General features: G+C 43.5%; 1 protein-coding gene across 2 annotated transcripts; it reads right to left on the bottom strand.

Annotated features, from left to right (window-relative positions):
• Positions 1-50,582: 50,582 nt before the first annotated feature.
• On the bottom strand, positions 50,583-102,724 carry Ngf (nerve growth factor). Of its 2 annotated transcripts, none has more exons than XM_076933034.1 (3): positions 102,645-102,724; positions 57,611-57,734; positions 50,583-51,481 (listed from the first exon to the last, which is right to left on the bottom strand). In XM_076933034.1, exon 3 carries the CDS (start codon positions 51,467-51,469, stop codon positions 50,744-50,746), a length of 726 nt encoding a protein of 241 aa, XP_076789149.1. In that variant the 5' UTR covers positions 51,470-51,481; positions 57,611-57,734; positions 102,645-102,724; the 3' UTR covers positions 50,583-50,743. The 2 variants fall into 2 exon arrangements, with proteins under 2 accessions (XP_076789149.1, XP_076789150.1); XM_076933035.1 differs by lacking the exon at positions 102,645-102,724 and adding an exon at positions 102,185-102,405.
• Between the last annotated feature and the right edge of the window lie 41,455 nt (positions 102,725-144,179).

Genomic DNA, 144,179 nt, shown 5'->3' with positions numbered 1-144,179 from the left:
CTGCTAAGTTGACTTCGAACAGGGCATATATACATAGCTACTTTAGTTTTGGATAAGCTTGGGGTTTACATGAACTGGCCAGAAAGCCTACTTTCTGTCTGCGGTTGGCTTCTGGTACAGAACCATCAGGACCCCTTTACCACTGTCGTCTTCATTGCCATACTCTTAATTCAGACGTTGCTGTTTACTGAACACAGCTATGCAGTGCTGGACCTAAAGGAAGGGCTTTTCTTCCTGTCCTTTCTGCCAGTTTTTTGCTTGGTAGGTTTATTTTAGATCATTGGCTCTATACAGCTTCTGGTAGTTGAAGAGCAGCCAATTGGGACTGAACGATGCTACCTCTGCCTTCCTTCATCACTTAAGGCTGCTTCCTGGGCATGCTGAAACCTCATCCCTCACTTGTTGTAGGAAGAATTTTTTTCTTGTTGTTCTTTGACAATTTCATATCTGTTCTATATCTATACATACAATTTTCTTCATGAATTTCATTAATATGGCTTCTGTTCCATTTTTATAGTTTCCATGTATCCACAGAATCAATCCTGAGAAATTAGGAGAAAGGTTGGGTTTGCCTTTATACTCTTTGAGCTGCCCCTTTCCATGGTGAAGTGGGGACTCCCAGGTGCTTAGCTTGATAGGAGAGCTTTTCTTGTGAATCTGTTCTTAGTTTACATCACAGCAAAAAAGAGGTCGCCATTGACAATGGCTCACAGTAAAGTCAGGTCCTTTCAGAAGAGAAAGATGAAGGAATTGACTGACCTGCCATTACATTCTAAAAAGTGGATGAGTCCATGACTCCCTCAAGGTGGGAAGAATCTAGCAAGACAGAAAGAAGAAGATATCCTGGGAAAGAAAGCAAGGCTCAAAATGTGTTCCAGCAACTGCGTAAATGAAATCAGCATCATTTGGGGAGAAGGATCTGGGTGAGGACTGTGCCTTTGGGGCCATCTGTCCCAGATGGCAATGTGGCCTGTGTGAGAGGCATGTCTGAGAGTGGAGCTGGAGTGTCAGAAGAAGACAAAAATTGACTATATTCTGCTGCTAATTTACAGATTCCTCTGGTAGAAAATGGGGAAGGTGAATTGCTACTCTGGTCCTAATTCTCTGTAACGGTATTATATTTTGTAACTGTATATCATTTTGAAAACAGTGTTAGAAAATGCTAAAGATAATCTGTTGGAAATGTACAGCTTTGCCAGGGTAAAAGCCCAGCTAATGCTTTGGAACCTTTGCTGCAGTCATTTACACAAGCCGAATGTTGTGCAAGGACATGTCCTTAGGGTTCCCGCTTCAGCGCCACCCCCCACCCCCACCCCTACCCCTGAGCCCAACTCTGTTGTGAGAATCCTTCTAATCTAAAGACTCAAGGCATATCTGTAGGGAAGAAAAGATTTGGCAGATAAAGAAATGGCAGAAATTTTGGGAGAAGGAGTCTTTCGCAGGAGCCATGGATGGGAATACCTTCCTTGTATTTACAAAAGCAGATTCCATAAAAATAAGACGGAAACCCAGGGCAATGAAACATATTTAAGTCTCAGGGAGTCTAAATATTTTAATTGTGACTGATTACACATGAGGCAGATAAAGAAGAAACGTTGAGCTGCCAGAGAAAAAGCATGGTGGCTCTTAGGGGCTGTTGAGTTCAGCTTTCCAAGGAGGAAATATGCAGACATGAGAGGAGGTGACCTAACCAAGGTCAGCAGAGACCCACAGGAAGAGAGAATTTCTCAATTGCAGCAGATGTGTTGAGTGTAAGAACGTAATGGGTGTTTTAAAAACTGTGATCAGAGTGAAGGGAAAAATCAAAGGAGTCATGGTCCCTTTCCTCCGGACAGCTGGTGAAATGCTAATGGGAAAGAGAGAGAAACCAGAACTCCTCAGTTTCTTCTCTGCATTCCCTACCTTACTGAGGAGAACACTCTTCATGTAGAAACAATGCAGAGCAATCACCAATGCAGAGGAGCTGGGGGAGGAGAGGGGCAGAGGGGGGAGGTGCAAATAAGGGATCATGAACTGTCTTTCAGTGAGTTTCCATTTTTGGGTCAGACGCAGCTGCAGATGCAATGAAAGATTTCAGTGCTCCACAGCTGGCAGTGGGCAGATGTTTTCAAGATGGCAGGAAAGGTAGATTTTGAAACATGGACACTAGAACATGGGCTTATGCTTATAAACCAGGTCACTCAAGGTGTGGTGTAGGGAAAGAACCTAGAGGTCATCTCCCTCTCCCAAGACCCTTCTTTTCCTGAAAGCAAAGCATCCAGCCAGTGTGATCAGAAGACAGGAGCCCTACTGGCAAAGAAGAATTCAGGGCAGAGTAGGGATGACTGCAGGGCTGTTATAGACATAGACTCTTTCTGCCTTCTCACTCTGGACTTTCTAGAAGAGTCTCAAGAAATGCTTTACCAATCTCTTCATTAAGATATAGAAGTGAACCAAGTGCCCAGATGGTAAAGTAGGAAAGAGGAAACCCGCTGTTGGTGTAGAAGCCTCCCTCCAATCCATGTGAACTGACTCCCCACCTAGAGTTTTCCCATTTGTTCATGGCCTGTCCAGCTTTTCATGCAAGCTTTCTTAATTTCACCCTCATATCATTCCAGAAAGGTCACATCACTAGACATCACCTAGCCTAGAGTATCTGCCAGCCCTGTACTAAAGTGACTGTAAAGATGGCTAAAATCTGATTCTTGGTTTAACGACTCTCTACTGTAAGAGACTTGACCTGTATGCAGCTCCATATAGAGAACAGGCAGAACATGATCAGATCTTTGCTGAAGAGTCACTGTCACCTGTGGTGTAAAATGTCTCTGCCAGATGCTTCCCACAGACAGGGAATATCCCTTAGTTAAGTTTGTATTCTCCCCTGATTTCTGCAGCGGACAGTGGAAGCCAAGAGCCCTGTACTTCCCAGGGATCTTAGTCTTTGGTCAAATGTCTCTAGAGTTCAGAGAATGATTCTGATCTTAATCCTTTCTCTCCAGGATACCAAAGATCCAGACCATTTTCTCTCTTTTTTTCACTCTGCTTTCCATGCCAACAAGTTCTTCTGGCTTTCCTTTCAAAGATTTAACATAGATCAAAAGTTTGTTTTTGAGTCAGAATGTATCATTATCTGGAAAGTGGGAGGTCAGTGAATCAGGCTAGAAGACTGTTATTTGTTCATAGTGGAAACAGGAAGAAGTTCTAGGTAGTAGGCATTCATCTTGGGCCTTCTCTGGTATGCATGGAGGCTTCCACAGCCTGGTTTGGAAGTTTGGAGGAAGATGAGATCTCTGATATGGATGTTAGGAACACATTCTTTCCCACTGAGCCTGCTCCCTGGGGTGCAGGCCTGGGGGTGGCTTTGGAACAGAGACAGCTTTCTGGGTTCCTTGGCTTGCAAAGAGTGAGATATTTAGCCTGGGGCTGCATCAGGACCCAGATTCCAAAGAAGAGCCTCCAGGATGCTGTAGGCTCTGGATCCAGTGCTACACATGGTTATGGGTTTATGTCATTTCTTTCTTACTATGTTGATTTCCAGCCAAGCAGACCTAGTTCTCTAAGGCTAAGAAGGGCTTCATTGTCACTGACAGGTGGTGGAACTATGGAGCCTCTAAATGCCAGGTCCAAGAACTGGAATTCCAGGTCACTTGTCATCATGAGCCTACTTATTAGGTCTATGACCTTTGGCTCTTATCTTCAGGAAGTGTCATCTCTTCCATTATAACCACTGTTCTAGTCTTGGGGACCTAGTAATGTGTAAAAGTATACATTAGCCTCCATGGGGCTTCAGATATACCAATGAACCTCTCTCCCTTGCTTCCTTTGCACATCTTTCTCCAATATTAAACAAAAATACTGATGTAGGCAGGTAATGATCTGAGGCCAGCCTTACACAGTGAAGTTGTCTAGGAAAGGTACCAGTGAGACCCTCAATGCCCTACCCCAGACAAAAACTTTTTCTCTTAAGCTTCATGATAAAGTCTGTGATAAGTCCTGGCATGAGGATACTATTAGTCATTGCTTTTGTCATAGGACCCTATGTGATACACATTAGTCATTAAAACATTAGTATAAAATAATTTCAAAGTCAGAGCTGCCTAGGGATGCAAATTACTATGATCAGCTCCCATTCCTCAGCAAATGATTTTGATAACTCTCCTGAGAGATGTTTAGAATCTTCTGGAATAATCTTAGCAAAGGAAAAAACCTTAGGTCATTCTTGGGTAGCATTTTGGTATTTATTTATTTATCTATCTATCTTTGTGTGCATATATGTATGGGTATTAGTGTGAATATGTTTACATAATATGAAGGTCACACACACTATCTCCACTTTTTTTTCCTTTTTGAGGCAGAGTCTCTCATTGCACCTGGAGCTTACTGTGTCAGCTAGACTTGCTGGCTAGCAAGCCTCAAGGATCTTCCTGTCTCTACTTCCTCACAGCTGAAGAACACACTACTACACTTGGTTTTTACATGGGCCCTGGGGATCTGAACTCAGGTCCTCATGCTTGCATGGCAAGCACTTTACCCATTGAACTATAATTCCCTTGGTTCTTCTTTAGTGTGAAGAAATTTTGCCCACTCAACACTGTCTCAGGGAGCTGAGTTCTGTGAGGCAGAGGATGGAGAGAATCCATTCAATAGCACTTAAAATCCTTGAGCAACAAAATCTCTTTTTCTGATTCTATATCCTGGACTATTGGGTGATTTTCACATCTTTTAGATCACTTATAACTCTGTGTACTCTCTCAGAGGATGCTTGATTTTCCAGTGTCCTCAACACATGGCACCTGGACCTAACTCAAGGACAGTGACAGTACAGTGGGGCCGGAAAGTTGGCCTCCATTTTTGCTGGATTCAGGTAGCTGGTTGCACAACCTTTTCTTTCTTTTTATCAGCTTGTATAATTATTTAAGACAGCATTTAATAAATTAAAACATCAAGATGCTTTCATCTGAGCCTCTAGAAACGAGGTCATCATTGGATTAAATTCTTACATTAATTAAGCAAGTTGGTATTTTAATCTAAGAGCAGATAACTTATCCTTAGGATTCTCCATCTCTCCTTTGTGTCAGGTCATTGTCTTGTTTGTTCAATGCACCTTAATTTGTCAATCAGTCCATCTGCCAGTGGTTCCACCCAGCCTTGTATCATCTCTAGTTTTGGAAAAATAAAGGAGGAGGGCAGGAGGGCGAATGACAAAGTTCTTTAACCCAACTGCACACTGTCCTGCAACTGACACTTGTATTATCCTCGAGTAAGGTGGCTGAACTGCAAACTCACTTATGATTCTCTCATTGAGGCTAACATGTTGAGAACTCCCAAGCTTAGCTGTTTCCACATTCAGTTAGTAAGTGAAAGTTCATTTTTAATGATCTGGGTGGAGTTCTTGAAAGACATATATTTGGTTGCCATTAGTATTATATGTCTGGGTACCCATGATGTCATCTGCCCACACAGAATGTTGCAACACTGATTGTCCTGGTGCAGAGGCAAGCTATTCATTCACTGAATACAATAGTATTGGGAAATGCAGAAGAGAAAAAATGGACTTGCCTGATGTCTTCAAAGAGCTGCCTGAACATAAGCTGCCAGTTCCCAAAGACCAGAATGCCCTGTCTCCAAGGGCACTTCTGTTCTTACCTCATTCCCAAGACAGGAAAAAGCAGCAGAGATCTCACCGGCAGCTTCTGTCACTGTGAAAAAGCTAAGAAGACCCAGTGACTGGTAAGGGAGGCAGCAAGGTCATCAGAAGAAACCTGGTCCAGTCCTGGAGACAAGGGAGCTTTGAGCAGCTGGCTCCACACTGAAAGAAGAGGACAGGGAGGCTGGCATCACTACAGGCTGGAGGTGTAAGGGAGCTGTGGACGTGGTATCACAATGATCTTGTTTCCACAGATTTAGGTTGGTCAGGTGAGTTCATTCTGCCTCCTTCCTCCAGGTGTGCATTGTTGTAGATCAACAGGAAGTCATCGTCACCACCAGAAGCTGGGACCCTCACTAACTAGGGACTGTGAGTTTGAGGGTCCAAGTGTCCTTTGGAAATGTGTGTCTACTTCTCTAGGACATAGAACAGAGGGATTCTGGTGAATGAATCATATTTTCAGATAATTTGTGAAGGTCAAGGAAGGGACTTCTGTTTATGTATACCATGAAGTTTTCAAAAAAAATTGTCCCATGGCAAATATCCATGAAGGGCTAGAAGAGAAGACAAGATGAAACCATAAGAGAGAACTCAAGAAACTAGACTCCAACAACCCAAATAACCTAATTAAAAGTGGGGTACAGAGCTAAACAGAGAATTCTCAACAGAGGCTGAGAAGTACTTAAAAAGTGTCCAACACCCTTAGTCTGCAGGGAAATGCTAATGAAAATGACCATGAGATTCCATTTTACACCCATCAGAATGGCTAAGATCAAAAACTCAAGTGAGAGCACATGCTGGTGAGGATGTGGAGCAAGGGAAACACTCCTCCATTGCTCATGGGAGAGCAAACTTGTATAATCAGTTTGGAAATCTATTTGGTAGTTTCTTAGAAAACAGAATAGTTTTGCTTCAAGACCCAGCTATACCACTCCTGGGCATATACCCAAAAGATGTTCCACCATATCACAAGAACACTTACTTAACTATGCTTATATCAGCTTTATTCATAATAGCCCCAAACCTGGAAACAACCTAGATGTTTCTCAGCTGAAGAATGGATAAAGAAAATGTGTTTTATTTACACAATGGAATATTACTCAGCTATTAAAAACTAGGACATTAAAATTTTTGCAGGCAAATGGATGGAACTCGAGAATATCATCTTGGGTGAGGCAATCTAGAGCCAGAAAGACATGTATAATATGTATTCACTTATAAATGGACATTAGCTATAAAGTGCAGGATAACCATGCTAGAATCTACAGACTCAAAGAAACTGGGTAATAAGGAAGTCCCAAGGTAGGATGTGTGAATTTCCTCAGAAGAGGAAACTCAATAGTCATCGGTGGTAGACAGAGGGAACTAGATAGGATAGGAATTGAGGAGGGGAACAGGGATGGCAATCAGGTATGGGAAAAGGGCCTGGAGAGAGTTAGGAGTGAGAATTGGGAGCAGTTGGGGGCCTCTCTCAGTCTAGCTAGAGACCCGGGATGGAGGAGGGTATAGAGAGTCTACAGGGGTAAGCCTAGCTGAGATTCCTACCAGAGGGGTATATAGAGACTGAAGCGGTCATCTCATGTAACCAGGAAGGATTTTCCAGAAGAGGGATGGGAACACCAATCCACCCAGAAAACTTTCAACCCCAAATTTGTCTTGTCTACAAGATGTGCAGGGATAAAGATGGAGCAGAGGCTAAGGAACAGCCAACCAATGACTGCTTCAGCTTGAGACCCATCCCATGTGAGAGAACCAACACCTGACACTACTAATGATACTCTGCTATGCTTCCAGACAGGAAACTAGCATAACTGTCTTCTGAGAGGCTTCATCCAGCAGCAGATGGAGGCAGATGCAAAGACCCACAGTCAAACATCAGGCGGAGCTCATGGCGTCTTGTGGAAAAGTGGAAGATAGAACTGAGTAAGCCAGAGTCAACAAAAAGTTTCTTTGTCTAGTATACATATGTTTTCTATAACCTTGATATTACCTAAAAATAAAAATCTTTTAGAGAAGAGATTTTTTTTACAAAGTAAGAATACTGGAATAAGTAAAACCAAACAAAAACCAACCAATCAACCAACCAAAAATACCCCCAATGTAATTAGAATAGTTTTGAAGCAAAGCAATATATGTGTATGTATGTATATATATCTCAATAGAGAGGCTCTCTAAGGAAGAGAAAATAGAGTATAGTCTTATGGAGATGCAAAGGGGAAACTAGAGTAGGAGGATTAAATAGGGAGAGAGATATGAGAGAGGGTAAGGGAGGGAAGATGGGGAGGGACAACTAATCCTAAAGGCCATTGGAAAATCATATGGAAATCCATTACTGTTGAAGCTTCATATATCCAAATGGAGTCACCAAATTACAGGGAGAGAATGTCCTAACAAGGCATCTTATGCCACTCTGTAAAACCTCCAGGTCCAGGAGTATGCTACATCTTGTTGAGTTGTTGGCCAAAGGGGCCCTCATAAAAAATGTCAAACATCACAGGCTATTGTTAGACTAAGTCTATTGGTTAGTCTTCACAGCCTGATGGTTTATAAAGACAGCACTTACTTATTTCATCAAATATGGAGATGTCAAGCTGGTTCCTAATTAGAAGTTTTACCCCCTACTGACTAGTGTTTATGGTACCAGAAGGTACTCTACACACTGCAGGAGGAGAAAGATGACCGTCAATATCTCCCAGCTACAGTTCCTGAGACTTTTAAGAGTGACCTGCCTACAAGATATTCTGGTACAATAGTGGCACAAATGGTATAGTAGTCCAACAGCCTTCTGGTTGGATTTAAGGTCCACTCCATGGGATGGAACCCATACCAGTCACTGCTAAAGTGGCCAAGAACCTGAGACTAGATACGTCACAGGGAGGGGACAATCAATCACTAATGTTATTCTTAGGGAACAAAGCAATAAAATTACTCCTATTGACCCATAGATCAATGCTTTACTCAGTCCACATCATAGAAGCTTCTTTTTGTGGTTGATGGGAATTAACACAAAGACCCACAACTGGACAATGTGTAGAAACTGAGAGACTTTGAAACTCTTTGTCCTAAATGGGAGGTCTTCAACAAAACTTTCTCCTTAAGGCTCAGGGATCTGTGTGGAAAAGGAGGCAGAAAGATTGTGAGAGCCAGAGGTGATGAATGACTCCACGAAAAGTGTTGTCCGGTCACAACAAGGCAATGCACATATGAATTCACAGAGACTGAGGCAGCATGCATGAGTCTTGTACTGATCCAAGCCAGACAGAATCCCAGCACCAAAACAGGGAAGTGGATACAGGCTCTCACCCATAACCAAGAAGCTATTTGTAATTGATATCCACTGGCAAAAAATAGAATAGTTCTATTCCATGGAGTCTCACTGGGTATATTAACCTCACTTCAGGCCTGGCCATATGCCCTAGAGGAGACACGAGACACAAAATGAACTCAAGAGTATTTTTGTGTACCTTTTTGGCTTTGTTTTTGGCATTTTTGTGTTGGCATTTTGTTTGTTTTGACTTCTGTTTTTTGGGGTTTGTGTGTGTGTTTGTATGTGTGTGTGCGTGTTTCTTGGGTTTTTGTAGCTTCTTTCTTTTTTCTTTTTGATAAAGAGAGTGAGAAAAAGGACATAAAGTTGAGTAGGGAGGGATGATCTGGGAGGAATTGAGGGAATGTAAACATTATAAAAATACATTGTATGATGAAAACATTTCAATTAAAAGTAATATTTTAGAATGTTCCTCAAGTTTTATACCTAAATTCTATTCTGAGAATCAGAGAAAAGATGATGGTCTAACAGACATTTCTTCTCAGGGATCTTACAAAAGAGAAAAAAAAAGTTCCCTTGTTACCAAACATTCCACAGTGAAGTCTCTGTTTGGGAGAAAAAAGAATAATGCTTAAAATAGCCTAGGAAGGAGAATGTGAAGGAAAAGTTTTCTGTCCAGCAAAACTGGATTTCAAGAAAACCAAACCAAACCAAACCAAACATACCCTGCCCCCAATGTAACAACCGCACAAGAGCTTAGGGAATGGTATTCTCATAAAAAGAAGCTAAACGATTAAGGAGACATTAACAAATGCTGCCACCTGGCCTCTGTTACCCAGTGCACTGTTAGGCCTAATGCCCTCAGCAAATGCTTCTCCAACAGCCTTTCTATCACAGCTATGGCCTCTGCAGGAGAGCCACCATTCACTTTATCATTCTGTCTGTGTGTGTGCATGTGCGTGCGTGTGTGTGTGTGTGTGTGTGTATGTGTGTATGTGTATGCACATGGGTGTGTCCATGTATGTGCGTGTACATGCATGTACAGGTATGAACACTCATGCATGGAAGTCAGACGGCAGGCATCTGATGTCTTGCTCTAGCATGCTCTCCCACTCTTCCATATCTCTTTGAGACAGCGTCCCCCACTGAACATGGAGTTCAGCTAATGGCCCAGCCAGTTCCCAAGATCCTAAATCTTCTGCCCCTCACTCAACAGTGCTGTGATTACAAGCATATATGACCCACATGACCACACATGACCATTCCTGGCTTTTTATGTTGCTTGTGCCACAAACACTTTCCCCTACTGAACCGCCGCCCATTCCTAAAGATTTTTCATCTTCTCATCTAGTAACTGTCATGGTAAATTTGTCTTTTCAGCTCTGTTCTTCCAGTCCCTGCTATTCAGTGCTTCTGTGAGCTCCTTTAATACTAGGTTTGTCCCACCTCTGAGGTCCTCCAGCGTATAAAGTCCATGTCTCAGGAGAATACTCCCAAATCCCTGTGCCCTGTGTTTGGTGGGCTCTTACTGGTTGGTATACATTGCTGAATTCTTGATGTTCCTTTGGTATTCATCCAACAGACATTTTCCTCAGGACTAGACCCAGCTGATGCCCTTCTGGCTTCTGCTTCAACTTACTTGAGGGACAGAGCCAGTAGGTGGCTCCAGGTAGAGTGGTTTCTCAAAGGGGAACAAGTTACTCAGCTCTTCTCCAGCAAGTGTTGCAGGGGGAAAGCAAGCCAGATGGCTGGACCCTGCTGGCTTTTAGTCAGGAGTGATAAACACACGTGTAAGCTTAGAAGCATCAGAGGAAGTCTCAGAGTTAAAAATGTCAGGGCTGGGATGTTTATTCCATATTTCAACGTCCTAAGTTTTCCTAGCAGGGCTCCGATCTCATCATTGCTGAACCAAATTCTTGTGCATTTAACTATTTTTGACAATCAGCCTCATTGACTATTTGCGATTGGAAAAACTGAACGCTTCTTTGTAGGCAACAAGAAGAGGCTTTTTGGCCTTCAGAGCAGGCTTTCAATTGCCTGTTGCCCTCAGCTGTTTCTTATCTTTCTGGGAGCATCATGGTGCTTAGTGGTAACCATCTAACCCTCTTCTCTTAGGGAATCAATTGTTCCCAGACGTCCCCAGTGTGAGCAGATTGCAGTGCCTGGGCAAGACCTTCCCCATAGATCCTGAGTGACTGAGACATGATTCCCACTGTAGTCCCAGTCTATGGTATGTTTTCTCAATTCACTGCTGTTTAAAAGATCAGTGCTTGGACCACCAGCCTATGTCTGTGGTATAGTGCCTACCATCGGTGACCTCTTACTAGGTGGATGTTTGAGTAATCCAACTTCAAAACACCATCTTTGGCCCATATTTCTCAGATTGCTTCTGTCTCTACAAACTTACTTTGGTTCTTCAGACACAGGCAACAAGCTGTATCAAGGAGTCAGAATCTCCAAAAAGGAAAGAAGAGGAAGTAGGATTGGGTAGAAAGAAAAGTCTAATATTCAAGCAAGTCTGTTAAAACCCTCAGTGATTGGCCAGGAGCTTTGACACAAGAATTGACCACTAGAATGTCTGCCACTGGGCCCCAAAGGCCGGATCTTTCACCTTCACCTTTCTTAGTTGCTAGACAAAGGCTGCATTGGTGAGGACACAATCTAAGGAATGGAGGAAGCTCTCTGCAGCTGAGGTGGACACAGAAAGAGCCTTTCAGGAGCAGGCTGTCCACTGGCCAGATTCCTGTGGCTGGGTAGCAGGTTCTTCCTTGAAGCAATATCTATTCAATGCATCCTTGTGACTGCTCACATGGGTACCAGCTACAGAGTTTGACAATGTATGTTTAGTATAAGCATAAAGAATACTGAACTCAAACAGGAACAGCATGTGTATACATATTTGAAGATCATCAGTGGTTAGGTTACTCTGAGAAGACCTGTAAACTGCGAGATTAAACAAAGGCTGAATTCTTTTAAATCCCATTGTGGATAATGATGTTTACATGTGTGTTCACTGAAGAATCTGTGAATGGCCAGGTCAGCAGCAAGGAGCACTTGTAGAACCTGAAAGTCTACACCGAACTATGATTTTCAGCTAGAAGAGAGGAAGACACCTTAAAGGGAAGCATGATTCAATGTTTGGGAAGAGACAGATCTGAATAATCCAAAATATCTGTTCCACAGCACAGCAAGGGATGGACAGAGGATGCTAAAATCATGCTGAGAGACTCAAGAACAAATTCAGAGATGCTCCTTTTGATTATAAAATATAATTGAAACATCAGTAAGAGTAAGAAAATAGAATACATTTACAGTTTTGACTCTACAATGAGACCTTAAAAGTTGACCAGTTACCTCTGAGTGATAACAGGAAATCTATCCATTTCCTTAAAGATTATGGAGGAAGCAGAAAGAGTGGCACTCAGTCTGTTCTCCTAAATGAACTGGGCCTCCAGGCTACCAAGCGGTCAATAAGGGAAACATCTCATAACAGACTCCCAGCTAATAAAGGAAAGCAAAACTCTGTGTTAGAAGGCCAGCACATGGTGACTGCAATAAATCAGTGGATCTGGTCAATAGAAATATCACAAACAAGAGGCATGGCCAAGCATTACGTGCCCCTCAGCAAACAAACACCACACCATCTGTAGTCTTGCCAAAAAGATCAAACCTAAGTCTGATTGAGCCCTCAGAACCCACTGCCATTTTTAAAGAAATCCAGGGGACAGAGGAATGTATTGAACTCCACCGTGAGCATGCAATTAGCAACATCCAGATGGTAGGAAATGCTGGAGGCCAGACTCAGGATATTCAACAGAGAAATGAGAAGGAGAAGAAAAACATGGAGGAAAACTGTAGAGTAGGAAAAAGACTAAAGGCTTAAAAGACAGTTTTTAAGTGAGTGAGAATACACCCTATAGTGTCTAAGGATATGACATGGCTGATACCTGTCCTTACATAAGAATGTACTCATCATAAAAATCAGAAAGCACTGTTTGGAGGAGAGGGTGCTGATATCCATTCAGCAATGGATGGCTTCAGGGTAGCTGACAAAATCCTACTTTTTGACTTCCAAAACTGTTTGCAATGATGTTGATTTTTATAGTATTTTACTAGCCTATATGTTTGTGTAAGTTTCTATTTGTGTTTTATTTTACAATAAAATGGCTAAACATGCACACATACACACACACACACACACACAGAGCCTTGTTTGGTTAAGCACAGTTAGCACTGTTCTCAGAGGGGAATTTGTAGTTTTAAATATTTACATTAGAAGAGAAATTAGGTGATGATTAGCCAATGAGGCAGAAGAAAAGTAACATGAAACAAAAGGAAGTAGAATAAGGCAAATCATGTGTTGTGGCAAACATTATTTGGGGGTTTCTACCCCACCTTACCTCATTTAGTTCTCAAATAAAAGACACAAACCTTTACACTTATAATAATTAAAGTGCTAGAGCTGGGCAGACATCAGCCCTTTATGCTGTTTTCTCTACTTCCTTGTCAATAACCCAAGATATCACTTGCCAGGTTCTACCTGGGTTGCTTCTACTCCAACTGGCCAGCCCTCATAGCCACGCCCTCATAGCCACGCCCTCAGGATCTACGGAGCCTGTGGTGCTTCCCTTTCCTCTTCCTCCTCTTCTTCCTCCTTTTTCTCCTCCTCCTTTTTCCATTTCCTCCTCCTCCTCCTCTACCTCCTCTTCTTCTTCCTCTTTCCCTCTCCCCTTCTTCCCCCTTCCTCCCCACTTTCTCTTTCTCCCTCTCTCTCCCCCTCCCTTGGTTTCTGCCTCAGACCTCAAGCCCGAGAACCAAAACCCCATGTACCTCTCTTTACAGGCTGTAGGCATCTTTATTAACCAATCACAGATACCTTGGAGGGCAAAGTTTATACAACAAAAGCTGGTATATATGAGGATCTCCTGTGTTGAGGCGACTAGACCTTGGGACACAGAATTTAGCATTATGATACATAGTAACAGACTAAACCTCAACAATCATGAAGGTGGGAACTGAAATTAATATAATGAAAATAATGGCAGCTAAAGAAGCCTTCTTGGAAACCTTTAAAAAAATCATAAAATTGAAAAAGTTTCAGATATAATTAATTAATTAATTAATAGAAGCCCCTACATAATACTAACATATTACAGAAACAGGAAGTTCCTTCTAGATTAAAAGAGTAAAGTAAAAACTCTATGCCAGCAACATTTGAAAACAGGTGAAATGGAAAACTTCCTTGACCCTGTTGGAAGACTTTTCTCAAGCTAGTCTAAAAAAAAAAAAAAAAAAAAAAAGATAAGAAATATAAATGAACTGCTCACATATCTTCCCTAAAGGAAAAGTTGTGTCCAGACAAGTCTTACAGAGTTCTGTGAGCCTTCAGTCATCGGGGCACCTACTCAGCCAATAACACAAGTATGATAAACGAAACGTGTTCAGAAAGCAAGAGTTAGATGGAAACATAGCCTGTAAATGACAGGGCGTTCCATGCAGAAAGCTCAAGTTATCTTAGGCAATTATTAGTAGATTCATTAAGTCTGCCATATATATACTTATATGTTTCTACCTAGATACACATAAAAATCTATCGTGTATATGTCTATGGTTGTGTCCAATTGGAAAATACTTTTATATTGAAGTTTTAGGGAGCCCAGTTAACTGCATTTCTTTCCTTGCCTACACTCTGAACTGGAAACAAGAATACACAGAGAAACAGCTCAAACTTAAAATGGCTGATGGAATGAAATAGGTAGTTTCCCCCAAAGAAAAGACATGACTGGGCAGTAAGTATATGAAAAACCATGCCCAACCTCATTAATCTTTGGGAATATGGGAATCAAACCACATATTCACTCCTAGCTGTTTAAATGGCTGCTATTTAAAAGTCCAAAGATAACAAGTGCTGGTGAGAGTGTGAAAAAAGGAAGGACAGTAGCACCCTGCTGGTGGGAACTGAAAGTAGCATAGCTCTCTTGCAAAAACCGTTCCTCAAAAAGTTAAAAATGGAACTGCATTACGATCCAGCAGACACACATCCTGGCCAAAATCCAAAGCAATAACATCACTATTTCAAAGACTTATCTCCACTCCTGTGATCTACTGCGTTATTCACAATTCCCGAGATAGCAAGACAACCTAGATTACCATGGTCAGCTGAGTGACAAAGAAAAGGGAATAAAAGGAATAGCCATCTCTCACATGCACACATGATTATTATTCAGCATTTAAAAACAGAGGAAAACTATGCTTTTTGAAACACCATGAACAGACCTTCAGGACATTACGCTAAGCGAAATGAGTCAGACACCAAAGGCTTTTGCATCAGTTCACATACATTGGGGGATTTGGAAAGACATCAAACCCAGAGTGGTGGTTACCGGAGGCTAAGAGATAAGTGGAAAGTGAAGATATTGGTCAAAGGGCACAAATCTTCAGTAACAAGATGAAAAAGTACTAGAGACTTCACATACAGTTTGGTAAATGCAGCTATTTGCAGTGTATGGCAGACTTGAAATCTGCTGAGTCAGCCAGAACTGTTTTTTTTTTTCCTAAACACAGTGTAAACTATGTGAGGTTATAGACATGCAAATTAACTAGATGTTAGAAGTCATTTTGCAAATATTGAAACATCATGTTGTATACTTCAAATACTTATGATTTTATACATTTTTGAGATTATAATACGATTACAACATGCATTCCTTCCTTCCCCCTCCAAACCTTCCCATGTACTCCTACCTATTGTCTTTCAAGTTCATGGCCTCCTTCCTTTTTCACTAATTATTATAACATATATAATTCTTACTTGTCAATCTATGACAAGTCAGCTAGAAAAGAGGAATGGGCCTGTGGCAGCTGAAATATTTTTATCATTCATAACATTGATTTTTCAGAATGTGTCTTGTGTCTGTGCAAGAGAATCATAATTCCAGATTCCAGAATCAGACAGTCCTTTCAATGAATCACAGGAACACCAGTCTCCTATAAAGGAAGGGTCATTTTTGTTGGGCTTTCTGCAAGGCTTAGAGTAATCAGGACCACATGTTCTCTTAGAGCTGCTCCCAGGAGGACAGGAAGAGGAAAGAGTGGGGCATGAAAGCCAAGTTTATCCTTCCAAGCCATTAATCAGATTATGTAGCTTCTTCTCCCCCAGGGCCAGAGTGAGTGAGGGGTAGAGACAGGCCAGGATCGCTTCATAGGTGAAGTTCCCTCAACATGGAAGGAAAAATAATCATCTGTTGGTATCCAAATGTATTGGGTCCAGGCAACCTGTGGATATTAAACATTGTGGCTGCTTGATTCCTTATCTAAAATCCATAGTGTTTGTGTGTAACCTACACACATCCTCCTGGATATTTAAAACCATCCCTAGGCTATCATAACTAATACTTATAAATATGCTGTGCAAATAGCCCTTTCACTATATTGTTTAGCGAATGATGACATGAACAGGGAGGTTTTTGTTTTTGTTTTTTTCTGAATGTTTTTGAAAGTACTTGATTAAATCTGTGATGTGAAACCTGTGAATGTTGGATTGTACTCAAGAGTGGGGAAATGGGGAAGTTACTTGTTACTCTCTAAACACACACACACACACACACACACACACACACACACACACACACACACGCTGCCAAAGGCATAAATGTCAGAGAAGACCACAGGTCACTGCCAAAGGCATAGATGTCAGAGAAGACCAAGATAAAGGAGATGTAGTGTGACCACAGATAGGAAAACTGAACAGTGTAAAGTTATTGATAATTACAAAGCCACACATGGAATGTAATTCTGATAAATATCCATTAAGAAGATTTGTACAGAATGAGATGAGTTATTTCTAAAATGTATATAGATGGGGGAAAATCTTAAGTAGCTAATACTCTGCTACACAAAACTGTCAAAACCAAAGAATTTGCTCAACTCAAATATCTAATAGCTTTCAGAGAATTAAGTCTTATTGGGACAATTTTCAAGCAAAATTTGTTTTTGTTGTTTCTCTCCCTCTGTCCCCTTCCTCATTGTTTTTCCTTCCCTCCCCAGTAGCTCACTTTCTATTTTGATGTCACATGACTTTTGCCCTCTCCTCTTTCTTAAAAACTCTTGTTCCCCCAGGGTGCCCCCTGCCTGGTTTCGTAGTCTATACTTACTGTCAGTGCCCCTTATTTACACGCCAACATTAAACGTTAGGACCCATGTACAAGATAGGAGATACGACTTTTGTTTTTCTGAGACTGGATCACCTCACTTAATATCATTACAAGGGGTTGAATTTATTTATTTATTTATTTATTTATGTTTTCTTTTTTATTGGATATTTTATTTATTTACATTTCAGATGTCATCCCATTTCCCCTCCCTAGAAACCCCCTATCCCATTTCCCCTCCTCCTTTTTGCTTTTATACCATTTTAATTACATGCATGTATTAAGGTCAGTTCTAGGTTGAGGGACTAGCAATACAATAGATGCAAATAGTCAAGGAACAAGCAAGACAATAAACACAAATAGTCAAAGAACAAGTAAGGCGCTAAACACAATTCCATGATTTAAAGAGTATGATTTGTGTATACAGGTAAGGGGAAAGCCCTGTGAAGCAGGATGAAGAGCTTATGCATAGCTGGTAAAAACAAACTCTTTAGATGAAGAGCTGCCACTGAAGACCAATTAAAAGAGGTTACAAACGTGGATCAGGTAAGAGTGAAGCAGCTGGTCCTGCCTGTGAAAAAGGCAGTGTCTCTATGCCTCTCTTCCATTCTAAATGAATACAAGGATTCAACTGAAAACATAAAAACATGCTTTTCAGAGAAAAAAAAAATACAACTTTGGGATTTGAAAGACCTTTATCTTTACTGGGCATAGTTGTAGATATGAATATCTTATTATTTACAGATTTCACACTAAGTATATTTTCTAAAGGACTTCTATGTGTGCACCAAGATCCACAGACAGGACTATGCTTGTCACACTGAAACAGCAAAACCTAAAAACACCACCATAAATCTGTCAACACTAGAATGGATAAACAAATTGCAGTGCCTTCATGGAATGAAATACTAAAGCAAAGTTAAAAAAAAGTTAACTTTCTGTACCAATATGGATGAATCTCATGTTCCATTAAAAAAAAGTCACAAAAATACATGTAATTCAATTGCTATAAAGATAAAGTATCAAAACCAAAGTTACTGTTGGGAACTCACTGATACACAGTCAAGATATATAAAGGAAGGCAGGAGCATGATGGATTCTTGGCAAACTCTAGTTAGCTCCAGGCTGGGGTAGATAGGAGTCTTATGGAGATTTCCAGCTACTGACTGCTGAAGGTCAAGCCTTAGTGTCTCTGACCCCACCCTAACCCCATGGGACACTGGAACTTAACCTTTGATGTGCTAGACGTAGGGTGAAGAGCTTTTAGGAAGTGATTCATCTTGAATCTTGCTTCCTCATGAATAGGATAAAAGGCTGGAGAAAGTCTGCCTGTTTGCCCCTTTTGGTATGTGTGGACACATAGAAGCCGTCATGTATGAGGGGTGAGTTCTCACCAGACATCAAACCTGCTAGCACCTGATCTTATACTTCCTAGTTTCTAAAACTATGCACAATAAATTACCCACTCTGAGGTATTTTGCTATGATACCAGGAGCAACCAACACGACCTTTCCGTTCTGTATTTACAAGGTGGTGGGTGCTTTTGTGCTTATTCAATAAACATTCCTTATGTAGCACAAAAATTACACATACTTACAGTATGTTTTATTTAAAGAATAAAAAAGATTTTTTTTATCCTCTGAAAATGACATACTAAAATCTCTAGAATGAAACTCCAGCAAGTTACCTGACATCTTAAACACAACAGAACGTGTTTGTAGAGTAAAGGAGCAGGAAACACTAAGGGAACAACAGGCTTGGATGGACAGACAGTAGGTTAGGATACACAGACAAAGGCATACCTGGCGGGTTAGGCTTGAAAATCTTCGGAAAACACAATACACAGTACACAATTGTTGAGTTTAAAGCCATATAAAAAGAAATAAGGAGACAATTTCCCAGTTTAGAAATCAATGATACAATATAAAGAACAAAATTAAGATCTTCCAAAAGTCAGATGGAAGAGATAAGGAGCTATCAGTAATGTGAGAAGATGCCAGTCTTGGGCAGGGGAGGCTGCCTCATGCAACCCTGGGCATCTCCAGGATTGATTCAGTTCCTTCCCTAAGTTCTAAGAGCAACTACCTATTCGTCTCTTAAGGTTATCAGTACAGTGTGACAGGATTACTTGCTTATTTTCTCTCTTTCGCCTTGGAGGTCAGTTTCTAAATTCCCCAAACTCTGTCGTATTTATGATTGACTGCCAGTGCACACAGAATGTGTGAGTAGAATGTTTTCCTTTTCTAGACATAGTTGTGTCTAGCAGAGAGCCCTAGTCAAAGCAGCTCGGAGCACAGGCATGGGGAGGGCAGAGAACTCAGTGGGTACAACCACTTGCCTCACAAGCCTGACAACCTGAGTTCTGGTCCCTAGAAGGCACATAAAAGCCAGATTTAATGTGTGCGAGCACGTATAATCCCAGCACACCCTGATGGGGTGATGGGAGGCGAATGGCTGTGATTCTCTAGAAGCTTATAAACCAGCTTATTTGTCTTAAAAAGTAGCAGGAAGACCTTGTCTCAAACATAGTTAAGTACTAACACCCAAAGGTTGTCCTTTGACTCCAAATAGTCAAGTAACATACATGCCTGCATTCACAGACATGAACAAACACCACACACACACACACACACACACACACACACACACACACACACACACACAGAGGAAAGCGGTCAGCCAACTATACCCTGTGGGTCAAATTAGCCTATTGTCAGTCTTGTAAATGATGTTTGTAATGAGCTGAATGTTTCTAAGTGTTTTTGTCTCCCTAAGTGCATGTGGTGAGGTCTTATTCCCCAAAGTAAGGGGATTAGGAGCTGGGGCCTCTGGATTACTGTCTTGTAAAAGAGTCCCCAAACAAATTCCATCCCCAATGTTCTGGATAGTTTTATGACAACTTGACACGAGCTAGAGTTTGTCACTCTTTCTACCACGTGACTAAAGGCAGCTGTCCATGAACTAAGAAGTAGATGCTGTAGATCTTGAACTTCCTGGCCTCTGGAACTATGGGAAATGTTCCTGTTGTTCATAAACCACCTGGTCTATGATACATGGTTGTAACAGCATAAGTAGACTAAATTAGTGATTGACTGGCACACAGTTATTCTCATTATACTCTCCATTGCTGGGCATGGGCTCCAGCAGCAGAGTGGCCAAGTTGCTGAGAGGTGAGGCCAGGCCAGGTAAGGCATACAGTATGTGCTTTCTCTCATGTTCTACGCAGGTTTGCCAGATCCAGGCTTAGGCAATCAGGCCATTTGTTATCTTTACACATCGGGAGTTTCAGGGACCATGTGATTCCAAGATTGAATTGAGTGGCTCAGTGTCATCCCTGAGGACCCAGATTCCTTTCATCTTGTCTCTACATTGTCAGTATGTGATGTACATCGTGATGCACATGACCATGCCAGAAGTCTGGGAAGAAGTGGGTATAAAGGGCAGGGATGAGGTTGTTCCCGTGTCTCTTCTAAGGTATTTGCATATGTCCCACACTATCTTTAGAAGAGTTAGCCCCTCATTTTGATTGGTCAAAAAGAATCCATAAGCCACTCCTTACAATAAACCAATCATTGCCCAAGTTTATTCTGGCACCATAACTGGTTGATACTAATTAGATTTTCCATGAGTAATGCCAAGTATAGATTCTAGATTCAAACTTAAGTTCTATACATTTATGTAGGAGAAATGGTTTCAGAGCAGACAGCCAATGGTGTATACTGTGCTACTCAAGAAATATTTGCTGTATGAATCATTTGTAATGAACGCCATCTATACTTTTTAAAAATTCTCTCTATATTTTAGATTTCTTTTATTGCATGTGTATGTATGTCTTTGCCTCTATGTATGGGTGTGCACCTTGTGCATATCTGGTGTCTGATAAGGCCAGAAGAGGGTGTAGGATCCCCCTGGAACTGGAGTTACTAATGACTGTGTGCCACTACTTATGTGCTGGGGACAAAACCTGGGTTCTCTGAACGAGTCACAAGTGCTTCTAATCACTGAGCCATCTCTCCAGCCTAAACTATATATTCTTAATGATCTAAAGACAAAGAAAAATCACATGTCCAGTAATGATGAAGCTGTGGGGAAGAGTCTGGTCTTCCTTGCTTATGAATGTGGAGACAGCTTCTATCCAGGAGGATTTCAAAGTACCCTGGGCTGCCCAAGGAGGTGACTTTTGGTTTCCTTGTTCTGTCCCAAATGAGCTGGATAGTTTTATGTCAACTTGACACAAGGTAGAGCCATCTGAAAGGAGGTAGCCTCAATTAAGAAAATGCCTCCATAGGATCCATCTGTAGAGTATTTTCTTAATTAGTGATTGATGGAGAGGCCCATCAATGTAGGTGGTGCCATCCCTGGGCGTGGTCCAGGCATCTAGAATAAAGAAGGCCAAACAAAGCATGGGGAGTAAGCCAGCAAGCAGCACTTCTCCAAGCCTTCTGCATAAGCTTCTGGCTTCAGGTTCCTGCCCTGGCTTCCTTCAGTGAGGGACTATAATGTGGAAGTGTAAGTCCAGGTATTTCATCACAGCAATAGTGATCCAAACTAAGGCCCCAACTAAAAGAACCATGCAAAGAAGCAGTGAACTCATACATTCAAAGCCATCTGCGGCTTGTGGTCCTCAGCCTTAGCTCTGTGGTAGAATTATAGAGGAAATGAAAATATATCCATCATCAAGAACATCTTCAGAGATTCTGTTTTGACTTGGATTTTTTTTCCTCCTGGTCCTCTGGAGTTTTACCTTTAAATTTAAAAATTAAATACCATTATACCACCTCTCTTCATTTCTTTTCTCCCCTTCAACCCTTCACTTATCCCTTCCCTTTAACTCCCTCTCATGTGTCCCTGCCTCATCCCTCTCAATGTGTCGATGGCCTCTTTTTCCTTGTTTATTATTGTTACATGTTTGTAGAGGGAGGTGCTGATACTAAAGTCTGCTTCTCCTATTGGTTCTTGATTTGGTCAATAAAGAAGGCAGGAGCCAATTGCTGAGTGAAGAGTAAAGATGGGACTTCTGGGTCCCAGGAGGAAGAAGAGATGTGAGGAAATGGGGCTTTTTGGCCAGGCTTTGGAATGAGAAGCACACAACAACCATGTGAGATCTTGGGGTAGCTAGAATAGGTGACCTCTGACACTGGTGGATGGCTGATATCAGGCTAGCTGATAAGGTTAGGGCAGGAGAGTCTGCACCAGCAATTATATTATCTGGCAAGTTCTAAGATAATAAAGCTGTCTAAATGTTTTTCTTCCTTGGAGCAAAGGTAGGCAGAGATAGAGAGAGAGAAGCTGGTCGTTGATGGTGGCTTGGTGAAGCTCAGCCGGGAGGAGCTGGAAGCACCATTGCAGCTCCTGGGAAAGGCTATAACTGGCCGTTGGCAGAGCTAAGCCAGGAGGAATGAGCAAGTCCAGAGTGGGACTGTGGGCACCCGATCTTGGAGCTAAGCTAGGATCGAGGGCCGTGGTCCCTGGAAAGGCAGCAGTGTGCTTTTAAATTACATGCAATACATGTATAAACAAATAAATATGTAAATATAACCTCTGGAGTTCTGTTAGTGTGGTTTGGGTATATATGATTTTAGCGGTGACTATTTTGGATCTAATAGCCGATTGGGGGAAATAATTTGTGGGAAAGGCTAATTCTCTTTTAGACATCATTGGTTGCCTGTAGTTCTTTGTCTAGGGGTGGGTCCTCATGAGACTTCCCCATTCCACGTAAACCTGTCTATTGGTGATCTCATTGCTCAGGTCTTGTTTAGGCAGCCCTGTTGTTGCCAACAGCTGTCTAGTTGGACAGAAGGGCCACTCAAGATGAGGGTTGTGGTTGACTATGCTTGGCCCATGGGAAGTGCTACTATTAGGAGGTATGGCCTTGTTGGACGAAGTGCATCACTGTGGGGGTGAGCTTTGTGGTTCTATGCTCAAGCTCTGCCCAGTTCAGAAAAGACCCTTTTCCTGGGTGCCTGTAAAAGATAGTCTCTTGCTGGCTGCCTTTGGATCAAGATGTAGAACTCCTTCCCCAGCATCATGTGTGCTTACAGGCTGCCATGCTTTTTGCCATGATGATAACAGACTGAACCTCTAAAACTGTAAGCCAGCCCCAATTAAACGTTATCCATTATAAGAGTTGCCTTGTCATGGTGTCTCTTCATAGCAACGAGAGCCTAACTAAGACAAGGAGGGAAGCCATGTCTGGTACTGGAAAGCTAGCCAACTCTCTGGGGCTAGTGTGGGCATGGGTCTTAGAAGAGCATTTACTACTGACATTTTTCTAGACCAACATGATTTCTAACTAGATTCTAAAGCTTATTTGGAGACCCACAGATGACACTTACCAAAGAAGTCTCTCTTTTCAACAAATATTTTGGAATTTTCATGTTCCTCCAGTGATTAAAATATTCAACCTGAGCTGTGGAGTGCTCTTCCTGGGAAGGTATCTGTGTTAGTTTGCTAGAGCAGCCACAAAGAGCACATTAGCTTAACCAACGGAACAACTCGATCGTCTCACTTCTGCAGTGTTGGTTTGTCTTCTGAATTCTTTTCTGGTGTGTGTGTGTGTGTGTGTGTGTGTGTGTGTGTGTGTGTGTGTAGTCACAGGTAGACAGGCATATGGAAGCTGGAGGTCCATATTGGTGTCTTCTTCAATTGTGCTGTTAGCATAATTGTTGAGACAGGGTCTTTCTCACTGAACCTGAAGCTCCTGACTGGCTACCGGAGCTGTGCAGCAGTTCCGGGATCCCCTTGCTGATGCCTCCACAGGGATGGAATTACAGGTGTGTGCTTTTCCACCTGAGTTTTAATGTGGGCTCTGGGGACCTGAACTCAAGTCTTCATGCTTATACAGCAAGGAAGTTTCCGCCTTAGGCCCTGTCCCTCTGGGTGTTTTAGGCCATTTTCTCCTAGTGTCATCATGTGGTCTTCCCTCCATAGCTGTGCCCCAGTTTTCTTCTTTGTAAGGACACCGATCATCTTGGGTTAGAACTGACCCTAATAAATGATGGCATCTTAACTTCCTCTTTAATGATGCTGTCTCTACGGATACTGCCATTCTGCAGGGCTGAAACTTCAGCACATGCATGGTTTGGGGGGAAATTCACCAAATAACAAAACTGTTGGCTCTTCTGTCCATTACCCAGTAGGAAGGATGCTCAGGAGTCATTGCCTTCTAGGGAATATGAGAGGACCACACAGCTAACGGTGTGACCTGCTTTTCTCTAGAATCCTAGATTTAAAAAATTCTGCCTCTTTTCTTTGTGATACATTTTTGGTCACAGTCACAACATCGATGACAGGGTTGGAAGCACCACTGCTTTGGCCTACAATTTCTGAAGCCTGTAGCCTTAGATTCAGATGGCTCCCTCCCTCTCCTTGTCAAGCCCACCCCACTCTTGCTTCCGTTCAGTTCTGTGAATAAAATAAAGCAGCTCTTCACGCCATCCTGAGGGTTCTGCTCAGCCCTTGATGCTGGCTTCCTGTGCTGGTGCTTGAGCGTATGTTCTCCTACATCCTCCTCTTTGCTGTGAGCCAATGCTACTCGCCATCGTGGCAAACTACAGAACCGATCTGCCTGGTGTCAGCAGTATAAGTGAAGAGAATTGGCTGTGTGACTTGTACTGAGCCCAAGGCATTTGGTTGGTTGCCTTGAGCCAAGTTGCATACTGCATGCAGTCTGACCCTTGCACTTGGCATTGAAGTCTCAGAGTAAAAACAAATCTCATTAACTTACTCATTCGTTGCTGAGTGCCTGGTCTAGGTAGAGAATGAACAGATGTGAGTAGGACAAGACAAGGTATTTATCCTCATGGATCAACATAGAGGAAATAGTGAACTAATCACACAAACACACAGGCAACTATGAAATGTGACGTTAACAGCTAAACAAGGCAGGTGCCCTGGGAGACAAACTCGTATATTAATGTACCTTCAAAGTGCTCTTTGCTTTGGCCGTAGCTAAGGCCATTTTTGGAAAAGAGCTTGGTGTACCCAGAAATATTCCTGTATCATGTGTTTATGACACAAGTTAAGCATGTCCAGAGTGTTCTTGTCTGCTGCTGTTCCTTCTCGAACCGTGACCCGCAGTGAAGCATGTTCTATAATGTGCATGCTAACTCAAGACTCGTCCTAACGGGCATGCTTGGGAATGTGCCTGGTCTGGCTACTTTTCCTTATGAACATGCAGCAGCTCTGCAGTAAACTCCTCACACTTTCTGGGTTAGAGGAGGGCTTTGCTTTGGGAATGACTCCGTGGTGTGATCTGCTATAGATAATAGATACTTCTTCACTTTCATTTCTTGGCGGTGCTTGTTTTGGTTTCGCACTCACCAAGATGCTAGCCCACTCTGCTTGGTTACAGTAGATGCTATGACAGGACAGCCAAGAAAGCAACAAGCAAGTATGGTGTTCCCACTGAGGATGGGGCATTTGAACACTTGCAGTGGGGTAGAGAGAAGACTCCACTACATGCCACTCCACTCCCCAGCACACACACTTCTCGTGTTTCCAAAGTGTGGAGACTCATGCCTCAAAAGCAAAGCTGTGTTTGGAGAAAATAAAATGAAAGACATGAAGCAGGTGTTCTTTAATAGAAAGGGACACTTGATTGGAGACTTCCCTCTCCCCTCTCTCATTATAAAACTTACAAAATCTATTACATAAATCTCAAAGCCATTGCTAATGGGACTTTCCTAGTTGGCCTCCATTCTTCAGGAGGCATCTTGTGGGAACCTAAGTAGACCTTGTATGAAAGTTCCCGACAGCACAGTTGGATCTGCCATCTCTGGCCTTGCAAGAATGGAAAGTAAAGGCAGGCAACTAAAGTGAAAACTCAAGGGTTCTTTGGAAAATTGGTTGGATGGTGTTTTGCTGGGGCAAATACATGAAGGAATGTTTAGCTGAAGCAGACACAGGAGAAAGGTTGTTCTGCTAAAAGAAGCATGTGAAAGGACATGTGATGAAGGATTCTTTGATAATGATGCATATATTGGTCCACCTTACATGCATTGTTGAGTTCCATTGGTCTGGACTCCAAAAAAAGAAACGCACCAAAAAACTTCTGTGATATGCTGCAGTTTCTTGCCACTTTCGTGGACTCAGACTGATTGCCAGAGTGATGTCAGCTGGGACAGACTCATGTTCTGAGACAAGAGAAGTGCTGAGGCAAGACCCTTGGAGGACACATGATGTTTGGAGGATGTAAATAGAACTTAATGGACAGTGACTGAGTCTGAGCTAGGCTTGCTTATAGAGCTAGCTGTGCAACACTTGTTGCTCTCTGGTCTTCAATGAACTTCACTTCACTGAGAGGGGCACAGCTGAGAACTTCGCCTGGTTCTTCCAGGTCCCTCCTCCTGCTGACTCATGCCAAGGCTGAGGCCTGGCTGCCTCTGCTGGGTAGTGCCACAGCTGCTGATTTGCCTTTGCTAACCCGACTCTACCGAACTGGACTGCTGATGTTTCTGTGAAGTGTTTTCAAGTAGACTGAGCTGCTGCTTGCTGTCCTGAAAACTGAATTGCTGATTTCCAGACAACACAGATGGGAGTTGCTCCAAAGAACCATCTCTAAATAGGTCCACCTCCCCAGTATCCTTTTTTTCCCCCATTACCTCTGGTGGGTGGTGGGCTAAAAGAGAGGTTAAAACATTTAAGAACCGTCACTAAAAATAAGATTTGAAAAAAAATTAAGTTACAGGTGGAACCTAGCGTGGGGCTCAACACTGCATGCAAAGGCAGAGCAATACACGTATCATTATCAAATAACCCTTCCTCACATGTCCTTTCACATGTTTGCTTTAGCACAACATCCTTTCTCCTGTGTCTGCTTCAGCGAACTGTTCCTTCATGAGTCTGCCTTAGCCCTTCACCTGTGTCCACTTCAGCTAACTGTTCCCTTGCTTGTTTGCCCCAGCAAAACACCATCCTAGCAACTTTCCAAAGAACCCTTAAGTTTTCACTTTAGGCAACTACAGGCAGAAATCTTGGTTAATTTATGCTTAAAAGATGATTGGTATCTACTCTTATTCAGTGTTCAAATTCTGTTACTGTGTCTAGCTTTTAAGGCCTTATTCCAATAGAGGAGACTGACTTGAGAACAACAATTCCAAAATACTAGATACAAATTAATCAGTAGTTCATAAGTTCTCTAGGATTTTATTTATAATGTTCTAAATTGAACCGTGAAAGTATCTTAGTTTTAAAATGCAAATAAGTACACAGTGATAAAACAATAAACAAAAATAAAAAAGAGGGGGGAAGGGGACTAACAATAACAGGAGTTGATCAAAACCGCCTGTATTTTATTTAGCAGTGGGGAATAAAGAATGCATCTTTTGTTTTACTGGTGGTAATTATTCATCTGAAGGAACTATGCCTGTCCTAGTTAGAGCTACTACTGCTATGAGACACCACGACAAAAGAAGGGTTGGGGAAGGAAGGGTTTATTTGACACACATGTACATATCACTTTTGAGCATCAAAGGAAGTCAGAACAGGAATCTGGAGGCAGGAGTTGATGCAGAGGCCATGGAGGAGTGCTGTTTACTGGCTTGCTCATCATGGCTTGCCTAGCTTGCTTTCTTATAGAACTCAGAACCACCAGCCCAAGGATGGTACCACCTACAATGGGGTGCACCCTCCTCCCTCAGCATCTAATTAAGAAAATGATTAACTGTATAAAATGATTAAATGATTCAACTATAGGTTGAAACTTCTTTGGGGGTAGAATGACTCTTTCATAGGGGTTGCCTAAAACCACCAGAAAACACAAACATTTATGTTGCAATTCACAACAGTAGTAAAGTTACAGTTAGGAAGTAGCAATGAAATAATTTTATGATTGGGGTCATCACAACATTGGGAATGTTTTAAAGGGTCACAGCATAGGGAAGGCTGGGAACCACTGCTGTACAGGCTTGCCTATAGCCCCATCTTATGGAGACATTTTCTCAGTTGAGGTTTCCTTCCCTCAGATGACCACAGCTTGTATCAAGTTGACAGAAAACTAGCCAGCTCAATGCCCTTAGCCATCTAGTCTCTGTGAACCTCAGGAAGGACAAAAACAGTGGTCTTAAGACACCTTCGACCTTGAAACCTTTATAGAGATCAAAGATTAATTTAGGTGTGGTAGCCTCCCGTTGGTCTGAAGTACTTCTCCAACTTTTACTTTTCAAGTCTTGGCCTTGAGCCTATGTATACCGCATGCAGAGGACAGTAGTTGTTTCCTTCACTGTCTCCCACTCTGAGTCCCCCACTGTTCAGGGACAGGTGAAAGGCCCCGGGTCATGCTGAAACAGTCTTAAAACAAAGAACAATCTTCAGGGGAAGGAAGACTTTCCCTTAGCCAAAGCTTTGTGATTACAAGATGTAAGGACAAAGCCCCACAATGTGGGACACCACAGTCTATCCCCCCCAGATGTGATAAAATAACCCCAACAAGCAGCCACAAAACCCCCAAAAAATGTGGAGCTACTCACCTCATTAGTCACCAGAGTTTGGCCACTGATCCTGCCTTATCCCTAGGGAGAGGCTCAAGCTCAAAAGCCTTGGGAGGGTCTGCTTGAAAGGACACTGCTGACGTTGATCTGGACTAAGCCCATGGGGATGGCGTTTTATTTCTGTGAACCATGACTAAAGGCTCCGAAGCCACTGCTGGCTCTGTGGAGGAGCTTGTGTGACATGTGCGGGAGCACGTGGAGACTCAGAGTAAGAGGTTAGGGAGTTAAATGGTCGACAGAGGGGATAATACACCACACGGAATCATTCACAACCAGAACAAGACTGGCTTTCTTTGGAAACGGTTGTATTTTCTTAAGTAAAAACAAAACTTCTCAAACAGGAAGCACAGCCTTACAATAGGCAGTCCCAGGGGCTTGCTCACTTCTGTCTCCATTCTCCTTTTAGGAGGCATGGAGGAGAGTTGGGCTTAAGCTTCTGAATGATTTGCTGGACAGGGGAACTATTCCCAGAAAGGCCTGTGACTCTATGAGGCCAAGAGACTGAGTTTTCTTCAAGAAAATAAAAGGAATAGAAAGTTTTATGAATCAATATGTCTCCCAAACACCTATTTAGCTTTACTTTCTAGACTTTGGAGAAAACGAGTAAGATTCCCCCATGTTCAAGGTAGGAAGCTATCTACAGATAACTAATATCATCTTTAAATACTCCCAATAAATGTATGTATAAACACAGACAGACACACACACACACACACACAAGTCCACACAAACACACATCCACAACACACAGAGACACACAGATACACACACACACACCATGCACACACACACACACACACACACACACACACACACACACACACAAATGCACGCACACATACAGAGAGAGAAAAAAGAAAGAAGCTTTCTTAAGATTAGCCTTTGCTGAGTACCACTGTATGTCAAATGCTCAAAATTTTCACAAAACTCAAACTGATCTTGTTGTACTTGGATCTGTAATATTGTCCCAAAGGTCTTGTTGAAAACTTGAGTCTAATCCAGCAGTGTTCCAGTTGGCCTTTGGGATGCAACAGAATGTGAGTTCTCTGACGCCATTAGGGACTCATAGCTTATGGGCTCTTGTGTGTTAGAAACATTAGGAGGTAGGGTCCACTTGGAAGAAGTAGGCCATCATGTGCTCTCTCTTTCTTGTGGGGCAAGCGGAACCGTGTCACAAGATAGAAGAACTGGTAAGGTCAAGCAGATTACAGAACCCTAGCATCTCTCATAATTGAGAAGGGTAAGCATTTGGATCTGTTCCCAACCCAGTTCCTGTCCTGGAGCATGTAACCACAACACCCCACTAAGAGGACCATGACAGCTAGTCAGGTACCATAGAACCCAGAGTTCTCCATGCTAATGAGGTATCTAGATGGGCCCCAAGGGTTAGGCAATAAACTTCCCTTCCCAGACATTCCTTCCTGCAAAAGATACTTAATCTCTGGTCCACCCTAAGTAAGTTGTGTGTATCCATTTTTCCACCATGAATAAACAGTTTGAACAAGCATGGACTGTCTCCTCCCTCAAGAACCACTGTCACTGTCACTGTCCAGGGTGGGAGGTTACTCAGCCATGCAGCCTGGAAGGCCTCTCAGCACTCCTGACATGGCTCATCTCAGGCCCACGCCCCCCTTCTCAACTTTTTGTGGTTCCCAGTGGCACCTGGGTGCCCAGGAATTTGGAAACCCCAGCCTTGGCCTCAGCCTACACTGTTTCTCACCCAGAGAAACATGGGCTAGGGCCCTCATCTTAGGCTGCATTTGCCTTCCCTGAGCATGTGTTGGAGTGCCACAGCACCCAGATGGCAGAGCGGTGAGGAATCAATAGAGTGAAGCACCCCTACTTTTGGTCTTCCTGAGCGGCATCCTGACACCCCAGCTTCGAGGTGAAATGGAGACCCATTCTCTCTCTCCCTCCCTTCCTCTCTCTCTAGCTCTGTCTCTCTTTTGGATTCCATGAGGTAAGTAGCTTTGCTCCCACCACCACTCTCATGATTCTCTCTCTCTCTCTCTCTCTCTCTCTCTCTCTCTCTCTCTCTCTCTCTCTCTCTCTCAAACTCACCTGGAAACAATGGTGACAAGAGACCATGGGTTGAGTCCTGTAGCCGCCTGTGGCCACGGGTCAACTGGGTTCACCTGAAAGGGGGGCTGGAAATGAAAGGAGGATGGAGGGCGAGAAGAGATGAAGCCAAGACAAAGTTCTCTGATCAATGCTCAAAGCTCTAATGTTCAGCTCTCAATTTAAAAGGGAAGACCCAACCCCAAACCCCTCTGGTTTCAGCCAGAGATGGGTGGGATAATCCATAATCCATTCTAGGTCACGGCTGGAGATGTCTCAAGGCAAGCCCAGGGGCAGTTCTGCTTCTGTGTTCTGGGCAGCTAAGGTGGGTAACTCCACTTAGATCCTATCACTTGGTCTGTTGTAGTAAGCAAGGTCTCTCAGGCCTGCTCAAGGCTGGGGGAAGGGTACAGAGGCCTCTGAAACCATTAGCCAAAAACTTCTTTCTTCCTTATGGGAGGAATGATGGACTATAGGAGGAATGAGGCTATAGGAGGACTGGTGGGTTATGGGAGGAATGGTGGGTTATGGGAGGAATGATAGCTTGGAAACAATGTTGGGAGTCTACTTCAACTCCCTCTCTACCCTAACCCCAGCTGAAGAGAAATGAGATGGCTTAGGCTGCAGAGTAATGAGAAGTTCTCACATTGGCAGGGACCAGAAACAAGTAAACCCACTGTCTTGCTAGCTGGGTTGCCTGGGAACCAGACAGTTTTTGGACTCCAGCTCTCTAGAAGAGGCTACACTGGGTGGTGGCAGAACAGCAATATTTTTGCCTTAAAGTCTCTAACTTCTCTGTGATTTTAGGATCTAGCTAGCACAGGCACATAATTGATGTCTTCTAGTGTTTCCTAAGTTGGAAGGAAAGAGAGAGAGCGAGAGCGAGAGCGAGAGCGAGAGCGAGAGCGAGAGAGAGAGAGAGAGAGAGAGAGAGAGAGAGAGAGGAGGGAGAGGGAGAGGGAGAGGGAGAGGGAGAGGGAGGGGGAGGGGGAGAGGGAGAGGGAGGGGGGAGGGGGGGGGAGGGGGAGAGGGGGAGAGGGGGAGAGGGGGAGAGGGGGGGGGAGGGGGGGAGAGGGGGGAGGAGGGGGAGAGGGGGGGGAGGGGGAGAGGGGGAGAGGGGGGAGAGGGGGGGGGAGAGGGGGAGAGGGGGAGAGGGGGAGAGGGGGAGAGGAGGGGGAGAGGGGGAGAGGGGGAGAGGGGGAGAGGGGGAGGAGAGGGGGAGAGGGGGAGAGGGGGAGAGAGAGAGGGAGAGAGGGAGAGAGGGAGAGAGGGAGAGGAGAGGGAGAGGGAGAGGGAGGGAGGGAGGGAGGGAGGGAGGGAGGGAGGGAGGGAGAGAGGGAGAGAGGGAGAGAGGGAGAGAGAGAGGGAGAGAGAGAGGGAGAGAGAGAGGGAGAGAGAGAGGGAGAGAGAGAGGGAGAGAGAGAGGGAGAGAGAGAGTCAGAGACAGAGACAGAGACAGACAGAGACAGATATTTATACGAGATAGGCAGATTTAAGATTGTCCTCTCACTAATGCTGGCCTAGGGACAAGAGGCATCAAGTGATACCATAATCTCAAGCTGGAAAGCTTTGCAAGTCTATTCTCATAATTATCTTCAGATACTATCAATCATTTAAAATATTTCTTTCAATTTTTTAAGATTTTAATGTAATTACATGATTTCTTTCTTTTCTTCCCTCTCTTTGATAGACCTCTTCTTGTCTCTTTCAAATTTTTGGCCTGATTTTTCATTAACTATTGTAACATATCCAGATCCATATACATCTACAGACATCTGCATACATATATATCTGCACATACATCCACATATAATCTACATATACATTTACATATATATGAAGACAAACAGGGACAATAACAATGGTCTGTATATTTTATGAATATCTTGGTCAAACCTGGCCAACAACTCTAAAAGGGTTTCTTCTGTCTGGGGTTGGGGTTTTGTTAGATGGTCCTTAGATTTTGCAGGAAACATCATGTGCCTAGATGGAAAATTTTTATTTAAATTATATATGTATATCTATATACTGATTTATATTATAGGTATTTTCAGGTAGATAGTTAATAATATGGTTGCTTGAGACTTTTCCAGACATGCAGTTATTTTACCCTCCTCCCTCCTTTTTCTGTAACTGTCTCTTCCCCCTCCCTAACTAAAGCCCTCCTTTTTCTCCATCAGATGGCTTATACTCTTCCAGTTCCCTCTCTCTATTGCTTCCCTCACTCCCTCCCCACCCCGGTAAAGGTCCCTTTTTAACTTTCTTGATTATGTACTCACATCTGGAGATTCAGATCTAGGAGTCTCAGGTGAAAGGGAATACATGACATCTATGTTTCTGGATCTGGGTTACCTCACACAGTATTATCTTTTCTAGTTCCACCCATTTACCTGCAAATTATACGATTCCATTTTTCTTTACAGCTGAGTAGTATTCCCTAGTGTTTGTGTACCACATTTTCATTATCTACTCGTCAGTGGAAGAACATTAGTTGTTTGCATTTCCTCGATATTGTGAACAGAGCAGCAACAAACATACATGGACTAGTATCTGTGGACTAGGATGTCTCATACTTTGGATATATGTCAAGGACTGGTAGGATGGGTCATATGGTAGATTTATTGTTAGCTTTTTGAGAATTCTGCACACCATTTTCCATAGTGGCTGCACCAGTTTGTAACGCCATCAACAGTGAGTGAAGGTTCCCTTTTCTCTGAATCTCCTTTAGCATTATTCCTTTGATCTTTGCTGGGATAAGATGAAGTCTCAACATTATTTTGATTTGCATTTCTCTAATTGCTGTGAATAACAAGCATTAAAATATTTCTTAGCCATTCTTTTCCTTCTTTTTAGAACTCTCTGTTCAGATCCCAGGCCCATTTTTTTTAATTGATAGCTTGGTTTTATTTTTTTAAAGGCTCTTTATATATTATACACATTAATATTAATTCTCTGTCAGGTATATCGTAGGCAAAGGTTCTGTTCAATTCTATAGGCTCCTCTTTACCTGGTTATTTTTTTATATATATGTGTAGAAGCTTTTTAGTTTCATAAAGTTCTACTTGTCAACTGTTGGTCTGAATTCTTAGGCAAATTGAGTCCTATTTAGAAAGTCCTTTTGTACACATATATCATGTAGGGTACTGTCTATGTCTTCTGGGAGTGCCAGTGTTTCAAGCTTCACACTAGGTGTTTGACCCATTTAGAGTTAGCTTTTTGTACAAGGTGATAAATACAGGTCTATTTTCATTCTTCTTCGTGTGGACATTCAATTTTCCCAGCACTATTTGTTAAAGTTGCTTTGTTTTCTCCATCATGGCAAATATTAAATGGCAAAGTTATGTATACTCAAGTTTGGATCTTCAATTTTGTTCCGTTGTCAAAATGTCTGTTTTTATGCTAGTGCTATATTGATTTTATTACTACAGATCTGTAACATATCTTATGAAATGATGAACCCCCCCAGCATTGTTCTTGTTCAAGATTGTCTTGGATACCAGGGATCTTTTTTGGTCCCACATGAATTTTAGGGTAGATTTAATGTCTGTGAAAAATGAAACAGGGATTTTTAATTTGCACTGCATTAAGTCTGTAAATAACTTTTGGTAAAATGATCATTTTTTTGGATAATCTATAAATCCATGTGTATGGGATATCTTTCCATCTTCTAGTGTCTTTTTCTATCACCTTATTTAAGCTATACAGTTCCTTACTTTTTCGGTTACTCCTGGTATTTTATTTTCTTTGAAGCTACCATGAATGGATGTGTGTTTGTTGTTGTATAGAAAAGCCATTGACATGTGCATTGGTATGTGATAGGTTGCTTCTGTGGCCTGTTCATAGCTTAGATTGTTTGCTGCTTCTAGAAGTTTCTTAGTGGAATTTTTGCATCTCTAATAAGTAATGTCATGTCATCTTCAAATAGAGATGGTCTGACTTCTTCTTTCCCTATTTGTATCCTTTCAATTCCCTGCTCTTGGCTTATTACTGCAACCAGTGCTTTGAGCACAATATTAAAAAGACATTCTTGTCTCATTCCTGATTTAGTAAGATTACATCAAGTTTTCCTCCATTTCGAATGCTGTTGGCAGTAAGTTTCTCATATAAAGCTCTTACTATGTTGAGGTGGGTTCCCTCTACTACATTCTCTAGGATATGTTTATTATCATGAAGGTGTGTTGGATTTTGTTAAAGACTTTTGTTTGTTTGGTCTTTTTTATGTCTATTGATCATGTCATTTTTTTTCCTTTGAGTCCATTCATGTAGTTTGTTACATTTATTGGCCTGTGTTCATTGGATCATCCCTGCATTTTAGAGAGAAAGCCATGTTTTTTATGATGGATAATCTTAACGATTGTTTGTATTCTGCTTTCAAGTATTTTATTGAACATTTTAAAATCTATATTTATCAGGGATGAATACTGGTCTGTAGTTTTCCTTGTTGTTGAGTTCTTTACCTGGTTTTGATATTAGAGTCATGCTGGCTTCATAAAAGGAGTCTGGGTGTGCTCTCTCTATATCCCATTTTCCCTCTCCTGTTCTCTCCTGTCCTGTCCTGTCCTGTTCTCTCCTCTCTCCTCTCCTCCCCTCTCCTCTCCTCTCCTCTCCTCTCCTCTCCTCTCCTCTCCTCTCCTCTCCTCTCCTCTCCTCTCCTCTCCTGCTCTCCTCTTCTCCCCTTCTCTCCCCTCTCCTCCCCCTTTCTTCCCCTTTCCTTTTTCCTTTCCTTTCCTTTCCTTTCCTTTCCTTTCCTTTCCTTTCCTTTCCTTTCCTTTCCTTTCCTTTCCTTTCCTTTCCTTTCCTTTCCTTCCCCTTCCTTCTCTTTTTTCAAGACAAGGTTTTTCTGTGTATCCCTAGTTGTCCCGAAACTCGCTCTGTAGACCAGGCTGGCCTTGAACTCCAAGGTCTACCGGCCTCTGCCTTTGAGTGCTGGGATTAAAGGCCTGTGTCATTACTGACCACTAATTTTTTTTCTTTTTAAAAAATAGTTTGAGAATTATTGGCTATACCTCTGCTTTGAGAGTCTGGTAGAATCCTGCTGTGAATCCATCTGGCCTTGGCTTTTTGTTGTTGTTGTTTTGGTTTTATTCTTGTTTTTCAAGACAGTTTTTCTGCGTATCTGTGACTACCTTGGAACTTGCTCTGTAAATCAGGCTACCCTTGAATTCAGAGATCTGACTGCCTCTGCCCCCCCCCCCCCCGCCCATGTTCTGGAATTAAAGGTTTGTGCAATCATACCCACACTCCAAACTTTAAAATAATCTGGAAGGCTTTTTATTACTGTTTCCATCTCCTTGTTTATTATTTGTCAGTGTAAGTTGTTGACTTCCTCTTGGTTTAATTTTGGTGGTTGGACTGAATCTAGAACTTCTTCAATATCTCTTAGGTTTTCCACCTCTATGGAATACAGGTTTTTAAAGATTCCCTTATAATAGTCTGAATTTCTTTGGTGTCTGTTGTTATAGTTATCTGTTAATTTAATTCTGCTAATTTGGGTCCTCTCTTTCCTTTGGTTGGTTGGGCAAAGGGTCTGTTAATCTTGTTTATCTTCTCAGAGACTCAGCTCATAGATTTGTTGATTTATAATTTAGTTTTCTTTGTATTTGTTTCATTATTTTCTGCTCTGATTTTTATTATTTCTTGCCATCACCTGAGTTTGGATTTGGTTTGCTCTTGGTTTTTCAGCTTTTTGAATTGTATCATTAAGCCATTTGCCTGTATTTGTTCTGATTTTTTTAATGTAAGCACTTAGAGTTACACAGTTCCCTCAGGGGACTGCCTTCAGAAGATCACCCTCAGAAGACTGCTCTCAAAGGGCTGCTTTCAAAGGATCTCAGAGGTTTTGTTGTACTGTGTTTCATTTTCATTTAGTCTCAGGAAACTTTTTATTTCTTTTTGATTTCTCCTTTGCCCCATCCATCATTCAGTAACGGGTTGTTTAACCACTATGCTTTATGCTTTGTGTAATTACTAGAGAGTTGTTTGCAGTCAATTTTAACTCAACAACAACAATTTCTCCAACAAGGCCACACCTACTCCAATAAGGTCATACCTCCTAATAGAACCACTCCCTATGGGCCTATGGGAGCCATTTTCATTCAAACCATAATAGGGAGAAAACTTCTGTACATACATGTTAAGTCCACTTGATTCATAATGCCATTTAACTCTGGTGTTTATTTTTTGTCCAGATGAACTGTCTATTGGAGTGCTGACATATCCTATTATTAATGGGTTGGTGTTAATCTGTGTTTTTTAAATCCAGTAGTAGAATTTTATGAAACTAGGTGCATCAGAGCCTGACACATATGTATTTAAGATAGGAATGTCTTCTTAGTTAACTGTTACCTTGATTAGAATGAAATGCCCTTCTTTGTCTCTTCTTTAGTTTGAAGAGTATTTTCGAATATTGGGATAGGATGCCTGCTTGACTCCTGGTCCCATTGAGTGGAAATTTTTTTCTCCATCCTTTTACTCTAAGTGGGTGCCTATCTTTAAAGCTGCAGTTCTTGTAAACAATAGATAACTGGATCTTGTTTCTTGATCCATTCAGTCAGTTTTTGTCATTTGATTGGAGAATTAAGATCATTAACATTTAAATTTATTATTGGAATTCGTGTGTTGTGGTCATTGAGCTATTTTTGGTGTTTTGTTCTCAGTGATAGACTGTGTTTTAGTAATTATGGCTTTCTATTTCTTTACACAACTCATTTTTTCTTCAGCATGAAATACTGCTTGTATTTTATTTAGGTTTAGTTTGTTGAATATAAGCTTTGCTTTTTATACTATTTATATTGTGGAAAATTTTTCTTTCTCTTTCAATGACACCAGATAGTTTTGTTGGGTATATTAGTTTAAATTGGTTATCATGGTCTTTCACCTTAGGAGTTAGAATATGTTGCTCCAGGTTCTTCTACCTGTAAACATTAGAGACCAGCTGCTATGCTGTAGGGATTTTCTTTTTCTGGTCTTGTTTATTTGGTATTCTGTGTACTTCTTTTATCTGCATAAGTATGTCTTTCTTTTGTTTGAGGAATTTTTCTTCTATGATCTATTTCAAGATCTGGTCTTTGATGTTGACTTGGGATGCTTCTCCTTCATGTATGCCTGTAACTTGAAGATTTGGATTTTTCATGTGTCCAACATTTACTGTATGTTTCTTTTCTGTATCTATCTTTCCCCACCCCAATATTTCTTGTTTATTTGGTCTAGAGTCTCTAATTTATCTCCAAGTCTTGATGTTCTATCTTCTGCTTGATTCATTATACCTGTGAGACTTTCCTTTGTCTTTTCTAGTTTGATTATTTTTTGTTTGTTTTGTTTTTCAGTTCATCTTCGTTTATGTTTTTTGTCTCTTTGATGTTTCCATTTCTCTTCTTTATTGAACTTCACTTTTAAATCCCTGATTTTCTTTATCATTTCCATCAGCCACATGTTTATGTTTTCTTGGGTATCACTCATATATTTATTCTTCTTAAGTTTTTTCTCCTTGATTTTATTGATTTGTTTCTTTGTGTTTTCTTCAAACTCTTTAAATTCTTGGATGAAGTTTATAATTTTTCTTTTAAATTCTGTGCCCTGGGTTTCATCTAGGTAGTTCTCATTGGCAAACACTTTTATAGGACTGGTAGGTTTTGTAGTGAGATGCTAGTTTGGTCTTTCATGTTGTTTGCATGGTTTGTGGTGAGATCTGGGTGTGTTAGTCCTGTTTCTGATGTGAACTGAGTAGAATGGGGCAGAAGAGAGAATGTCTAGGCAGGTTGGGCCTTGAAGTTGGAAATGGCTTAGAAGGAATAAAATTAGATGAACAGAAGGACTGGGAATAAAGTTAGATATGTTAGTTGTGCATTCTGGTCCAAGCCTGAAGTACGGAGGTTGATCTGTCTGGGTGCAAAGATTGTATGTGGTATAGGAGGAGGCTGTGGATTGGGGACAGGCAGGTCATGGAAGAAGCCTAGAGATTGGTTGTGGCACAGGCAAAGGTGTCCAGTCTAGGCTGGGGCACTGAATGTGGGACCTGGGCAAGACCTGGCAGGTTGGAAGAAGTGCATAGAAGGCAGAACCAGTGCATTGTCATTCTTGTTGTTTTGACTTGAGCAGGGTAGGGGGGGTTCTCTGGGTTGAGGATTCCTCACACAGCCTTCCATGGAGAAACATAATAGAGCTTCCGAGGACAAGACCTTGGGTGTGAATGTGTAGAAGTTTCTGCCCGTCATTGTGTTCCAGAACAACTCCACCCAGACCCCAACACATGTTGTGGGCCATGCAAAGAATGTGGATGAATCAGAGGAGCCTTGAGGGTGTAAGCAGGCTCGTGAAGCCTCCTCCCTGTGGTCCTGGTTAATCTCCATGAGCCCTGAACTTTCCTATGGCCATCCACCTCCTTTTTTCATTCTTTAAACAAAAAAGAAAATTATATAAAATAAAAGAATTAACTATAATTTCAGAATGCATATATTGTACTTCAAATTTCTCTATTGTCTTTCTTATCATCCTCCCACACTTCCCTTTCCCTGGTCCACACCCTAATAATCCCTTTACTTTCATGCTTTCTGCTCCAGGGCCAATTCCATGAGTGATATCTGTCTTTGAGTATGGCTTATGCATTTGAGTATGTGCTTAATGCATTTCTATCCGTTTCCCTACAGAGGACATAATCTAGTTTTTTATGGCTATGACTCACTTGTGTATATAGTCCACAATTACTTTATTTACCTGTTGGTGGCACCCAGGATGATTCCGTGACCTGGCTACTAGGAATAGCCCCAGAATAAACATGGGCATGCAAGCATCTCTTTAGCAAGCTGACATAAATTGTTTGGGGTAAATATTCAGAAGTGGCATACCTGGATTATACAAAAATTCTATTCTTAGTTTTTCTGAGAAACTTCCATATTGATTTCCAAGCTGGGTAGACTTAATTTATGCTCACTTCAACAGTATGTGAGACTGCCTCTTGCCTTGTGTCTTTATCAGCATTTATTGGGTTTTACTTTCTTGATGATAGCCATTCTGATTGGGATGAGATAGAATCTCAACGTCATTTTGATTGGCATTTCCCTGATCACTGATGATACTGAGCATTTTTAATGTATTGAGTGGCCATTTGTATTTCTCTATTTAAAAATTGTTCAGTTAATTTGCCTAGCTTTCTTTTTTCAGTTGCCCACTTTTCTATGTTTTCTTCACATCTCTGTGTCTCTGCAGATGATGCCCACTTTACTAGAAATGACCTACCATGAACAATAGTTTGCTTCTCATGTTTAACCAGCATGCCTGCCTAGAACTCTGGGATTACATATGGAGAATTACATTTTTCTTACCTAGGTTACTCTCTCATCCTCCTGTCTATTCACAGTTCATTAATTGCTTCATGTCTGGTCTTCTAGCTGATCTCAAGCCCACAGTGGTTAAAATTCTGCATTACCAATGATTTTATCTATAGTATGTAATAGAAACTCAATTCCATGTTAAAAGAAAGAACAGATGATCAAATGAATGACCAACAATAAAGATTATCACTGTTTCACTGCTTGGCTGTAATTTTGTGAACAGTGTTCAGTGATCCTGGAATGAAAGGAAACAAGTATCATGTTCTGGAGTCACCTGTTGACATTGATTTCCAATAAGGAAGAACACTGAATAAGAAGTGTTATTGAGTGACAGACTCCCCGTGGCCTAAGGGGAACTCTTCAGAGAAAGATAGTGAAGTTGCACCTAGCTTTCTTTATTGAGGACTGGCTTTTCTGCCCACTTTAATCTTCTCTAGCACTTAAAATTTCTCCTTATGCTTTCATAGATGCTTGAACATCCTGCTAAACAAAGAAACAAGCAAAAACCCTCTAGTTTCCTTTGAAAGACTATTCCTAAATCTGCGAAGGAGTCATTGCTCTATCAGGTCCATGACTTACACATGGTGTACTGTAGTCTTCTCAAGGAATTGGTCAGTGCAGTCTATGAGATGTTTGTTAACACTGTAGGGACTAAGCATGAAAAATTATTGCATAGTTAGCTCAAAGAACAGAATTAATCTTGGTGACAAGCCAAGTGACTCTCTTTTATTGTCTTGTCTCTTTTCAAGCCTCCACTGTGCATGATGTTTAGGGATTATTTTTATCACCACAAGATTGTGAGTTCCATATTTGATTTTTTTCAAATGTATCCTCAACTCCTACACAGCTCTTGGCATAATGAACAAGGGAATGAACAAAAGCTCTGAAGACAACTTCAGCAAACACAAAGTCTACATGTCTGTAAGAGGGAATCTCTGATTTAGACAGGGGAAGGAAAGCCCAAAGGGCAAGAGATGTGGTGGACAGTCAAAATGAATGTACAGTGAGTGCCTCGGGCCAACATCACATACATTGGTGTTTCTTTTTAGCTTCCGGTCAGCCTCATGCTGCCTGAATTTGTTCTCTGATAGTTGAGAAAAACAATCAGTTTTGGTTTGGTAGCTAATATTAGACTTTGGATTACAAATGGATCTTTTGCTCAGCACTTTCTTGGTGTCTTCATTCTTAAAGCTTGCATCACAGTGGGGGAAGCACCTAGCTGAGAATACAGCTGACATATCAGCAGATGAGGCACTGTGCTAGACCCTGGACTATTACACTGAGTCAGATAGAGTTCCTGGCCACGCAGATCTTATATGTTACCATTTAGTAAGCCAGATGACTGTGTTTAGGCCAAATAAGCATGGAAAAATGCAAGAGTCCTGTTATAATGGTAAGAGCCAAAAACAAAATCAAGGGCATGATAATGTACTGTGAACTCGAAGTGGAAATCTAGTGTGATGTAGCAGTGGGGAAAGTCTGTGTAATATCAGTCTGTGTCAATGAAAATAGGTATGCTATGTGCTTCAAGGGAGTTAATAGTTCAGTTACACTTAGGGCTGGCCAGTCTGCAGCTAGAGTATTGTGCCATATTTGAAAGGGATACATCAGAGTGTGTCCAGAGAGGGTTGGTCAGGAGAGCAAAGGGTCTGGAAGCCATGATACAGGGGACTGAAAGACCTGGTGATGTTTAGTCTGGAAAATAAAGACTTACATGGGAGACACATAGCTATTTTCAAAGACGTGTAACATGGACAAGAGTGTGAGTCATCTTGTGCATTGCCCAGAGAACACTCTTGTGACAGCAGCTGAATGAATGGGTGGAGAGGTTGGGGAGGATCTTTAGTTCAAAAGGAGCAGAAGCTCACTTGATATTCACCATCTAACAGTGGACCAGAAATGGTCTCTTTACTAGGACTGCAGATTCTTCCATCCCCTTTGTCTCCTTTCCCTGGGGGAAAATCTGGAGATTTCCTTTTCTTAACTGTAATAGAATGAAAGTACAGAGTCCATGTAAGTGAGAGGTACTATTGACAAACAACACTAGGACAAACACTTTCCAAAACTGACACTTAAATCATCCATCAAAGGATCCTCCCATAAGGCACACGAGGAAACAAACCTTAGACAACTAAGAGGAAGAGGCTGATCTTCTGGATTTCTGTTTCTCTACTCTATTGATGTGATCTCTCTGCCTCATTGGTCTCTCCATCACTAAAATACACATCCATCCAAAAAGGCAGCATGTGCAGTGTGCTGAAGGATGAGGGTATTTTCCAGCAAATGAGGTAGAGTAGAAGCCAGCACGTGGCTTCTTGGGTGTGTTGAAGACAGTGGGATTCAGTGTACCACCAGGACCTGGCAGCACTGGTCATGGCACAGAGTGAACTGTTCATCGTGTCTTTGAGAAAAGAAAGCAATGCCCAGCTTCATCCCATGGTTCCTATGTGTGGCAGGTCATTTTTGTTGTGTGTGTGTGTGTTTTTTTTTTTTTTTTTTTTTTTAAATTTCTCATTTCACCGGGGTCCAGTTATTCTGTTTTAATCACATCTTTGTTACTGTAAGTAGGACTAAGTTTTACACAATGGATAAAGTAACTGAAAAGCTTCTTCCACTTAAAAAAAAAAAGAAAAAACACTTTTGTGACTCACCCAATATAAACAACAACCCAATAAAGCCACGATTAAAGTGGATGTAGACTAAGTCTCTCAGTGAATGGAGTTTCGCTTTCTGTTTTCACAGTCCTCCCAGTCCTTTGATGTATGTTGGGCCCTCTTGCTCATGGCCTTCTGTTCTTACTTGACTTTTTTTTTTTTTTTTTTTCCATGAATGTCATGCCTGCCATTGCTTGGCTCAATCTTGGCTAGCAGAAGATGGAAGGAAAGCTTCCCGGAACACATGGAGCTAAGTCAGGAAACTGACCCAAGTGAAGGTAAGCCCAGAAGAAAGGGAAGATTCACAGCGAGTGCAGGGCCCTGCCAGCTGGAAGGCTTCTCTGTGCTGACTCCATGGCTTCTGGGCTAAGTGATCAACCCTGACTGGGAGGGACTTTTACCCACATTTTTGTCTTCTGGCTCTTGCTCTGCATAGACTCACTTTGTAAAAATTCAAACAACAGCAGCACAAATAATGAAACGCCTGTCTCTGAAGCAACAAATTTTCAGAGAAATGTATATTTACCACCTGAGGCTTCTAGTCCATGGCACCATTTACCTGAATGTAAACCATACAGACTGTGAGTGATGTTAATATGTGGCTTCTGGCACACAGGCAGCATTTACTTTGATTCTGATGCTCAGAGAAACTGTTTACACAGAGTACTCACCCCATCTGGCCTGATAAACTTTGGGTGGTTTGAATTCTTTGCAATATTTTTTCCCCCAGCAATTCTCTTCTTAGGGGAGTCATAAGCCTCATTTTTATTGTGTCCATGATCTTTTTACCCAAAATAGTGATTTTTTTTTATGTAATGGATCAAAGAAAGATTGTGATTAGAACAGGGACTATTATGAAACCAGAAAGGAACCAAGTAGAGGGAGAAGGAATACTGAAGGTTATTTTTAAATGGCATTCTTCAAATATGACTGACTGTAAATAAACTGTATATTGTCCTTTGAGGGCAAGAGCCTGAAGTGGAAACACCACATATGGCCATCAGGAGGTCTGCACACCACTTCTGAATGTTTCAAGTGACTCTAGATATGGTTTGGCTATGAAATTCTTCAGCTTGAGGCTTCAGAAGACAGGCTTTTTCAGAGCCTTGGAAACTACTTGTTTTAGACATTGAACTGTGGCATTTTTTCATTTTTACAGCCATCTCTGATGTCTGTAGCGATTTTGTAAACTCTCCAGTGTTGAGTACAAATAATCCCTCTGGGAGGCTGTAGGATGGTCTTAAAGTCATCCGGAAAGGGTGACTTTTCATCCCCTATTATCAAGAAGATGAACTGAAGAGAGAAATGTGTTCAGAATCATGTAAAGATGGAGGGCCTGCACTTTGTTTCTATGGTGATGGTCTGTTTGTGAACAAGCCTTTTTTCCCTCCAAGGAGGACCATTCTTACTGCTATGTGGTAGGTTCTGTTTCTCTTTCACCTGACCCACACTGCTCCCTACAACCTGCCTCTACCTCCAGTTCCCTTTTGGCAGAGTTCTTACTTTAGGGGAACTTAGTTGTCACTCTCACTACCATGTTCTTTCTGGTATGCAATTGGTCAGACAGGCTCCCTTCTGACTTCTACATTTCCAGGACAAGCGCTGACCTCTGAAGACACGGGCCAGCAGATTTAAGATTAGATCCCCAGGACTGCCTACATAAGTCTAACTTAGACTCTAAGAACCAAGGAAAATGAACCTCATCAAAGTTTTTAGGTGAGAACTGAGGACCAGCCCACTGAGAGACCAGGCATGGTCCCAGTCCTGACTGTTCAGAGCACGGGCTGTAGAACAACAGCATTGGCATCCTTGGGAGTGTTTAGAATGTAGAAGCTCAGTTCCCAGCCCCCAATTACCATATTAGACATCTGGGTGCTTCTGGTGAGCATAAAATCTGCAAATGTATATCTTGGAGAACCAGAGGCAAGGTTAAGGGTCTAGTCAGACCTGCTTGAGGAATTAGCTCACAATAGTGCTGAGAATGAGAGTAGGTCAGTAGCAAGCAAGGAAAGACATGGGAGGGGCCTGGGGTGATTACTGCCTGATTACTGGCTGTCTTCATGTGCTATGGGTTTGTGGCTATGTGGTATGTAGGTTTATATAGACTGTAAAAAGGGCCTGAATCCTCCAGTCAGCCTTCTATGAGACTGGGACCCATCTTTTTCTTCTATCTGCCCCAGACCTGCCGTGGCACTCATAGCTCACCGACATGTAGTCATTCTTTGTGGAACTGAATAGGGTCCCCCAGAACCCCCCACTAGTCATATATTTTGAGTTTATTATCACAGACAATCACCCTTGATTCTGCATCTCCTTCAGTAATCTCCTGGTGAAAATGATGCTTGTGTGTTTTCTCTAGCACCAGACAAAGCGAAGTAAGACACTTTGCTGGGTTGGAGCCAATTCAGCACAGTATCTCTTGAGGGTTTGGGCAGTGCCCCCAAAGCACTCATGACAATTGACCTGCTAATGTACAATTTATACAAAAAGAAAAAGTGAACCTGCTAGCTCCCATGATGCCTGTCTGAAAAGTCAGTGCCCAGACACCAAATTCAGAGCTGAACTTTGTACTTGGAGAGACAGAACGGGCAGCCACCTTGAGGCTTTGGGAGCAGGCTCCACACACAGCAGCCTCCAACTGGTAAGAGTTAATGCTAAGGTGCAGCTGCAGGAATGTGAAGCTGGAGAGCTAGCTCGGAGAATTGCTATTGCAATCAGAGGACAGCCCAAGTCAGAGTTCCAAAGCCCTTTGAAGGGATGCCAGCTCAGACACATGTTTCCAATTATCATATGCAATCTCGAGGCAGTGTGCAAGCTGCACTTTCATTATGTCAAAGTGAAAGGAATGGTGGAGGGGTGGAGAGAAGGGGGAGAGGCCGCCAGTCTGGGGACCACTCTTTGCTGTGGCACCAAATGTACCCAGGCTCAGAGTGAGCCCCCAATGCAAGTCTGTCCTGGAGGTGGGTGGCACCTATTCTGAGAGCCTTTGTTTTCCTTTCTCATTCTGAGGACAGAGAACCAGCTGACACCACTGTAGGAGGCCCAGTCTCTGGGAAGCTTCACTATCTCTGTAGTATTTGCTCTGGCCACAGATAAGATTCTATGGAAACCATACAGGGATGTCCATTGTGGTGTCCAGCCACAGAATTTCAGGTTATTTCCTAAGTTTTTCTGAAGTTTGTATTTCCACTAGGAGATGGTTCCTCTGCCTGATATAAGTCAGTGGGAGGTGCAAGAACAGACAGTTCTTCCTTCTCTCCGTTGAGTTTTGCTTCCTTTTTTCTTTCTGAACTAAGCCCTAACCCAGGAGATTATTGCCCTCAGTTTTGTTTTCCAAACACAGTTCAAAAGATTTTCTTTGAGGAATTCTTCCAGACTTACTCCTTCCACACCATTGCTTCTTAGGACTGCTGCCCATAATTTGAAATGGCTAGTTGGCTAATCTGTGTTTTTAAGTCAGTGTGCAGAGGCGTGGGGACATAGAATGTGTACTTCTGGTTGCTTCTTTGCTCTCAAGAGTTATTTACTCAGACATGCACACTCACATACTTGCGCATGCAGTCTTTGTGTGTGATATGCCTTTTCATATTATATTTACATGCGGAGATGTATGCACTCGTGGCTGTGTGTATTTACCTGTTTTATGCACAATAATTGATGCTGGACTAAATGGTTTGTAAGACAACAACAGAGTTTCCATGTAAGAGAAGTGACATTCAGAGACAAGAAGTCTGTCAGCACCATTCAATCTTAATTGGCTAGCAGTAAAGCCAGGCTTAGGCTCTGACAGTTCTGTCACATCCTCATAACATCTCCCTCTGAAAGCCAATCAGATGTCCCCCGTGCTGTGCATCTAGGAAATGTCACTTACAGTATTATTCCATTTATTGCTGACCTAGGGAGCATGCAGGGGAGGGAAGATAGGGTGGGCCTATCGGCTGTGAAGAAGAAGACAAGAACTAAGCTCTCTCTGCCTTACCTGCCCTGAGACTGCTGAAGTACACGCTTGCCTGCTGCCTGCAAGATTGGGTCCAGGGATGGAAAAGACAGAGATGGAATACACCACTGACACCAGGAAGCAGCCCTGGGTTGGAGGAGTCTCCTTGGGCTGCTGTTGTGTTTAAGTCTGGCCAACTTTAGCCTCGGGACCCTGCTGAACCTTCTATGCAAGACCAGAAGAACTCTGGGGAGATCAGAGCTCTTTAGCGCAAATCCAAATGAAACTCAGCAAAACACACTCCACGTGCTTGACACGTGGAAACTCTCAAAGCCAGTGGTTGATAAATGTGCCAACCTCGAAGAGTAAACACTCCAGAGAAGGCTGCCTGCAAGCCTTCCTGGCTTCATTAGATGGCTATGTTAACTTCAGAGCCTGGAGGTTAGCTCATAGCTAATCCATACAAGGTGTTGAGTCCTGTGCCAGGCACACAGTGAGCAGGCTCTCAGTAAGTGCTAATAGGTACTATTAGTAACACTCACTATTACAAGTCAGTGGGAACCAATCATATAGTTATTACAATGGCAGTTAATGAACTTACTTGCCTCATGGATACCATTCCACCGCATTCTAAGAGCCTTGGCGTGTTCAGCTGACTCTAGTTTTCAAAACTATAATTTGTTACATATTTCTTAAATGCTAGGTATGTGTGTGTGTATACATACATATATACATACATATATACATATATAATCTTAATTATTTCTAGACTTTCTGATAACAGCATTATAATTAATTATCCCCATTTCACATATGCAGAACTTAATTCATAGACAGTTGCTAACAACCAGGTTGAAACTCTTCTGGACCCTAGATGATCTCTCCAAGTCCAGATTCAGGTGGGATTTTGCTCCCACCCTCCTGAGCCCAGCTGTATGCATTCATAGTCTATGATGTCCACTGAGCAAAGGTCTTCTGTACACCGTCTGCACACCCTGCAGTAAACAAATATCCAGTGATCCCTAGCATGGCTCTTCCTAAGTCAGCAGAGGCTTGCTCACAGCTAAGTGTTCTGACCCTTGCCTAGGACTTAACTGGTCTCATGGCTTTGCTCCGTGTTTACAGCCCTGTGATTATTTTCATGTCACAGCTGCTGGGCTTAAGAGGCGTGGCGCCTTGCCAGAATTTGCAGATAGGACTAAGGGAGCCAGCCCCAGGACTTGGCTCTGCTGCCATCTTCCCAGAACTTGTTTCACCACTGGGGACTGCTTCCTCTCCACCATACATAACTGATGACTTTGACTATGTGTGGCCCAGTGCTTCCCACTGTTCTGTAGAAAGATTTTAAGGTCAATGCTGATCATAGCCCCTGAGTCCCAGACAACGTGTGCTTCCCCATAGTTCTGCTCTTCTTGTCTATTTCTTTCTCCCCAGAATACAGGCAGGCATCCCAGATGAGACAGAGCCTGCCCTCTGTCCTCTACTCCCCTCATAGTGCTTAAAACTTTGGGATCACTCCTGGAGTCCACAGTAGCAAGCCTGGCTATTTGGTGGTGCTGAAAACCCACGTCTAATTCTGCCTTCTGTTAGGGAGTGTGACTTCCTCTGGGAGATGCTGGTGGTCTCACTGCAGGTAGGGAAGACAAAGGGACAAACTGGGACTCTAACCCAGAATCAGATTACCCAGTGCTGTCTGCTCCTGGAACCAGGAAGCAGAAGGAATGGATCCTGGAGAGAGGCTGGGCTGAGCTAGCAGGGAGGACAGTGAATTTGTGTTAGTTTTCTGTGGCAGGTTGGAGGATGCCTTCAGACGGAGGAAGCTGCTGAAGAGAAGAGGGAAACAGAAGTGGAAAGTCATAGGAAGACACGGAGGGAAGAGTATGGGGTGGGTCACTGCTTCTCTCTGGACACAGTGGGAGATTCAGAACTGGCTTTTCCTGATGCCCAAGTGGTTGGGTCCCTAGTCATGCAGTGGACTCTCAGGGAATGCCAGGGTAGGTCTGCTGGCTGGTGCTCACCTCCATGTAGGGGAAGAGTTCAAGCTGCAGAAAGGCCAGGCCTGGGGGTTGGTTTTGGACAGCTTACGCTCTCTTCAGCCAAGCTGAAGCCCCTCATGCAGTGTGAAAGAAAACATTAGCTTCCACATCGCGACTGTGGGGACTACCTAAAGCACTGTTTCCCTTTGGGGAACCAGTGGGGGCATTGGAGCAGGAGGCCCGTTGCTATTGGGAACTATAGAACTTCTTTTGTGGAGATGGGCTGTCCTTAATCAGATGTGGATGCTGACTCAGCTCTGTAAGCTGGCCAGGAGGAACAATGACAATTTTTCAGATATTCCCAAAGAGTCTGGCAGCACTGGACACAACCCTCTGGGCATGGCTTTGGTGGTATAGCCACTCTGAGGCACCACTGCTCTGCCTAGATGCTTCTAGAATGTCTCCCCCACTGTTATTCTCCTCACATCCAGGACTTAGCAGGTCTGCCCCCTAAGAGAAGGGCTTCATATTCTGTCCATGAGAGGGGCCTGGACTTTTGAGGACATGGAACTGGAGCCCTGCAAAGCCCACAGATGCAGGCCAGTGGGAAAGCTCCCTTTATCTGACCCAGCATCACAGCACGGAATGTTCTGGTTAGTGTTTCTTGAACATAAATCTTCATTCCAGTTGCAGTAGCCCTGATAGGAAAGGCCATCGTACTTTACCAGGCCTTCACCCTAATCTAATGGTTCTCACTGCAAAGTCTCTGAGCGAGGGTTGGGGTGGATCAGGGGAGGGAGGCTTACAGAGGAAATGAAAGCAACTGGTTCCTTTTTTTTTTTTTTAGCTGATGGACAATTTGGGATTTTTTTTTTTTTAAACAGAGTAGGCATTGTTATCCTTGGAGGAGAGGTGTGGTGAAACCTCCCTGAGAGGTTTCTTATTTTAGGAGGGAAATCATGGCTTGAAGGAAAAACAATAAACAAACAAACAAGATGAAGACTTGGTGACTTTGACTATGTGGGGCTGGGTCATCCCCTGCTCCAGGAAGGATCCTACAGTCTCTCTGCTGCCTTTATTGCTCTTGGGACAGTAGGCATGAACATATTTTTAAAAAATTACCCCTTTCCCAAAACTATGCAGAGAACTGGCTGCCTAGGAGGAAAAGGCGTCGGTAAAGGATAGACAGTGCACACGCACATGCACGCTGCCATGCACCTATGAACAGGTAGCAGCTGTGTCATACTGACTTGACCTCTCCCCTCTCCATCTTCCAGAGCTTACTGTATCTGCTTTACTTCAACTCTCTCATCTCTACAGGTCTTGTCCCAGCCAGCCCTGGTCACTTGTGGAAATCATTTAAGTAAGAATAAAAAACTTTCAGAAGTTTTTTTCTGACTGGTCCCTGGCTTTCTACTCGGAAGCCTATGCTGGGGCGCTGACACCACCGACAGTTGCTGCCAGAGCTGTTTCTGTGTGTGGGTGGCAAGGCGTTTGGAAGCCCTACTGTTTTCTTGGGGTAGAGAAGTCTTTCTGCAGGCAGCCACAGGGGAATAGTAGAGAAGCAGCCATCAGAGCTAAGGCAGTCTTAACATGAAATCAGATCTGCCATGACAGGCCTCAGGAGATGATTTTGTTACAGCTCCTTCAGACTGCCCATCCAATTGACTGAAGCCAGAAGACTTGTGAAGACTCTACTTATCCACACGGAGTTTCCAGTATCCTCCGAGGACCAGCCTGGGTCTCTCAGAGGTGGGAGGCTGCCTGTGTACATAGCAACCTGCTTTCTAACCAGTCTCAACTATTCCCTCCTCAAGTGAGGCAAACAAAGCTTAAGGATCCATTCTGTGCAGCAGATAATCCAAGGATTTGGAAGACTTGGCTCTGGAATGTGAACCAGAGCCTGCAGGCCAACTTCCCTTGCTAATCACGCTGGGTGCAGAGCAGTGTCTGAAACTAGTTAGCCAGCCCCTCTGAGCAGCCAGCGCTCAGAGGGTTTCAGATTGGCTGTGGTGCCAAGAGAGGCTGGGGACAGTTCATTCTGCACTCTCTCAGACTCTGTGGGTACTCTTACTGAGAGAAAGGACTCAAGTGTGGGTACACAGGATGCTTTGAAAATTTAATAAATAATGACTTTAAAATTGTATAAACGATAAATTATCATGCAGTCCTTATAATTTAAAATAATTTACAGGCTGAGGTAGGGAGGGGCCCAGGAGAGTGTGGAGGGGGCAGGTGGGGAAGGGGGCTGCAGGCAAGTCAGCCTCTTCTTGCAGTCTTCCTGCTGAGCACACACACACAGGCCGTGTCTATCCGGATGAACCTCCAGGCAGCCTGCTTGTCATCTGTTGTCAACGCCTTGACAAAGGTGTGCGTGGTGGTGCAGTATGAGTTCCAGTGCTTGGAGTCAATGCCCCGGCATCCACTCTCAACAGGATTGGGGGCTCGGCACTTGGTCTCAAAAAAATACTGTTTGAATACACTGTTGTTAATGTTCACCTCGCCCAGCACTGTCACCTCCTTGCCCTTGATGTCCGTGGCTGTGGTCTTATCCCCAACCCACACACTGACACTGTCACACACCGAGAACTCCCCCATGTGGAACACTGGGTGGGTAGATGAGCGCTTGCTCCTGTGAGTCCTGTTGAAGGGGATTGAACCATGGGCCTGGAAGTCTAGATCCAGAGTGTCCGAAGAGGTGGGTGGGGGCTGGGTGCTGAACAGCACACGGGGTGAGCGGAGTCTCCGTTTCTTAAACAGTCTAGGGTCCACAGTAATGTTTCGGGTCTGCCCTGTCACGCGGGCAGCTATTGGTGCAGCAGGGGCACTGCGGGCTCTGCGGAGGGCTGTGTCAAGGGAATGCTGAAGTTTAGTCCAGTGGGCTTCGGGGACAGAGTCTCCTTCTGGGACATTGCTATCTGTGTACGGTTCTGCCTGTACGCCGATCAAAAACGCTGTGATCAGAGTGTAGAACAACATGGACATTACGCTATGCACCTGGAATGACAAAGACAGAGAGGTTACCTAAATTACACTGGGGAGCGGTGGTAAGCATTATCCGGACGGTGTCGGGCTCCCTCACAGGATTCTCCCAAGAGGATGACACGAGGCTTCATTGGTTGGCTATGGGTAGAGAGCCCGGATTCATCACCCAAAGTAGAACACTCGTGAGAGGAGAAGGGGTGCCAGCAGCGATCACACTGGGATCACTGGCATTAACCGGAGCAAGCTGTGTGCTTGTTCTGTTCTGGGAAGCAACAGGGCCCTTGAATTCCTGCCTAGAAACTTGGGGTCTCACTCACAGAATCCTTTGGGCTTTTTGACTGCCAGCTTGAAGGACTGGATGGTAGTGGTGCCTGCACCCTGAATGTGATTCCCTTGGGAAGGTTCTGGAAGGCACTGCAGGGAGCATGGTCTGAAGCCCCAGCAACTGAATTCTTTCCCCCTTCACTCAGTAGCTCTGAGCCTGGAGACTAGGCGTTTTTTTGAAATAAGTCCACAAAGCACCACAGGTAACTGAAGATTCGGGCGGGAGGTGGGGGTGGGGATCATTCTAGTTAGGAACCGCCATCTTTCTTTCACGTGTAGGGAGGCCAGTCCACAAGAACCAACTTATAGGCAGAAGCTAGGCCAGAATCCAAAACACCTCTTACCAAGCCAACCTGTGCTTCTTCCCTCCTGTCCCTCTCCCTCTTTCATCTTTGAAAAGGTACTACTTTCTTTTGATTGTTTGGAGGTGAGTATAGAGCAAATATCTGTCTCTACCAAGCTCACCTTGAGTGACACTAGAGTCAGCTCTGTTCTGGGGACCATTGTCTTGCCCATACCCAGCACTAGTTCACACCTGCAGATTCAGATCAGAGGCCACCTCCTTTGCGAAGCTTCTGCAGATCATGGCTGGCTCCGAGGAATCTCCTACAGAGTGTTTTATAAGCCCCCAATTCTATCTTTTCTCTCACCTTCCTGTGCTGATGATCACACTGCCTCCTCCCCTAGTTTTTCAGCCGATTTTGCATATTTCCTGCTCCTCGAAGCTTTCTCTGATAACTCTAACATAAGTGTTCCATCTGTCTGCCTGTCTCTGTCTATGTGTGTGTGCATGCGTCCAAATGCATTCATGTGTATTCCTTCCTGCTGAATCTATCTATCATCTATCTATCTATCTATCTATCTATCTATCTATCTATCTATCATTTATCTATCTATCAAAAAAGCCTTAGCATTGGATCTGAGAAACCTTTGGGTATCCAGCTCAGATATCTGTCAGCATTTGAAAGCCATTTAATCGGCCGCACCTTAGTTTCTTTGTGGGTGGTAAACACTGTTTTCCAGGCTGACTATTTGGATTAAGTGTGTTGATTCTGAGTTACTGCATCTGTATCAAGACAAGGACTCTGTTCTTTAAGTCTATTGCTGCTGTCCTCTGAGCACCCTCTGGGTTTTCACAGCATTTTGCTCTCCCTCTCTCAGACTTCTATAAAGCCTGCATTTTTGTCCACCCCCTGCATGTGTGGTCCTAGAGGGCACAGCCTTGTCTAATCCACCTGGGTGGCAGCTTCCTCCATCACTATGGGGACATCTATCTTGTGCACTTCTTTTGCCTGCTGATGTGGATATTCATTCTCACGTCTGTCTCCCTCCCAGATGGTGCTTTAGAGGCCACGTGACTTTCATTTCATTCAATCACTGCATGGCCATGTACAGTGTCTGGAATGTTGCAGCCCCTCAAGAAATAAATGGAGAATGAGGAAAAGATTGAATGGCGGAGTCAGAGAAGCCCACCCTTTGCTTTCTATTATAGTCATGCGTACTTTTGACTGTGCCCAAGGCTGCACAGTGCCTTCCCATCCGATTCAGCCAGTGAATCCCATGTAGTACTATTCTTCTTGGTGGGATCGAAGAAAAAAAAAAACCACATTCTTTTTTCTCTTCGAGGAATGTTTTTGTGGCTCTACTTCTCCAGCCACCCGTGCGGAGGAGGAGGCGGTCGGTATACCTGAGTTTTCGGTTCCCCCTCCCAGATCTGATGGCTAAAGGTCTTGCTGATAATTGTCTTGCCAACTCTTAGAGGATTGATCATCCTTTTGGCAGCTCATCCAGCCTTTTATGTCTGTTCCTTTTCTTGTTCCACGCCTTTCTTCTCGGTACACATTATCTTTCATCAGGTGAATTAAGGCAGAGGACACAGAACTGAAATCCATACTTTTATGCACAAATTGATAACACCTGTTAGAACTGGATCAGGAACTGAAGAAAAGTTGACCAGAGTTTAGAGTTTCAGTGGAAATAAAGCCTGCCTTGCATTTCTCATTGTCTCATCCTGGAGGCTCCGCTGGGGACGTCCATTCTCTTCTGAGCTGACTGCTGATTCCCATAGCTCCATCCCCGGTCCACATGCACCCTTGGAGCCCTCTCTGGACCTCCTGCTTCCTGAGGGCATCTCTCTGTGGCTATTGGCAGTCTTAGTGCAAGACATCACTGAACAAAATCTTCATGCTCAATTCCACCATCGTCCCATCTTTGTCTTCTGTATCAGTAGTAGCAGCTGAAGGTTGGACCACATGGTGCCTTCCCCAAACAGTTCCCTGGTCACTCTCTCTATTGCTCCTGTTTCTCATTCTCCTGAATGGCATCTTCACATTTTGCTTTCCCATTACTAGGACCATTATGTGTTCATTCACCAGCTGCAAATCTCAGCTCATCCTGGCCTCTGGCCCCTGCCCTTCTTCCAGACCTCTCTCCATTGTTGTCTTTTGAGTTCTACTGGAGTAGCATTCCTTGTAGCTGTGACTTCCTTTCCAGCTCACTTCTGTGTTTCGGGTTCAAATGGTGGGACTACATCCCTTCTGATGTTCTCGACCTTCCTCTCTCATATTCTAGTGCCTTCTCCTCTGACTTCTCTATTAAGCTGCTTAATGCATTGCTCTGACCTCAGGAACCCGAGAAAGAAGCCAGTGGTGAGCCCTTGTCTATGGGTGCAGAACAGATGGCTCAGCCTGGCAACTGCCTCACTACTTTACCTCACATTTCTTCATTCCACACACATGAGCTCTTGGCACAGTTCCTGCCCTATACTTAGCCACCCCTGCCCTTGCTGTGGGTTCTTTCCTCCTGGTAGGCTTCCCCTGCACTCTCTGTCCCCTGTCTGCTCTCTCTATCTACTGTCAGAACCCATCCTGTTGTCTCCCAACCTCTAACTTCAATGGCATCACTCCAATAATTTCTCACTCTAGGCCAGTGGTTCTCAATCTTTCTAATGCCACAAACCTTTAATACACTTCCTTATACTGTAATGACCCCCAATCATAAAGTTATTTTTATTGCTACTTCACAACTGTAATTTTGCTATTGTTATGAATCATAATGTAAATATCTGTGTTTTCCAATGGTCTTAGGTGACCACGGTGAAACGGTCATTTGACCCCTAAAGGGTAGCAACCCACAGGTTGAGAACCAGTGCTCTGGGCAGAAATATCCTCCCTGGTACACTTTCCTTATGGCAGGTGTGTTCTCTTATCCTCTGTGATGGAGGAAGAGAGCGCTACATAGGTGGAAAGCTGTCTGCTTCATTGTTGTCTCCTGTGATACCTCTCTGCCTCCAAAGAGCATTGCGTGTGGAGGCACCTCCTTCCTTCTGAGTGTCTTCACTGCTCCACCTGAGGGCTGATATTTACAGTGTCTACAGACTCTAACTTTCTTATTGCATGGAATTATAAAGTTTTCTACTCTATATACTGCATGTTTCCTCTACACAACAGACTCCACAATGATTTAAACTCTGGATGCTGTCTGTGGATTTTGCTGAGCACATGGTACCCATGACCATTCAGTGGCAATGGAGGCTTGCATTGTGGACAGATAGTTCATTAGGAGTTGAAAATAGCTCAAGCAGATCCCGTCAGTTTTTGATCAAAATGTAACTGGGTAGAATCATACTGATGTACTCATAATGGTGTGTTTCTATACTCTTTAAAAATTATTAGAAAAGTCTCATAGTCATCAGCAAATACAGAAAAAAGAGAAATAATCTATACTGTTTTCCATTCCAGTGACAGAATGCACTAGTATCCATTCTCCTTGGATGAAGTGAGCCAGGGAGGGGTTGCTTTATTTATAATGAATCCTTAAAGTCTGTGTCTTTAAGGTGACAGCAGGTGACAGCCCTCTGTGTAGCATTATGGCACATGTCTGAGTAAGACATTTATCTGGGGAGAGAAGCTAGGGCTCACATGAAGGAACACATTCCATTTCAGGTACAAATGTTCTTCATTTTGTTATGCTTCTACCCAGAATAGAAGTTAAGTGGCTGGGAAAGAGGAGGAGCCTATCCTCGGGGTAGCTTTGCCCTGAGCCTCCATCAGGACTCTCTCCCTGGCTAACAGAGTATTCTGTGGATTACAAGAATTTACCTCCATAGTAGGAGATGTTCCTGTATCAGTGAATAATCTTCACACAGGTCTGGCCTTATCTGACTAGGTGATGAAGCTGCCAGACAGAGAGAGCTAAACAGTTGATCCTAATTAGTCTTTGTCTCAAGTTGCCAAAGAGGCCTACCAGCTAGGCCTAGCAGAAGTGCCTCATAGAATGGAAGAAGAAAAATCTCTGTCTTAGAGAGAGATGTCAAGAGCTATTCACAATTCTTGGGCTAGAGATCAGATCTGTGAACCTGGGTCATCACTTGTTGGCCAGAGAGACAATTCTTGTGACCAAGGAATCCAGCCTCTTCCATCTCACTGGCTACAATCTGACAGGGGGTCAAGGGGTCATGTTTTGCTTTCAACTTGGTCTCCATTCTAAATGTAAAATGGCTGCTGGCTTCCATTTTAAGATTTGAGAATTCCCCTGCTGGAGCCTATGAGGAGTACAAATGGAATTCAGTGGTTCTTTAGCTCCCGAGGGAGGGATCCCTGAGGTGTCCTGGGATGAACATGGATGAGTGGTGACAGAAGAGAGCTTCTGCTGGCCTACACAGTACTCATGAGGAGGCACAGCTTGGAAGTGACATGAGACTGGTCTTCCAGGCATCAGATGCACCAGGAAAGCTGTTAAGCCAGCAGCTTCGTCTACTTGTAGAATTGTTGGTTCTCTAGGCTTAGGGTTGATAGTAGAAGAAACATGATAGACAAGTTATAGGTGACACTGATGCTCATGATCCGGGGACGTGTTTTGAGAGTTACTAGACTAGTTTTCGAGGGACTGAATGATTTGGGGTAATGTGGCTAGTGTGTGCCAGAACCACTCAGTTGCTCAGCCTCTGCACTCTGATTGATAGTGTATCCTGAGATGTACGTAACTACTCCAACATCCAAATGCAATTCTCAGAGTGTGAGTTTCACCTCCATGGTACCATACATTCAGACCCAAAGGAACACACTGATGGTTGATCGCTTTCATGTTTGGCATCTCATGTTTCTGAGTATCACAAAGACATCTAGAATCCAGATCCAAGAATGTCTTGATCACAAAGTATGTAAGATGCCCATGATGGTGACACATGGCCAGAGACTCTAGAAGGTTCTAGACCCTCTGGATAGCTCCTGTTCTTCAGGACAGGGGTGTGAGCTATGGGCACAGGAACAGAATGTGATGTTCTGAGTCCCAGAGTCACATCTATGTCTCATCAGTCTTCACAGCCACCTGGGACAAGGCTGTGCTCATCCTATCCCATTTTATGGTTGAGGGAACAGAGGACACAGAGATTAAATCACTTGGTCCTTGACATCGAGTAAAGTAGAACTTAGAGCCAGACCTGCCAGTGTCCAGATATGGAACTCTTCCCTACTCTTCTACTCAGGCTCCAAGAATGACCACAGACTTTCTGCCTTACAAGGACACCTGCTCAGACTGCTCTGGGGAGTGTGAAGTATCTGTTTGTTGCTGTCTGCCTACTCAAGGACTTGGGTTATGTGACTTTTAATATGTTCCTAGAAGCTACAGAGCAAAAGGACCTCTTTGCACAAGCCCCACTTGCAGTGCCACTAAGAGCTTTGGCCCTTACCAACCCATCAGATCCGACTCCCCTTCCAGAACCTGCAGTTTTTCCACTTGTGTGTCACTGGGAGCTTCTGAGCCTAGCAGCTGTAGAGCTAGACACCCCAGGAAGGCAGCTGTCCCACAGGCACTTACCTCACAGTGGCCAGGATAGAAAGCTGCGTCCTTGGCAAAGCCTTTATTGGGCCCAGACACTGAGGTGAGCTTGGGTCCAGCATGCCATCCAGCCCCCTGGACTGCACGACCACAGGCCAAAACTCTGTGAAGGAGAGCTGATATTAGGCAGGTTTATCATCATTCCCTAGCAGATGGGTGGATATCTGAGCCCTAGGCAGAGAGAAAGGAACCTCCCAATAAGGCAAGCACTATCTCCACAATTCCAGTATTTTGGCAACATTAGGGTCCAGGAAGGCATATGAGTCCATTGCCAAGATTTCCAGAGTCCTAGGCTTGCAGAGCTCTGGTCTTGCAGAGCTCAGGTCTTGCATGGCACTGGTCTTTCAGAGCTAAAGTCTTGCATGGTCCTGCAATGGTACTTGCCTTTACTAGTTCCAACCTAGACACAGTCCACAGTAGGACTGCACCTAGTATAGTGGCTTCCAGATCCATAGTGGAGTTATGCTCCACTGATGCCTAAACCAAAATGAAAACTGTTTTGCACACTGCCAAAGCACAGATGTAGTAAGCCTAGCTCCACCCAGCCTTAATGATGTAATAGTACAAGTGCAAAAGTCCCGGCAATCCCAACAAGCCAATTCTGTGATGAAAATCCAAGACAAGCAGTGGGAATGGGACAAACTACTTGACTTGTCACTTGAACATCTTGCTGTACCAGGACAGGGGTCATGGGACACTACACTAAAAATCAAACTTTAAGAATCAAAAGCTATGGAGATGACACAATGACAGGAAAATATGCTTTAACTTACAGCTTCTAGAGCTGCTGTTTTCCTACTAATTCTGTCAACCTGATACATTTATTTATTCATTTATTCATTTATTTATTCATTCATTCATTTCCTGAGCATCTACTATGTGGCAAACACTACTCTTGGTGCTGGAGGCACAACAGTATATGAAACAGGCAAGTTCTCAACCTCCATTGTGGACCTCCCAGTCTAGTACAAATAAATACTTCAGACTCTGCGCATGCCATAAAGAGAATGGGTATGGTGTGAGGAGAGAGACGGGAATATGGGGAGCCATGTAGACAGAGTGCTCAGTGAGGAGCTCATCCAGGAAGCTGCCCTCAAGCTGATGACAAGGAATGGTGGACAGAGTATTCCAGGTGGAAGGAAGAGTAAACTCCGAAGTCCTGGACATAGATAAGTCAAAGTATCCAGCGTGAAGGAAGAGACCTGTGAGATGAGCTGGACGGTAGAGCAATCAGGTCTTTAGAATGAAGCCAGGGGCCACAGCTGCATCCCTGGGGCCAACAGGAAAGGAGTGGGCGCTTTAAGCAGCAGAGTGTCCCGGTAATGTTTAAGGGCCAATGAACAGATGACTAAGTCTGTAAAGGAAGTCTATACAGAAAGCTTGAGACTCACACCTTTGTCCTTATTGTCTCTACTTTTTTGAGTCCCATAAATCCTTCTTCTGGCCATGCCTTGCTCCCCAGTGACTATCCCCACTGCCCCCTTTTCCTGTGGCAGCAAATATCATGGAAACCTCCCAAGGGACAACTGTCTTTCTGTGAAGAGGGGTTGAAGGTAGAAGGGGCCCGGGAGTAGCTTCTGTGTTACTGGGAAGCATGGCATCAAAGGCTGGGATGTTTCTATTCCTCTTCCTTCCAAACCCTGCTCAACACACTCCTTTTGTGTTTCAAGCACTAACAGAAAAAACAGGCATGGAGAAAACCTTACTCTAATACTCTTCAAAAAGTCGGTGTGATTCTGTGACAAATAACATCTCAATGCTATGCCTGGTTGTGCTTAGCCTGGGGGAGGGAGGATGGCATGTGCCCCGGCATAGGAGGTGTGTGTGACTAGTCTCATCACTCAAGGGGAGAGCTCATCAATTCCCGAAGCCCTTCTGCTGTGGGGTTGGCTGAACTGCACAGGTTGTAAGGCTGGAAGACACTGACCTGTGCCCCAACTCAGTTCCCTCTGATTCTCGAGTAAGACATCACTCTGAATATCTCTGTGTCACCTAGAGGAACAGGTCCCTCTGACTCTGGTCGTCTGTGAGTCTAAGGCACTTTGAGTAAACAATCTTTTCACCACCCTTGCATTTGAAATTCATTAGTCTCATCAATCAAACATTGGAATTTCCGGCCCTGTGCCAGACACTGTGCTAGGTGCTAGAAATAAGACACAGTATTTTGTATTGCAAATCATCTAGAGGGGAGGAAGAGTCAATGCAAGCTAAGCATTTAAATTAGTGTGATGATCAGGGTGTATGTTACTCATGATGGGAAACGTAATGAACCTAGGAACCTATTTTCGCCATCCAAGCTAGTCAGAGTCATATGCTCATGAAGGGGCAACATCTGAGCAGGGTTCTTAAGGATGAGTAGGAGCTGCAGAAAGAATGAAGAGAAAATCCACTGCACAGCCTTGCAGCTCAAGAGCTGGCTGTAACAAGGGTTGGAGAGTGGGTGAGAGTGAAAGGCATATGTGGTAGGCCTTTGTATCGGCAGGGGATAGTGAGCTTGGGGATCCCATTGCTGCAGCCTGCCCACTTGCTTTCCACAATACACAACAAATGTTCACCTTTAATCCATGGGACAACCAGAGAAGGAAAAGTAACTGTAAATATTCTAGATATTCCTCTCTTGAATGCCTTCTAATGTAAGTGATTGGAATTAGAGAGGCTGCCAATATAAATTATATACTCATAGTCCACAGCTCTGTAGACTTGCCCTCTTGGAGAATGAAGTCCACATACCCACAAGTTTCCTAGCTATAATATCCATAGCCTCTTGCACAGGTAACCTCGGTGTACTCCAGTCTCCTGCCCATACCAACCCGGTGCCTAAAGGCTAGTTTTGAGACTTCTTCCAACATCTCCCATGCCCTTGGTCTTCTCTCATGCAGTGCTGGTACAGCAATTTGCTGCAGGAAACAGAATTTCCTGCCAAGAATATTGACTGATTTTTATAGGTGTTGCTGCTTTAGTCTTGTCCTAGGAAAAGCTGAGGCTCTAAAATTAAATCCAATTTAAATATTGCCAATTTCTAATGCAGATACATCAGAGACAAGCAAACTAAATGAATACCTATTTTTAAATTCATAATTGTTCTCATAATTACTTAAAAAGATGTCCAATGGCTCTCACACTCTTGATAAATGCATGGAAATAGAACACAGCTCATTTATAGACTACTTTACAATCCTTATGAACACAAGGAAATTCTATTGAAATCTGCTGTGCCTCTGCTAGTCTGACCTGGTCTGATGCATTATGGTAATGGTACAACAGCATCTTAGAACTTGTTACTAATGCAAAGTACTGGGTACTATCCTGAGTACTAGAAACAAGACAGCTTGGGATTTAATATTTACTATATTGTTAGTTATCACCCAAGTTTAAGAATAATAAGGTTCCATGCTGGCTATCTCGATCTCCAAGGGACTGGATGAAAATCACCTAGGAGATTGAGATGGTCCTCTGGGCACATCTGCAGGAGATTTCTAGAGAGAATTAACTGAAGTAGAAGGTCTGTTCTCAGTGTGGGAGGCTCCTATCAAGGGTTGGCTCAGACAGAAAGAGGTTCAAAGAAGCAGCAGTGGAACCTGCCTTCCTTTCTGCTTCAGGGTAAGTATGTCTAGCACAGCTGTGTCATCCTCTGGTGACTTCACACTAACACGAAAATAGATATTTCTAGATATTCCTCTCTTGAATGCCTTCTAATGTAAGAAGTATTCTGTATTCTGTAACAGTGGCTCTCCAGGGAACTTCCATAGTTGCTGGTTTGAGGCTGGTTTGAGGACTCAAGCTTCATGGACTGAGCAGTTAGTTACTGGCTTCTTGACCTAACAAGCAGAGAGATGTTGTTGGATTACCCGGCACCTATGTGCAAGCCAATCTAACAAAATTCCCCTTTACTATTTATGTTCTATTGATCCTGTTCCACTAGGGAGCTCTGCCTAATATCCTCCTTATAGAGTGAGAGATCCAAGCCAAAGAGGACAAACTCAGAGATGACCTGCTGCTGTGGACTGCCTACCTGACTGTAGCCTTCCATGAGACCCCTCACCTTAGAACCCACGAACAACCAGCACAGAGTCTTCTAGAGCTGGAGGATGGAAGGATTCTTCTGTATGTTTTGCTCTCTGATCATTGTCTCTCCACCTTTCCCAATCCCTATTTATTTTCTTTACTTATCAAAAGTATTTTGGCCAAACGGTTAAAGCTGAATCAACTATCCAAGTCCAATCAACAACCCAAGCAACTTGCTTCTGCTGGTAATTCAGGGGGAGTGGTGGACATTCCCATCCATCCTTCACATGCAAGACTCTATCTAGCCAGTTGGTCTCTACTTTCCACTGTCCTCTGTAGCAATAACTCTCAACCCTGGCCACATAGCTGACTCATCAAGCTAGCTTTACACATCCACCATTCTGCCTGTCTCCCACCTCCAGGGAGCCTAGTTTCACTGGCTTGAAGCACTGTCTGTTCACTAGGAGTTTTCAAAGGCTCCCTAGGAGATCAAAATGTAAAGCTAGCTCCAAAGTCACTCTGCATGGGAGGAAGAAGCAGCTTGACAGTGCATTTGATGAGCCAACTAAGAGAAATTCATTATCAAAAAAAATCAATATATTTTACAGAATATAAAATACAGGTACAATCATATTATGAAAAACAAGGAGATATGGGGGGAAGTCATATTTGTAACCCCTCACTGTCTAGATACAAGGGACATCTGTGAAGCAGTCTTTTTTACTTTTGCAGGCCACTTTTTAAAATTCTTCAATGTTGGAGTGATGGTGGCTTAATACTAAAAAGTTCAAGAACTATTTGCTGACTTTTTTTTTTTTCAAAGATTTGGGGACAGCTGACTTAAAGAACCTCTTACACGTCACACACTCCAATGACGCAATGGTCAGTCCCTAAAGCCACTTACATTGTTCAAGGATTCCAGAAAGCTACATCCCTCTTCCTTCTGCCTCTACCTGGTGGAGTTCTGAGTGAGGAAATCTCATTTTAGGTCAAGCATTAAGAACATATTCTTGGGGTGTAGTAAATTTTGCTGCTGCTATTGTGATTTCCATTGCTATAGTCATTCTTCTTAATTTTACCCCCCGTCTGTCATTTCTTACGCTGTGCCTGCACACAAAGGGAGAAGAGCTGGGGGTCTTTTATGCTGTCAGTCTGTTTTTCTAATTCTTAGCCTAATCAGTCGTTTTCTAAAAAGAAATATGACTGTAAGATTTGCTGACTAAGGGTTCTTTTGTTGTTCTTTAAAAAAAAAAAAAACAAATTTTGGTTTAGGTCACTTTGAGACAATTTGATGTCTTTTAACTATTTAGTGGTTTTGGCAGATTCAGTAGGAAAATAGTACATCTGGCACCAAGGACTTAGGAAGACATAAAGGTTCAGCAAAACTATTATTCTTTTTCACCAAATGGTCCAATGCTGGCAGTTCTAAAGTGTCCTGTCACATTTCTTAAAGAGAAGCAGCCCTATGGCTCCTTAGGAGATGTTGAGGTAAATTACAAAAGCTCTCTCAGCGTTTCTCCAGAGCTAAGCAGATCAAAGAAGAAGCCATTGTGGTTGGCTGCCCTTCAGCTTTGGAATGAAAGAACGTTCACTGTAACTGTGAGTAGCCTTCTATGGTGTGCAGCTGCCCATAGACAGCATGGTGTTTACCTGACTGCAGTAATTCATGAGCTCCGTAATGCTCAACGTCACAGAGAGGCTTTCAAAGTACGGCTAATTACAAGGACATTAGTGTTGTAGATAAGCTATCTAAACACAAAGCAGCCTTCCACGACAGAGAGTTGAGGGCAGAACAGTTTTACAAGAATGTATTGCTAAATAGCAGTCCATATAGCCTAGCTCATAGGCTTGGTAATACTAATTATATATCTATTATCTGTGTTTGAGTGCCAAAAACAATCCAATAGTTTTGCAAACTTCTCTTCAACCTTAAGAAAACATCTCTTTGGTTCCAACTGGCTGATCCTTAAACCACAAGAAAAAGATCTATTTCAACTATGCTTTTGGTCTTTGCCTGGTCTGTTCCATGCTTCTAACTATGTACAGACAGCAGTACTTGGAATAAAGGGGACTCTGGCTGCTTGGAGTCGAAGTTCACATTGAATAACAGTCTCTAGGTCACAGGAGATCACAGATGACAACCTGGAAGATGTGATGAGAACAAACGGTACCAGTGAATGTTAACTTAGACTGGGGCACTTTATTCAATTTGCTTTATGGGGGCCCATGTCCTCAGTTCTTCTTGAGTTAGCCTATTCCTCTCCGTGTGTGGCATGTTTTCCAAGCAGTAGGACAAGAAATGTTACAACATACGACTCTCTAATGCAAGTCAGATGTAACTCCAGGAATTAAGCTAAATATTCATAGCTCTAGAAAGACCTGGGAAGATCCCAGCTTAAGAGATACAAAGGGTGGTGGTGGTGGCGGCGGCGGCGGCGGCAGCGGCGGTGGTGGTGGTGGTATCTGTTGCTTTTTAAAGGCCAGGCAGCCTTTCCTTGAATCAGGGAAGGATAGTAGAGAGCCAGAGACTTGGATGTATGGATTCTAGCAAAATGCTGCCTTAATGGGTAAGGTATCCATGCTGAGGAAGTTTCTGTTTAAGAAGTTGTACTATGGGTTCACTGTAAGAATTATCTCACCTACTCACCCCATTTCAAGAAAACAGGGATCACAAACGCCTGGGACCAAGTATATCCCAGTGGACACCTCCTCACAGCTCTGCAGCAACATCTGCCACTCATGTTGAACTCCCTCACTCCTCTGCACTGACATTTCCTGGCTTGTCTGCTGGCTTCACACCCAGAGAATCCGACTCAAGGCATGAAATAGATAACCGCCAGCTTTGTCCGGGCATGTCACACATGAAGATCCCCAGTTACCCCAGGCTAAGACAGCACTGGAAATGAAGAATTGATTCCTGGGTTGGTTTGTTTGTTGGTGTTGGGGGTGGGGTGTGGGCTGCTGTTTCAGCCACTTCCTGTGTCTGGCCTCAACACTCCAGTCCCAAGTTGTGAGTGGTTTACACTAGAGATGGGCCCTTGGATGTACATCCACGACCTATGTTAAGGTGACTTATTTAACACAGTATCTCAAGAGCAAAGGTCAAGGATGATGAAAAGCTGCTGTCTGCTGAGGTCACCTGACTCTCATGTACTTGCGTTTTAGAATGTTTTTCATCTTCTTGTGTTTCTCTTTTTGGGGTTTACTTGACCACAACAATATGCACAAAAGGAAGGCTCCCCACTGAGGAAATTCACTCCAGAACCAACAAAAGAGCCACAGAGTGCAGCTAGCTCCAGAGACCCAGAACACTGTGGGTAATTAGAAATTCCAGGGAGGAGGACAGTTTTCCACACCACACACACACACACACACACACACACACACACACACACACACACCATTCAACTTGTGGCTTCTGAAGAGCTAATTTACATGGTTAAGATTCAGAGAAATAGAAGCTAACTTGCTTCAGCATCTACATAAGCCTGTAGCCCTAGCTGCAATGGGAGGCTAGAGACTCTGAAGTTCAGTGTTCTTGTGTGTGTGTGTCTGAGAGAGATACAGAGAGCCCAAGCTGGTTTCCTCCTAGTACTACCTCAAAAAAAATTAGAGTAAATATCACTTCCACCTTGAGTGGAGAGTATTAACAAAATAACACTCAGCCCAATGCACAACACCTAGTTAGTCCAATAAATTTTACATAGTCTTCTTTATAATATTATTATTGACACTTGGCCAAAGCAAAGCAGAACTGGGTGTAAAAGAGAAATGACACAGTGTCCATTCTAGGTCTCTATCTGGTCCTCTCCTGCAGTGGGGAGGAGGACTGTGGCTTAGTGTCCCAGCTGTGACTAGAGTGGCTGGCCACGTGCATACTCAATGGGACTGAGAGATTGCAGAACTGTATTCGCAGCTGTGTGGCAGTGAGCCGCAGTCACCTGCCAACGAGACACTGAGTAAAAAACTGAAACACTTGCTTTTGAAATGATCCCTTTTCTCCAGCTCTGTCCCAGTCAGTGGGAGGAGGCTGCTTCATCATGCCTGCAGCTCCCTGGACAAGGTGACCTGGAGTGATTGCAGGAACTAGCCTATGAGGTTAGGAACATCTTTGCCTGTGGTAATTGCTGCCTTAGAGGGAAAATGAGCCACAGGAAAAAGCACCAGTGAGAATCATGCTTAGGGTCACAGTCATTAGAGGCCTGGGATAAATTTCGGCATCTGTTGAATTACCTACTTCTTAAGAGTTGAGGTGTCCTTTTATCCACAGGGATGTCCTGAAGTAGGCATTTAAGGAATGTTTATTGAACAGAATGGAAAACTCTTCACACAGATGCTCTAAAGTGAATCATTATTTCATATTTTATTGGAAGATAAAATGTAGCCTCGATCTACAGTTTCTGGCTATTGTGCACTCTGATGATGCACACTCAGGGGCACACTAACATTTGTGGGCCGACGGGTGCTGCTGGGAACTAGGTTACAGGCCCTTGTTTGGCCCTCAAAGTGTACACAGGTGCTGTACAAAACAATCCCCCTTCTTATTTCCAGGCTGCTTATTTTACTTGTCCAGCATTTGGCTGGAGATGCCTGCACTCTAGTCTGGTCACTAGTTATGTTATGCAATCCAGTGAGATGGGCAATCGCTTCATCGTTCAGTTATAACCCAGGAAAGAATGAAAAAAAGAGAAAGCCCAGCACACACATGTGAACCCTTGTGGGGACTGTTTGTGGATGAGGGTTGTACCACGATAATGGAAACCATTTGCTAGCCTCTCACTCCTTTCTGTGTGAATCAACCAGATTCCTGGAACAGGCCTGGCTGCTAAGAGAGCTGTACTTCGAAGGTCTTCCACTCATGCCCCATGCCTGGTCTAAGGAGTGTTACCTAGGTCTCAGGAAGGTGGGTGCTTGAATGACTTTTGACTGTTTCTAGTTTCCCTTCTTCTCACACACCTGATTTCTGTACCCACAAAACATAGCTTAAGGGTTTTTTTTTTTTTAAAAAAAAAAAAAAACAAAAACAACAAAAACAAAACAAAAATGAAGAATAAAAGAAAAAGTCAAACAAAATATCAACAAAATTCCAGAATCTTTCAACCAATAGAACAATGTATGCCTAAGTATGTTTATTTTGCTCCACTCTGTCCCCAGGAGAAGAATCACATCAACAGGCACATGAGGTGGCTCCACACAAAGAATTGTGCTGAATGTTCTTGGTGTCCTTTTCTCTATCCACTTCCCAAACCTAAAGCAGCATTTATGTAAATCAAGCCCCTTATTCAGGTCCACAGAGCATTGGGAGCATTATTTTTAATGATCCCACTGTTATGACCACCACTATCACCATTACGATAATCCCAGCATCAGCACCAAAATCATCCAAGCATCAGCACTATGATCATCCCAGCACCACCATCATACCATCACCATCACCAACCTTAACATTTCTTGACCACTACTACCCAGTCACCACTGCTGTGTTACCTAATATGCCAGGACCTAGGGTCACTAAGATAACATGTCTTTAAACTTGCCTTGAGGGATTATCAAGGTTCAGTTCACTGAGGTTCCATCTGCCTATGTGGGTGACATTATGCCATGGGATGGGATCCTGGGTTGCATAAGGAGAAGAAGACAAGCTGAGCATAAACATTCATCTTCATTTCTCTATCCATCCCAGCAAAAGAAACAAAGCAAGAGACCAGCTGCTGAATGCTTTGGTCACCAGGATATCCCTGCCCTGAAGGAACTGCATGCTGAAATTGTAAGGCAAAACAAATCCTTCCTCCCTTAAGTTGCTTTTGTCAGAGCAGTGAGGAATATAACCAAGACAACCACCATCCAGCCAACATGGCCACTTTAACCATTTTGCCACCACTATTTCCAGCTCTACCATCAACAGCTCCATCATTGTTAGAACACCACTGCCATCACTATCATCACCATCTCCAAAAAATGAAGAAGCATTTGGAGCTATCATAGTCTGATAGCCTTCTGTTGGGCCAGCTATCAGAGGCAGGATAGAGTCAGCTCCTGAGGTCAGTAAGTAATTCCCAGAATAGTTCAACTATTTAGGTCTGTGCAGGTCCCAAATGAGTGGTGAATCAAGCTATGTCCATGAAATCAAATTTCCTATTTCATATACATATTATTTTCCAGCTTCATTCTGGAAACTGCTTTTTTCTACATCCCTTCCTCTCCTCTCCCTGTGCTTCTCCCCTTCCCCCTCCCTATCTTCTTTCTTTTTTCCAAAGGAACTGCATATTTTATGACAATTTTCAGTTTACACATTAATAAACTTTAAAAGTATCTAAAAATTAATCTTATAATTGCCATAAGAAATTTATATTTATAATATAGAAAAATAAGCGTAAAAATCAAAATGAGGAATTATGTCCCTAGCTTCTCCAAAATGAGACAGGGACTTCTTTTTGCCTAATTCAATTGTTAAAAATGTGTGAAAAAATTTTTACAGGTCATTGTGAGGCTTTTCCTATCTGAAGGCAAGTAAATCTAACACTTAGGATCCTGCAGAAAGGAAATTTCCCTCTGAATCATCCCTCATCCTCCAGAAGGTAAAACTCCCATGGAAGTAATCGACTCTGAAATAGAGGCGCTAACTCCCTGAGAGTAAGGCCAGACCCTTCTACTTCACATGAGCAGTAGCTGGCCAGCTGCCCCAGACAGAGGCCATGGACTCTCCTTCTTGTCACTGTTGCTTCTGGTCACTATGGTGAGTGAACCAAAACTGGGTTTGAGTTGGGGCTTGTGGGAAGAAAAAACAGGAGGGGACAGAGAGCCTCCAAAGAGTCAGAAAAAGCATACAGCTTAATTGTAGGTGTGAGAGTTGAGGTAGTGCAGGTTGGTGTGTTAAAATATTAGGTGTTTCACTGGCATGAACTAGATTATGAGCAGTTGTATCTAATACTACTAATGATAGATAATTTATATTGTGTATTATCTGCCAGATACTACTACCCCAGGGCTTCCTGTGTAAACAGAATAAAAAGCCTTCTGAGGTCAGTGTTTCCCCATCCTACTGAAGCAGGGACTCATTCTGTCTCTCAGAGACAGCCTTCTACTGATACACAACACCCTGCTCCCACATCCGACCAACTCAAAGGAGTTGAGGTTGCTTCAGTAGAGTGTTGGTTGCTTTCTGCTTCAGTGACACGAGTAATAGATATGTTGGATTTTGTATATTTTTTTCATAAATTTATTTAATTTCTAAACAAATAAATAGAAACAGACAAAAAATGTAGAACAGTTTTCTAGAATATTATGATTGGTCACTTCTCGGTCATTAGTCTTTCCTTGAGGGAGCCCAGAGAACAAATCCATCCTCACTAAAATATTCCAACCATCTGAAATAGGGCCTGGAAGGACCCATTATTCTGATAGAAATGTAGACATGGAAGATTGACTTAGAAGTATTTACTCTTTACTGAGAATGATATAGAAATTAGAATGTGTCTGTTTCAAATCCCTTTTCCATGTCCATGAAGAAAAAATCACAGGCAAGATGTGAGCTGCTTGCTTTGGGATGAGGATGTGACTTTCTGTTGGTTGGCTTTTTGGGTGTGAAGACCAAGCCAGAGGCTGGAGCCAAGCAGAGTCTGTTAATATTTCCATTCATGGACATGCAATAGCAAACCATTTCATACATTTATAGGAAAGCAGCAAATACAATATCTTTGTTGTGCTTAATCAGAACCAGAGTAGAATTCCAGGCGACAAGAATAGAAACTCATCCTAATGATTTCATTCTCAGTCCAAAACATACAGTTTTTTCCCCACTCTGTTTGTCACTTTCTAAAACAAGAAGTGCTGTTGGTTTGAGGGGTGACTTGAAAGCAAGAACACTGAACAGAAAGAAACATGAAGCTATCCAATGGCAAATGGAGAACCAGAAATGGGGTCAATCTGGATTATTGAATTTACTTCCCCTGTTTATGTGAAACACTCAACCAGGAATCAATTGCCCAGGCTTCATGCTCTCCCCAGTCGAGTTCCTCTTTCAACAGAAGTAAATCACAAGGCAAAAAGAGTGTTCAGTTCCCAGCAAGATTCTTCTCAAAGAAGATGTAGATGCTTTTATTCTTAACAGGTGGAATGCTTTTTTTTTTCCCCAAAAGAATAAGAAACTCATGCCATGAAAAACGCACAGGTCATGAGGCAGAAGAGAGAGTGCCTCCTCATTTTGATTTGCCATAATGAACTGAGTGAATGGCTTCATATTAGCCATCCCATTGCTAAGCACACAGCAGATCAGTGGTGTTCACTGCACACACACGCCTTGTAAAATCTGGAAGTTCACCTAGCTCACCAGCTTACTGCTTCTAGAAACCCGCTATGAGAGATTTGGTTATGGACTTCTTTGGGCTCCTTACAGTGAAATACAAAGGTGACCATCAGTGGGCTCTTTAGCTGTGAAAATTAGCTATCACCTACAGAGTAACAATGGCATTTTGGCAGTCACATCAGATGGACACACGCTGGTCGTTAATCATAAAGCTTGGCCCTGTCTCACAAGCCATGGGAAATCTGACTAATTCTGGCACAGAAATAGCACTGGTACTGGATCTGCTGATTTTAATTAGTGGTCAGGTTGGGGCTGATCCCAGATCTGAGCTAGAGGGAGAGTTGCCCATCTTGTTTTCCATCAGCTTGGAGCCTGATGAGTCTGTAGTGGCAAGAATGAATGAGTCCTGATCAGATGGAATCAGATCAATCTGACATTTGATATTTCCCCACTCTTAGGAAATCTGATGTCCTCATAGAAGAAAACTGAAGAACCAGGAAGAGGTGAACATAGCTCCAGTAAGAAGTGATCAAAAGATCTGGGATGATGGTTCCTTCAGTAAGGTGCAAGCCCACACATGTGAACATGGGTTTGGATCCACAGCCCTTACATACAACTCTAGGTGCATATTGTGTATGCCTGTAATCCTGGTGCTGTGGAGGTTGAGACAGGAGAATTTCTGGGTTTTGCTGGCCAGCCAGTATAGCCAGTCAGTGAGCCCCGGGTTCAGTGAGAGACCTTGTCTCAAATATAAAGTAGAGAGCAATTGAGGAAGCCACTTGACATCCATCTCTGGTCTCTACATACCTGTGCACAGATATGCACACACACACACACACACACACACACACACACACACACACAAAAGAGAGAGAGAGAGAGAGAGAGAGAGAGAGAGAGAGAGAGAGAGAGCAATTAAGAAAAGAAGAGATGAGAGGACATCATCAAGGATAGCGAGAGAAACAGCAGAGGGGGTGGGCAACTCAAAAGAAGGGTGGAGAAGGACATCCCCAGGCGGAGGGGCAGGAACAGATGGAAGATGAGATTCCTGAAAGAGCCACTGGAGAAACAGTCAAAGAAGAGTAGGGTTCAGACTGAGAAAGGATTTTGAAGATGAGAGAGAGAAACAACTGCACAAACTCCAAACAGAGCCACACTCTTTAGCCTGTGCTGCTGAGATGTGATTTCTGAGTGCCTCTAGAGAAAAGGCCCAAAGAGTAGGTGATCACAACCATTTGTAATGAGTAACAACCCTGCCAACCAAGGCAAGTTCATTGAATCAGTTTCTGGTAACCTTACAAGACAATCTTGGTGATGTTTCAATGAACAGTCTATCACAGTGTGAGTTCTGCTGGGGAAGTTTCAAATCTGAGCCCAAACCCAGTGATAGCATTGTCTTGGCAGATTGATTTCATCACATAGGTTAGGGCAAGGCCATATCCCAGACACATTGCACGTTCAATACAAAAGCCCTTCATCCCAGGGCTGCTGGGGCTGGATGAGCCAGACTGGTCCTTAAAATAAATGAGATTGTATGACCTCACCATTATCAGCTTCAGAGAGAATGCTTTGGAAAGAAATCATGAGCAGAAAAGTACAAAAGGACATCATGGGAATTGGGGTTTCCCACCGATGCTTGGGGTCCAGCTGGAGCTGGTTACAGTGTAAACTTTGTTTAATCAAATCCTCTGTCATTAATAAAACTCAAAACAAGTCCAAACAGAGACAGATGAGGATGTACTTGGATTTCGCATTGGGTTTGCATCACTGCTCCACCAGGTGCCATCCATAAATCTGGGATGAGGCTGCTGGAGCTGGGACTGCAGAGAGGCCATCTCAGGAACTTCCACTAAGTCACTACCATTTCCATGTCCCTGCTGCTGCTCTTCAGGGCTGAAAGAAGCCCAGGATCTTCTCAAGACCCATTGTCCTTTCCCAGAACAATGTTAATGGCCAACTAGGAAATTGAGACACCTGGAAGGTGTCCTGGAACAAACATGGCTGGAATTGGAGATGATACGAATTCAGCAAAGCTGTCCACATGGCAAGGGAGAAGAGTGTCTCTTCACTGTTGCAGGAAACACACCTGGCATGAGTGGGCAGAGCTCAACTCCACTGACCTTCAGCAAGAAGAATGGGCCATGAATTATAGGCTACCACATGAGATGGGTAAGAGTAATATCTGTCTATAGAATCAAACTTGTGTGCACATAACTCCGTGGAAACAAAGAATAAACATGAAGAGGGAAAGAGGGAAGAAAGGAGAGGGAAAAATGAGGAAAAGGGAGAGAGAAATGGAGGGGGGAGAGAGAGAGAATAACACCATTTCATCTAATCAATGCTGGAGATAGAAACTTGAATATATAAGTATACATCTGTACAATGCATTCTTCCCTTAGAGTTAGTTCCCATTAAACCTTCATTCTGTCGGATATTGTAATTAAAGATTTGTATGTTTTAGGGAACATGGTCTCTTTGCAAGCTATCTGGTGCTCAGCTGAAGAGCATGGCCCTTTCCTGAAATGAAGATAAAGTGAACAGGTTGGACTTACAATGCTCTCTATCCCAGCCTGGACCCTCTGAAGGAGTGTCCAAAGTCATTCTGGCTGTGCTTTGCAGACCTTTTATATTCTGGCAGCCCTGCCAGATTCTAGATTCTGTCGAATGGAGCTACTAGAGATGTCTTGTTGGCAGAGAGGATGGACTTGTGACAGAATGGTAAGACTGCTGTGTGTGTGTGTGTGTGTGTGTGTGTGTGTGTGTGTGTAAGGGATCCAATAGCCCACAAGCACCCATTCTTTGCACTCTAACAAGTCTAATTTATTTTGTTGAGTATATCTTCCCACTAACTGCCTTGTAGACTAATATGTTTCATAGCTTAACAATTAGTGACCCTAGTTTTGAAAATGTTATAATAAAACTACATTAGATAGATGTATATAGAAAAGATAAACTTGGAGAAAAGACTGGAACAAAATTAATAGTTGAATTTTATTTCTTATGACTTTCTTATTTTCATGCATACATATTTTATTATAATATTCCATAATTGGCTTTTATACTCCAAACAATGTATTCTAAGATAATTTTATAATTCCACATTTAAACTATAGAATGTAGGGTTTTTTTAAACCTTTTTTTTTTTTTTTTTTTTTTTTTGTCTTCAGAAGGGAGAAGTGTAACTCCTTTTTCTTTTTCCCACAACTAGAAATTCTGAATTGTATAACCAGACACTAAGACTTCTTCAATCAAAAGATAGTTAGTTACTTTGTGGAAAATCTTTTTTGTGAGCATCTGTGCAGTCATTAAATATGCGAACTGCGTGGACAATGGGCACGAAGGGGCACTTGTAATCTAGTCAGAGTCAAGAGCCTAAGAGAGGGTGTGTGAAATAGTGGCAGCCAAGGAAATCACATGCACATAGGAGCTGGGCCTGGAAGCCGACGTATAAATGGAAACAGTTGTACTGAGTGTGAGATCTCTGGGTGAACCCCGCCCTCTCTCCTTCGTTCTCCAAGTGGCTAGTAACGTTGTTATAATGCCTTCATAATGAAAATAAGGTTCATAAGCCTTTCCATATGTCTTCTTTCTGGGTCCCCCAGGCTCAGTACTACACCAAATGTTTCCACCTTTCGCCTTCTCCCCATGCCGCCTAGCTGCTTCATTCTGCAAAGGCTCAGACAATGTTGCTGAGTAAGTAACCAGGTCTATTTGACCGATAAAGATGGGTTTGGGTGGAGGACAGTACTGGCGCCTCTGTTTAGGCAAGCTACAATCTTATCACATTGAGTACAGGATGAGCCATTGAAGAAGGGTCACAACGTGTGTGGATGTATTGCTTATATTAGAAAGTTCTTGTACGTGAGTGAAAAGAGCTGTGGGCTCAGGCTTTCATTTATCCATTGCTGACTTAGGCTGTTCTGTTCTCTAAAGCTCACATAAGGTTTGGATATAATATTAGCTCCTGCAGATCTGTTCTATAGGAGGGAAAATTGGAAATAAACCACCAAGACATTTGTAGGGCATAGAATTTGGCTGTGTTCATTCCAGACATCAGGGAAGGGGCTGGATGGAGAGAGGAGGAGAGCAGCAGGAGAATAAAGGGAACCTGAGTACCTAATGAATTCCTGCTACTTCCCGGGCATCATTCTAGGGGGCTTCTTGCAGGGCATAACTTGCGACTGCTTGCGAAGGCTGTGGAGCAGGCGTTCCATCTTTCATATGGATTGGGAAACTGATTTGAGAAGACAGATACTTGTTCTTCGAGATTCCCCCCCACCTCTTCCCACCCCGGGAGATACTGTACAGTATGTGGAGACATCCTTTCTTATCAGTAAGCAGGCAGCAGGGGTGCTGGTGGCATCCCGTGGGTAGGTGCTAAGGATATTACAGACTTCCCCTAATGCCCAGAGAACATTTTACTATGGAGAACCATCTGACCCCAGATGCCAGTAGCTCAGACAGTGTAAATGCCACATTGCCATTACATAAGGGAACACAGTGGAAACTGTCCCCTCTAAATTCACTTTCTCCTTCACTTATGAAATTAAGTTTTGTGGCTTTGAAGAATTCTCAAGTTATTAAAGCATCAGAGGTGCTTAATGGCCATACAATTAGAAACCACCCAGTGTATATAAATCAAATAAATGTGCATAAAATCTGGATGACAATGCCAAGCACAAATCTGAACTTTATGTAGGGAGTTTACTGTGAAATTGCCAGTAAGAAATTAACAACTCCCCAAGTGTTACCAATTGTGGCTAACCCTAATCTGTACTAAATTCTACAATGAATAGCTAAATGTTCATTTGATTCCCAAGATGCCCATATGTAAAGTCAGAAACTTGGCCGTTCTCTGGTTACAAGGTCAAGTTGACTATGTGCCCTAAGTTCTAACACTGTAGCTGTGTCCATGGAGGACAGTCATTGCTTCCATTTGCCATGGCTTGTCCTCTGGAGTGACAGCATGCTTTGATTTTGTTACTTCTGTGGATTAAGATAGCTCCTAGAAAAGCAGAGCCAATGAATTACTCAATAGTTTTGTGGTAATTTTGTCTTGTAGGCACAGGACTATACCAATGTTTGAGAAAGAGTTTCATCATTACAAAACTTTTAAAAAAATGGATGATCTGGTTCAGTAGTTTAGACTTGAATCAACCAACAAGTGCCCATTTGATGTATAGCCCATTTGATGTATATAGCCAGTCCATGTTAGGAACCTGAGGGAACAACAGACAAGTGCAGTCTGAATCTCGCCTTAAGTATAGACAACATGGGGGAGGGGATAAAATGCACAGGGGTAGTCAGCAAACCACTTAGACTATAAATGAAGGAGTCAGATAAACCCGTACCACATGATATTGCAGATACTGTATAAGTGTTCATCTCTCCCATCACACTAACAGCTACGAGCAAGCCAGGACTTGGGCATATCCTTCTTTTTATTTGTCTTGGTGTCTAGGCGGGAGCTGGTCTGTAGAAGCTTAAATGTTCATGTAAGAAGTCAGTGAATGAACAACAGAAAGTGGGCCTAGGCCTGGACATCACAGGAATGTCTAACCAGTGTTTCCCAAGGTTGGAATATCAAAGAAAAGTTTTAGTGAAGCAAAAGTTCTGCTATGGGTTTCATATGAAGCATCTTCTACAGAGACAGTGTTGAAGACTTGGTTCCTAATGGAAGAGTTCAGTCACGGTGAGGTAGCTGAGCTATGGACAGTCTGCCTCAATGAATGGATTGATCCATAAATGGAATTAATATTTGATGACACTATTAGGGGGTTATAGAAAGTTCTAGAGACAGAGCCTACTCGGAGGAAGTAAGTCATCCAAGGCACGTTCTTGAAGGCTATGGCTTGTTCTGGATCCCCTCTCTGCTTCCTGGCTACCTCTTTCTCTACATTTCCACCTCCATGACATGTTTGCCTCAGGCCTAAACCAGTGGCTCTACTGGACTCTGAATGCTTTTTTTTTTTCCTGAAATCCTGAAGCAGAATAAGTCATTCTGCCCTTTAAGCTGTTCATGTCAGGTATTTCATCACAGCAATGAAGGGGTTGCTCACACTGGTTAATAGTCAAACACATTTAGGAACCACTGGGTTAGAGACAGCACTTGTTGCTCAGAGCTCCCCACACGCCAGCCAGCACTGGGCTTCTCTAAGATTTCATTTGCTTGGAATCAAACTTACTTCACTATGGGGTCTTTTTTATTGTAATGAAAAATTGGCAATGTATACTTGAATCAATACACCAAAACATTCACTCAGACACTAATCTAAATCATCCATGTAAATGGCTTTTTACATTGATTAGAGCTCGGGGAAAAACACAAATGTACGTGCACAATTGCAGTCTTGGGATTTTCTGGAGAGAGGGAGAAGGTCAGCCCCTCTAAGCCAGTCAGCATGAAGAACAGACCCATATGCCTTTCCTGTCTCACGCAGCCTTGGTAAGTGGCTTCTCTTGGTCTAAAGGGTTCTGCTTTAGCCTATTGCAACTATTTGAGTCCTTGAGGTATATTTTAAAAAATTCTGGACAAGTCTTTTTCTTAATATTCCCACTGGGCTTGTATTTTTGTTTTTTAAATGTCATTTGCCCTAAACCACTCAATTGGGCTTGATGGATTCTCAGCAGACGGCTGGCCCCAGACCCCAGACAACTGCCGTTTGTTGTTCTGTAACTGCAGTGGCTTCGATTCTGGTGGGCTTCTGGGGTGGGCAGTGGTCCACTCAGTTAAGCCAAACTACCCATCATATCAAGCTTGCTTCTTTACCTTATTTAACATTCTCTCTCTCTCTCTCTCTCTCTCTCTCTCTCTCTCTCTCTCTCTGGAGCACTTCATTTATCTTTCGAATGTATAATTATTTTTCTTTTTTTAAATCAAAGTTTTGAAACAAGTCTTCCAGATGCCAAAGGGTTTTATTAAATGATAAATCTGCCCCCAAATAACTGATACTGAGGGTGATCTGGGGACTAGAGAAACATTCTATTGTCATCAGAAGAAAATGTAAACAGACAGGGACACATCATGTGAATTATTTCTGTGTAAGAATTTGAGCCCATGGAAATAGAGGAATGCAAAGCTAAGTTCTATTTTTTTTTTTAACAAGGAGCTTTGATTTAAGACGCATGTGTAGAATGATACCCAGCACACTGCTTTGTGATCTAGCTCCACTCACAACCCTGAGTTTTGTGTAAGACTCCTTCACCAAAGGATCCATTGAACTGGGAAGACCTTATTATAGCAGTCTCCCCGACACTGGGTGTGAGCCCCAACAATGGCACAGTGGGAACCCCCCACTGCCACACAAACAGACAGGTGTGATTCCAAAGTAGAGGAACCAAGCTGTCTAACTCTTGTGGAGTGGAGCAGAATTGGACAGGGACAGAACTCTTCAAGTGTCTGACTCACTGTGGTTTGTCTACACGGTTCTGTGGCAGACACCATGAATGTTCCCCTCTAAGACAGACCCTTTGCCCTTGGCTGCTCACATCCAATCAACTCTCCCATTACATTTGCTTCTGACTCTTTCCCCAGAGCTTGGCTGTGCATGTTCAAGCCCAGGAAAGGTCACCGAAGATGGCCCTGACTACTGACACAAGCCAGCTGCCTCCCCCTTTCTCAATCACACATCGAGCCATTTGCACTGTTCCTTTTCCCAAAAGCTGTATCCCAGGTTCTGGCGGAACACTGGGACTATCCTTAAAAATTAACCTTAGGGTACGATGCTTCTTGCAGATGATGTGTGTCTTGGTTAGTTTTATGTCAGCTTGACACAAGCTAGAGTCATCTGAAAGGAGGACACTTCATTTGAGAAAATGCTTCCATAAGATCTAGCTGTAGGTCATTTTCTTAATTAGTGATTGAGGAGGGAGGACCCAGCACATTGTGGGTGGTGCTACCCTTGGGCTTGTTGGTCCTGGGTTCTATATGAATCAGGCTGAGAGAGCCATGAGGAGCAAGCTAGTAAGCAGCACCCCACCATGGCCTCTGCATCAGCTCTTGCCTCCAGGTTCCTGCCCTGCTCGAGTTCCTATCCTGGCTTCGTCAATGATGGACTACCATGTGGATGTGCAAGCCAAACAAACCCTTTCCTCCCCCAGTTGCACTGGTCATGTGTTTCACTGCAGCAATAGTAACCCAATGTGCATTAGACTGAAGCTACATAAGTTGTTTACTAGAACCTGACAACCATTTGTAATAATCCATCACACAGGCAGGGAGCATCTTTTCCCCTGCAGGTGGACTATGCTTGGAACCACAGGGATTACATAGGTTAATGACACTGACCTAAGAGGGGCATTTGCCAAGCACAAATCACTCAAATGAATTATGGTAGGAAAGTACACTGTTGACTCCCTCTTTCATCATGTATGTATTAAGCACCTACTATGTGCCAGGACATTCTTCTAGAGATGAGATACAGTTACAAATAGAGCAGAAGAGTTCTCTGCTCTCAGGGAGCTTAAATTCTAGCTAACAAAACAAAGCAGTAGACAGCAAAATGCCAGCTGGCAGTATGGTTGGGAAAAGCAATGGACAGGGAGTGATTTAGCATTATGAACGGGCAAGTGCTGAATTAGTCTTTCTATGCAGTAATGGTTACGGGGAGGCCAGAGGGGAGTTCTGAGAGTGAGCGAAGGCAGTGTCTGAGAACCATGGGTATGTCTGTATGGCTCAGGAAGAATGGTCAGAGCTCAGATCTGACAGGCAAGTGGGACTGGCTCTTAACAGGGCATTGTAGTCCTGGGTGAGTTTGGACTTCGTAACGAAGGAGGTAAAGAAGCCCTGAGAAGGTACTGAGAAAGAACATGACTGAGCCTGGAGCATTTAAAGGGGACACTTTAACTGAGTGTGCAGAATGGGGAGGAAAGGACACCTGAGGCAGTTCCTGCAGTAATGAGTGAACGGTGACTGTCATCCGTGCTGTAATGACACTGGAGATGAAGAAGAGAACATCTTGCATGAATGCATGGGTATGTTGGAGGAGAAGGCCAGTAGGAGGTTCTGATGGGCTGTGATGTGCAAAGATGAGAAATTGAGGAGAAGTGGAGGCTCAAGTGTCCCAGCATCGCTGGATAATGGGCGGACTCACCAAGGTGGAAATCACTGGGAAGGGGGCTGGGTTGAGAGGCAGATTCTAGAGCTAGGTTTGGGCATGCTAAATTCAAATGCTTATGCAGTGGCATGCCTGCACTTGAGATCGTTCATGTTGGGCACATGAGCATGAGGAAGGGGCTGAGACAGAAACCTGGAGTTAAAGGGGAAGTCCAAGGACTGTATATGTAAGCAAGGAAAAGAAATACCCTAAACCACTTTATCTGGGGTACGTAACCTGAACTATCACTTCCTGGAAGCTCACTGGGCACTTCCTTTCTCTTGCTTTTTATTTCTATACATTAAAGTATACAAATCTCCCTGCCTCAAAGTTCCCACACCCCTGCTGTGCCTTCCATGGTAAGTATTTGGGAATGTTTTAAGGGCAGGGACTTTATGTTAGTTTCCAGTCTCCACTGCTCAGTGCTTACCTAGGCACACACATCAGAGGACTGACTGAGTCATTGTCATGTGCCTGCTGTAGGCCCAGTGTGACATCATAAGACATCTAGGGCATAGCAGAGGAAGGCAATATCATTATAAATTAACCAGGAGCAGGACCACCTGTCAGAACAGATAAGCAGCAAGGTCTGGGCTAGTCACGTCTCCCCTTCCCTGTGATACTGGGCCAGCTATCTGTAAAATGATGAGATGAATCGCAAGGTCTTCCCCAGTCCTTACTACCTGCCATGCCATCTTAAGCATAGCTTGAAGGGCAGCTGGGAAGAGAGCTATGTGCTGACAGAAGCTAGAGGCCTTGGCAGGGCCCCTGGTATAGTTTTTTGGGGTTTTTTTTTTTTTTTTTTTTTTTTTTTTTTTTTTTTTTGCATTCACATCTATGTCATAGACTCAGAAATTAAGATAATTGAAGCTGCCCTGTTTCCTTTTTTGAAAAACTTCTTAGAGGGCTGGGAAAAATCAACAGGTAAAGTGTTTACATTATATGCATGAGGATCTCAGTTTGATGCCTAGAACCCAAGGAAAACTGGATGAGGTAGTACACGTCAATCTTCCAATGCTCCTACCGCAAGGTGAAAGATAGAGACAAGAGAATCTCTGGTAGCTCCTGGGCCAGTGACCCTGGCACACCACAGCAAGAGACCCTGTTGGCATTTCAAACAATGCATGGGCAGCTGACACCCATGGCTTTCCTGTGACCTCCACAAGCACGCTGTGATGTGTGCTTGCCCATACTCGCAGATGGGGAGGCATGCACACACAGTACAAACATCATTTAAAAAATAGATTTTGCTGTTATCTTTGTAAGAAGATAAAATGAAATATATATTAAATGCACACATTGGGGGGAGGGAGGGAGGAAGGGAGGGAGAGAGAGAGAGAGAAAGAGAGAGAGAGAGAGAGAGAGAGAGAGAGAGAGAGAGAGAATGCTGAAATGATAGCTAAAACGTTTCCAGTATCTAGTGTGTTTGTTGTTATGGTAAATATTTTCAATGCATTATCTATCTGACTTAATGCTCACAATCGGCCCACGTCACTTACTGTTCACGGAGAGGAAACTAATAGATAGAATTTGCATAGATTCCTTATGCAAATCTCTAACCACAATCAATTAGTAAACCTACTCTAATAACCTTTTACCCAGGTTCCGTATTTTTAATATAGAAAAGTCAAAAGAAACTCAAAATAATTTAGACTAAACTGTAAAGTTCAGAGTGACTGGATTAATTTGTTACCTCTTTAGCAGTTTAAGATAAAAAATTTCTTGAAGTTAAAGTGAAATACTCAAATGAAATACTTTATATATTTCTACAAGACCTCAGAACATTTTATTGGCAAGTTACAAATTAGATGATTAAACATAGGTTGCTCCGTTAGCCTTACTGTCTTTCATTCCAGTGGCATATTGATTTTTATTCCAATCCCTCCTGGGCAGAGATAGCTACTATTAGCATTTAGGACACATTCTGGAATTATCTATCATATCCCGGATTTTATCCAGTAACCACCCCTTCTTTGTTCTGAGATCCTCGCCTGCTGTGTGACAGCAGCCTGAGACTATGGTAATGTCCAGCCTTCTACATGTCATGCTTTCCTATATATGGCTATGAAAAAGCTTAATATAAATTAAATCAGTAGGGGACTAACATATCTAAAATCAAAACAGAAAATTATAACAATATATTGCAATAAGTTATGCTCTCTCCCTCTCCTTCCCTTCTCTCTCTCCCTCCCTCTCTCCACTCTTTCTCCATTTCTCTCTCTCTCTCTACTGTACTCACTCACACTTCTTGTGATGCTATGATACAAAACCCAAATGATATAACAGATGAAGTAAAGTGAATGGCCCAGCAATGTGCCGCTTTATTAGGCTTCTCTATACTAAATCTGATAATCAATTCAGTTGCCAGGTAACTAAAAGGTAGGGGTAGTCCATACAGTATAAATAATGCTGGGCAAAAGGGGTGACGGGCATCCTGGCAGGATGGAGTGAGATTTTTTATCAAGCTACTCAGAACAGCATGCAATTTACAACTGAGTTGTTTATTTCTGGAATTTTCCATTGAATACTTTCAGATTATGGTTGACCACAGATTGACTGAAACCATGGAAAGCGAAAGTAGATCAAGGGGCAAAGGTGCGGCTTTAGCTATCTACAAGTGTTTTATTTGACAGAGGTCTTGCCCCTCAGACTGTGTGCATAGAGAAGGGAGAAGACCTCTCTTCCTCATGCTTGCTTGGTTTTAATAAAAACCACAAACCACAGTTGTCAGAGCACTAGAAGATGGAAGCACAGCTCTCGTAATTTTCTGATGGCGCTCGCACGGAGCCGCCATCTGTTTGCAGGGCAGTTCTGACTGTCGTGCATCTGATTTCAATAAGCTGAGAGAATAGTTCCATCCTCCAGCGCATTAGCAGGCAGGCACATCTGCTCTGCCTCGTGCTGCAGAAGCCAAGAGAAAGCTGCTCTGGTGGAGCCTGTGGTCCAACTTGACAACAGAAGACAGTAGTTGCTGTTGGATCCTCTCCAATCCCCACGGAGGTCACGTTTTGACCCTGAGCCTTTTGGATCATGGAAGCCAAGCTGGTTCTGTTCTTTATCATTAGTCCTGTTGTCTTGATCAGAAAAAGGGAAATCTATGAAGTCTGGACACAGAATTCTCAAGTCTGGAATTCCTCCCACACATGGAAAACAAGCCTCAGTCAAGGAAACAATGTCCCTGTGTTTGTCACCCACACGTTTCGGGATCCGACCACGGAGAAGAATTTACTCTTTATCAGAGTGCTCCTCACCTGGGACTGATGAGCAGACACTGAGCCACAGTCAAGGGATGCCAGCCAGGTGACTATGTGGCAATTAAAGGAAAAAAAAAACCCACTCTGGCACTCTGTAACTGGAAATGCATCCCTGGCCCTGGCAGGAGTCCCCCATTTGCTGTAATGTTTGGATAATTATCAGCAATAAGATGTTTTATTGAACAATATTTGGACAGTGAAGATGGAAAACTAAACATGCTAATTATTTCAATGTCAATAAGGGAAACATCCCTTCATCTTCAGACCACAAACATTTCAGCTGCCCCTAGGCAATATTGTAAAGTTGGTAACAAGAGTGTCCCCTTTCTCTCCCCAGAGAGTTGCCCTTGTCTCAGATAAAGACTCCTAAGGTCAGGATGACACAGAATCATCTTGTGAATTAGAAGGACCCTTTCCTCACACAGGTGCAGTCATGCCAGGGACAGGGTTTGGAGAGTAGACCCTTTTTCATCTCCTTGGCTTAATGCCTTGCCAGTCTGCACAGCTGTGATCTGTGGTGGGCTTCTAACCCTGTCTCTCCACCACTGATGGAAGAATACTTTCCCTTCAGCCCATCCAACTGACTTCTTGTGTCTGGACCAGGAACCTCAAATGACTGTACTTTGCTAGAAGGGGCAGGGGATGCCTGTGGATCCCAGGGAAGGATCAGGAAAGGATGCTTCGGGAGTTGTACTGATAGACTGTGAGTGTAGCACAGCGGAGAGGGAGCCTGAGACCACTGGTCTTTCCGCCCATTGGCCAGCCAATGTGTTGCTTACTGACTTCCGGATTCAATGTCTTTCCCTGTAAACTCCAGCCTCTCTAGCCACTCTCTCTTCCTCGTCGCCTCCTTCAAGAACACAAAACACTCACACAGCAACCATTATTGCACCTGTCCCCAGCCACCCTAGCAGCCGCTTGCTGTCCCTTCCTGTGTTGTAGGGACTTCCTCCCCTCTGTACCCTGAAGCTCTCAGCCTCATGCTTCATGACCTTAAGAGATGACCTTTAAGATCAGGTGTTAGCAGCTGAGGGTACTGCCATGGCCGTACCTGAATCTGCGTTTGAGTGGAAGCCTACTGGAAATGCACAGGAAAGCAAGAAAGTACTAACACGCTCGTGCACGTACATGTGCATACACACATACTTGAACACATAGGTGTGCCCACACACCACATCCACTACAGCAAAACTTGAACCTCGGGGGTGGTTGTCCATCCTTATTTCCTGGTAGTCTTCATTAAAATGGCAAAATCCTTTTTCTTTTGGGAAATCCCTCTATAGAACTATGACGGTAAGTGGATATACACAGGTGATAGATTCTGTTCATTTATAATGCTGCTGGCACATGTGGTCTAACCTGCAATACCCACTCACCCGAGGCTACTTGTTCTGAGGAACAAAGTGGCAAACAGCATCTGTGCCATCTCCTGTCCTGTGTCCTCAGCTGCGCTCCCAGCCCCGACTCTTGTGCCTCAGAAACCCATGTTATATTAAGGGGGAACAATGTGAGCCTCGCAGCCTCAGCCAGGCCTGAATTCCTCAGGGGTCACAAGCCTGACTCGAGATCTGCCTGGCTAAGTGTCTTACACAGTGCTGGGCAGGCGTGGGTGGTTGATAAATATCATTAGATGGCAAGGGGGTGTCGAGGACCACAGAACAGGCCCTTTCTTAGAAGCTTGGTACTAACTTGTTAGGGTATCCTGGATCTTAGTAGATGCCAGATGGCCCAGGGTCTGAAATAAACAGCCCCGAGGCCAGTGGCACTTGTTGACTAGAACAAGCACTTGGTTTCAGCAGGAGGGAGATCAGGCCCTTGGCTTAAAGGGCAGTGTTTGTGCTGCTTACAGCCAGGAAGCAGGTGGTGCGTATGAAACCTGCAGAGTACTGGGGAAGTGTCTTTCCAAACTCTGAGGAGGAGCCCCTAATTTGTGGCATCTGCAGCTTTCTATGGTGTTAAGTACATCCACTGTGGCCAAGTCCAAGTTACCGTGTGACCTCACAAAGCCTGGAGATGGTAGAGAAGTCTGTGGTGGAGCAGGTGTGAGCCAGTATGAACTTGCAATAGCACTTCTCAAGGACACATTTTCCTGGATGAGGAGGGAGGATTCCCTTTTGTCGTTGGAGCAGCTGTCTTCCACCTCCTTCTGCCTGCCTTTCAATATTAGATGAATCATGCGCTCTTTCAGGAAATCTGCCACCACCTGAGATGAAACTTTTGGTTTCATTATGGCATTGCTCATCTCGGACTGCCTTCTAGACTGGTCTGCAAGCCCCGTCAGTAGGACAGGAACTGCAGGAGTTTGTTCACCAACATCGTGGGTGCTCCGCTAAGGTCTCAACACAAAGTGTTGGTGAAAGAATGAAGGGAAGAAGGATGCTAAACCCGAGCAAGGCTCTGCCACGGCTTTAGAAAAGGCACCTCTGCCTTTAACTTTGGCTTTTTTTTTCCTTTTGAGACCCACAAGAAGGACCCACCCACCTTGCACTAGGGTACTGGGCAGGTATTAAACACAGTTACAATTGCTATTGTGTTGATGAAAGGTTCTTATTGTGGGCACTCTTTTGGCAGTTCATTTTCCTGCATATAAACAGAGATACTTGGGATGGGATAATTTGACTCATTATTAGTGGCCGTTGGACTTGCCCTTGCTGCCCTACTGCTGGAGAAGGACTATCAGTCTGTCGGCTGGACTACCTTATTCCAGCACGAGCAATCTAGAACACCCCATGGTCATCTTGAGACAACCACGCATAGATCAACTAGGCTGATCACCTAGGCTCCGGATGGGGAAGCCCCAGCCAGGGCTGTTTGCAACACTTTGTATCAGACCTTTTGCTATGGCAAGCCTTCACAGTAGATGTCTCTGTAACTATTTCCACCTTGGCCAGAGAAGAGAGCACTTCTCCCAGCTGCCTAACAGAGACTGCTACGAGGGTGCTGAAAGGCAAGGCTATGAGTGGTCCAGTAAATGGCTGGGATTGGTCCAAACATCCATGGCTAGTTTATATAAACAAGCTTCTCAGGCTCACTCAGTGAGTTGGCTGGCTCACTCTTCTAAACTTCTCCTGGTATGGCAGCATTAGGCACAATTAGGTTTCTCTCAAGTGTCTTCTCATGTCTTTCAGTGCATGTGTTGAGTTGGTAGCATTGGAAGCAGCAGGGACACCATAGATGGGTAGCAATGGCGGCAGAAGGGCCTTGACTGCTCCCCAGTGCAGGCCAACTGTCAAGGCAGCAAGGCTGACTACTGCATGATGACAGAACCTGTCCTTCAGTGCTCCAGGAGGTAGTAGCTCTTCACTAATTTCCTTAAGCATCTTGACTCCTGAGCATTATGGTGTCTGACTTTTGAGTAACCGGCCAGGTTTCCTGATTCCTAAGTAGACTCACCTCCTAAGTAAGTAGTCCCAGCAGATATTCCAGTCTTGCTGGAGGTAGTCCCAGCCACAGCTGAGTTGTGGAAGTCAAGCAAGCAGCTTTCTGCAGGAGCTGTCCGGTCCTCAAAAAGCCAAGCTCACTGGCTTAATTCTTTAACACTGGCTGCTTCCTGTTCCCAAGGCTGAATGGGAACTGCAACACCAGGGGGCGCCACTGGCTGCTTCTGCTTGCATGCAGTTGTTGCCAGTTACCAGGAAAAGAAAGAAAAGAAAGTTGCCAGACACCAGCCCTGAAAGACTATCTTCCTCCTTTCTTTATGGCTACAGCACAAGAACTTCCAGGCAGCTGATGGGTAACACTATTTTTTCCTACTTATAAATAAAAAGACTTGTGGTTTCTCATGATTCTTCCAACACTACAATTCATTGAACTTTGAGTTGAAAGTATTGTAATTCTTTAGTGTTTGCAGTTTTCTCATCAATGATAGACCGACAGACAGACAGACAGACAGACAGACAGACAGACAGACAGGCAGACACAGGACCAGATAACTCAGGAAGCATGTGATAGGGACAGGAAGTTTCTAATAAAGTTCTTTTTTCTTTTCTTCTTCTTAATTATATTTTCCCCTAATGGCCAGCCCTGTGGTATTAGGTTTGTCTTGGTGGTTCCCTCCCTCAAAGGATAACATCTTCATTGGATTTAAAGTTAAAATAAGAAGTGCAAATCAAAATAGCTAGCCCGTTAGCCCTCCATAGGCAGAAGCAAGTCTTAAATGTCCTTCTGATGTTTAAAGCCCAGAACAGTGTGTGCACACAGTTAGGACACGGAGATGCCTGGCGAATGGTTGGGCTTAAGACAGACAATTCTCTTGCAGTAGAAATGATTTATAATTACCAATTTTGGTAGGACCAAAAAGTGCCTCCATCTTAATGCTTGCTTAGGAATACAGGGAAAATAATCTCACGCTTCTGTTTTGGTAGTTCTCATCCAAAATGGGAACCTCTATGGTTTATTTCAGTGTCTAAGGAAGATAGACTACCAGAATTCCTTCTCTGTCCTGGTCCAGCACTCTCGTACAGGGTCAGTAGCGAAAGATACAACCTGGCTCCTTGCCCTGAACTGGTTGCTGAATTAAACTTCCTTCAGAGAGACATGGCTCCTATGCTTTTATGCCCACTGAGGAATGAGGACTGGTAGCTAGGAGACCAGCTGTGGAACGAAAAGAGAGGGCTGCAGGACAAGGCATTGTTGGTCAGGCCACCTGGAGGCAAGAGGTCTCTACAACTCCATGATGACTTGGGTGGCTTAAAAGGCCGTATGAAAGAAAGAGCCCCTTGGAGGAGAAGCTGTGTATTCTCTACCTCCATGCTGGGTCTGGGCAAAGAGGTGGCCGAGGGCTTGGATGTAATAGCAACAGCAAGAACAACAGAGATACTGTTTGTTGAGGCTAGCATGCTATGTTAATCAGTTTTTAAGCATCGTTGTCCTGGATCATCACAGTGATGTGACCCTCATCTTACAGATGGTGTAACTTTGGCTTACCCCACAAAGGAACATCAAGTCCCAGGCTGAAATGTGGACACAAACCTTCTACAGTCCTTGTTTGGGGATGTCTTCCTATCCCATTCACTTCCTGTACCTCCAGCTCTAAAATATTTTAAGGACTGATGCCTGAATTTTACTATCCAAGATTTTGCAAATGTAATGAGGATGGCAACTATTTCTCGAACAGCTTTACGGGCTAAGTACCGAGCCAGCTGAGTGTTATATGACCTCTCCCCTTTAATCATTTTATAAGGGAAGTATTGTGATTAATCTGCTTCCATAGCTCAGGAAATGAGACTCAAGGAGTTTATATAATTCATTTAATGTTACACAGGAAAAAAGGAGGCTAATACTGGCCTGCCGGATGCCCTGTGGGTGAGTGGCTTGTTGCCTTTTCTAATGGTGAGGATGTGATGACTGCTCACAGCATTTGCTTCGGAGGTAGGCATTGCTCTTAGCCGTTATCAGCCGTATTAGTTCCTAGTATGAATGAAGGCTCAGAGGTTGTGTGTTGATAGAAAAGGTTAAGAGCATCAAACCTGCGTGCACCGAGAAGGAGAAGGCTCAACACGACAGCTGGCAGATGGATTCTTATGAATGAGAAGCCAGAGATGGATAGTTGTCCTGTGGGGGTGAAGCTCGTAACTTCTGAGCCTGGGTGACAGACAACCTCATTGCCCCAGCCCTACAGGGCACACAGTACCCAGGCAACTATGAGGCTATGTCTGCAGGAAAAATCCATGTTTCTATGGACTGAGTCAGGACTAAACTAGACATGAGTCTTCCAACACATCTGAATTTCATCACCATTATATCACTCTTTAGACCTTGTAAATTTTCATAATAATATTTTGGGTAGGTTGGAGTAAGCTGTCTCCATCTGAGGTGTGTAACTTTAAATCTACAGTAACAGACCAATAAAATGAGGTGTTGGCCAGCTAATCCCATACAGTCATCTCCTCATAAGTGTCCAGGCAGCAAAACCAGCCAGTCATGAGTACGTGTCCTAAGGTGGCCCTGTAAGCACAGACCCTGACCACATAATTTCTTGAATAAGGTTTTGGAGTGGATGGTGCTATGTGCCTGTGGTTAGCATCCTTCCTCAATGGGGGCCTTACTATTTTCCCCTCCCAGAATCTGTATTTCCCTAGAGTTTGGGGTCTTGAATATGTGAGCTTTTAAAGCTTCATCTTTATCAAGTGTCATCATTGTGAGATAGTGCAGGGAGCTGACATGACGGTGGGGGGGGGGTCTCCCTACCTGTCAGTGTGTCAGTGTCGAGGACCACCCCTCCAACATGATGTCATGATGTTACTATAAGGACTGCTGCACTGAAGCACAGGTGTTGGGCAGTGGGTCCAAGCATTTGGAACTGTTTTTTATATACTTTTACCCAGTGCTACCAACTCTAAGGAGGCCGGTGTGACTTTACAGGGAAGTTCTGTCTGGACACCCTCTTCTCATTTGCCTTCCCAATGTCCCAGAACCAACGCCCATTCCTTTTGTTTGACTCCTTGCAGAGAGTTACCAGAAGCACCTCCATCCCTTTCATAATCCTGGAACAGTGGACCAGAGACTTGTTTGGTAGAAATACCAGATATTCTCTGGGCCCTCCCTTCCATCTCCCCTAACCACCCAGAATGTTCCTGTTGGTTATAATTTGCTCCCATTCATTCTTTCCAGAGTCCTCTCTCCAATGGTGCCTTGAACCCTCAAACTTCAGCTTAGCCCTTTATCCTTTTCAAGTCCACAGTTGTCTCTAACGTATAAGATAGCCACCCGAAGACACAGGTCTCTGAGGGGGGTATGTGTGTCAAATCCTGTTCCATTTTAGGACATTACATCTAGAAGGGGAGGTGGTGAACCAAGAACTTGAACTGCAGAGTATGGCCACCTCAAACTACTGAGGATCACTGGCTGCTTCCTCTTCTGCCTTTTACAGTAAGCCACAACTGGACCATGCTTATCAACTATTTGTTAAATCACACATCTGGCAAACATTTTCTGGGATCCTACTATATGGAGAACTTTCTGATGAATATAAAAAATTCCCTCATTTTCTACTCTTTTGGAAGAGGCAGTAAAAGAAGGAAATGTACAGAACACTATGAAATAAATGAAGCAGACAGCAGGAGGAAGGGACCGGATTTGGTAGAAGTGGAGACAGATTCCAGATTAAGAATGGTTAGCAGGTGCCATCCTGGCAAACCTAAATGACAAGCAAAGCTAACCATACAGAGACAAGTGGGTAGTGACCCCATTAGCAGAAATGGCACCTGCCAAGATCCCGAGATGGCTGCACACAGTTCTTAAGTCATAGTATGATCCCTGGGGTAGCGTGTAAAGGTGGGAATGAACAGAGAGGCTGGGGACAGCCAGTCTGGCTCAGTTAAGACACCATTTTTCCCCACCATCATTTGGAGCCAGACCCTTCTTTATTTGGGCAATTGTCTTGCACATTGATAGTGTAGGCTCCTTAGAAGTATCTCTGGTCTTTTCCCACTGGATGCCAGCAGTAACCCTGTTTTGTGAAAATCCAGACTGTTTCCAAGTACTGTCAAACATCCCCATGGAAGGAAAATGAGCTGTGGTGAAGAGACCCTGCAATAAGGTCATAGCAAAGATGTGACTCTGAGACAAAGTCACTCAGTCCCAAGTGGCTTCCTTGAGTTCCTGACCCTCCTGCTTCCACCTTCCAAGATCAGGGATTATAGGTGTGTACCAAGAATGTGGATTTTATTCTATGTATATGGAGAGCAACTAGAGACTGAGACACACCACAGCATGATTTCCATCTGCAAGGGGTGTGTTGGTTGCTTCTGGATAAAATGCTGTACTCAGGGGAACAAAATCCATCGAGAGGGGACTGCCAGGGGGTGAGCAGCAACTGTGACTCAGACTAAACTTGCAGTAACACTGGCAAGAAGAGGCTAGACAATGTGGGTAATGCCAGCAAGACTTACTGGTTACTGGGATAGGAACAGTGAGGAGGGAAGTAAAATTGAGGGCAATGTCTACATTATTTTGTGGGAATAAAGTAAGACTAGGAGAGTGGCTTGGGGGGTTCAAAATTTTAAAATTGAGATGTCCACTATCTACCCACATGATCCTGCCTGTAGAACAGAAGAGCCTGGGGCCCTGGGGATCGGTCCAGAATGGAAACAGACATCCAGGATCTTAGGTCGTGTTTAATGATGGGCAGGATGACATCATCCCGGAAGAGAATGATCTGGAAAATAAAAAAGGATCCTGAACCAAGCTCTAGGGACTCTCATTTAGAGGTCAGAAAGAGACAGAGAAGTCAGAAAAGGAGACACAGGAGGGGCCAATGAAGGCTAAGGACAATAGGAGTGTTTCCTGTCTTCAGGTCATCCTGACACCATGGTCACATAATGTCCTCAGCCAGGCCACTGGGTGCACAGGGAATTGTTCACATCCATCTTTGCTCTACATTCATGCCACACCACTGTAACATACAGTATCCGTGCTGCAGACCAGCAGATGATGGAATCCTTATGTGAAGAAGTGTGTGCTAGCAGCCTCATCTCAAGCCTGACCACTGAGATTAGAACCTGAAGACTCTGCTTCCTTCTTCTGACCTTTGCCTCAGAGTCCCTAAACTCTGCCTCCCAGGTGACTGCTGAATGCCTAGCACAGGCTCCATCCAGGCATGGCCAGAACACCTCACTACTTCCCAGTCTTCTGAGGGTGCTTCAGCATTGGCTCTGCTCTTGAGATGGATACTTACTCATCTGGAACCAGTGATTGCCAGTGCCTCTCACCCCACCATGTGTCTGTAGGTCAGTTCTTTTGTACATCTGAGTTATAGATCCAGAGGGCAGAAGTGAAGGCCTGGATGGGGGAAGGGTGGGACTCCAGTATATACTGACTCTGTAGGGTGAGAGGGATTGCCAACCACTGATCCCGATGGAGCCCCGGGGACTGCTGGTAATACTGTTATCTTTATTCCATAGCTTAGGAAACAGGAATAGAGAAGTTTTGTGGTTTGCCCAACTTAGATGGTATATGATAATAGGTTTTTCTGAATACATGGTAATCTCCCTTCTTTTAAATATGTTACCAAACTTAGATTATATCTGAATTTTTCTTTCTTATGTAAAATATTCCCCAACACACAAAAGAAAAATCTACAGGCAGGTGTGTTGAAGATTCTCCATCACAAACATTGCAGGTCAAAACTCTACCACCATAAAGAACCTTTTGGAGATGTATTTGCTGTTTTACAGGCTCCAAGCTTCCTGACACATCTTACTCTGTTTTTTTGGAAAAACTCAAAATCAAGGACACTTGAAAAAAATAAATAACCCAGCCCTAATATATTTTCTTTCATTTCCAAGATCCAGGTATGCTGACGCATGGGCATAAAATCCAGAGCTGGAACTGTGGCTTCTGAACTCTTCAAAGGGGAAACGCAAAGCCTTGCCAAGTGTTCGAACGGTCCCTGTGCACAGCTCAGAAACAACACCCCTGAATGCAGATCAAAAAGAAAGGTAATTTGTTTCCTTCTTCATGGTGTGTCACTTTCAGGACAAGTGATCCCATTTGTCGTTGCGAGTTTTAGAAAAGGCAGAAATATATCCCCCCCCCCCCATCCCCATGGGCACAGAAAAAGTTAATCAGTGTTTGCTTTTCCCGAACCCCCAGGTGCAGCAGCCTGGTGTTTGGTCCACTCCACTCCAGCTCCCAGGTGCTTGGCTCTGTATTGTCCATCTGCTGGGGGTGGATCTCCATCTGATGGGATAAGTGACTCTTCTGCTATGAATATCACTTTAAATGTGTCCTTGCTAGGCTAGTGCCATTAGTTATGTGGAGACTGAAGTGTAAGTGTTGAGTGACCCTAAGACTGGGTCTATTTCCTTTCTGCTGGCTGCCCTATCATTCTGCAACCTCAAACGGTTTGGAAGGAGTCAGTGTCTCTGGTCTGGGCAGGAATTCAACCTTTGAGATGTCACAAATCTCTTTGAGTCTCCGCGGTGAAAGCTGTGCCTAGAGGAGGGACATTTTACAAGAAGAGCTGGAATGAGCCCCAGGGGAGCAAGGCTTTCACAAACAAAGAGCCAGGCAGTTACCACTGATCAGCCCGCAGGGCCACATCTGCCAGGCTCTCAAGGAAATTGAGACAGCCACCTTCCTGGCTCAAGAGTCCAATCACAGAGGGGGTCACTTTCTCCCATGCCTGATACTGAGAACTTTAGAAGACAAGGTCAAGGACATGCTTGGGCTGAGGGCAGAGTCTTACCTGAAGGTGTCACCTTGCCTTAGTCTTACCTGAAGGTGTCACCTCCAATGTGCACACTGACCTTCCAGCTGCTTCTACTGGGAGAGAAACTTAAACCCTCCAAGTGTTCATGAGAAAATCTTCAGCCCTCTGCCCTGGGCAGGAAATACTTCTGCCAACATTGCAATGGTGTTTCAGGACTTCTGCCTTTTAATATCTACATCTATAATTTTATGTTTGTGTAAATATATATATGTGTGTGTGTGTAGAGAGAGAAAGACAGACAGAGACAGAGACAGAGAGACGTGTGAAGGATGATTTTGTAAGAATAGCAGTTTCATCCAAAGTCACTGCACCCACACCAGGACCAAAGCATCTATCCCAGTGACAAGACTGGAAGTGGCCACAGCATCCCTCTGATCTCCAGTGACTCCAGTGTCTCTTACATGATTGCTGTCATGGTCACATTTAGGAGAACAGAGTCTATGTAAGATGACTCTGCACACGTGAAATGTGGTAGAGGGGGAGGAAGCCAGGCCAAAGACTATGTGTGATCATTAGTGCTTCTCTGTCAGAAAATGCAAACCTCGGGGATAAAAACATCACAGCTTTGATGAAGATAAGTCATCACAGAGCAGACAAAGAGAAGGATGGAGGGCAGTGTGGCAGGAGAGGAGATGGAGGAAAGGATGATGAGACAGGGAGGATGGGTGGGAAGAGGAGGAGACAGGGAGGATGGGTGGGAAGAGAAGGAGACAGGGAGGATGGGTGGGAAGAGGAGATGGAGGCTGAGCTACAGAAGCTCAGCACCAAGGACTTCATTTACTGCTGGCATCTATTCTAGGTAACATCTCTGTGACAGGACCACTAGTCTACCTAATAGAAGACACCAACACTTGAGGAACAAGGTTACCTAAGACCATACAGTGAGAAATCACAGAGCTGAGACTGGACTCCAAAGCTGTCTGGTTTCAGAGTTCTACTCTTTTCTATAACCCTTTAGCACTCTGTCTTCTATACCAGCAGCTTTCAAATAATATACCTCACGGTTTAAATAGAAAACACTTTCCACTATTAGCCAGTCGGAACACTTCCATGTGTACAGGCATACAGGAACTTACAACCGATTACAAGATTTCACTGTTTCTCCCAATGTGTATTGGTTTTTAGATCTTTACTCAAATCTATCTATCTATCTATCTATCTATCTATCTATCTATCTATCTATCTATCTATCTATCCATCCTTCGTCCCTGCCTGCCTTCCTCTCTCTCTTCTCATTTCTTCCCCCACCACGCTTCCATTTCTTTCCCTCCCTTCACATTAATGAGAATGGTAGTACTAAATTTATCTCCCAGTCTGCTAACCGGCCTCACCCTGTATTTTGAAAGCCATTCTTCTTCCTCTAGGCAGGTGATCTGAACTGTTTCTCTGAGAGGGTGTGGGCAGTGTCTTGCACTGAGACACACTGCTAATTGTGTACCCTGAGCATCCCTCTGCCAAGGGGACATCATTAATAAAATATCTCAGAAATTAGAAATATCTGACAAAGAGCCACTGCTTGGAAACGAGTCAGCCCAGGAAATCATCCAGAGGACACAACTGCGGGCTCTAGCGGGTGATATTTTCGGCAGTTGGTGCGTGCTTTTCTGCAAAAGAGACTATTTCCTCTTCTTTCAGAAACTAAAGAACTCATCTGCCCTATCAGGGCACACGTGGTCATTAGTTAACAATACATGCTAAGGGCAAGCAAATGCCAGGGCTTGTTCGACTCTGCCCCTTACAGCAAGAATAAAATTGTCCCTCTTAATTCTTAGAATCTGAAATTGGGCCTTTATTAAGGGGGTGTGCTTCCCACCCTGGTTTAGGATTTGGGGATGAGTTTGTCTGGTACTGAGGGGCAGTGGCTTGGGTTGGCTGAATCAGATTAGGTAATGGAAGAGCAGTCCAGGTCAGGTGTGGCCGAGCTGAGATCCAATCCTGATGAGCCGAGGACTGGTGACTTCACTTTAGAAATGTGCTCAGTAATTGAGAAAACATGTGCCTGTGATGTCCTCACGCAAAAATCCAGATTTGTGATTTTTTTTTATTCCTAAGAATTCCTTGAATATTTGCTGTGCATGTCTGTACAGACTCCCGAGCAACTTCTAACTTAGTACACTATTTTTTTCCTGTGGTGGCCTAACTTAAAGGGTTCTGATGGGGGAACTTGGGCAAGTACCCACAGGCCCTGGAGAGGAGCAGGAAAGGGGGAAAGAGCCTGCACCTTTTATGCTTTGTGTGTGTATGGGGGGGGGGGATGCAGAGATGAGGCAAGGCAGCCTGGGTCCCCAAAAAGCACCTAGCTGTATTCTGAGAGGGGGCATTCAGAGACAAGCCAGCCCTGTCTTCACACTGCCCTCAGCTTCTAACCCACACAAACAGCAGCAAAGCACTGACTTCCCAGGCTTCTTCAGAAGGTGCTTCCCAACCATTTCTCCACACTGGCTCGACTGCTCACTGTGGCTAGTACTCTGGTGCCTTATGCCTTAACTAGAGTTATACAGTCACAGAAGCTGGAACAATCCAAAGCTCATTCTGGTGGATTTGTGCCTGAACTTCTACAACCCCCCTACAGACCCCCCACCCCCAGAGCTTCCCTGGGGTTTCCTGGCCCTTCACGTGTCTCTCCTTTAGAGATTATGAGGACACAATTTGTACTTGTTTAGGTGATGGTAACTACTCCAAAGGTGAGGGTTTAGATCAAAAGATAAGGAGCCTTCTTACAGATTTTGTTTAAGTCATTGGGGTTTATTTTACCCCCTAACACTGGTATGGTGGATTGAATAAGATTGGACCCCATAAACTTATGTGTTAAAATACTTGGTCTTTTAAGCAAAATACTTGGTCTTTTGAGACTGTTATAGATTATGGGGACTTTTGAAATTGGACTGAATGCATTGTTACATTATGTTATGGCTACAAGCTTATGGAAGTCAGGGAGTGGAATGTGGTGGTTTGAACAGGAATGACTTCATAGACTCCTGTGTTTGAATGCTTGGCCCATAGGGAGTGGCACTATTAGGAGGTGTGGCCTTCTTGGAAGTGTGTCACTGTGGACATGGGCTTAGAGGTCTCTTCAAACTACACTCGTGTGGTACAAAGTCTCCTTCTGCTGCCCGTGGATCAGGATGTAGACCTCTTAGCTCCTTCTATAGCACCGTGTTTGCCTGCATGCTGCCACATTTCCTGACATGACAATAATGGACTAAACCTCTGAAATTGCAAGCTAGCCCCAAATAAATATTTTCCTTTATAAAAGTTGCCGTGGTCACGGTGTCTCTTTATAGCAACAAAACTCTAACTTTTACAACTGGAGAGTGAACCTAGGGCCTTATTCCTGTCCATCTCTGACCTTTAACCCTCCCATTACACTTCATTTCACTAAGTTGCCCAGGCTGGCCTTCAATGAGAATGTGCCCCCATAGGCTCAGCTGTTTGTTTACTTGGTCTCCAGTTGGTGGCACTGTTTGGATCACTATAGGAGTTATAGCCTTGTTGGGAGAAATATGTCAAAGGGAATAGGTTTTGAGGCTTGTGAGTCACATGACAATCCCAGTTTACTCTGCTTCCTGCTCTCTCTTGGGAATGTGAACCCTTAGCTGTTCCCGATGTCTTGGCTGCCATGATTCCAGATTGTGAGGGACATTTATCCCTCTGAAATCATAAGCCAAACCAACCCTTCCTTCTAGAAGTTACTTTGATCATGGTGCTTATCACACCAACAAAACTAATTAATACAGCCAGCTTCAGGGGGACATTTTGAAAAAGAGGAAATAAGACATCCAAACTCAAAGATTTGATTACTCTTGAACAATTGTAATTGTTGGCTCCATTGGATCTACAATCCTGAAAAATAGTGGATGGCCTGTCCTCTCATGGTGGGCCATTTTTCTTTGAACTTTCCATGCTTCCTAGTCCTTTGTGTCCTGACTCCTATGTATGACATTGTGAGCGAGTGTTCTCTTGAATTTTGAGCAAGCTTCTTGTTACAGACTTACGATTGTATTTGCCCTGTGTCCCCCACAGTGCCCTGCTTCTAGGAGCATGTCAGCAAAGAGGCCAGTTGAGAGAATGAAGGCAAATGGTTAACTGTAGGGGTGGCAGCTGCCCACCCTAGCCTAAATCTGGGAGCACGTACTGAGCTGCAACATCCTTCTTCCCTTTGGAAATGTGACAAGATACTTAGGCTCTCAAGCATGCAGAGGAGTTGTTATTCAGTAAAGGAAACCAAACTGCTCCTCAGCCTGCCAGCAAGCATGGCCTTTCTCGAGGAAGGCCTTATTTCGAGAGAACTGTCTAACATTTTCTGACAGTAAAATCTGGGAACTGAGGCTCCAAAAGAAAACACCAAACAAATACCAAGCTATGATGAGAAAGATAGAGATGAGTAAATTCCTAGAGAAGACTTCAGGGCCATTAAAAGATTTCTTGCCCCCGACGAAGCAGAAGTGTTATATATACCGAGACACAAGAAGTACAAAAGTGTTGCCGTTCTATTAAAAATGAAGGCACCACAAAGAGAGGTCAGTTCCCCAGAGCCCAGACTCCCTTCCATCCCCACATGGAGAAAGAGCTTTAGGGGAGGAAGCTCCTGTTGGCTTCATGCCTATTTAATGACAGACTCTTTGGTGTTCTAACCATCCCAACCCATCAGGGCACAGAGGCCACACCACAGTGATGTATACTTTGTACACAGGGGAGAAAACTGGTTCTTTGGATCTCTGCTCTCCACAGAGCACTGCCTCCTTCATCCCTAATTTATTAGCTGAGCATCGTTCAGGCAATGAGAAACCAATATGACTTCTCTTTTATATATGTTGTGCATATATATATATATATATATATATATATATATATATATAATTTAACTTTTTAAACTTATGATCAGAATGCAAAGGGAATCTATCTCTCCTGGCAACTCCCACTTGCCACAGAGAACTTAACACACGGCTATTCATAATGATGAGGCAGTACCTCTGTCTGCTGACCTTTCACCCAGGTCTACTCAGATCCAAAAATGGGGTATCATTTCACCAGCCAGAACAGGGAAGAGCTGCAAGTCACCATCATGAGTAATGATGGTTGTAAACCACAGAGCTGGCTGAAAACCACAGGACTGGTGCGACACTTTCCCCTTCTCTAACTTGGGCAACCGCTGAGTTGTTGCCTCCACAGGAGGGACTGTTGTCTCTGAGCTTTCTTAGGAACAGCACGTAGAATGCCAACCTTTACTACAAAAGGAAGAGCCAAAGGAAACAGGCAAAACCATCCATGGCCATGCATTAATATTCTCTCCCCTCTCAATGACTTAGGGGTGAGCAGCGACTATGTGCTCCTATGATATCGTCCAAGAGAGCAAATGCCTTGTGGTTACTTGGAAACTATTCCAGTATCCGTGGGTTGTAACTGCACAGCATGGGATAGCTTCTGTGCCAAACTTGGACTGCACATTCCAGTCAACTTCATAGCCAGACTCAGCCACTCATCAGGATTCCACCTGCAAAAGCCACCCAGACCGAGCCAGGGCTTCTCAAGCTGCTAGATTACTGATGAGTTTTCGCGGAAGCCCTGACTGTCTAACTCTGACTCACACCCCTACTAATAAAAAGACTTGCTGCACGTGCAAAAGGTTTGCCAAAGTCTTGGGCAATTCAGAAAGCATTATAGCCAGCCCTACCTGACAGATTTTGTCAACAGATCAGTCTCATTTGTAATCCTTTTAAATCTCCCCTACTCCTCCCCAGACCGTGTGTGTGTGTGTGTGTGTGTGTGTGTGTGTGTGTGTGTGTGGTGTCCATACACATGTGTGAGCACACACACAGGTGCTTATACACATGTAATGTTGGGCATTTTCCTCTTCTCTTTTTACATTATTATTATTATTATTATTATTATTATTATTATTATTATTTGAAATGGTGTCTTACTGAACTTGGAGGTAACATTTTTGGCTAGACTAAACCAGCCAGCAAGTCCCAAGGAGCCTCTTGTTTCTGCCTCCCTGGTGCCAGAATTCCAGGCTCATGTCCCTACCCCTGGCTTTTTAGATGGGAGCTTGAGATTTGAACTTAGGTCTTCATGCTTTGCACAACACACACTTTATCATCTGAACCACCCATCTCCTTCCTGGTTCTTCTCCTTTTTCTTTTGATCTCATTAAGAATGGACTCTGAAATCTAAGCACCCTACATTAAGTTTCTCTTCTATTTCTACTAAGTTGGGGATTCTACAAAAATATTATTTACTATCCATTTTTTTTTTTTTTTTTTTTTGTCCCATGAGGAAGCCTTGGGTCAGAGGTGAGCTGTTCTATTTGAGAATGATCACTGGTGCCTTGGGCAGCATCCCTTCCGTGTGGCATTGCTAGTTTATTCTTTCAAATGAATTATTGAAATTTACCTTCACAGCTTGGCTAGTTGTATTAATTTGATATCGATATGTGCTCGTGCTGAATCAAGTGCCGTCAGTGCCAGGGGTGAGGGGATGAGGCTTCCTGCTTTAGGGAGGGCGCCTCCTATTACCAAAGGATAATCCCTTCAACAGGAAGGGGGGGATTGTCCTTAGCCTGGGAACTCCCCAGCAGTCAGTCAGTCTGCCTGTGCTTTCAACAGCATATGGCTGAGGAGAAAGTTGCCATGTCCTGATACCCTCTCTCCCTCTTTCACTCTTTCTGTTTTTCCTTTCCTGCAGGTCATTTGCAGTGAAATTCCAGTCACAGAAGGGAGAGGGTGACACCTGGCAGCATCACAACACTGAGGTCCCCCTCAATGGAAGCACTGAGTCTGATATATGGATACTCATGGGACAAAGACTAGAGCTTCTAAAGTCCCAGTTCTGTGGCTGTGTCACAGATGCTGCAACAGAAAGAAGAATGACCTTTATTGATGGCTGCCGAGGGAATTCTTAACTGGAAGAACCACTTACGCACAGAGCCAAGCTCAGTTGCCACCATGACCTCTGGCATTTAGTAGGTAAGGCAGGGACACTGAACTTCCTGTGTGAGTAGGGTGGTCGCACTTAACCAAGAATTGTCCTGATGTGTCAATGGCTCCATTGACAAATGCTACCATGCATTGCACTACTCAGATTCCATGAGGTTAATGAGTGGTTCTCAGCCACAGACGGCTGCCTCTCCTTTCTTAGAACTGAGCAACCACCATCGGAAGACTACTCAAAACACAGGAGAAAGTAACCAAGAGGCCATCTCCACTTTTCTATTTGATTCTCTCTCTGTCACACTCTAAGGCCAATAGGTCTACAGAAATTCCTCAGACATGTTACAGAGTCCACAGAAGAGAAGAAAACATAATTCCAAGCAGTGGCTTCTGTGGAGGGGTCTCACTTTTCCAGTCCTGTCTAAACTTTGTGACAGAAGATCTATTCCCTTTAGCTCAAATAGAAACACCTCCATGTTACACATTCCTGCTGGAAAGCCGGTGATTCCAAAGCCTCACTTTTTCTATTTTGTAAAGTGGTCTCAGGATCACTTTAGTCTCACTATTTAGAATCAGGAATCACAGCTATAGCCTCACTGACAAGACACAAACATCCCAGGAAAGGGTTAGGAAGGGTCTTTCTTTCCTCTTTATTTATCTGGCTGACGTCACTATGACATGACACTAATTCCCTCCGAGTTAATCTTAGAACTGGCTAAGCTTGAGAGCAACAGCACACACAGTCAGATGTGCCAGTCAAATGGAGAAAAGAGACACTTTCTGAAAACATGGGTCCTTTGCCCCTCAGACAACCAGAGACTTTGTATACATCCTCAGCAAACCCACTTCCGGACACTGGAAGGTCTGCTTAGGTAGTGAGGTGCCTGGAAGTTCTTATGAGAAGGCAAATGGCCAGGTCTCTGGCTCAGCCAGTTACTGCTGTGTGGGGTCTAGGTACAGCTTGGTGGCACGCCTAGGCTGTGGTTTTTTGCAGTTCTGAGGCCCTGTGCTCCACAAGTGAGCAGCTGTCATGCTCAGCACTGGTTTAGAAGTGTGTGATTTTCTCATCAGCTGAATCTCAGTAATGATGAGAAACTTCCCTGGGGCTCCAGCCCTGCCCTGCCCTGCCCTGCCCTGGTCTCCATGCTGATGTTGGCAGCTGGGGCCCCCTTTCTGGTCCCAGCATAGAATTCTCCCTGGAGGAGAATGGAGTGTGGTGCCTCATCCTCTCCTCCCACTGCCTTCAGGGGATGGGGGCTGTAAGGTGGGTGAGAGGAGAATGTGAGAACCATTCTTTGCTAAAGGTTAAAAGGAAAGAACCGAGAGCCACCAGCATCAGGATGACTGTCCTGAACAAACTCAGTTCTGCAAACTTTTTGATGGGCTGCTTCAGGTAGGTATCCAGGCATGACAGTGATTTTGGCTGAGTCACTGCTATAGTCTCTCAAATCATGTGCCCCATGCCACAGAGACCCTGACATCTTATACATCTTAACATTTTCTCTTTATGAGGGAAAGTACAGAGATGTGGCATTAACTCCCTCTTCCTTCAACTACCCAACACAAGGGACAGTCAAATCTTCTGCATGTCAGTACCAGCCATGCTGGCCTCATCCCTCAGACCATGCTTTCCTCCAGCTGCTTGTCCCCTGTCAACCTCTGGGAATACCATCGATGATGAATTAGTAATTCAGGTTGCCAGACTGACACATGGCTTACTCAACAGATGAAAACCATCCGGCCAAATGTGACCCATGACTCTGCAGAGAGAGAAAGTTTCATTTGGTAGGGAACTCTAACACTGGTCAAGCAGGGTGGTAGGGAACGACTGTACTGCCCTCTGTACTGCTGGGGGGCGGAGGAGAGAAAGAGAGAGAGAGAGAGCCCTTTTCATCAGTTATAACTGACAGTTTCAGGAGTTCGAGACTCTGGAGAGGAGTTATCCATGGGACCTCTGTGACTAGCTCTGAGCTTGCAAAGTTCAGCTAGCCATGCCTATGGGGAGAGTGGACTGGCTCTGCCAGAGAATACTCTGGGAGGATGGAGGGCAATACATCAAGTGCCTTTTCTCCAGGGTTTCCACTGGCCTCCCGTGATAGATGGGGGCAGAGGCACCCAGGAGAGCAGTATTTTTGGTCTGCAGCTGGGAACGTGCACTGAGTTTTCCTTAATACCCACAGCACCCAAAAGACTTTACAGTAATACACTTTAACGCACGAAACACCCATAAATTATCCTTCAAACTGCTACAATTTCCAGCCTGGAACAACTTGGAAAAACCAGCTTAACAAGCAGGCTCTTCTTGAATCTCTGAAGTAAACCTGATGAGAAAGGTCAAGCCAAAAACCACCTTCCTTGTGAATCTGAGAAAGTTTTAGGAAAGCAGGAGCTTTGTAATCAAACGGGGCTAACTAAGCCTTATGTTTACATTGGCTTCAAGTTGCAACACCCTGACCCCAGAGTCCTCTCTCCCTCCCCTGCAGCTTCTCTGCCTGAACCCAAGAGCGCCCGCTGCCCTTCCAAATCCCGGGTGCCAGCGTCTGCCACACCTGGCAGCAGACAGCTGAATGTACTGGGTGACCCAGAAGTAAGGCTATGCCTTGGGATGCCCAGCAGGCCCCACCGAAGGCCCCCGTGATCGGCACTGGAACCCAAGCTTCCAGAATCAACCCTTGGCACCCACAATCTTAGACTCTGAGCCCTGCTACAAACACCGAGTCTAGAGCACCCTGGGCGATAGTCCTCTTACCTAGGGACAGCGTGGCACTCTTGGGACTGTGAGCACTCCCCAGCCGGCGTGCTGTGCACTCGCCCTCCACCGCGCGGGCTACTGCTCCGCCACCCCAGCGCGCTCGCAGCGCGCGCATCCCTCACTCCAGGCTCTCTTGAGTGCTGTCCCCTTCTAGCCGGAGAGCTCAGGCTGGGCAGTGCAGCTTCTGCAGACGCCAGTGTTGACTTTGGGACTTCTGGTCATCCTGGAACAGGGAATTTCACGACCAGAGAGACCCTCACTCCCTTCGCTTCCCTTGCGTGCCCACGATCTCTGTTCCTACATCTACTCGGGACACTTCTTTCAAGGGTACGTTTCAACCCACAAAGATCTAGCCAGACAGAAATCCAAGCACACCGTCCCAGGGAGCCCAGCAACCCCGGTCCGCCTCACCGCGCTGCACCCTTATCGGGGCTCGGCTCAGAGCAGCCTGACTCACCAATGCGCTCCCCTCCGGCTCCAGGCGCTCTCTGCCGTGCTGGAGCACAGAGCTTCTGTAACAGGCTTCCTGAATTATTTAGCCCCTCCTCCCAGGCTCGAGTCACACCCTCTCCAAATCCTGTCCCCCACCCACCCGACCCCTCCCTCTCTGGCCAACCCCAATCCCAGCCCCGCACCTGCTGTGACTAGACACAGCGGTCCGGGTTATAGGGGTCCTGGGGACAAGGGATGGATAGCTCCAGAAGAGCTGGTGAGACCTAGCCAGGAAAAGCCAGTCAAAGAAGGATTCAAAAACCATGGGTTTAGATGAAAATGCATGGGGTGGGGGCGGGAGGTCACAGATGCAGAGAGAGATTTTCTAGGGCACCTGGCAAGGTAGCTGGCTCCAAACACCAATGGGTAGACAGGCTGAGCAGAGCCAAGTTGATTGGCTGAGTTGGAGTCCCTTTACAGCCTGCCCTGGCTCACTGCCTTTCTAGCCTCCTGGGGTGACTTCCTCTCCTTTGGTGGCCAGGACATCAGGTGTTACTGTCCCTGCAAATCTGATAGCTAAAGGAGCACCCAGGAAGCTCCTGGATTGGCCAGGGGTTGCTCTGAAACCAGGCAGAAGCAAAATTAACTTGAATGTCCAAACAGCGTTTTATCTGCCTAGGGTCTAAGGAAGAGGGCCTTAGGTGTCCAGATTACCCCAACTCTCACTATTACAGCCAGCCTTAGGGCTGGGATTGCAGGAGTCTCCCAGGAGATCTGGTCCCTTGGATACTGTAGATAGTTATGTGCTTCCTACATGTTTCTAGATCTGGGGTCCTGGGGCTTCAGTTTTTAAGTCAGTGAGCACACACCCAGTAGAAGGCCAAGCCTTCTGCACCACCCCAGGGCCCACCTCAATTCCCTTTCACCCCTTTGTCTACTTTTGAGGGTCCTCAGCTGGCCCTCCAGAATTTCTTGGATCTGATAGATTCAGGAGCTGATGGGGGCTTCACCTGTTTGACCTCCCCTTCCCCTGGTGTGTTTCCACCTCAGCCTCAAGGCAGAACTATACCTTAAGTCAGATTTTTCACCAAATGCACAGGCACAATTGTAATCAAGGTCTGTGGACTTTGAAAATTAACACACACATGCACACGCACACACGTGCACACACACTCATGCTCACATTCCTGTGTGACATGACTTTTCTTCCTTTGGAAAGACATGTTCTATGCCCCCACCCCCCACCCCATGAATGCCTCAGGAAGGAAAGGATGCAGGAGAGTGAGTGACAGAGGGAGGGTGAGGTACCGAGTCTCTTCCCACTGCTGGTGACACCTTAGTCCAGGCAAGAATCATGTTTCATGAAGTTGGAATGGACTGAGGCCCAGGTGGTCCTTTCTGCCCATTGAAGGTCACTTGGGGAAGGAGAGGATCTATTGATATATTTCCAGCCCTCTGGATTTCAACTTCTCTGACTTTGACTTTGTTCCCCCACCCACCATCATTCCATTCCAGGTACTCAGGGGAGGACGAGGCAAGAAGAGACTGAGCTTTCTATGCCTTGCTACATGCTCTGTGAGGTTCAGACCCGGGCTGGTGGATGAACACATTTTAGGAGTAAAGGTGAGAGGCCAGGGGACACCAGAATAGCAGAAAGCAGAGTTGGCATCATGGTCATGATGCTCTATTAGAAAACTTATTGCTGGGAGGTGGTGGCGCACACCTTTAATCCCAGCACTTGGGAGTCAGAGGCAGGTGGATTTCTGAGTTCGAGGCCAGCCTGGTCTACAGAGTGAGTTCCAGGACAGCCAGGGCTACACAGAGAAACTCTGTCTCGAAAAAAAAAAAAAAAAAGAAAGAAAGAAAAGAAAAAAAAAGAAAAGAAAGAAAGAAAAAAGAAAAAGAAAAGAAAACTTATCACTGTCAATTAAACAACTAACAATTACCAGACAATACAATACGTTTCACCATTAATCATTTCACATATAACTTTTTTTTTTTAAAGCACAAGCCCAAACAATAACTACCTCTGCATTTGGGGGGTGGAATTACAAATTACAGAAGCTGAGCTTTTGTGTGTGTCCTTGTGGTATCACCTTGAAGGACGGAGTAGTTCAGTTACTTGTGGTTCTTTTCAAAAGAAGAAATTTTAAAAAGCAAAGTGAGTAAAATCTAAGCCCAGCTGTCCTGGCCCCAAAGTATTGATCATATATTCACATGGCTCAATAAGAGTTTTTTGCTTGCTTCTAACTAGATCTGTTTCTGTCCTTGAATTTGAAGGATCTTGAGCAAGCAAGAATATGTCAACAACAATCATCGTTTACTGTGCTGTGTACTGTGTGCTGTGTACTGGGTGATGGGTGCCACCTGCTGCCACAATTGTTTCCATGATGGCTTGATTATTAGGTCCCACCACACTATTAGTCTCCCCAGGACCTGGCACAGGGACCTGGTATGGTGATAGCCACTTGTGGGTGTCAAATAATTCATCCATCCTGGGTTGGTTTCTGTAACAGGTCAGCCTGGCTTCCAATGACCATAGTCAGGTACCTACTCTTTTTGCTTTTCCCCCTTTAAAAGGACTCCAACAGAAATGTCCTCCTGGGCCACCGAGCAAAGGACCTTAAGGCCTGGCTTGGTTACATTTATAGGAATGACAACCAGCTGAGAGGGCAGTGGCCAGAAGGCATGGTGCTGACAAGTGGAGAATAAGAATGTTTTGATGTACTAGATTTTCTTGAAAGAGCTTTTTATCCAGGGCATCAAAATAACCAGCAGCGGATGCACGTGCTGACTCGGAGGACAGCAGGACAGCTTGTGGTGTGTATGGTAATTGTTGTTATTTCTGAGGATGCAGAAGCCTGCAGCCATTGAAGCCTCATCAACAGCAACACAGCATGGCACCGACCTCCTGGCCTGCCTCTGCCTCCATCCTCCTTCCTCCAGGTGTTCTGGCCTAATTTCTAGATACCAGTCATATCTTCATCCCTGACATACTCCCTTGGTCACCAGTATCTATTATATGCACAGTGTTTGCTAGTTTTTTGTCTTAGTCACTTGTATGGACACCAGGAAAAACTACTTCATCTCACCTCTGGCCCTCAATCCCCTCCCCTATCCACAGTCCTTCTTGCTTTTTTCTTTCTTTTTTTCTTCTTCTTTGTTTTAGTTTTTTTTTTTTGTTTGTTTTTGGTTTTTTTGTTTTGTGTTTTAGGTATGGTCTTATGTCACCCAGGCTGTAGCCCCCCCCCCCCCCCATTCACTATATAGCTGAATATAATTTAAATTTAAATATATTTTAAATTTCTGATCCTCCTGCCTCCATCCCCCTTAGTGTGCTTACAGGCCTGTGCCACCACACCAACTTTATTAAGTGCTGGAGATCAAAATGCATGGAAGGCCTCATAGCTATTTGACAAGCACTCTACATACCTTGTCCTTCATTCTCTGCAGTGTCTCATGGGACACTCCTGAGCTGGAAACATAGCAGTTCCACGCTTGTCCTGTGGGGGCACTGTGGCTCAGAAAAGCAATCACCTTGAGTATAGGCCAGTTTTAGCCCATTGATGTGACCTTGGGAGAAAGATCTAACCTGTTAGGGCCATGATAGTTATAATCACTATAAAACTATAATTATACTGATTAAATCTACTAAATAAATAATTCTGAGCACCTGTTCACCCCAGTCCCATTGTAGGCACTGACGATTCAGCCAGAAATAAATCTGCCTCTAGACACATGGAATTTAAGTTCTAAAAATTTCCATCACTGATTTAATGTTTGATAAATGTAAATTATTCAATGTACATTTTAAGTTGGGAGAGCACACGGTCTATGATGTTAGAGGTAATACTACTTAGGCACAAGGAGAGTCAAGTATGTCCCTGGGGATCAAATCTTGCCCCTGACCTCGGTGAAGCTCCACATTCTCAGTCTTGCCCGACTCTGACCCCTCAAAGATCCTTAGTACTCTTGGTTACCATGTGGACCACCTAGATCAGGTGCTGATGCTCCTGGTACTGTCTTCAGAGGTATCTGCCTTTGTAGCAGCTCCATGGGGTCTCTTATGAGCCTGTAGTTCAAACAAGTATGCCTCCATCCAGGTCCTGAGTGGAGAAATTCCTGTGGGGCCACCACAGAGGTGCATCTAGGACAGGACCTAATGCCACCACCTTAGAAATCCAGCTCAATATATTTCACAAAATTCTGTTCTAGGACAGGAGCTGTATAAAAGGAAATAGAGATCAAGAAGGAATGTTCTTACCATGTAAACATGTACTACCCAGTGCAAAAAATAGACCTGCAAATGAATGGGAAACCTGTGGGGAAAGGTGTGGCCATTCAAAGGATATAGAGTTTGATCCACTTTGAGCTTCAAGGAGCCTCCATTACTGTCCTAGCTGTCCTTAGCCTAAATTCCACATTCTTTAAAGAGCCTGTGTGTCGCCTGTCCCTCCATTCCCCTTGCTACTTCCTTTGCTTTGCTCTGGCTCTGGCCTTGGGGATTTTCTTTGACAGTTCATTTCATAAGTAATGTCAATAACTCTGGACACTAAATATGTTTACAAGGCTTCAAAGGCCATTGCTCTGATCCCTTCTTCTTACCCATCTCTACCCTTCTGAGATATATCTCTTAGATTCTTCAGCCACACTTCTGATTGGGAGACTTCTCCAACCCCCTAAGTCAAGCCTGACACCATTTCTAGATGCTTCTATGAACAATATACATGCCTTAAAGCACACACCTAATGCCCTTTCATGAGTGAGATATTGTCTGTGCCTCAATGTATGAGTAAGAACTACAAGAAGACTGCTGGGAAGGGCATCATCTGAGACAGAAAGAATGGCTTGGAACAAGAATGGGTCAGAACCAGTCTGGAACTGGTGGGGCTTGAGGTGGCTATGGGTGAAGTGTGAGGTTCAGGGGGGTTGGGATATGATGAGTAAGAACAAATATGGGCAAACTACCTGGGTCTTGTTGTGCCAGTTTAGATCAACAATGATGACTCCCTGAGCCAGGCACTGAGACATGATCATGCACTGAGTCATTCAGAATAAATGTAGTGTAAATTGATTTAAGCAATAGGAAATGGCAGGGTAAGGGGCAGTGAGGGAGAGGAACTGGGCTCATGGATGTCCCTATATTCCTAGTTTGTCTGACCAGGTAGATGAGAGTACCAGTGATGGAGAAAGGCTATCAATGGGATCTCATGTGGTGCTGATCTGGGGGCAAAGGCTTTAGTTTAGGGCTTTGTGGGGGCATGTGTGACATTAAAGTGTGTGTACAATAGAGAAATAAGAGATTTATGAGCAGTGTCAAAGGCTAGCAGTCCTGGCACAGTATACATAGGCTGAAGTAAATAGCCTCAACATTGTCTCCAAGTCTATGCTGAAGGCTCACCTCCCCAACAAGCTACAACATCCTCTGTTAATGCCAAGTCAACTGTGGGACATCTCCCAGAGGTCAGAGGTCAGAGGTCAGAGGTCAGGGAAACAGATGCCTTGCTCCACTGTTCTCTGCTTCTCTCCTACCTGTTTATTCTTATAATGCTCAGACCCCATGAAGGGTGCCTGCCAAAGACAGGGAAAGTGAGGACTCTGGAAGGTGAGCACCTGACCCGCCCATCCTTTCCATCCTGGTCTCCTCTTATGCAGCCCACAGAAAGTTCTTTCTCTTGTTGTTTGCCATCAGAACCTCCTAAGTTATATCATGAGCTCTTTCTATCCCAGATTACAGTGATACTCTATGGTCAAATCCTCCAAGCTTTGCTCTTCATACTTTATGGGAGCTAAAGGAATTTAGAAAACTTGTTTTTCTTTCGTTACTTGTGAATGCTTGGCTTTCAAAAGCATTGTCTTGCTGTGCACTCAGAAATTCTCTTCTTGATGTGGAAAGATGAATGTTGGCTCTTTCTCTCTGTGTTCCAACTACAACAAGCCTAGAAGCAGCCTAGGAAAATCATGTGCTTCTGGAAGGATGCTGGCAGATCACACAGTGGGAAAAGTAAGAGAAAATGTACATATATCTGATAATATCCACATAGTAGACAACAGGTTGACTCTCTCCCTGTCACTGTGTCTCTCTGTATGTGTGTGTCTTCTTTCCTCTGTTCTTCTTGTCCTTCTCCTCCCTCCCCGTCTCCCTTTTACTCTTTTTCCTTTTAAATCACGTGCTCACACTATAACTCAGGGTGGCTTTGAACTGACATCAGTCCTGGTTCCTAAGCCTCCCAGTGCTGAGATCACAAGAGCAGCCACATACCCAGCAGCAGAGTACTTTTCCCACTAAACTCTAAAACCCTTAAGAATGTTAAACTAAAGGTGGCCATCATAACACCTGTTGCACTGCAGGTGGTAAACACACGCTATCCCTGCTAGTAACAAGAGGCCTGTTTCAAATAGAATTTCACCTTTTGCTAGACTGAGTCTGGCAGATGCTCCCTTGAGACAGGACACCTCAGCATGCTGCATCACTGAATCTCATTAGTTCTTCTCTCAGAAAACAGTCTTGGACTGTCCACTGGTTTCTCAGGGCAATCACATTTCAGGGGACAGGTGACAGCTGACTAAGAAAGGTGTGAGAACTAGCATGTAAGTTGAGTGGCACCATTTGGGCATCACAGGGTTAAGGATTTGAACACTGCATCTGTATAAGTTTGAAAATTGCTTACAGGGGGAAGCTGCATTGATTAATTCTCCCCCCACCCCTTCCTGTGCCTCAATACATGCCCTCCCCCTCCTTCTTGGACACTCACTATTTTCTGGGTGTTCTTCAGTCCTGCCTCACCCTTAGGCAGACCCAACCTTACGAGGAAGCCCAACTGCCTTGGTCTAAGAGATCCTCTTTCTCTGTACGCCAATGTTTCTTAGATGGGACATCCACAGTGTCCCAGCCATGTGCTTTTATCTGTTCCTTCCTTCCTCCCAACCCCCTGCATGCTCCCCTGTTCAGTGGCAGGGGCCATGCTATCCACAGTGTTCAGCACCATGCCTACACAGGGGAGCACACAGTAGGTATGCGGCTGCACACAGTAGGTGCTCCCCCTCTAAGCTACTGCAGAACTATCTGCTGACATGCATACTCTTTGGTCATGTCTTGAATTTTTGGTGGCTGTATGAAAAAAAATTCACAGCCAGACTTTTCTGTGTAGCATATAACTTTCTCTGAGAGAGGCGGGTGCATACCCTCTCCTTTTGAACTCCCAGGCATACGTGGTCCCTGAATGCACTGTCCCTCCCTGCATACTCATAGGCTAGGCATAGCAGGACTTGGGCAGATGGAGATGGACTTGAGTGAACATCCCAAGTTAGATCAAATGCACCCAAGGTGCTTGCGGAGAGAAGTGGATTCCAGCTGGAGTTCCTTTTCCACAGCTCCCAGCTCCTGGGCTAGTGATGTCCTCGGGTTTCTTTTTGCCCTCGTTCTGCAAGCCTGAAAGAGGCTTGTGTGTGTATTTTTTGGTTCAGGATGGAGATTCATTTATCTTCATTCTAATTTTAAAAGTTCCCCATGTGCAGAGATGACTCTGGTCTTCATCAGGAGTTTATTTCTCCCTATTAGCACCCCATTATACAGATTAATCACAGCTATTGTTGTGATGTTTATTCGACACACTGTATAATTTTACTTTCAAAATGTTATTTTAATTAAGAAGGAAGTGCATGGGGGAAGGCATTTTCCTGACAGACAGGCTCCTCTGGGCCTACCAAGCAGGTGTATGCCTGCTGCTTGCAATAGCATCATCTCCAAGGAACTTGAGCCCCCGGCACTAGGGAGGAAGTGAGTCCTGGTGTTCTATGAGACAGCCTTCTGAATGTGAATAACTATGAATAACTCGTTGCACTTGACTTGTTTACTTTCCCAACAATGTTTCTTCATTATCTTTAAAACAAATAGCATGTTTTTGTGGTGTAAAACATATGGCTGGAGTTTTGTGGGCATTTATAGGGGACACAGGTTGAGCCATGATCTTCTGCTTTACCTGAGTCCTGCATTCACCCAGCCCCAGCCACTTGCTCGCTTTGTGGTTTTAGACAAACTATTGAACATCTTTGAGCTTCGCCTTCTCAGAGACAGAAGATGCCCATGATGAGGACACATAGGATGTTGAAAGGTTAACCAAGACCATGTGCATAAGTCACTTACGAATGGTTCTTGACACATAGTGAGTGTTCAGTAGAGGAGTCTTTATTCAGTTCCAACTTGATGCATTGCCCTCTGTGCAGAAGCCAGAGGTCCCCAGAGAGCAGTCCCACGACAGGTATAGGCCCAACTGTGACACATTTTTCAGAGGGCCCACCTTGGTTTGGAAAGAGAAACCACTTTGAAACCACAGAATCCAGAAACACATTGCAACTTCACCATTTACCCTCAAGCTCTGGACCCAGAGCCAGATACCAAGTGGTTGGAGCAACAAGTTCATTTTTTAAAAAGAAAAAAAAAATGTTGTGGTGAGGGAAACTATGCTTGCACAAGAGGCCCAAAGAAGGACAGCTCCCATGTGCAGTGTACTTTCACTAGACAGAGATGAAGTAGCTATTTTGTGACCCAAATGAGGCAGAGACCCGGATTAAAATCTGCTGGTCAGGTACACCTCGGTACAGATCAATCCTGGTTCATTTGCATGAAGTCAGTGCCAGTGTCATATGATGAGACCTGCCTGGCAGCTTGGAGTGACAAGAAAACTTCTGCTCTTAAAACTTAGCCTATTGCAATACAGAGGAGTGTCTGGAAGTAAGGGACTTCTATCCCGCTGCTAGAACTTAGGAGCCACTGGTCCTGACAAAGAGCTGCAAAAATGAAAGAAGAGACTAAAAATGTTCTAAAATTCCTACAGTAAAACCACCATTCCCACTGGCCACCCTACATTAGGTCCCCTCTGAACAAAGTTCAAGGGATAACCACAGTTCTTTGTTGTGTTGGAATTTTGTCATTCCAAATACCAAGCCCTCTGAGATTGAGGACTCGGCTCTTTTCATGTCTGCATCAGCAGAACCAAATACAGGAGTTGGAAGAATTGTCTTCAAAAATAGTCATTAAACTTGAACTGAGCAAAATTATTCGAAGAAAAGGGCCATTGTTTAGATCATTCATTGTAGCGAAGTCTTTGTTGTAACGGGGGCTTAAACTGTGTTCTTTAATAACAGCTGGGGTCAGTTAGGCTAAAATGAAGGTATAAATGGGGAGTGAAAATCTGAAGACGGCACATATGGCTTTGCCATTAATGGAGTTTAACATGCAGTTAATATATGAAACAGGCTGTGTGTCCAGCCCACTTCGCATGCTTCCAAGCATGGCTTTAGTGATTTTTCCACACCCCTTGCACGTGTGCAGGGAAAGACAAAATTGGTTTGCATTGGAAGAAAGGGAGGTTTACCCAGCACATCTAGTTCAGTATTTGCAGAGGAATGGAGCACGGAGCATGCCTTTTTATGGGGACATCTCTTTTCCAATGAAAGCGAATTCACTGGAAACACTCTGCCTTAGTTAACATTTTTATAGACTTCTATGCACTTTCGGCACTTTTATGTAATGCAGATATTTGCTTAAACTTCAGAAGGGAAAGCTAACACACTTTTAGTTTATCCTACACTTTTTTTTTTTTTCAAATACTGAGGCCCAGTGCAGTTTGCAAGCTGTCCCTCCAGCTGCTGAAGGCTCTGACGGTCTACTTGGCCTCCAGGACTGTGAATCTCTGCAGCAATGTTTTTCTCTTCAAGTGGCTTCTTCTGCCGGCATCTCAGAAGAGGAGATTTTGATCTGAGCCTCCTGTTTACCGCTCTGCCACCCTGGGACATTGCCAATCTACCTAAAATGGTAGTTTGGCTCCCCAGGACTCCAGAACAGGTCTATGACAAACAAAAGTCACTGAACACAGACATTGGCCAAGGTTTGTAAAACATCAGAGAAGGCTTCCAATGTAATGATTTCAAATTGACGTTTTAAAAGGTACAATGAATAATAAAAATCCAATAAAAATCACAGTTGGGGACTTTTCAGGTTTGAAGTATGACACAGGAGTGCATAATCCAAACGATTCTAGTCAGCGTGCTAGGAGACAGTATGCTAGGAGACAGAGAGGCGGGCTGCCGCTGTCTGTTTTTAGCTGTGTCGGACCCGTGGGGAACGGTGTAAAGAATGCTTTGCAAGAAGAATAGCACAATGCTGGCAGGCAGAAAAGCACCACCCAAGACAGAATGAAGAAGGGACTTGAACGTGTCCCATGCCTTCTGATGTCAGAAACACCAAAAAGGCAGGGTTTTTTTTTTTTTTCTCCCCTTAGTTCCTTTTATAGTAATTTTTCTTTCCTATTTTGGTCATTAGATCAGAACCAAAGAAATCAAAGGTAGGGTAAGTGAAGGTGCTTCCCAAGTTCTGCTTAAAACTGATCTACATATAGTAAAGGCAGCCTCCCCTGCATTCCTAGGGAGGCCCAAACCCAGCCCAGAGCATCTTCATCCAGGCTGGGCATGGTATAAGAAGGGAAGTTTTGCCTCTCTTCTGGATCTCAGCTTGGCTATGTCTCTACCTTGACCTGTACAAGATCACTGGCTTCTCTGGACCTTACCTTGGCTTCTCCAAATTAAATGAGATTCGAACCAGGGTTTCTTGGAGTTGCAAGTGGCTAATGTGAATTGGTTCCTATGATGGCTATTCCTCTAGCCTAGGTCTTTTCATTTCAAACAACAACAACAACAACTCAGAAGGGCAATGCTGAGCCAAGAGGAATGGCTCTTTAGTGGTGAAATTTGGTTCATTTTGCCCACCACATTAAAGACTGTCTTTTTTTTTTTTTTTTTTTTTTTTTAAATGGAGGGCAGGCATGAAGTGGGTATGTTTTGGAAAGCTGAGGGCTTTCCATCTTCAAGGAAAGCTCCCTTCTTCTCCACCCACTATGTAAATTGTTGTCAAGCCCTTGTCATTCCATCTCACATACAGAATGTGCTCGGTGCTAGTTGCCTCCGTTGCGGCACAGACCTTCGCCTCTTCCTAGATTATGGTGGTGCTAACAAGCTTGTCCAAGTTTTACCTTCTTGGCCAATTCTTAACACCAGCTGCTTCCAAGACAATGCTTCTAAAACTCCCCATTTCCCCAAACTTTGCCTTTTCTTAGACTCCATGCTGGTCAGCTAGGGCCAGATTATGTCAAGGAAGTGAGCGACACCAGTCACAGCAGAGTAACAAAACCTACTTTTCAGTTGAACTGCATTGTCCAGTGGGGCTTGCTGAAGAGACTCTGTTCGTGGTGGTCACTGAGATGGGAAGGGTCTGGCCTGAGGGGTAATTCCTCAGTCACCCAAGCAGGGATGAAGACAGGGCAACCCACGTACAATGGTTCTAAAACCATGACCCCAGAGATGATAGCTACCTGTTCATCTGTTCTACTGAGAGAACAAGTCACATGTCTTTCAATGGGAGCCAAGAAGGACAATCCAATCATGTGACATGTGGGTTGGAAATATGTCACAAAAGCATGAGGTTGAACTTCAGTTTTGTGTCTCCCTTAGAAGATACTCCATGTGTCGAGGATGCTCTAGGATCCTGTGCAATAAGGCCCTTGGGCCCCAGTACCTCTCAGAACTCACTGCATCCTACTGTCTCCCAAACACTCCTCAGGACATTTGCTCCCCCTTTCCAGCCATGGGGATGCTCTTCCTCTAAATGTCTGCATAGCTCCATCCTTTTGTACTGGAGTCCTTGCTCAGTGTCCCTTTGGGAGGACTCTCCTTACCACCAGAATTAGAATGGAAGCTACCCTCTCCCCTATATGTATCGAGCCCTGCCTCCTACTTCTCTTTGTTTCCCACAGGACCTCTGACATCTGGGGTCATATCATCTCTGTTGCTATCCTTTGACATAACTGAATAGAGTGTGTAATTCAGAAGCCTAGGCTTTGCCCTGCTTAGGTTCAAATCTACAACTCTGCTTCCAGCAACCTTGGGGAGGCCACTGGCTTTCTCTATACCTCAGTTTCCTTGTCTATAAGGTGGGGTTAATAATGGTGCCCACCTCCCAGCATGGTGGGGAAGGGGAAGTATGTAAAGTCTCTAGAACAGGAAGCACCTCATGAAAATAATGTTTGCTATTTCGCTTTGTCGTCTGAGTCACTGCACTGGTATATGAGTTCCATGGAGCAATGAATTTTGAACTTTTCAATACTAATCCTCAGATCAGTGCCTAGTGTACAACAGACTGCACAAGTCCTTATTGTACGATTGAGTGACAGGTGTGCTGGATAAAGTGGCCAGTACTTACTCTCCTCTGGCTCCTTCTATCCCTAAGGTCTCCAGGCCTTAGCATGGTGAGGACTACAAAGTAGCCAGCTCCCCCATCAGGCCAGACTGCACAGAGTCCCTGAAACATCTGCTAGGGGATGTCCCATGATTGAATAGGGTGGCACGACTTTATCTTATCAGGAAGCAGCCTGCTGCACTTAGAATCTGAGCATACAATAGAATCCAGAGGGCAGATAAGACCAGAGTGCTCTGGTGTGACCAGTGCCCCATTGGCTGGTCAGCCTTCATTTCAGCCACAGACCTGTGATCTGCTCCCATGGTATAGGATATGTCTGTTCCCACTGCAAATTGGGACACTAACTGATGTTGGGATTTGTCTGGGATCTGTCCCCTGTGGGGAGCATGAGAGCCCAGCAGCCTTCCCTGGGTCAGGCACATAGCAGCTTTTGTCAAATGCCTGAACTGATGGGTTTTAGAAGCCCATCAAATAGAAGTCAAATAGCACATCTCCTCTCTAGTATGTTGAAAAGAATCTTGATCTCCTGCAGCGTGGGAAACTGCAAAGAGAGCTACCAGAGACCATTTCCCTTCCCCCTTTGCAGTTGGACAAATTCATTTAATAGCACAGACATGGAATGTGTTCACAAGAGGCATCTGCAATCTTGGGGCCTCGCGCTGCTCTGCAGTGGATGAGATCTTCACAGGTAGGTCAGATGCCAGAGGGACCTCAATGACTTCAGCAACTTCCTGATTGGTCTCATCTAAGCTGACTGGAGCTTCCAATGGTAGAACCGGCTTAAGATTACAAAGCAAAGCACAGATATTACAGGAAATTCCTGGCTGTGTGGTGTCTCACATTCTTAAATGTATTGCATACAGCAATCCCTCAGGTGAGCAGCAGTGAGAGGAGAGCCAGTGAGAGTATCGGGTACCAGAACTCTCAGATCTGGATTTGATTTTGTTTGCTAATGCTAGGTTCTGTGCAAGACCCACAGAGCTATCACTTTCCTGTTTGTGCTACTCAGCCTTCAAGGCTCTGAGGTAAAATCTCTCTAGGATGTGCTCAAAGCCATGAGTGACAGGAGGTAAGAAGGGAGGATTCTAAGGCTGCTTCCCTTTTCTCCTTGGAACCTGGCGTGGGAAAATGCTCCTTGTCCTGCTTACTCACATGAGTGCAGAGCTGGTAGCTCATTAGTTGGGAACCCTCCACCCCACCCCACCCCACCCCACCCGTGGCCCATCTGGGCCCCCTTTTCTCCTTAAAAATACTCACACAGAGATTCTGTTTGCAACTTGTTCAGGAGCTTAGCCCTCAGAACAATTGTGAAGTGGGCAAGGCCTACCTTGTCACATGCTTTTCTTTCCTTTTCTCAACCTCAGCATCTTCTAACGCATTTGACCCAGGGAGTGACTGTGTGCTGGTTTCCTCATCTTTAAAGTACTACATGTGTGTAAAACTCAATTTTTAAAAAGAAACTAGAGGAAGACAGGAGGAAGTTTCTTTGAGAGATTACTATGAGCAATGACTCCGTGGACAGAACGCCAAATGCATAGGAAAGCCAAACTTGAAAAACAGGATTACAGCAAACATCTCCTATGGCATAGGAGCCAGTCAACAGAGTGAAGACACAGCCCCAGAATGAGAGCAAAGCTTTGCCAGCTATTCATTGGACAGAGGATTACTATCCAGAATATATAAAGAGTTCAAAGAGCTTAATAAAAATGGACAACCCAACTAAAAATGGGCAAATAATCCACATAGCCCTTTCTCCAAATGAGAAACACAAGAGCCAATAGTTGTATGAAAAGATACTTGGTAGCGTGAGCCCATCAGGAAAACACAAATCTAGATTGCAATGAGGTAACATCTCACTCCGATTACAATGGCCATAATTAATGAAACAAAACAAGAAATCAATTGCTTGCTTAAAAATATGTATGGAGGAAAAGGAACTAGGGCGCACTCTTGGTGGGAATATGAATGAATCTAGACCCTGAAAACAGTTTCCACAACGTAACAGAATCAGATTGAAACCTGTTTTTCTGTGTCTAGTTTATTTTGCTTAACACAGTGTCTTCTAGTTCTATTCATCTTGCTGCAAATGGAAGGGTTTCACATTTCCCTATGTCTGCAAATATATCATATCTTATACATCCATTTGCCTGCTGGATGTGGAAACAGAGGGATGGAGAGAGGTAATCTGAGAAGAGTAGTGGTTGCTAGGCACTAGAACAGGCACATGGCTTGTTAGTATGTGTAATGAGTATGTGCTAATAACATGAACTTCAAAATAGCATTTATTTCCATGAAACTATTGGACCATGAGATGAGAGAGTTCCATAGTGAGTGCCCAGTGCCCTAATACTGTCTTTTGGGAAAGTGTTTGGCATCCATGCTGGCTCTTCTTAGGGTCAGTGCCATGTGACTTCACGGGGAAAACTCTGGCATCTAGTAGACAGTTAGGGGCAATATATTGAAATTGAGACTTAAGTGCCCTAGAAGTACATCGAGTGATGTGTCCTGCTCCTTCCAGGATAGCCCATCCATTTCATGAAGGAATGGCTGGGGAAGGGAAATAAATATTAGCATGTCCTTTACAACATGCCTTCTCCCATTCCCACATAAGTTGAAAATCTAATCTTATCCTACTTTGAGAAGTTTGTGTTAGGGTCACAGTCAGAAGTCACAGGAGTTCAGTGGGAGAGGACTTTGTTCTTATGAGGTTGCTTCCATCTGCCTGGCTGACAGACACTCTGATCTCCCAGCCTCTGATTCTACTCCTAAAAAGCACAACATCAGGTCTATCCTGATTGAACTTCAGAGTTTCAAAAGGGGATTCACTAGACAGGCTTATAGGATGCGGTCCAGGTAGTTCAAAAATGGCTGCCTCAACACTGGAGAGGTGAAGAATCTAGTAGGTGCTCAGTCCACAAGGCTACATGCCTCAGCAGTCTCACAGAGTCCACATTGGAACTCTGAAGAAGATGGTGATAATATCGATGAAGGAACACAGTAACGGGATACACAAACCTGCCGGCAAGAGTGAGGACTAACAGACAAAAGGCAAGATTCTTTCTTCATGTCCTTTAATCTGGACTGCTGCCACATTCAAGGTGGGTCTACCTGCTTCAAATAATCTGACCAAGGAAATCCCTCACAAGAGTGCTCGCTCCTGTAGCTTACATTCCAGTTGGTTCTAGACACCATCCAGGTGACAACCAAGGCACTTCCCTTTGGATGGATGTATCCTACATCTGCTATTTCCAAAGCAACACTTCTGTGAACGGTGGTAGAGAAGAAGAGCAAGCAGTTTCACCTCCACCTCCACACTGGGTTATGGCTTCCAGGTCCTAAGGCAAAAGGAAGACTGCATGGCTCTTCTGTAGGTCCAGAAGACCCAGACATATCTTACAAATGTAATCAATGAGATAAAAACTTTTCTAGACAAAGCGGAACAGATAGGAATATCAGCTCCAATGAACAGATTCAAAACCATTCCCAATCAATACTTCCAAACAGCCACAGGAAGTGATTCACTTGACCAAAATACTTTAGCCTCCAAGCTGAAGTCTGCCTCACTCAGAGGACATGCTGCCACTGTTATGGTCAGGAAGCCAAACGTTGATCCGATGAAAACAGGCATTATTGAAAAAGAATTCTGTTTGTTTTTTTTTTAGGGACCGTTGGCTTCTGGCATCATTCTGCTGCTGAGTTGCTGGAAGGGGCCGTGTGTTTATGCAACTTGTTGTCAGAAAGAACAGTCTGGGGAAATGAATTTAAAAAGGTTTACTCCCACGAGGGTGGACTCTGACAGGGCTGGGGGGGTCACTGAAGGAAAGCATGTAAGTTCCTTTTCCTTCACAGATACTCTTATGCAGCTTGTGTGTTGTTTTGTTGTTAGTGGTGGTAGATTTGTGTGTGTGTGTGTGTGTGTGTGTGGTATATGTGTGTATCCCAATAGATCCCACTTTAGAAAAATAAAAACAATAACAAAACTAAACTAAAATAGGCCATAACCCAAACTGAAGGAAAGTAGAAGGCTTTTTTTTCTTTTTTTCATATCACACATGTATCTTAGAATGCCTTTCTGTGCTACAAATTTGAAAAATACAAAAACAAAACAAAAAACCTCCTGAATTCAGTTCTCACACAGTCTTTCAGGATTGAACACAGTATAAAGAGGCCCACCTGTAAAATATTGAATTAGGAGCCAGGTCTGTAGGAAAGAGCGATCCTTTGCAGATCCTCAAGAACTGAGTTTGGAACCAAGAGACATAAGGAAGTGATTTTCATTTTAAACTCTTCCTTTTAACTTACGATTTAGTGTCAGATATTTGCAGCCTTGGTCACAAACCCAGGATGCCAGCTATTGAGACACAGCAGCCTGCTACTTGCCAACATTCCTCTGCTTATCCCATATTACTCTTTTCTTAGCTCTGGGGACTATATTTGATATGTGGCCTGACCCTGCCTGGTTCAAGCTCTGGTAATTTCATGTCCGTACTTCATCCACATGAGGTGAAGTCTGGGATCTTGGCATAGGACAATTATCGTATGGAGTCAATTCATCTCATTCCATGATCACTGGTTAGTTTATAAATGGCAATGACCCCACAAGACCAATCAGATATCTCTAGGAACTCTGAGATAGCAGGAAACACCTCTGCCTCAGCTGTTCTAGCCTGAACTTGAGACAATCTGCCCCAGAGCTATTTGGTTTGATAGGGCACAATGGAGCCCTGGGAGAGCAAGGTGAGCTTTGAGCCAGTTGTGCCCAAAATAAAGTTTGATCTGCCTTGGCTTCTATAACAAAATATCACAGGAACTGGTATTTTCATCCACAGATAGTTCTTTCTCATGATTCTGAAGTCTATGAAGTCTGAGATCAGTGTGGCGGTTAGGATGGGTACCAGTGAGGACCTCCTTCTTGTGTGATGGATAGCTGGCTTCTCACCACATCCTCAGATGAAAAGTGGCTAAAGGAAAAAAAAAGAAGACATAGAAGGAACAGGAAATGGAGGGGGGAGGCATCACTGGCTGCTTCCTATAAGGATAAAGGACAGTAATGCCACTGTGAGACAGACTCTCACCCCTTGCCCTCCTCCTAGTATCTTCTCAGTGCCATCATCACATGGCTGGGGATAGATTTTCAATAATAATTTAGAGAAGACACAAACATTCAAGTTATAACAACTTCTCTTCAGGCTTATGAGTTATAAGATCCATGAATTAATATTTTGCTTTAGAGTAATTTAGGCTGGGTCCTTTGTTTGCTTGTAGGTGAGTCTTAACTAACAGAGATATCTATCTTGGAGACCAGCGTATTTGAGCCCCACCCATGAAGAGTTTCCATTTGTTCCAGCATCAAAGCCATTTCTTTCTCCTCCACCCCCTGTCCATCCCTCTCTCCCAAGCACAGGTGTGCCCCACATTGGAACATTCTGAATCAGAGTCTTAAGTTGCTTTGTACACTTGCTTCTTTGCTAGATGGTAACACCACCAATTACTCTATGAGAAAGCTGAGAGAAGACTTAGACTCATAGTCTGTTTTCATTTCCCAGATCTTCCTATAGTGCCTTTCATAACAGATCTCCATATACTTCAAGTTTATTCTGGATAATAAATGGGGTTTGTCTTATTATGGTTGCCATTAGTTGCTGGTCTTCAGACTGTCTAAAATAAGAAAGTAAAAAAGAAGGAAGGAAGGAAGGAAGGAAGGAAGGAAGGAAGGAAGGAAGGAAGGAAGGAAAGTGGCTTTGCTTTTAGGCAAGTGGCTTTGCTTCTCAGAATTTTCCTTTCTGCTTCTGTCATGTGAGAGTAATGATACTTCTGTAGCAGATGCCCTGTGTTCATCCTTTCTAAGCAGTGTCCTGCAGAAACACTTGGAACTTCTGGGCTTTTTTTCTTCTCCCATCACACATTCGGATAATCAATGGCCTAGATTGTCAATTTGAACCATGGCTTTTCCCCTGACATCTATGATGTTGAACAAATCTGAGTTTTTGTTTGGTTGGTTGGTTTTTAAAATACCAAATACCAAATAATGATTAAAAATCATTATCCTTGTTTTGTAGATGGTAAGAATAAAGTTCAGAAACTTGGACAAAACCCACTCATTAGTAGTAGAATTGGGAAATGTATCTGTTTTCTAAGGGATATATTTTTACTTATTCTATCTCTTACTTTCTTTCTGTGTATGTATGCATATGTGTGTATGTAGTGTATTCATCTGTATATGTGTATGTAGAAGTCAGACAATCCTTTAAACATTAGATATACTTTTCTAACACTTTCTCCCTTTTTAGTTTATTTTATTCTTTTTTATTTTGTTTAATTTAATTTAATTACAAAGTTTCTCCCTTTCTTTTCCTCCCTCTAAACCTTCCCATGTATCCTCCCTACACCTTCAAATTCATGACTATTTCATATATGTATGTATGTATGATTGATATATATACCCATATATTTCTAAATATAGCCTGCTGAGTTCATACAATATTACTTGCATGCATGTGTGTTTTCAAGGCTGGTCAATTGGCACTGGACAACCAGTTGGTATGCTCTTCCCTGAAAGGACTGCCTCTCCCACTCATAGGTTTACTTAGATGCCTGTGGGGTAGGGTTGAGGCCTTGTGGGAGGCCTCATCCAGTTTGGCATGTTTGTCAGTGTCATTGTTATTCAGCTTTCAGTGGGCAGTGATCCTGGTGTAGCTTCTGATGTCTCAAGGAGACACAATCTCACAGAACTCTCTGACCCTTCTCTCTCTTGTTATTGAGACAGGGACTCTCTGTAAACCTGGAGTTCACAGTTTCAACTAGTGTTTGCCATCATATATGTCTCCTTGTCATGCTGCTGGTGTTACAGGGACACTGCTGTATCAGCTTTTCCGAAGATGCTTGGAACCCAAACTCAACTCTTCATGCATCTCAACAGCTGCTTTACCCATTAGGCTAGTTCCCCAGCCTTTGAATCCATTTTAAAACCTGGGGCAAATTTGAGTCATCCATTGATTCATCCACCCACGTACCTATCTCTCTTCCATTAATTCATTCATCCCTTTCTTCATCAGATATTTGCATAAGTATCTTGTCAGTGTGTGTCAAGCTACTACCTACATCCCAGTGAATGGTCCCCACCCTCAGGGAGCTTAATGACCTGTAAAACCCTATCATCTCCTTTCTCCCTCACAGATCAAACCGAGATTGAAATGAAGAAATAAGAATATGAAAGTGATTTGTTGAATATAAAATACAACAAATTATCATTCTCTGTTCAAACATACTGATGGAGTTGCTCACACAGTGATTTGAAACTGAGCAAACATCAAATAAGAGAATATTGAAAGCATCAGTTTTAATCCTCAAGTTCTAAAAGAAATCACCAGATTCAGAACCCAAATGTGGCCACAGGCAAACTCTGAGTCTCTGGGCTGAGATGACTAGCTTGTCTCAAAATCTGTCTTGAACCCAGATACAGCCCTGTCGTTCTGGGTCTTGTCTTCATGGAGTTGCTTTTTAAAGAATGTTTGCTAGTTCTGTGCTCTGACATTTTCCTAGTTCCTGTCTTTCAGGTCATTTCTGTTGTCCTCTTAGCCCTGGCCCAAGAATCCAGTCCTGCTTTGGTGGTCTCTTTTATCATCTGTGCTGGTTTGAATGAGAATGGCCCCCATAGGCTCATATATTTGAATGTCTGGTCATTAGAGAGTGACACTACTTGGGAAGGATTAGGAGGTGTGGCCTTATTAGAGTAGGTGTGACCTTGTTGGAGGAAGCGTTTCACTGGAGATAGGCTTTGAGGTTTCAAAAGCCCAAGCCAGACCCAGTGCCTCTCTCTCCCTGCTGCCTTTGGATCCAGATGTAGCACTCTCAACTACTTCTTCAACACTGTATCTACCTATGCTGCCACAATCGCTGCCATGATGATAACGGATTAACCCTCTGTAACTGTAAGCCAGCCTCAATTAAATGCTTCCTTTTATAAGAGTTGCCATGACCATGGTGTCCCTTAACAGATGTCGAACAATGACTAAGAAGTCTTCCAAGGCTGTTCACCAATTGTGAAAGACTTATGAGAATTTGTTTCTTTTTTTTTTTTTTTAAAGCACTTTTCACATGACCACTCTTTAATTTACAGGCTTCCAAAGACCAATCATTATGTTGTCTGGCAGAGGATGGTGTCTTGGACTTTAGGGCAAACATCTACCCTATGTGATACCTAGCTTAGATGTGGTTTCCAGTGAATAAGCATCAAGAAATAACAGAAATTCTGTGATAACCTTTTGAGTGTTAGTCCAAAAAGGTATATGGCCTTCAAGTGGCTGATGCTAGACTCTAGGTCAGCTTGATTTTTGTTAACATGCTCATATCTTGTAGAATCTGAGATGAGTCATGAAATTCCAGTTTTTCTCATGGGCAAATGCCTTCAAGGTTCCCCACGCTGCCCTCCCAGATGACCCTGATTCCTTCGCCTCTAAACTGACATTCTGGCAGTGGACAAGGAAGGCTGTACACCTTTCCTGACTGAGTAGCTTTGTAAGACATTGCTCTACCTGGAAAGTGCTGTCTGGAACATACCTTCTCTTCTTGCTGTTAAGCTTCTGGAACATGATGCCCAGGGGAGTGTGAGCAGGCCACTGTGCTGGTGGCAGGCCTGAATGAACCCTCACTGCAGGGCCAGCTACTGCTGTGCTCCCCTGCTGCCACACACGCCTGGGATGGCCTTCAGGCCAAGTTGGTTAAAATCACATCACCCCAGGCCATTGTGTCTGTTGCAGCCCTTGCTGTTCCACAGAAGCCCTGGACTGGAACCTGCACGGGCCTTTTAATACACGGCTGGGAAAAAGAGAAATGAATGTTCCCAGTGCTTTTCCCATTCCCTCTTTTACCAAGAAGACCTCAGAAGAAGGGGGTGGGGAGTTTCATACCAGAGGCAAGTCTGCAGTGAGAATCTCTGAGTCTATTTTAGGCTAGGACCATCTGGACACAAATCAAGAATCTAATTTCCCCCACTACTTTCTTTTCCCCTTGTACTTTAGCTGACTCTGAGAGCATGGAGCCTGAAACCAAGTCTGGACCACAGAATTCCATTAAAATATAAAGAATAAATAGAAATAAAATATCACCAAGTTCCGTGGATTATTCCCCTCATCAAGTAGCGGCCAGTGCTAATGGCAGCCAGGGTCCTGCAGCTCTTCTTCTAGAATCTTCTGGAACCTTCCAGGCAAAGTATAGAGAAAGGCAAGCTAAGACTCACAGCCCTTTCTGGGGCTTTTTTGTCCCTCCACCAGTAGGTGGTATGTGCTGCTAGCTGCAGGACCAGGGAACTGAAGTAACAGCCATGCAATAATCATTAAACAATCCTACTGAGGGCCAAAAGTTTACCAAGAGAATACGCTGCACCTGTCAGCCCTGGAAACTCCTTCAGTACAGCAGCATCACCCATATGACAAAGACCCTTGAAGATGCCCGAAATCTTACCCAGTGGTAGCTTGAACCTCTTCCACATGGTCATCAGCCTGGACCACAAATACAGGGGGTAAGAACAGGGTAAGGGATTCATTATAGACACTGGTGGAGTTCCTTTTAAAGTTCGTAATGATAGAGTGCTTCAGCTCGACAGTGAAGTACAGGATGTTCTAGGCTTGATCTTCCATGCAAAAAAAAAAAAAAAAAAAAAAAAGTATTTACTCTGGAATCTGGACATCGGCAACTTAGATTTATGTTGTATCAGTTCAGCTAGCAGAACCAGACCAAGACGAAAGTGAAGTCTCTGTGACTTGTGGTTGTAGGAGAATGTTGTTCTGAAGAGCTAAGACTGGGGTAATCTGGTCTCTCCAATCTTGTTCTCATCGTCGGATGCCTGGATCTTTCTTGCACACCTGAAATATTGTATTTAGGCCTACTGTATGCCAACTTCCCTGTGGCTGTCTTGGGCACAATGCCTTCGTCAGTCTGAGTGAAGGGCTTTAGGGAGCTCTTTGTCTGACTGAGTCTCTTAGAAGGCAAGGAGCCAGCTGGAACCCTGGTGGCCTCCAGCTGCCAGCAGGACAGATGTGTCAAGTCAGGTTTATGAGAGAAGTTTTCCCAGACTGTTATGTCCAAACTTCTGTCCATCCTGCTGTAACCTCTCCAGATAGATGGATGAAAACCAGATCAGTCCAGGCTTGGACCAGAGTTGCATAGATAAGAACTCGAAGAAGAAACAAATAGTTTGTCATTAGATATTTTTCCACTCCAGCAGAATTATCAGGGGTTGAAGAATTATCAGAGGTTGAAGAAAGCTGGAAGAGTGTAGTCTCTGAAGGACAGTTGAGGTGATAACTAGCAAGTGAATATGGGGGCAATTGCTTGTGGAAGCTTTACCAGGATACTTCATGACTGACTGGACCTGGGACCTTCTCAATATAGAAATGACCATAAAAAGAAAGCAGATAGATTCCCAGGCAGAAAAGTGACCTCTCCTCTGAATTCCATGCTTGGAAAAATACTTATTTAAAGGAAAGGGGAAAGTCTACATAGCAAAATCTGGCTTCTTCAGAAGGACTTGGCCTGTGAACATGACAAAAACAGAGCCCAAGAATATGTCTGTAGAGAAGCCTCTGCCAGGTGGGAGTCCATTGCCACTTCTGAGCTTCCTGGACCTGAGTTTGACATCTATACCATGTGTGTGAAGAAATCTATTTCATATGCATGATGTGAGAAGAATTATATTAACAAGATCTCAACCAATACTTTTAAGATATTTTGAGTCATGCCTGTTCATCCATCTAGGCTAGAAGATGGAATTGAGATGTGTCCACTGAGACTAGCTCTGTAGGCTACATGACAACTTGGGTTTCTTTTTTTCCCTTCAAAAGAAAAAAGAAATCACACTTAAAATTTTACTTTTGAGACCAGATCTTACTATGTAACCCAAACTTCAGCTTCAGACTCACTATAGAGTCCAAGTTGGCCATGAAATCATGATCCTCCTGTCTCAGCCTTACAATGGCCTTATAATGGCTGGGACTGCAGATTCACCCCGCCACACTCAGCTGGTTTTCTCTCTGAAGGGCAGGCCAGGGCAGTAGATGGCTTGCTCACAGTTCAGTCAGGAGGAAAGGGTGTTGCTGCAAAACCAAACCAACCAACCAAACAAAGCACAAAACAAAAACCAACCAACCAACCAATGCCCCCAACAAAGCAAAACAAACAAAAAAACAAAAATAAGCACCTGACTAGGAAGTTTAGACAGTGGCCCAGAGGGGCTCCTGTAGAATACTGGTGCTAAGTTTAAATCAAGGGTTTGTCTTCTAGCTGTGTGGATGGTTGTGAACTTAAAGAAACAGAGAGACAACGATAGAAGGTAGTAAGAAATCATGTGTGGCTTTTTTTTAAATCTCTGCTTTAAATCTTGCTGGCTGATTTTGTACCTTTCCATGTGAGGTTTAAAAGATATTTTAAAGTAATTAGCATAACCTTATTTTACAAAAAAAATTTGGATATTTTTTTATTTTCAATTGTTTTAAAGAGAAAGGTTTTGAGAAATGGTATTTCAGAAACCGTATTGAGAGTTCTTCCTTTTCTTCTGCTTCTCCCCAGTGTGATGGCCAGTCATAACTATGTCAGCTCCTTTTCTCAAAGCCTGACAAAAAGTGGCTTCAGGGAGGAAGGGTTTATTTGGGCCCACAATTTAAAAATGCATTGAGTCCATCAAATTAGGGAAGGAGTGGCAGGAATATTGTGGAGTAGATGGTCACATGGCATCCCTACTTAGAAAGCAGAGAGCAGACAGGAAGTAGAACTGGCCTATAAAATCCAAGGCCCACACCCAGTGATTCACAACCTTCTAAAAGCACTACCACCAGCTGGGGACCAGGTGTTCACACACATGGGCCTTGAGGCACATTTCTACTCAAAATCACAGCAATAGCAATACATTTAATCAAAACCAAGAAATGAACATCAGTGCAATATTATGAAGCAAACTACAGACTCCATCCCATTAAGTCAAGGATCCCAAGTTACACTGATTTATTACAACACTCCAATTTCTCTCAGTGCAGCATTATTCCTAATTGACTTTTACAATCTCGACATACATTTTTATTTTAGTGTATACATGTGGTATGCATGTGTTCATGTAGAATGCATGCATGTGTGTTGTGTAGCGGTTTCCCTTGAGATGAAAACATCCCATCTTGGAAGAGGTGTTCTTACAACAGATGTTTACAAGTTGGTAAAACAACAAAATGCTCTGTTGGGGGAAGGGAGTAAAGTACTACAGGGAAGCTCATTAAGACAGGAAATAAACAACTCAAAATAGCTTCAGGAAGTCCCTGAAACTAACTAGATTCATTAAGTCCCTTCTTTCCCAAGAATATATGGATAGCAAGGCCTGCTGAGAGAAGACTCTCAGACAAGCCCAGTCATCTAGAAGAAGCAAAGATCAGCTTTGCTACCTGGAAGAGGCTCAGAACAACTGAGCCACACATCTGAAAAGGACCCTATCCAACCTTCCAACCTGTTGAGCTGCCTGCAGGCTGTGCAGTGTATTCCAGGTTCCCAGCTTTGTGAGCTGTCACCCATGCTTTGGTGGGATTTGCTGATGCAGTTGTTTTGAGCCATTTCCACTCCTTCAAGTAACCCCCCAACCATATACCTATAAATAACCCCAGTAAAACTCTGGTTCATCAAATTACACTTTGGTGGTATCTGTTCTTGCTCTGTCCTCAGTTCCCTATTAGGAGTGAGTAGACATTTGTTCAAGTCTTCCTAGAAATAACGTCACATAACATGTATACATGCACTTAAAGGATGGATGTTGATATCAATTGTTTTCCTCAGTAGTTGTCCATATGGTTTGTTCATTCATTTGTTTATTTGCTTGCTTGCTTGTTTGCTTATTTATAGACAGAATCTCTAACTAAATCTGGCACTCATCAGTTGACTAAGCACATTGGCCAGTGAACTCTAAGAATCTTCTTGTCTTTGCTCCCGAGGCCTGGGTTATAGATGTGTGTTGTTGAGCTAGGCTTTTTGCAGTGCTACTAGAGCTCTGAGCTCAGGTGGGTCCTCATGCACATATCTCAGGTACTTTATCAACTGAGCCATCTCCTCAGTCCCCTCATTAGAGTTTTAAAACTTTGTACTTTGAGATAACTATAGGTTTATATGTCATTGTAAGAAGTAATACAGAACGATCCCATACTCTTCTAATTGCACCTAGTTGTAGCATCATCCAAAACTAGATTCATTAAGTCCCTTCCATACATTCTTATGGAATGTATGACTTAACCAAAAAAATGGTGACATAGCAACACAAGGACCTTGCTCAAATTTTTCCAGTTCCCATGGGCCCCTAAGTATCTGTGTATGTTGTAGGCGTGCCCAGAGGCTGAATCCCTCACAGGTGCACCTTCAAGTACATTCTTGTCTCCCAGATGCTTTTGGATCCTGTCTGGTTGACAGTCAACACTAGCCATCACAGTTGGTGTTTGCTAGGGCTTCTTTTCCTCTCTGTTATAGAGATATTACTTCCCGCTTTGTAACAAACACATGGGAAGAGAAGCTGATTTCCTTGAATGTTTATAACTATGGGATGTTTTCTTCACTAGAGCCTGTGGTAAAATCTCTGGGTCACATTAGCAAAGCATAGCACAAGCTTGTCCTGAAGGGACAGGGAGAAGGTATTGCTTAAGAGGAAACTATGATTCTCACATGTTCTACAATGTCAACCCGTAGCTTTTTTCTAAAATCACCCAGCTAGGAATGTTAAGTTCTGTATGTAAGGCTGCATTCTTCAATGGTTTCTTCTGGCAGAGCCAAGAAGATGCCTAGAAGGCAGAAACTATCTCTTTGGATTCCCAGGTGGCTAACAATGGGCAGGGACTGGCCTGGCTCTGGCTTCTTGTTTTGTTTTTGTTTTTCGAGACAGGGTTTCTCTGTGTAGCCCTGGCTGTCCTGGAACTCACTCTGTAGACCAGGATGGCCTCGAACTCAGAAATCCACCTGCCTCTGCCTCCCCAGTGCTGGGATTAAAGGTGTGTGCCACCACCGCCCGGCTCTGGCTTCTTAAAGAGACTGGGGCCCACTTTCTTCTTCTTTTGTCCTTCTCATGAGGCCAGCTTTCTTACCTGAGCTCTGCTGCCTAGCTCCTTCCTGAGAGAACTTCAGACATTAGTATATACCATCATTTTCTCATATAACCATGAATCTATTGGAACCATAAAGTGTTAAATAGATTTGATGCTCTTCAACCTGGAAAGTTCTAATGAACAGAAAGAAGGGAGGGAGGAAGGATGGGAGGGAGAGAGGGAAGGGAAGGAGGGTGAAAGAATGTATGGAAGGGGGCAGCTGAGAACTACAGTGGTCCCCAACTCCAGGAATATTTCCACATCCTTACAGATGACTAACTAGTTCAGTAAGTGTGGTACCAAGCTTTGACCAAAAAGAAAGCAGGTTTCCTGAGAACATGTCTTTAAAAAAAAAATGGGTTTATCTCTTTCTCCAAGTAGACAAGACCCAAGAAACATGAGGACCTGACTTCCACAGTAGCCATCCTGCCACCATGATGTAGCCATGTTTAGGAATATGGTAACTGTTAATGGTGAAATGAACAGACAAAAAGAAGTAGACCTTCTGAGATGTTGATGCCTCTCAGGAAAAAGCAGAATATAATGGGGTTTCACATAGACTTGGTTTAGAGATCTTTGTGAGTACCAATCGCTGCTTTAACTTCTTATGTCATCTCATTAAATATCTATGTGCATCTCATTAGATGGGAGCTCTTGTCCACAGTTTAGAGAGAAGAGAACACAAATGTGGGGAGGTTAAGTTTATAATAGCATTCTGAGCCAAAATTCTAAGCATATTCTGTCCAAGCCCAACTTCATGCTCCTCCTGGAGAGGAAGTATGACTTGAATTTGAGTCTTTAATATTTAGCACCAGGCCAACGTGTGACATTTGACAAGTGTTGAATGGATGGCCACAGACTCTATGTACTTTTTGCACAAGAGTAGATGCTTTCCTTTTGTAAGAAAGCCTGACAAGTACTGAGATCTGAGCAGGAGGCACGAGAACTTTGACTGAAGGTAAATCTTGACTTTTAACTAGGGATACCTCATGTCATTAAGCTTTTGATTAGTGGCCTACATCCTGTCCCTGGAAACTAAGGCTGTCACCAAGATAGAATTATAACTAGACTTCTGTATACAAAGGTCTTTTCTTTATTCTCTTGCTTGAGGGTGATAAGAGAAAAATATTTTTGTAAGCAACACTACAAAAATAATAAAACAAAACATATCCTTATTGTAAAGAAAGCCCTATCTAAAATGATTATTTTCCAAAAGGAGAAGGTACAGTAGAAGTTTTTGGGCGTGCTAAGCTTTAGCAGTTGAGAATTGATTTGAGATATCAGAAAATAAGAGAGATATTTATACTGCTCTATACAACCTGGCCATGTAAATGGTTTGTTAATTATAAATATTTTAGATAAAGAATTAAGCAAGTTTGAAGTAGCCATGGTGAAGGTGACCTTGGGAGGAGGAGCCCAATTCTCAGGAAAGGAGCCTAGAGACATCCCTAGAAGATACTGGTCAGAGCCCATGGTTACAGAGCACATGGTTGCCACTCTACGGTTCTGTTTAGATGATGCTCCAAGGCCAGAGCCATTCTCTACAGTATTCTCTGGACAAGAGCCTTGGCTGAGTCCTACATGCCTATGAACTCTGGTCTAGTGGGACCCATTAACACCTCATTTGTCATCTATCACATCTATCCCTAAGGGGAGAGTGCCTGGGATGGAGGAAGTAGGCCATTGTAGCCATTTCTGTCTTTGTTGATCTAAGAGAGACTTTTTCTTCTTACTCGTGTTTGTTTTTAAGAAATACCTAAGCTGATGAAATTATGGTGATGAGTTAGCAATGGTTTAGAATATGCTTTGACTTCTCTGAGTAATTTGGGAGTCATAGTTAATATCAATAGAGCCTCTGTCTCGAAGGAAGAAATCAGTAGAAATAAGCATAAACTTCTATTACAGTTTTTAAAATATTCATCCAATAAAAGGGTTATGGGGATGCTTTGGTCAGTAAAGTATTTGCTATGCAAACATTAGGATCTGAGTTTCGATGTGTGTTGTTTAGTTTTTGTCAACGTGACAAAAGCTTAGGCCATCTGGAAAAAAAAAAAACAAAAAACAAACAAAAAAAAAAAAACTCCACTGAGAATATGTACCTATTAGATTGGTCTGAGGAAAAACTGTGGGACATTTTCTTGTTTAATGGTTAATGTGGGAGAGTTCGGTTCATTGTGGGTAGTACTACCTTTAATCAGGTAGTCCTGGGTACATAAGAAACATACTGAGCAAGCCATTGGGAGTGTACCAATAGGCAGTGTTCCTCCACAGTGTATGCTTCAGCTGCTGCTTCCAGCTTCCTGCCTTGAGTTCCTGCCCTGACTTCCCTTCAGAATGAATCATAAGTTATAAAATGAAGTAAATTCTCCCCAAGTTGCTGTTAGTCATTGTATTTATCACAGTGAAAGGAACCAAAGTAGGATACACACAGACACACACACACACACACACACACACACACACACACACTGCACACCTACATTAAAATATCAGGGCAGAAGAGTACATTTACACTCCTAGTACTGTAAGGTGGGTATCCACACATACCTACACATACTTGCATGTATAGATGCATGCACACACACACACACACACACACACACACACACACACAGATGCAGGTGGCCCAGACTTTCCTACAGTAATGGGTTCCTCCTGTGCCTCTTCCTGAAGTTCAGGGCTTTATGCAGATTTGTCCATTGTAATCTGCAGACTGTGTTTTCTGTGTTCTATTTGTCACCCTCCTTACCTGCTCAGCATGCTTGGGTGTCCACAACCAGTGTGCTTAAAGCCTTTTATTCAGCCACGTGGCTTACACATCTTACCACCTTGTTTCCCAACAATCTAAGGATTTGCCTCCCACAGTTTACTCTGAAGTGTTTATTACTAAACATCTTTTCTAGGAAAAGATGTTTGAACTCAGTTTATTTAATGCTTCCTTTCCCCCAAGTCTTTCTACCTGTCCTTTTCTTGCCTCCTGGGTGTATTGTGATTTCTTTTTAAATTCTCATATGTCTAGCACACATATCCATGCATAAGATGATCTGCTTTTGATTGTCTTTCCACCAACATGTGCAGATCTGGAGAAATACCATACAACCTCAAAGATAATGTGATTGGGGCCATATTCAAGATGGATTAAGTAAGCCAATGACATGATAGCAGATGCCATGGTCAATATAGTCTCTACTTCCCATGGGATTGTCACCTGACCTTTCTTACATTAGCTATTGACCATGCACTGTGGGTCACACACCTCTGGATTCAAATCCTGATTATGACATACATGGGCCTGTGCCTTTGGGGGATCTTTTCAAGTGTGTGGCTTCAGTTTGTATATGACAGGTTATGCTGCAGCAACAAGTAATCCCAACCCTTCAGTGACTTCAACCCATTCAAGAGTTGTCTGATACCAGTTGATCCAGACAACCATATCTGCCTTGCTTTCCAGGATCATTATGGCGCAGGTAAGAGGGTTAAGTAGAAAGTTAAGCAGCAGGACCAATGGTGCCAAGCCTGGAGTGGCTTGTGTTTCTTCCACTCATGTTCCTTGACTTCAATTTGTATGATTGGCTAATATCAATATAGCAGATGGTAATTACCTCTATAGAAACAGAGAGAGGGGGAGAGGGAGAGAGAGAGATGACTACTACTACACAGTGGTAGTACCACTTTTCTGATCCTCATTTTTCTCAAGGATAAGATGGAAAGAACATCTACCACAAGGATTTTGTGATAAATCAGTACAATACTGTCTACAGAATGAAATGACTAAAATTAATAACAAAACACTCAACAAATTTTTTTTTTTACCCATAACATTATATATTTTTAGCATGTAGTAATCCAACTTTACAGCAGGTTGCATGAAAGTAAAGGAAAGGGCATAATATAAGGAGTGCCACATATTAGTTCCAATAAAAGGCCCATCCTTTACAATGGCCACTAGAGCATCTTGAGTTCACGATGGGATTTTTTGCAAGATGTGGAGAGGAGAATATTCATCCAAATGTTGGCAGTCATTACCTCTATCTGTATAGTCGTAAGTGCATTCAATTTCTTCCTCATAAATCCTAACGTTTTTCTGAATATTTTACTATCATCATGCATGATTAAGAATAACAGCCTTCTACATGCCAGGCACCATCTTATTTCTTCCAGAGCATTATGGTGTGGATGATGTCATCACATCCACTTTATAGGTAAGGAAAACAAGGCACTGAAAAGCTAATTAACTTCTAAGTACTAAGTAGCAGAATCGGAATTTGTACATAAACCAGAGAATAATCAATACAGATTTCAATGACACTCCTTTGTGTTCATGGCCCCAATATAAAATGTGCCCAGCACTGCACTGTGGAGGAGACAGTATTAAGAGCACCACTACCCTGTCTCACCATACAGTATCTGTTTTTCACAGAATCTTCTCTTGACTTTTCTTACATAAGATGTTGGACACACACTGTGTGTGTGACAGAGAAGCCCAACAGACTCCTGCTTTCTTTCCTCATGCACCACACCAGCTTCTCCTGAGGAGACTCAACTTTGGGAAGAAGCCAAATCACTCTGTGCCATGTCTGAGTGGTAGTGTCACTCTCTCTTAGTCACTATTCTATTGCTGTGAAGAGACACTGTGATCCTGGAAACGCCTATAAAAAAGAAAGCATTTACTGAGGGCTTGTTTACAATTTCAGAGGGTTAATTCATTATCATCAGGATGGGGGCTGGGGGGAGGGACATGGTAGGAACATGGTGGCATTCATGATATTGGAGCAGTAGCTGCGAGTTACATCCTGATCTGTAACAGAGAGGCCTAGCATGTAGACTGGGCCTAGCACGGGCCTTTCAAACTTAAAGCCTACCCCTAGTGTGGTGGTTTGAATATGCTTGGCCCATAGGAAGTGGTACTATTAAGAGGTGTGGCCTTATTGGAGAAAGGGTGTCACTGTGGGGGTGGGCTTTGAGATCTTATTCTCAGGCTCTACCCAGTGTGGAAGAGAGTCTCCTCCTGCAGAAGATAGTCCAAGTCTGCTGCCTGTGGATTAAGATATAGAACGCTTGGCTCTTCCAGCACCATGTCTGCCTACAATGTGCCATGCTTCCTGCCATGATGATAATGGACTGAACCTATGAAACTGTAAGCCAGCCCCAATTAAATGTTTACCCTTATAAGAGTTGTCTTGGTCATGGTGTCTCTTCACAGCAATAAAACCCTAAGTCACCCAGTGACACACTTCCTCCAAACAAGGTCATGCCTCCTAACTCTTTTAATCTTATCAAAGAGTCTCACTCCCTGATGACTAAGCATTTAAATATACGAGGCTATGTGGTCCATTCCTATTTAAACCACTGCAAACCCTGAGTTGTTCTGCATCACTGGATCTCAAAGGCCTCTTCTTAAGATTTCCCTGTGTTGTTTCACCTGTGGATCTTCTTCACAAGCCTGGAACTTGGCCTCTGAGAACCATCTCTATACCATCGACTTCTTCCTTCCAGACATACTTCTCCAGTCTTCTGTGGCAGTACCATGACCTGAGTGCTTCTTTCCTACAATCACTTTGCCTACTTCCTCTCCTGATTTTTCCTTTTCTGTGGACTATTGAATGCTCAAGTTCTTCTCAATCAGTACTCTCTAAGTAATTCCAACTGGTTCTACCATTCAACTGCCATCATTTATGCAAATGATATGCAAATTTATATTTTCTTCTCCATCCCCAATTTGTATATCCAAATGCTTACTCAACATTTTTACTTGAATGCCTAATATGCATCTCAAATTAATTTCTAAAACCTAATTCTATTTTTCTTCCACTCCTCAGCATCTCAGTAAATGACATCATAAACCTTCCTGGTTGGTCTAGATAAACCCTTGGGATCATTCTTTAGTGTCCCCTTCCTGAACCAGCATATCCTGTCCACCAGGAAGTCCTATTTTCTGCTTCCAAAATAAGTTCCCAAATTTATCACTTCTTTTCATTTTCACTGCTGTCATTGTAATTCTTACTTGGACAACTTTCATAACTCTTCACTGCCTGCCTGTTTCTATTCTTGCTCTATTCCAACTCATTTTTCCCACAACAATGAGAATCATCTCACAATGTGAACCAGATCTTGCCCTGTTTCTTGTAAAATAAGATTCACATAGATATCGTGTCAGTTCTTCCTGTTTTAGGCACTATGTTTCCTGCTGTAGTGCCTGTTCATTTGTTCTCCTGCAGTCTGGAATATTCCCTCAGTGTGTATTGCAAACAATCCCTATAGGCCCTACAGAGTTAACACATGCCTTTCTTCCAGCTCCAGGACTGAATTGAAATGTTAACTTTTTAATTAAATTTTTGACTACTCTATATGCAAATGACACCCCTAGCCCCCTACCCAACCCTTTGTCCTACAGCACTAACTCAATCCTTCTTAATACTTATGTGCTGCAAGGACTTGTAGTTGCTCAGTTCACTAGAAAGGAAGGAGGGTATCTGACACTGTTTGACATATAGGAGACGCTCAGGGGGGAGAGCAGGCTGAGTTTTGCACAATCAACTTTGTCTTATTCCCACAGTTATCTTTCTACTGGGTCATTTCCTCTAGATTTGTTGTCAATTGTTCCCTTCAAGTTCCTTGTTCAAGCTCAGAGTCTTCGTTCTCATGTGATGTCAGCATGTCAATACCTCAGAAAGAGTTTATCAACCTGCTATCTTTACTACTGATATCTGATCACAGTACACTCTTAAGTCATACAAAAGGCTAACTTTAACACTTCTCAGCCTGTACAAATATTATCACATGGGTTAGTACCATAACACATAGATTAGTGGCTTTTTCAACAAGAACATGGACAGACTTCAGACAGGAGAGCTCCTCACTTTGTTTCCTTTGAGCCCCCTTCCACCTCTTGTCTGTTCTTGGGTTTTGTTCTTACCTAATCATTGTCTTTGCTTTCTGTGATGCTGAAATCGTTTCTATGGATTCCATCTCCACAGTCCAGAACATGTTCACATGGAGCCTTGTCTAAAAAACCAAGCTAAGCAATTCCTTGTCATCTAGGCTTTGACCCATCTTCTCCATAGACAACCCCTGAGAGAGCCCATCCATGTATACTGTCTCCACATCTCCCCTTCCAGTTTTTAATAGTTTCTTTTTTACTAGACTACACTAATTGAAAAAAAAAGATAGCATTTGAGATTTTTATACAAATGTGTTATGGAATTTGACCATAGTCATCTCTGCCATTACTCTCCCTTGAACCCCACCTGTGCCATGCAATTCCACTTTTCAGTTCTTGACACTATCTTCTAAGCTATTGAGGTCCTTTTCAGAAAACACTTGACTATTTTGTATCTCTACTTTTCAAAGTTTCAGGTCATGGATTAAAGCCTATGATCTCTTGAATTGTTTTTAATAGGGTGAGAAAAAGTTTGTTGTTGTTGTTGGTGTTGTTGGCTGTTGTGTTGTTTTCCTATGGATATCTAGTTTCTCCAGTGCCATTTGTTGAAAAGGCTGTCCACTGTATAAACTTTTGGGCATCTTTGTCAAAAATCAGACAATGACTGGATTTATTTCTGGATTCTCTATTCTGTTGCATTGATGTTTGTGTCTGGTTTGGACCACTACAATGCAATTTTTATTACTTGTCTCTGTAGTATAATTTGAAACAACATGATGCCCAACATTTTTCTTTTAGCTCAATATTGCTGTGGATGTTCCATGTGTTTTGTACTTCCTTGTGGATTTCATGATGTCTTTTTCTATTTCTGACAATGCTATTAGAATTTTGATAAAAGTTGAATAGAATTTGTAGAACACCTTTAGAAATGTAGCAAGTTTCACAATATGCTGCCAATCAGCAAACAGAGGGGATCCACTTTATAGTGCATTCCTTGGCTTCTTTCTTGGCTCCTAGAGTTTTCTTTGTAGAGGTCCTTCACTTGTCAGTTAGATTTGTTCCTAGGCATTTTAAAAGGTTATTTTTAGTGGGGACATTTTTCTTGAATTATTAGCATAAACATACCAGTGCATATGGATGAAACACATTTTCTATTGATTTATAGTCTGAGGATTTGCATGCATGTGGAGTTTCTTAGATCTAAAAGTTTACTTGTGTAGTCTTTAGGTAGTATTTCAAGTACATGGAAACGTTACTTCAAATAGGGATCACTTAGTGGGACTCTTTCTTTCCTATTTTTGTCCTTTTTATTTCCTTGCCTAATTACTTTGGCTAAGACTTCAAGTACTGTATTGAATATAAGAGGAGAGTGTGAATATCTTTGTCTTATTCCTGATTTTAGAAGAAATGCTTTCAGTTTTTTCTCATTTAGCATATATAGTCTACTTATGTTTCAGAGGGTCTCCTAGGGATGACCTTGCTCCTTGGTACCAGCTCCACATTTTTGTTTTATTACTACTGTGAGAACTCCATGCAATGTTTGTTGGTCACATTTTGTAGCTGCCTGCAGCTATAGGTTACGGGGTTCTCCTGAAAGGAAGCCTAGGAATGAACGGGAATGGAGGGTGAGAGAAACGTGAGGCCAAGACAAATTATTCTGATCAAGGCCCGAAGTTTAATGATTTGCTTTCACATATAAAGGGGAAGCCCCACCCCTCAGAGTCTCTTCTCGGTTCAGTCCAGGGGATGGGCAAGGAGATTGCAGTCCAGAAGGTGTCAAGGCTAGCTCAGCAGGCAGTCCATTCTTCTTAGCTCAGGGAGCAGGCTCCAAGGCTCCAAGGCTCCAAGGCTGGTAATGCGATGCTTCTCCTAGGGCCTACTGTTGCTTGGTCTATTGTGGTAAATGACTTTGCCGGCCTGCTCAGGCCTGGGGGAAGGGCACAACATTTGCCTTCACCAACTCCTCCCCATCCATCTCACTTCCCTGCCTAACCAACTTTGTGTCTTCATTTTTTTTCTTCCCTTCTATTCCTTATCAAAAAAGAGTACTGAGCTTTGTTGAAGAAATGTCTTATATGTAGAATACATGTTTCATATATATGTATGTGTAGTATGTATGTATGTATGTATGTATGTATGTATGTATGTATGTATGTATGGTGTGTGGGTAAGAACTTCCCAGTGCACATGTGGAGATCAGAGAACAACTTCCTGGAGTCAGTAAACTCTCCTGTCATCTTACAGGATTTGGGGATTGAACTCAGGTTATGACCAGCGCTTGTATCTGCTGAAATATCTGACCAGCTTTGTTAATGGTGTTTTCTGTATTTTTTGGGATAGTGATGTTGTTCTTGTGTCCAAATGAATAATTTTCTTGATATTGTCCTTGATTACTGCTATTGTTTCCTTGGCTTGGTCTAATTTATTGGTGGCGCTTTTTGCTGTAGGGCTTATCTGATTTATTAAGTCATTTCCAACATTTCTGCCTGTTTTTATTTTCAGAATTTTAACTTTCGTTGCTATATTTCTTTTACATATTATTGAATTTCTCATACAGGTTCTGAACTTTCTTACTCCATCCATCTGTTTGTTTGAATCCTCCTTGAAGTCATTGAATGATTCCTATTTTAACCATTTCATTAATGATTTCATGTGGATTTAAGAATTATGAGCTTTTTGGAGGGGTTTTGCTACCTTGGTTGTTCTTGGTGGGGGTTTGTCTGTCTGTCTGTCTTTGTTGATGTGTATGTGTGCACATTGTTCTATGTCTGATTTTGTTTTGTTTTACATAGGTCTTCTTATTGGAAGGTCTTCTCTTATGTTTATGAGCCCCACAGAATTCAGGCTGGTACTCCACCAGACATTTCTGCCCACTGGTCTGCCTGCATAGTCCATAGCCTGTAGCCTTCACTCATGTATATTAGCATTCACATGTATGAGCCCAAGTCAGCTTTAGTTCCCTGTGTGGTCAGAGGCTCAGTCTCTAAAGGATGGCAGGCTTAGTTGATTCATCTACTGCTGGCCAAGAGTCTTGATTGCAGAGCCTCTCCTAGGATGATCTCACTCCTTGGTAGAAACTCCACATTTTTGTTTTATTAGTTCTTTGAGAACTCCATACAATGTTTGTTTGTCATATTTACCCTCCCAAACTCCTTCTAGATCCAGTCCACTCCAATGTCCTCTTTCTCTTTTTCTACCCATCAAGTCTAACTTGTGTTACCTATCTATTTTTGGATGTTTGGCTGGTCACAACATCTATCAATTGTAATTATTCCTCAGGTACAGCAGGGACTTCAGATCTACCTGTCTACTCCATGCTGAGATTTGATTTGTCTTGAACTTGTACAGGGTTTGTGCATGCTGTCACAATTGCTCTGAGTTCATATAAATGCAGCCGCCTTATGGTGTCTGAAAGACATGTGGTTACCTATCATATTTCCTCATATCTTTCTGCCTCTTCTTCTGCAATGATCCTTGAGTGTTGGGAAGAGGAAATGTGGTATAGATGTCCCATTTAAGACTGAGCAGTTTTATTCTCTGAACCTTGATCTGTCTTGAGTCTCTATATTAATCACCATCTACTGAAAATAGAAGTTTCTCTCATAAGGGGTGAAAAGTGAATTGATCTGTGATGATAATGGTGTTAAGAGTTGGTTTAATACTCTGCTCATTTCAAAGTAATAGTAGGTCCTCCCCTGGGGCTTGTGTAACAATATTTTTAATATAAATGTATGCAGTAAATTAATACAATGGCTGTTTTCTTTATCCTAGCTAGTTCCCCAATAAGGATACAGAGAGACCAAGATTTATTTAATCAGGCTTTACCAAAATACCTGGGTAGTCATTGTTCTATTTTAATCCTCTAAACTAATCTGGCCACCTCCAAGCTAAAATCCCTGAGATACTTGCATTTTAGTATTGGTCTGACTTTCTGGGCTTCAGATGTATTTTTCCATGTTGTCTCTCTGGAACCCCTTTCTCATGGCAAAGTTCTATCTATTCTTCTCTCTCTCCCCTTCTTCTGGCTGGTGGAAGTCCTGGTCTTATTTTGTCTTCTACCCAGCCATTGACTAATAAGCATTTATTGATAAGGCAGAAGATAAATGGCTAGAATTGTTTACACAAACTTGAGACAGGAGATTCTTGACATAAGAGTTACAATACTGTGTCCGGATTGGGATTGAAACAAGATATGAGGGCAGAGAAATCAGCATTTGAACAACAGAAAGATAATCTTTACACAGTACACAAAAATGTTATGCCTACTGGACCATGACCTGTCTAGAGCATAGGTGCTTGGCCTGACACTGATGCCAGGTATGAATTTCATCTTGTGGAGTGGGACTGACATTACCATTTTGACAGACGTGTCTTTCTGAATAAAGCCCATGTAGTTCTTACTTGCCTAGGAAAGTGACAGGAGTTGCTATGTTCACTCCGTTTGACTGCAGCATTCTGTATTTTTATTTTGTATGCCATATTGCTTCCCTTTTCCTGTTCAACACAGTCTCACTAAAAAACCTCATTCATTACTTGCTTTAAATTTCCTTCATTACTCTGGCTATTCTAAAATTCATGTTGTCATGCAAACTCCTTCTCTTAAAATTCAGCCCCATATGTACCATCTCCCAGTGTCTGGGAGATGGGGAGTCTTGTGCTGATCTTTGTACATCAGTGATTTGCAGCTGCTGACACAATTTTTTAAGGGGAGAGGAAAGGAAGAAAATATGGTCTGAAGTCCTGTTGGTAGGCAAAGAGCAGAGGGTGGCAAGATACTCTCTGGCATGATCAGTGATTATCTCTTGCTTGAAGAGGAGAGTTGCAGGCAAAGCCAGAAAAGTCAACCCCACTCATGCCTCACCCTGACCCCTTCTCTGGCTCAGTTTTCTTCCAAAACCCTTGTTCTGCTGTCTTCTATCAGCACACTCTGACTTTATTAATTAAATCCTATCTACCGAGTACCTATTAAATATCAGATCTCACTATATGTGTTATAGCATACAGCAGTGAGTAAGCAAGTTGGTTCCCGTCCTCATGGCTGAATTGGGTCAAAGATATAAATCATTATACACAACATACTAATTGCTATTACAAGCATGAGTGTACTTTGTTATTGGAACACTCAGGTGGGACATCTAATTCACTTTTGATTGAGTTATTAAATTTCAGGTCCTGGAAGTTCTATTTTGACATAGCATAATTTGAGAAAGGCTTGTGAGAAATTTTCACATTGTATCTTTTGGAATAACACAGAAGTCCAGTCAGAGATAAGCAGAAAAACAGTGTTATTAACTCATATGTTGGTACATTTCTCATCACTGCAACAGAATATGTAAGACTAGGTGAATGATAAACAGTAGAAGTTTATTCTTCTTATGGGTTTGGAGACTGGGGAGACCAGGAACATGGTGCTGACACTAAAGTAGAATAAGGTAGAAACAGTTGACTATTAGGTACTGATTTATTAGTGATCTAATTAAAGCACTGTTTGTACTGCCATTTACCAAGCATGACTTCACTTGCTACCTGGAACAGAATGACCCAGAGAAATAGCTAAAACAATGGGTTGTTGCCCCTAACAACCTGCTGTCACATAAACTTCTATAAAACTTCTCTTGCTTACCCACCCCACCTTGTGGTTTTAGAGTATAAATTGGGAATCCAAGCTGGACCTGGCATCGAAGGCTTTCAGTAGCTGTCCCGGCATCAGTCTCAGTAACATCTCCCCTCTTCACTCTCATTGGTGTCCGAGTGCTTATTCCAGAAAGGTTCCCATAACAGCATCAGGTGGGATCACAGCAAAGGGTAAGAGAGCAGAGCATGCAACCTCCAGTCTTTTCTATACATGTAAAGGTGTTAATCTCATGGGGCCCCACCCTCCCCTTCCTGGCCACATTCAACACTAATGCCCTCTTATAGACCCCCACCTCTAAATACTATCAGTGAATGAATTTGGAAGTTGTTCTTAACATAGAGGCTTGGGATGGGTTTGGGGGAGCACATTTAACATAGAAACAGGGTGTAGTCCATTAACCAAGTGACATAATTCTGGGGAGGAGCTATCAATGGTCTGTCAAGAAGTTTTCCATGGAGCCTCATTCTATGCAATGTTTTTATTTGTGTCTTAGATGGCGACATGACAACTTCAGTTTTCTGCATTGCAGTTAAAAATCAAGCTCAAAGAGAGTGATGAGATGCTTGTCCATCATCCCTAAAAAGCCAATTTTGGCTCAATGAACATGAAGAAAGAAGTGAGGCAGAATTTAAATGCAAAGTTCTACATTTTAACTCAATATTTAAATGGGCTAGACTCTCTCTCTCTCTCTCTCTCTCTCTCTCTCTCTCGTGTGTGTGTGTGTGTGTGTGTGTGTGTGTGTGTGTGTGTATTACAAGTTAGTCTTATTAAGAATGCAGCCTGTTTGCCAAAACTGGCAAATCACCAGTAAACCCATATTAAAGACAGAAAGAAGAAAAAGGATGGGGAGTTCTCCTCCACGTTAGCACCTTAGTCAGGCCACACGGAAGGTGTCAAAAGCTAAGTGAAGGTTGATCCAGCTCAGATACAGATATTAGGACAGTAAGGAAGGGCTGAAGGAAATTGGAAATTTTGCAGAATTGCCTTCCCTAGACTAGCATGTGTGTCTCCTATGTAGGGCAGGGCAAGTAGGTGGAAGTTACATAACAGACATCTTTGGGTCAATATAAGGAAATTTTCTAGTAGAAATGAATGAATGAAATGCCCCCTCTGCCCTTTGATGAGGTCAATATCTTATCATTGAAAGTTGACATCTGAGGCTGGAGAATGTTGGGAGCTTCCCAACTCTGGATATTCAAGTCAAATGGTGTCTAAATGTCCCTCTGACTCTGTGCCCTTGGCTTCTGGACAGAAATCTGGGATGAAGAGGGAGCATTACCAACAGAACAATCTGCAAAATGAAAGGAACAGACTCATTCCACATACCTTGGAAGGTGCACGTTCTCAACTGAGCCATCCGTGCACAGTCTGCACACAATGAGAAACCCCTATCAGCAGGGCAAAGCCAGGGTGTGGATAAAATGTACATAAATACATTTCTGCCCAAGTAGTCAACTGATAAAATAAATGACCATGCATTAAAATGTCTAAATATATATTTACCTGTTTAAATAAAGACATGAGTCCAGTTTCAGCTCCAGGGCACTTTTATGGGCCCACTGTGGCAGGTAAAGTGATTAAAAACCAAACCAAAACAAAAACCTGTTGGGGCTTTGTGGAGAGAAAAAGGAAATTAAACATACAGAGCACTATTTAAACAATATCAAGGCCATGACTGAAGAAAACAAAAGGCAGGAAGTATAACGTTGAGGTGTGATGGGCTAGCCTTCATTTCAGCTGCTGGCATCATTCACAGACAGCTGAAAGGAACTCTGGAGGCACAGTTCTACAATCTATTTACTTAAGAGAAAACACTGCAAACACTTTTTATCCTATTTATGGGAGAAGGGATTAAACACCAACTCAGCAGGGTATCTTAAAAAAAATTTTACAAATCCAGAAAAATATTTGCTAAGTCTTTCTTGATTTGCCATATGTAAATCACCTGTCTTAGTCAGAGGCACATTTTCTGATAATTAATTATTGAATTAAGAAGACCTGTTAGATTTCTTCCTGATTCCTAGGGGATCATGTTGAAATTAAATATTTGCTTCTAGTCTTGTTAAAAGTCATGGTTTCAAGGGAGGGGAAAGTTATAAGGGGAAACCAGCAAGGGGGCAAAAAGTCCTGGGGTACCATGGCTTCTTCTCAGTATAAATCAGGCAGGCAGGGAGCATGTACCCACGGCCTGTGGTCAGGAGAAGAGGATGTGTCTGAGCATCTGTGTCTCTTCCCTAGGCCAAGGCTCTTGTCAAGCAACTTGTCATCTGATCACCACTTTGCTGTTGCTCATATGGCCTAAAAACATCTTCTAATAACGAAGGGGTTAGAAGGACCTGTTTTGAAGCCTCAGGTTGAAGTGATGACTAAGAATAGAGCAGGATAGATTTGAAGGCAGTCAAAGGTTCAACATGGATGCCAGTCATAGGTCCAGCATGGATGCCAGTCACAGGTCCAGTATGGATGGCATTGGGGGTGGGGTGCCACAAAACTATAGGCAATTGATGACTACTAGGGAAGGAAGTCTGTTTTCCTCAGGGATATGGCCCCTGGAAAGTTTCCATGCTACAGCAGTGTACATACTGGCCACATTAATTGGACTCTGGGTTAAAAAGGAATGTGAAATTGGGAAGGTGTCAAGGTGAGAGGGTCTGGAAGGAGTTAGGAGAGGAGTGACAGTGAATATGATCAAA

The sequence above is a fragment of the Arvicanthis niloticus genome, chromosome 4, assembly GCF_011762505.2.
Source record: "Arvicanthis niloticus isolate mArvNil1 chromosome 4, mArvNil1.pat.X, whole genome shotgun sequence".
Taxonomy (NCBI): Eukaryota; Metazoa; Chordata; class Mammalia; order Rodentia; family Muridae; genus Arvicanthis; species Arvicanthis niloticus.
This window is presented reverse-complemented; position numbering and strand designations above follow the sequence as displayed.

Coding starts and splice junctions, on each gene's coding strand:
- Ngf (XM_076933034.1), bottom strand. CDS start 51,469: ATGTCCATGTTGTTCTACACTCTGATCACAGCGTTTTTGATCGGCGTA.